The sequence below is a fragment of the Dromaius novaehollandiae genome, chromosome W, assembly GCF_036370855.1.
Source record: "Dromaius novaehollandiae isolate bDroNov1 chromosome W, bDroNov1.hap1, whole genome shotgun sequence".
Lineage (NCBI taxonomy): Eukaryota > Metazoa > Chordata > Aves > Casuariiformes > Dromaiidae > Dromaius > Dromaius novaehollandiae.
The window spans coordinates 9,706,698-9,850,876 of record NC_088130.1 but is presented as its reverse complement, the minus strand read 5'-3'; the positions used below and the strand labels follow the sequence as shown (position 1 = coordinate 9,850,876).

Genomic DNA, 144,179 nt, shown 5'->3' with positions numbered 1-144,179 from the left:
AGCCACCTTTCCACCAACCTTGCTTTCCACCACAACTTTCAGTGGCTTCCTGGATTGCATTCAATTCCACGCAATTCCTTCTTGCTTCTAGGAAAACTGGCCTCTTTCTGTCATCTCTGAAGCTCGGTTACAAGTGTAGTTTCCTCTGCTGCCAGGGAAAACGTTTCCTCTGCGCCATCCAGCTAGCTCCTGTGCTGCCCTGTCTCTCCTGCTCCATCTCCGCTGCCCTCCATCCTATGCACCAGAAGATTCACCAAGTTTAGTATGCTCTCAGGAGAAAACACTCCCCCTCATCCCCCACTCAAACTCCTTTCTGCTGTCTATCCACAACCTTTCCAAAAGCCTAGGTGTTTTGCTCTGGTGGTTTGGGGTTTTGTTTTGTTTTTTCTTTGGAGAACAAACAAATCAGTTATACCATGTATCATATATATGAAGATGAGAGCTGGAATTGTCTGGAACTGGACTTTTTGACTGATGAGGCTATTTCTAATTTTAATGATTTCGGAATGTGATTGAAGTTACAGTGATATATAAGAGGAAATCAGAATCAGGCCTTGTTCTGCAGACAGGCATCGCAAAATCTCTAGTAGGTAGATTTTGTCAATACAGGCAGTTACCTCTGAGCAGTTATTTTCTGCTAGCGCATGCCCCTGGCTCCTAGCCACCAATGCTCTAGAGTGCACATATGTTCCCTGAAGAGCAGCATTATTTCACAGCTCATCTCTCCTTGGGACTCAATTCAGATTAAACTCCACAGACCTGGATGTCAATCTTTTAAGATTAAACATCATATGACACTCGATAAAAAAAAATATTACAAGTGGTTGATATATATCAAGAAGTCTTCCTCTCCTTCAAAATCTTCCTCCCTCCGCTGTTTATCCCTCTATTCTGCATCAAAAAGCTAAGAAACCCAGACAACTTAAGAATACACCTTACAAGAAACCACTGCTTTTCCTCTCTGTTTTTTTTTTTTTTTAAATCTTCTTTCTCTGCCTTGTAGAAAATCACTTACAGCCCAAATGTATACTCCAGGAGACTAAGACCCCTCCTCCTGTTTTCCCTTTTCCCATAAGCATACAGTAACAACAGCATTCAGACTATGCATACTAACATACTTCAAAAACAAGGGAAGAGGAGGGAAATATCTGGTGGTTTTAAACTTCACTGTCTAAAAAAAAGCACCTCCATCTTTGTCAGGCCCTTCAGTAGACCAGCCACCACAACGGTTACATTTTCCTCCCTTGCCATATGACCCCAGCATTATTAAATGCTTGCAAGATCACACACTGCAGGCGACCAAGGCACAGCGGACACAGCCAATTTAGACCGAAGCCTGGAACCGGGAAAAACTCTGAAAATCTGGAACACCCCTCATGGCCGAGGTCTGGAGGCAGAGCCAGGATGCAAGCTGAGACTGAAGCCAAAGATGGGAACGGAGCAAGCTGCCAGGGGGTGGGAACCAGCGCCAGGATACGATCCGAGGGTCAGGAGCCAAGCCAGGATGCAAGCCAGAGGTCAGCAACGGCTGCCAGGGGCTTGGAGCCACGGCAGGCTTCAACCATTGAGCAGCTGAGGAGCAAATGCAGACACTGCCTCGACGCCCAGCAACTGATTACACCTGACAGCCGCACGCACGATCCATCACGCTGCTGAAGAAGAACAGGGCTCCCTCACCCTGCAATTTCTAACAGGCCCCAGCTAGTGCAGGATTCGGGTCCTAACCCAGCAGCCCCGACCCAATGAAGCTGCAGACTGGTGTGTCACAGCTAAGTATTCATGGGGTGACGCAAGGTAAGGGCTACAAGTAGCATCATGTTTCTTTTTGCTCACATAGGTCTGAATCGGTCTGCTAACATGGTTCGTTACACTTAACACACGCCTGCCGTGCTGCTTCCTCCTGCCTTTGGCAAGGAGAGCCGTAGCATATGTTACTGCAGCTATATATCAGGAAACAGGATGGCTAGGTGACCAAAACAGAAATCAAAAAAGAAAAAAAAGCTACAGGCACAAAACTACTTTTGAAGTTCGTTTCATCAACAAACTTGTGGCTATGAAAGCAGATATTCCAGTACAGCTAGTTGGAAAGCTGGGCCCTTTATCAATAATCTGTCATACTTGCTAAAACAAAATTTAGGAGAAAAGCCAACGTGTAAATACATCTTTGTGCACAGCGACAGCCAAACAGCCGTAACAGCATAATTAACTCGCTCTCTCTTAGAAAGTCTATGAACTACAAATTAGAAACGTCAGAAACCGGGGCAGAAGAACAGCACAAAATATCTTATCGCAATCTTTGGCTAGCCAACAGAAAGGAAAACTATTAATTGCGTCCAAGCTGTAGATGTAACAAGAGTGCTTATCTAACAAGTAGGCTAATAAACCCAAGCAGTGGAGGAATGAACCAAGGCAGATAATCAGAGTGCACTGTACTAACGCATCCAAAGCTCATTCAATTAGAATTAAAAGCGCTGATAAAATAGAGTTGTCTAATTTGTTCTGGTTAAATACCTGGCATTTCCCAAAACTTCATCCTCTCTGTATCAGGTCGGAAATAAATTTTAATAAGATGCACATATTTTCCTTTAATAATAGTCTTGAACTTATTTTCTGGAGTTGCCAAATTACAGGCTGCTTAGTAAGAAACAAGTTTTACACTATCAGTCTCCACAGTCATTGAGAGCCAGGGTCTACCTTCACTTCCACATTTGCTGTTTGCAGCCACTGACCCAGGTCAGGTGCGTTTGCATATGAAAAGAAAGGTGATCTTTCCACTCCCTTGTCTTTGGAAAGGGCTTGCAAGTGTGCAAAAGGCTGAATTAATTCTGGGTTAGAATTTATAGTAGCTTCTAATCTGTAAACATACATGCATACAGGTGTGAAAAAGGTAGAGGAGATGGAGGAGAGGAAAGGACTCCCTGGGTAGAAAGGGGGTGAGTTGGCACAGCTGTGTACTAGGATTCATAATCAAGGCAAGTCTAACGAACCTATACTAGCTTTGGTTATTTTATGTGGCCCTTCTTTGTCCTAGACAATAGATGTGATATCTCTATGATGATATTTGATTTCATCAAAATGATGCAGAAACTCATCTATAGATTTCCTTTTAGAGTGTGTATGGGGGGGGGTTGTGCATACGTGCACATATACATGCGTGTGTGTTTGGTATTTGGGAGAGAAAAGAGAAAAGGGAGAAGAGGGGTCAAAAATGAAAAGGAAAGATATTTTATTTAGCTTTGCTTGTAAAGAACCACACTGTCAAAACATAAATGAACTTCCTTTACAGATTAAATAAATTTGTGGCATTAATCTCTCTCCTTGCCAGCATCTCTAGAGGTGCATTTACTTCCAGCTAAATTCTAAAAATTGAATATTATTTTTTAAATAAAAAGCATTTTGAGAAAGCATCAGCAATCCTGGAGGATTACAAAAGGATTTTGAGCCCAAATCTTTTCCCCTTGCACAGGAAGATTGGAACATGAGTCAGTGATGCCAACAAACTGCATTTTATTTACAGCCTGAGAGAAAGGGGAACCGAAGCACAGACCCACAGAACCATAACACACATCTCTAGATTGGTCCAGGGATGTTCCATCACCAACGCAGTGAGATCAAGAAATAGCAAACTTAAATGAGCCTAGCCATTGCCCAACTTCTTTTTGATTTTTTTAAGTTTACCACAATGTTAAAGAGGTAGGATAAGAAAAAAAAAAAAGCATAATACATGGTTTCCAAATGTTTTAAAATACATTAATAGTTGCAAGTGATAGCAGCATATTAATCCAAACCTCTCAAATAATAGCTGTTTCTGTAGTCTGTAAAAGAAACCAATAGTCAGGCTTTAGGAAGTCAAAGGCTTTAGGCTTTTACGTAACAATCCTTGCTAAGAAAGCAGCACAGGCTGTAAGCCAAGCTTTCCTCTGTGAAAGAGGCTGTGAAATGACAGCAGAGAGGTTTCCAGACAAGAGCCTGAAAGAGAAGAGAGCAACCCCTCCTCTGATTTCTGTGGGAGCTGTACTGAGGAAATGGATGCAGTATTTCCTAAAACTGCTCAGAGACCAGAGAACTAAAGTGCCTACTTTTTCTCTTCTTGGAGGCCTAAATGAGTCTAGTCCAGTACTAAAAAATATGTAATATCAATAGTAGTAGTAAAATAATCTGTCCTGGGTTTGTTACATAGGGGTCAAGTATCTCTCACACAAAAATGATAGTTTTTTTTTTTCCTGTGGACTAAAGAAATAGCTAGGATTCGATAGGGGCAGGTCATCTAGAGTTGTTAATATACTTTAAAACATCTAGAAACTGTTTACTTAGACCACCTCTAAAGCCTAGAAAAGTAAAAATAGCTTTCAATCTATTATTTAGCTTGAGGTCTAAAAATACATTGTGACAAGTTTTTGACATATGTCCTACAAGCAGAAGCTAACTTCTCTACAGGGGAAGCATCCTGACTGCTATTAAAGCTGGATTGGTTGTGAACAACACAGGTGTCCCTGTAATTTCACAGCTGCCTGGAGGGTTCATCAGGTAACTCCTCACTTACACATCAGCAAGTGCTTGGAGGCAAAACCATATGGGATGAAAAGGACTCTCCCAGTAAAGTAATTCCTTACTTGTAAATCCTACTAATTTATGACCCTGTGTTAATGCCTCAAGCTCTTTGAAGAACTATTACATAAATCTTTTTTAACTGTATTATCATCTCTTGCACACAAACCATAATTTATTCTAAGGACTTCAAAGGTCATCAGTTATCCTGGCTGCAGCTCCAGCCTGACATGGCAATCTATTAGAAAAAAAGACACTTTTCCCAACAAAGTTTTTCACTTAACAGTTTCAGTCATCTGGTAATTTAAAGTGCTCACTCTCAGACAAATAGTCATGTTTTCAGCATCTTTAAAAGCTTCTGTTCAACTTCTGCAGTCTATTAAGACATCAGCAGTCTTCCTCGTGGCCTGTATTTTTCAAGTATTAAACAATAACCGCGTTATGATATGTTAATGCGTATTCTGACCTTGCAGAGTTCCCTCCCCAGTGTCATTCCAAACAAACACAGAGAACAGAGCACACACCAGGGCTGAGCCGCTTCTGCTTTGTAAATATATTTAGAAGAAAGGCAGACTTCTCCAAGTATTTCGGGCAAGTTTTCTTTGGTGTTCAATGAAGACCTGCTAGCTTCACATCTGTTTATACTCACAGTTTGAATATCCTCTCTGTATCAAAAGGATAAAACTTCTGCAAAAATAATTTTGAATGTTTCTCATGGAAAGTCCAAAAAAAAAAATCTCCAGAGGAACTACAAAAGTATACAACTAAAAGAGAAAACAAATAAAAAAGGCTTGAAAGCAACTCAAAGAGGGATTTACCAAATGAAAAAGGCGGCTGTAATGGCTGAACTCTCTTTATCAGTATTCTTACAAATAACACCTCCTGCGCTTTAAATATTTAATGTGAAATCCATGGATTTATATAGCTTACAAAATGCCAGAGGCTTATTATCTTTACAGATTGCATGACAGGAATATTCATATCATTTGATTCCAGTGTTTAAGACAACAGGAATTCCTCCAGGTGCTAATGGTAGATAACTTGTGTGCTGCTTCAATAACCTACTAATTATAGAATCCCTCAGGTAGAACAATGTCATTAATCTGATTAAATTATTTATATTTCTGGAAAGCAAAATCTTATTAGGTCCTTAGCATTTGACTTTGTATATTATGCGGCCGTGCCTGTGGTTTCTGGTGTGGAGGAAAAGGTCTCCATCACAGAAGCTAGAAAAGGATAAGTGTCTCATCTCCTAACTTGTAGTGCCATTTATATATCTGAGGTCATTCCTTTGCGTGCATAGGATGCCCATTCAGAATGCTATAACACTCCTCATAGCGAAGGTTAGTTGTGAGGCATTTATCAGGTATCTCATCTCCACAGAGGCAATTTATCAGCAGACTTGTGGATGGATCCAGTCGCACCCATGGTGGTCTAACCATGCTAACACCCGCGAAATTATCAGACACATGCCCTAGCGTAAGATCAGAATCAAACTGCCTAAATTAAATTGAGGGTTGTTTTCTATTAAGTACAGCAGGAAAAACACAAATGCAGTGCATGTTTGCATAAAGCACAGTCAGATCCCATTTCAGCACCTATGATTTCAAAACAGGAGTGAGCACATGAGAATGAGAACTTGTGTCCGCTGTAACTTAGTCGTGGTACTAAAACCATGCGCAACTTCAGACAGCGAAATTAGAAATTTTGCTAAATACTTGTATCCCAGAAGATATTTTCTGAGACAAGCACCTTCTTTTTACCATAGATAATGATATTATATGTTTATTGATTTTAGCTAAAGATTCCACTGTCATCTCTGTACACTGTTGCAGGGAGTACCTAACTCCTGTGCTGCCATACAGCTCCATTTGTACCTTATCTTCCTGCATTTGCACAACAACTAGCACAATTATAATCAACAAAGATGTTCCCATAGTAAAAAAACAGAGCCAACAGCACATTTCTAGTTATTTTTCCCCATCTAAAACACTAAAACATTCAAGTAGAAAATGAACAGAACAGAAAGAGTTGAGGTTGCCAGTGTCCCATTACATACGAATACAAATAGATGATCTAACAGTCCCTTCTTTCAAACCAAAAAAACAGAAAAACAAAAAAAACAAAAAAACCCATGAACTATGAGTTTTACATCATAGATTTTGCAAGGAAATTCAGTTTTGATGGCAGAAGTAACTCATATAGTACATATCATATCCAATCAGCCAGTCCAAATATTGCAAAAACATGTCTTTCACCTGAATTATCAAAGCCTTTTCCCAGTGCATTACTGGGTATCTATTGAATGCAAAGGATAGCTGGAAAAAAGTTAGAAGCAGCAGTCTCAAATACTCAGCTGATTCTTATAACAAACAATAATTTGGTTTTGTGAGTCATCCTACTTTCTGGCAACAACAAAAAAGAAAGCGATAACACATTTCACCTCTGTCCTACGCAAATCTGGTCATATAAAATGTAGGATGTTCATTATAGTGAAAGTGAGAAAGAATCCTCTTCATACTCCAGTAATAGCTCTTCTAGTGAGTCACAGCAAAAAGTAGCCTTGCACAAAACACAGCATCTCTCTCTCAGGCCAAACTCCCTGCTTGCTGATCTGGCACAGTATCACTGAAATTAATTAACCAGCAATCATTTGCACCATAAAAAAGTTTGGCACTCTTTTTAATCAACAGGCTTCTGATGTGGTTCTTGGGAACAGATTTTCCCAAGGAAGCTCAGTGTGCATGGCACAGATATGAACTACAGCACATACCTGCTAATATTGCGATTTCAGTAGACTTCCACAAAGCTTCTTAAGTGAGAAAAATCTCCATTCTCTCAGAGACATTGACTTGAATCATTGCCAGAGGAAATTTATAGGCCATCTTGGAGTTGTGAAAGCAATGATGCTTCTATCTGCCTTAAATCAGAGGGGTACCAAGCAAGCTCCTGCAATCAAAATTCACTGCTCAGTTGGACAATATGCTCTAGGTTGGACACTTGAGCCCAGAGTTGTCAAATTCAGGTAGCCGGTCTCCTAAATTGGGCTAGAGAAACTAAGAACCAAGCACTTTTTCCTCTTAAAGTGGTTTTCTTTGTTTTTAAGGGCATAGGTTTACTGTACTTATAAAAATTGGCCTTGTGTTGGCCTTGTGAGCCGTGACCACAGCAAGCAAGACAATGTGACATTCACCTGCAGAGTGTAGAAACAGGAAGGTCAGAGGGAAGAATGATGATAGAGGACCAGACCCCCAAACTGAATAATTCAGTGAAATGCATAATGAGTCATACCAGCTGAAGACCTAGTTGAAAAATGCCTGGTGTAAGGGTGAGGCGGGGGCACTGCCTGGACTCCCAGCAGGGACGAATACACAAATACGAGGCACACGATGGTCGATATGGAGCATTTATTACCTCTGCGTCTGGGTGGGGGTTCCCCGGCGTTTTCCCGATCGAGGCAATAATGGAGCGGGGGATCCCTGGCACCGCTGAGCGTCGGTCCAGGGTGAGGAACACTATGGGGGGGGGGGCACTAGATGAAGTTTTTATGTACCATACACATGCGCAGGAAGCATGTTGAGCTCATTGTTATTCCCGATTCAAAGCCCAGGTGCAGCGCCACCCTGGCACAGGCTGAACCACGTGACTATGGGTCAACATGCCCTGCTGATGCTCCTTTTCCCACGGAAGGGTCTGGCTAGCTTCCATCGCCTATCTCCTCGACATTCTTCCGCACTTTCCCATACACCTGGCAATCCTAGCCAAAAAAATAATTCAGAAGTTTTGACATCTTACACTTAAGAAAATCCTCTGTGCAGAACAGATGTGCAGAAGTCAGTACACATTTCCTATGATCACCCTCACTGTTGCTCAGGTCAGGGAGGCCTGATGCACATTTGCCACATGCAGTAAGCATCTGCTAACTACCCATGTTTATAGAGAAGAGGAAAAAAAAACATGCAATGTCTTACCTCAAGGTTTAAAGAACTCTTATCTTCTGCCAACTCTATAGCCATGGACACATCACAAGGCATTAGCCAGCACAGACAATCTCTTAGCAAAGTCAATGAAGTAGATTTTGTCTACTTAGCATAAGTAGATGAAAGAAATCTAAACACTGTAAGTAGGTAGAGAAAGAACATTTTAGATGCTAAATGAGCAGTAATGAGCTGTTACAAGCACTATACTGAAGGATTTTGGTGTTTCTTCTAGAGGATGCTCTGATTTGTTTTTTCTGTGTCCACTAACTGTCAGATCCCAGAACAATGACTTTTATTCACCTGTAAAATGCTGTATTACACATCAAAAGAAAAAACTAAACTTAGAAGGCAGAAAATGCAGTACTGGTTCTTATATTCATTAGGCGCAATGAGAAATTGAACAGAAAGGAAAATGAGAGAATCAGTTTTTCATGCTGCCACCTTATTAATAGTCCTCAGTGCCCAAAGACTTTGTGCCCACATATACTCAGGGTACGTTATGCTCTGCACAAGGATACAAGGGATAAAAAGTGGCTTAAACTATCATGCCTTCACATCTAATGTGCTACAGCTCTCTTCCAGTCTTTTGCAGGAGAGATAATGAACTTTACTAGTTGCATAAGTATGGGAACATGGGAATGCCATTGCTCACAAAACACTTCTACAGCTCCAACTTCAAAATTATATTTGCCTTACGCAAAGAAGGGTTCCTACCTATATCCAAAAAAACCCAGAAACCTAGTCATAAAAATCGTTAAAGATTTAATTCCCATTTTTTTTTCTTTGCTGCAATTTAAGTGGGGCCCAAGTTCATATATCTATGCATGCACGCTCATTTGATTCCTCAAGTCAATCTGCACAGGCAGACAAAAAATTTCTTGAACTGGATGCAAGTAGAAATGTTGTCCGAAAAGCGGATTCGTTGCCCGGTGTGCAATGAGCCAATAATTACACACTCAGGAGAGACATTTATTTATTTATTTCAGAGTTGCGCAAGCCTGGGTGCTCGGTGGTCTCCCACAAATCAAGCACACCCCCCCAACTTTTCAGGTAGCATTTATACAATCAAATTTGCCATATTTGTGACTTCCTTCCTCTTATTGCCATATTTGTGACTTCCTTCCTCTTTCACACTGATTGGTTAATGATTTCTTCACATTTCCCTGGGTCCCACCCCTGCTTCTCAAGGTCCTGATCAATTAATTAACACTGCCCCAGCTGGGTCAGTAGGTGTTATCTTCCAAGGCCCTGAGGAAGAAGACATAATCCAGACCCCTTAATCAGCACTGTTTTAACAGTGAGAGGAAGCTTTTTACTTCCCAAGGTCCTGGCGCCCAAACAGGCCTTATTTCTCAGCCTTGGCATCCTCCCTTTCGGAGAGTGGGGCACAGGAATGCAGACTGCTTGTAACTCCCTTATCTTTCCAGCCTGCACCAGCTCTGAGGCCTTTTCTTAACGAACTAGGAGCGCGGCCTAAGGCTTCAGCAAATTTAGCTACTTATGCTAAGCAAGTGTGCGGCTACTCATGCTAAGCAAATTCTATCTAAGATAGAAATTATCCAAATTTACCTACTTCAAACATTCTTTCTGAGCTTCTCCAGGGTTGTCTTGTAACAATTCCCCCCTTTGAGACTTATATGGTCATTTTCATATTAGTCTCACTCTTTTAAAATCTTTCCCATATTAGTTTCATATAACACTTAGAAATGCATTGAATCACTACATAAACGCATACAAAAATTACTAGCACCAATCCTAGAATTGTTAAACATTTTTTAACCCATGAGCTCACATCAGGGAACCAGGAAGTCAACCATTTCCATATTTCTTCAAATCCAAAAGAAGTATCATCTTTCTGAACCCCATGTAAGATTTCAGTCTGCTTCCAGATTTCATTTAGATCGGTAGAAATTCTCCCGCTTTGATCCACATATACACAGCAACTAGTGTTTATTACTGTACATACTCCTCCCTGAGATGCCAATAACATATCTAGAGCCATTCGGTTTTGGGTACTTATTTTAGCAATTTCTGAAACCTCCTCTTGTAAAGCTGCAATGGCATCAGAGGTTTTATTCCCTATTTTTTTCAATAACTGCTGAAATATTTACTATTGCTTTTTCAAGTTCACTCACTCCCAGTTGTGGAAACAGCCACCTTACGAATGACTGAAACCTAGTAGGTCGATCTATTAAAGGATTATTGACCCTCTTTTGTCTCCTCATGAATGTTCTTAGCCAGGATTTTTGATATTTATTACTCAGTTCTTTTCTTATAGTAACATTAGGGATTATTGCCCCTAAAGTACATGTCCCTGACCAATTAGGAGGTAGCACTTTTCGTGCCTTGTTCCCACACAACCAATACCATCCACTACCTTTCGGAACATGCCACCCATTTAGTTCCTTACTTGGCCATTTATAACCTATTTCAGGTATATGAGAGCAATTTTTATAACCTCCCACCTTAATGGCTCCAGTACAGTTGATCGGTTGCTTTCCATAGGGTACAGTTTTTTTCCCACCATCTATTACTATTATTACATCTTTGGACACATTGATAATAATCTCCTGTCACACTCTGGACTTCCCATTCCTGCTCGGTTGTTTCATTATATTTCGTTTGATCACTATCATTTCTTATCTGTTTCATAAACTCCATAAAGGAAAAATTAAGAGGCACTCCAATTAGGGGGAAGCCCTTGTTGGAATGTTCAGGGAAGTGGGTACACACCCAGCAATCCCTCTGGTTAACTATCTTCATAGATTTCGTAATTACTTCCAAATGGAGATTGTGACCCCAAAATCCTTCCTGATTCCCTTTAATTGTTTGGCTCAGGCAACCTAGAAAAGCTAACCACCACATTTCTCCCCTGGTTATTTGGGAGAACATCATTTTTACACAGATACCGTAACAACAATATTAACCCTATTCCTAACAAACAGATTAAAGCAATTCTTCCCTGAATACAATCTAAATTTAAAACCGATTCGCTTCCAATACAACTCATATATCTTTATATATTTTCAACTTTAAAGGTTGAACTTGTTCAGCTTTCCACGTCTCTCGAGGTACTGCTTTCACTCGGGTGTAGTGGATCCAGGAATCAATTCCCTGCAGTTTCACAGCAGTATTTGTTGTTAGCAGTACAAGATACGGTCCCCTCCACTTTTCTACCAATGGCTCATCCTTCCAGGTCCGAAGATACACTTGATCTCCCGGCTGGAATGAATGTACAGGTGAATCTAAAAGTACAGGAGATCTTAACTGGATGTACCTACGGAGAGAAGTAAGAACCTTTGCCATAGACAAGAGATAATCACTTAAAATTTGATCGCCCTTAACGTGCATTTGAATTTCATTTCCAGTTAGATTTACAGTGTAAGGTTTACCATACAGAATCTCAAATGGACTAACTTTCTCCCTAACCCTTGGGGTTATTCTGATTCTTAATAATGCCAGAGGTAAAACATCAGTCCATTTCATCTGAGTCTCCTGACACAATTTTCCTACCTGTCTCTTAATTGTTTGATTCATTCTTTCCACTTTTCCACTGGATTGTGGCCTCCAGGGGGTATGTAAGTCCCATTTAATTTGTAGTATTTTTGAGATTTGCTGTACTATTTCTGCTATAAAATGAGGTCCTCTATCTGAAGAAAACCCTTCTGGTACCCCAAATCTTGGTATAATTTCTTTTAATAACATTTTACTACCTCCCTGGCTTTATTGGTACGACACGGGAAAGCTTCAGGCCATCCTGAAAAGGTGTCAACAATTACCAACAAATATTTATATCCATTACATTTTGGTAATTCAGAAAAATCAATTTGCCAGTAATCCCCGGGCATGAAGCCCCTTTTTACTTCCCCTGGGGGGGGGCTTCTTCTGAAACACATTAGTCCATTTTCCCTCTGATAATTCCAGAGCCCAGGCTAAAGCAATCAGTTCTGCTTTCTGGGCTGATGTATTTGCTGGTAGTGATCTTGCTTCGATTTCTCCTTCCAAAGTGACAACAGCGTATCCAGCCCTTCTTTCTCCCTTTACTATAAAACTGCTCCCATTGGTAAATAATTCGCAGTCTGGATTCTGCAATGGAACATCTCTCAAATCTGGACGGCTGGAATATACTCGCTCAATAGTTTGCAGACAGTCATGAGCCAACCTCCCCCTTCATGAAATGGTAATAAAGATGCCAGATTAAGGGTATTAGACACCTTCATGGTTACATCTTCTTGCTCAAGTATCACTGCCTGGTACTGCACCATCCTACTCGGGGATAACCAGTGATGCCCTTTTTGTTCTAAAACTGCTGCAACAGCATGTGGCACATAAACAGTCACTTTTTGTCCCAACGTCAATTTTCGTGCCTCTTGTATTAACAGCACAGCAGCTGCAACTGCTCTGAGGCATCCTGGCCACCCTGCACTCACTTTATCCAGCTGTCTTGAAAAGTAAGCCACAGGTATTTTCCAATTTCCTAAAGTCTGTACAAGCACTCCCAAAGCCTGGTGCCCTCTCTCATGTACATAAAGTTTTTTTTTTACAGGCAGGATTGGAGTATTGTACTCGGATTGACATTCTCGCAGCAGTCCATACTTTAAGAAATTATTAATCATAGGCTCCAGTCCAACACGGGCCTCTAACTTCATGGGATACTGTTTTCGCCTTACCGGTTTAGCTCCTTGTTTTAATTCCACCTTTACCGGTTCTGCACATCTGGCTCTTCCAGGTTTCTCCGTTGCCCACACAAAAGGGATTACTGCGTCCATTACTTCAGAGGGAATTTCGCTTGGTCCATCCTCCACCTGTTCGGAATCCAGTGCTTTCTGCAACATATATGCTTGTGCCTTCCAGGCGTTACTTTGTGGAATGTGCACCTTAACTTTGTTTTGATCAAAGGTTATCTGTGCCCCCAGTTTATTCAGTAAATCCCTCCCCATTAGGGGTAACGGGCATTCTGGCATGTATAAGAATTCATGTGTTAACACCTTATTTCCTATTTCACATTTAATTGGTTGACAGAAAGGTTTGACCTCTCGCTTTCCCGTGGCCCCAATTACTGGCATAGAGAATTTACTCATTGGTCCCTTACAGCTATTTAGTACTGAATATGCTGCTCCAGTGTCTACTAAAAATTTAACTGTTTCGTTCCCCAGCTTTACTGAAACCAGGGGTTCGGCTGGGGAATCCAATTCCTCAACCCCCGGTCCCCGTCAGTCTGAATCCTCTGTACCAATCATGAGCAAATCTGCCTCTGGAACAGATGCAGACTGAGGTTTCCAATGATCTGTTTGTCTCTTCGGGCACTCATTTTTCCAGTGCCCCTTCCCCCTGCAAATTGCACACTGATCTCTCCTTAGCGGAATTCCATCTCCCAAATTCCCTCTTACTCTATACCCTCTTCTACGTCCTTGTCCTTTCGGAAAACTCCCTCCCTGAGAGGGAGTTTGTGCTTGGGCAAATGCAGCTGCCAAGATTGCAGCATTTTGCCTCTTATCTTTCAGTTTCTCCTTTTTGTTTTTCCTTTCTCTCCACTTCTTCCCTATTATTGTACACCTTATCTGCAATTTCTATTAATTGCAATATCGACATCCCCGACATACCATCTACTTTCTGAAGCTTTCTCCTTATATCTGGTGCTGACTGTCCTACAAATAATGTAGTAAAAGTCATTTTATTTGCTTCGTCCTCGGGATCCAAGTCTGTCCATTTTCGGGCAGTTTCACATAACCGCTCGTAAAATGCCGAGGGATCCTCAGTCTTACCCTGTGCGACTTGATATAGTTTTGCAATATTTTTGGGCCTAGGTACTCCATGCTTTACCCCATATAATATTAACTGTTGGTACTGTTTAGTCATTAACCTGCCTGCCCCTGTGTTTTGATCCCAACCCGGTTCCCGGGCCGGCATAAAACGGTCTGGTCCGTCTCTGGCATTTTGTCTTTCATTCTCCTCTTGAGCTTTGTCTAATACCATTCTTTTCTCCTCAGGTGCAAGCAAAGTATTTAAAAGCACCTGTAAATCCTGCCAATCTGGATTGTGATTCTCAATTATCATTTTAAAGGATTGATACATCTTCTCTGGATTTTCTCGGTACGACCCGGCAGACTCCTTCCAATTCATTAAATCTGTAGTTGAAAAAGGGACCTTCACATACACAGGCATCCCGTCTGGTCCGACTGCTTGACGCAGCGGGGCCTGAATCGCGGGATTTTGTTGAGCCCGAGTGGCCCGAGTTCTGCCTGCAATCGGGCTACATGCCTCACTTCCCTTCTTTCTGCTATCGACACTATCTTGATCTCTTTCCGGAGAGACCAATAATTGTACATCCTCTTCCTCATCACCCACTTTTAAACATCTTTTCCCAATGCTACAAGCAGAGCAACACCGAGACATTTTCTCTTTGTTTCCCATCATCATTAACACATTTGAATCAGAAATCAACAGCTTACATTTTTTTCTAGTTTCATGATCATTTCTCAGAGAGAAGAACAAATCTACATATGGGACCTCATCCCATTTGTTCTGTCTTCTGCAAAACAACATAAGTTGCAAGATTGTATTATAGTTTAGCATTCCCATTTCTGGCCATTTTTCCTCATCCTCCAGTTTATACATTGGCCACCACTGAGTACAGTATTCCTTTAATTTTCTCCTTGTTAAAGGATTCCCACCAAACTTACTCCAATGTTTCAGGATGCATCCTAAAGGAGAACAGGAGGATACCCCCACAGATTGTCCTGTTCCCATATTACCACCCTTAAAAGAACGTTCTTACCAATTACGCTTTCGTACACTCCAGTCGTCACTGTCCAAACGTGTACAAAGCTTACCTTTGGTTACCACAACCAATTACCCTTGTATCATACCCTCTATGCAATGTCTCTTAATAATTACTGCGTTGCACCTTTGAGTCGCTTACCTGTTCCGACCAGGGAGGGTGCTCACGGAGTCCCCGAACAAAACGGTCGGTGCGCGCTGGAGTCCGATGAGCAGTGTCTCCCCGCCGGAACTGGCAAGACGATCCGGGCAAGGCTTTACAGCGAGGGTCCCACCTGGGTCGCCAGAAAACTGTTGTCCGAAAAGCGGATTCGTTGCCCGGTGTGCAATGAGCCAATAATTACACACTCAGGAGAGACATTTGCTTATTTATTTCAGAGTTGCGCAAGCCTGGGTGCTCGGTGGTTTCCCACAAATCAAGCACACCCCCCCCAACTTTTCAGGTAGCATTTATACAATCAAATTTGCCATATTTGTGACTTCCTTCCTCTTATTGCCATATTTGTGACTTCCTTCCTCTTTCACACTGATTGGTTAATGATTTCTTCACATTTCCCTGGGTCCCACCCCTGCTTCTCAAGGTCCTGATCAATTAATTAACACTGCCCCAGCTGGGTCAGTAGGTGTTATCTTCCAAGGCCCTGAGGAAGAAGACATAATCCAGACCCCTTAATCAGCACTGTTTTAACAGTGAGAGGAAGCTTTTTACTTCCCAAGGTCCTGGCGCCCAAACAGGCCTTATTTCTCAGCCTTGGCATCCTCCCTTTCGGAGAGTGGGGCACAGGAATGCAGACTGCTTGTAACTCCCTTATCTTTCCAGCCTGCACCAGCTCTGAGGCCTTTTCTTAACGAACTAGGAGCGCGGCCTAAGGCTTCAGCAAATTTAGCTACTTATGCTAAGCAAGTGTGCGGCTACTCATGCTAAGCAAATTCTGCCTAAGATAGAAGTTATCCAAATCTACCTACTTCAAACATTCTTTCTGAGCTTCTCAGGGTTGTCTTGTAACAGAAAGACCTGGAGAGCAGAGAGAGAGCACACAGGGCAAGAACAAACTAAGGGGATGCCAGGCAGAACAGTAAAGGGCAGGACAAGCAGATTAGCAGTTGTAAATTGCCAGAATTTCTTTGGCTCCAACAGGACTAAGACAGTTTACACAGCTGAGAGCTGCCCTAAAATAAGAGAGGGAGAGAGAGACTGAACAAAACAGTATATCATAAAGCCTGGTCAAAACTGAATTTTAAGTGTTAACTGAAATTTAGGCGTTCAAGTGTATTAAGAGATCTTACCTCTCCAAGCTCTCCGAGATGGGAGTGCAATAGCAGCGACCAGGGATGGAACTTCTGTTCTTAAGCTGGTAAAGAGATCTGCCAAGCCAGAAACATCTCTCTGCAACATTAACTACCTTTACTTGTAACAGGCATTATAGATGCACAGTTTGTCAAGGGGGATGGTTTGAGGTTTTTTGTTTTTTCTGCATGACTGCTTACTCAAGTCTTGTTTTGCATTTACTATTATTTTTGGCATATTAAATAATTTTGTGTGTGTAAACAGAGAATATATAGAACTGTACATTTAAGAAAATAACTATATTCTTACAGCATCAGCAACAGGCATGTAATACTTGTATCTTGCTCTTTCAAAATGATAACCTCAGGTACAAAATGATTCACATTTCAGTCACTGAAAGAAAAAAAAAATTAAAAATCCAATTCTTGAAATTGGAATATGCTCAGGCAGCTCTGCTGCCTTGAGCAAGACGACACCTGATGTCCTTTATAGGATTTAACAACAAATATCTGCAAGCATGAACGAACTCATTAGATGTCTGACTGTGTTCTTTTCTCCTATATCATTCTTCAGCCTGCTTTTCCACCCAGAAAAACATTGCTATCAGTATCACTCATACTCACTCTTGTTTTTTTAATCCGCAAGGTATATTGTGTCTCAGTCTACTTGATTGTTTCTTCAGATTAAACTGGTATGAGATGTAGTAAAACAAACGCTGGTAAGCCTTACTGAAGAAAGTCATCATCTCAGATAGCCATAGGCCATTTCCTAAAAGTCTACCAGATTATAAATTCAAAGACCATATATCTCACAATTATAGAAACATAGAATAATATAGTTTGGAAAAGATGACAACACATCCAAGTATAAATTGCTATTATGTGCACTTGCATATGGTAAGCAAGCTAAGGGCACTTACCTCAGTTCAAACATCCATATGTGCAACCTCACCTCAAAAGCAGTTTCCTTAGGGTAGCTTATAAGTTGTGACAGCATTGCTGGCAATTGAGCTTGTACAGAAAATTTTGAAATCTAAATAACTACTATATTAACAAAGATCTCATTGCAATTACACTTCCCTCCAATTTACATACTTATCTAATTCACCTTCAGACTCAAAGTACATCATTTAACTGAGAGTAAAAGAGCAGACTTTATTTCACGGTTCTCGCTGAGCACAGACACAATAACCTGCACATCAACAACTAAACATACCATTCCGGAAACATACAGCACTATAACAAAGGTGTGTGGGCGAATACAGCCCTTATCTTTTTATTGCTTGGTTTAGTTCCTGCATGCTGGCTGAACACAGCCCTTCAGGGGGTTTTGGGAAAAGGGAGAGACGAGTCTGCCCCATCTCCCAAAGGAGGAAATCAGCTCTGAAGCAACAGGAATGTGATTGTGTATTCTTATTATCTTTTTTATCTCTAATTTTTGTGGTGGGATGACCAACTATTTACAAATACCTTTTTTTTTTTCCTCCCTCAAAATGCCCTTAGCAGTCTGTAAACATCATTTCAGTTGTATTATCTCTTCTTGATACTTCAGATGATTAAGCAATACTCCTTTCCCCTTTAAGTCCCTTGTATCCCTCAGAAACCACCAGGGGATTGCAGTACATATGTAGCACACTGTAGAAATGCTGAACTCCCTGCACCGCTTCCAAACCCAAACACCCCAGCCCACTGAATTATTTTCTAGTGTTCCAGCTGAGGCAAAGTACATAAATAAGGATGGTAAGTAAAGCAGAGACAACCAATGAGGTCTAATTCTCTAACATTAAGGCTCCCCGAGGGTGCATTATCAGCATTTAAAATATGCGTAATTAATTCTAATTCTACTCCTGTTCAGAATTTGCATATCAGGAACAGGCCTAATTTACTCTGGAAAAATATAACTTGCCAAATGCCTGTTGGTCACTATACGTCTAACACTCCTCACGTTCACATGGAGGATTTTTCTTCATGAGTAGATAGGTTCTCACACTGTTGGGAATCATTTCTGAACAAGCAAAACTCCACACAGGAGAGAGCGTTGAAGAATTTTCTGAAGAATTTTCTAAAGAATTTAATCATTAACTAGAAAATTCCATAAACAAAATAATATCTAAAAGTTTGTTAAAACTGATGTTCATCTCATAATCCTTCTCAATAACCACCCAGAGCCTGCTAGTGAGCCCAAGCCTGAAGAACTCACTTCTCTAACACAGTCCCACCGTGAAGGGGATCTTGGGCTTGGGGGTCTAGGTCTTCAAGCCCCTCTGCCTTCTCACAACTATTGACCAAGAAAGCAAACCACCTATTAAGCAGATCGCACAGTTGGTCTGCACAGCCTGCAGTGGTTGAGGGCACCCTCACGGCTCAGCACAGGACAAAAGCACTGTACAAACCATTCAGAGAGGATCCCCAAAACTCAAAGAACTCTAGAGGAACTGAAGGCTTGCAAGAACCGTGGCCAAGAGGATAACTTAGAGCTTGGGTTCTCCCACTCCATTTCATTCTGAAATTTTCCAAACAAAGCCTTTACTTATTTTCTAAGATCTTTATTTTTCTCTTCTGTGGGAAGTTCTGACATTTATACTTTAGTTTTGGAAAGTCAGAATTTCTGATCAGCTGTCATCTTGTCCTCCATTAAAGGAGTCAAATCATCATCATGTGAAAAGGAGCACCATGAAAAAAATACCTTCTGTGCAAACTGCTCTTTCCTCATATTTTCTCATGAGTCCAGTCAATGTACTTAAAATAAGAGTTCTAATGTAGGGGGACAGATCTTATCTTGGAGATCTTTTCTTCCTTCTAAAGGCTACAGGACTGGTAAAGCAGCTCAAGACCTGAGCAGGCTTCCGATATGCAGGTGATTTGGGACCTGGTCACCTCCCACCCTGTCTGAGCGCGAGGGAACAAGCAGATTTTCATCCAGCTGAGCTGGGCATGCCACTTGCACCATCAGAGCGAGGGGGGCCAGAAGGGCCCTTCAAGCAGCTCAGCTCTAAGCAAGAGGCAACATTTAGCTAGTGATGCTGCATACCCAAATCCCTGCAACTCCTCTGAGGAAAAGTTGGCAACCCTCCTCAATGCCTTCCTCAACATCAGAGGGGGCATTTTAGGTAGCAGTCACCTCATTGAACGTGTAGTGGCACAGGCTCAGAGACACTCAGTCACATGCTCTTCTCACAGTTTATTTTCCACAAAAGTTCTTCACTCCGCTCTGCTGCTGCCATCCATCACACATCTCAAAGGAGATAAGAGAGAGCTGCCAGCTGGCACTAAGCTGACTTACAGCCAGCAGTGGCCATGTGGGGAGATGAGGAGATCCAGGGCTAGCTAGATTTAGTCATCGGATAATTTTGGTGTTTATGACCACGTCTGTGACGGGCATTACTCAGAGATACAAGCAGTGCCAGAAGGAGAGAGATCAAGTTTATAACAAAGCCCAAAACAATAAAAATAAATCCAAGTTTGGGGAGGGAGATGTACACATTTCATCCTTGCCTAGACATGACTCATCAGGACTCTCCTTTCTGTGCAGCCCAAGAAGTCGCTCTGGCACTTCCCTCCCTCGTCCCCTCCAGCCTTTTCCCGCTGGCTTACGAAACCGTGGCAAGCTACAGCTTCACAGCTACGTTACTTCCAGTGCATCCAGCTGGATATATCATGCATAACAGGGCATTTTTCAAGGACTGCCATTGTGCTGCTGCTAAATAACTTTTTGTCTGCTAATCAGGATGTAATCGGATCAGTTTTCACTCCACACCACACTACCTGACCACTTAGAAATGCTACTTCATTTTTGTCGCGACCCTGATGCAACGAGGAAGTATTACTACCGTTTTACAGAGGCACAGAGAGATTAAGCCATTTGCTCAAGGTCAGAGTCAGCAGCAGAGTCCACAGCTGAAGTCATAAAACCTGAAATCCCACAACTTGAAAAAAACACAGAGTCATCCGTTGCCTGTCTCCTCGATAACTCTGATGTTACATGGGAGAGTTTCCAGGATGGTCATGTTACACCGCTTCCATCTGACCTTAATGACTGTTTCCCAGATTTGTAAATAGCAGAACAAGAGGAGGGAAATATTATAAAACAAGTTTATCCTTAAGCCTAAGAAAAATCTTCAGACTAATTACACACTAAGACCTCAGGGGATTATACAAACAAGTACTGCATTGTATACATTGAAGCTGAAAGGAAAATGGTTTGTCTACAAAGGAAGAATACTTCAAAAGTACAGCAACAACCAAAGAACTACAGATGAATTTATTTAAAGGTTTTTATCGGAAGTCTTACTTGGAGATTTTGATCACCCTGGTGACATCCCCTCCGGGGAATTTCCATACTCCTCCAGCATTTAAAAGTATTTCTAAGCAGGAATTTAAGAAGAGACTGAGGCCTTTTTTGACATCTGTTCCTATCACCTCAACTTCCCCCACCTCTTACTCCTTCCCTTGACAGTACACATCAAGGTAAACAAATATCTTCCTGTAGGACATCTCCACATTCAGAAGAACCAGAGGACAACACATACTTTCATCTCAAAACAGCAAGTTTAAGCATCCAAGCAGCACTGAGTTACCAAACAGAATCTGAATCCTGGAGAGGCTAGTTTCTACTGAGAAATATGGCAGAAGATGTCAGAATGTAATTTTGTAATGTAATTTTCCAGATATACAGGATCTAACTTGAAGACTCCTGCTGTTGTACCATGTTCAAACACCCACCAAAAAAACAAAAAACCAAAAAACCCAACCCAACACACACCAACCCAACACACACCAACCCCAAAAAAACCCCCAAAAAAACCAACTTCCTTTTCATCCTTACAGTTAGAAAACATGTGACATGAAAAAGAATTCCACATGACTTTAGTAACAGACAATTTTGAAATAACTATAATGCAAGTGGAAGAGTTTCAATCCTCCTTCCCCTCCTTATCCTGTATCCAGATAAACTTTGCACAAGTTATTTTGATAGATCTGTCCTTTTAAGGCAACAATTAACTATTATTATACTTGGGTTGTATAAAGCAGCATGTTTGGTTAAACAGTGTTGCAGTGAATAGTGTCACCATTGGATAGACTTTTATGCAGACAGTTTAACCTGGCTGATCTCTGGTGATTCATAGAGATAAGCTCATTACAATATCAATAAGGAAACCATATATCACAGGAATAACAAAAACCAAAGAAAAATTTAGCTGAAGCGTTAGGAAAAAATTGCTCTAAGTGTACAGAACATGCTGCAGGATGACTGCATTTTATTCTTCTGAAGAATAATGAAATAATGAAGGGAGAATACTGTTCTCTCCCAAGAGAAACACTCTTGTTAGGGTATTTTAATGGGTTAAGAGCAAGAGGAAAAAAGGAAAAGGATTAGATAGATAAATATTGCATAAACTATATTTCAAGGGTAACTGAAAATTTTGGTAAATAAGATAAAGTTTCATTATTCCTCTCCCTGCTTCTTTGTCATTTTTCTCTAGATAGAAAACTCTGAACTGTTTATGAACTGTGAGACAGAAACTTTTACGCATGTCTAAGTATCCACAGAGAGCAACAATTACTGGAAAACAACCTCCCTGTAAGAATAGTCCAGAAAGAGCAATTGAAAAGACCCCATAATCACTATTCTTTCAGTGGTATTTATTATTCTTGTTTCAGAAGGAAAAATGCCAAGGTAGCGGATTTGTCATGGGAAAGCAATTTCACCTTCTGCACAGTCCCGCTGCTGGGCAGAGGTTCTCCAGAGTCCTCATGAGTACATGCCCCAGGTGGTCCTTGTTTCCTTGATCAGGATTTACAAATCCCAAACATCACAGCAGACACCAACACAGCCACCTTTCAGCACTGTGCCATGTCCAGCTCTCCCCAGTCAAGCCAGAAAAGGGCATCACTTATTTCGTGGATGAAAGGCCCCTCTGTGAGGAAGCATCAGCTGAAGAGCAGTTTTCTGCGTCATCATCCTTATCACACCAGCGTTTCTCTTGTCCGTGATGCAGAACTCATCGGGACAGACCAAGCAGTGACTTACAAATGAAGTCACACAAAAGTTCAGTTTTTGGTACTCTGGCATTAGTTTTGTTTCCCTTGGGGAGAATAGGATATTCTTACCCTACTGTTTTCTTTATTTCCTTCAAAGGCTGAGGACTATCTGCAGTTCTGCCAAACACACGTGCACACATTCCCCACTCCTTTTAAAAACAACCGTTTGTCTTTTAGTCTTGGATCTTTAATGTAACGTTTTCATTTTTCAGGTAAAAGCAGCCTGAGATGCTGCAAGTGTAGACCTCAGTTGTCCTCAGGAAATTCAAAGTGCTTTAGCTAAGCTGTTCTCAGTTTCAATAACGTGGGTGTTTGGAATTAGTACTTGTCACATTTATCTTATGTTAGAGTGGTTACAAACGTATCACTGAAACCATGACAATTTAACAAGCTGCCAACATAGATTAGTACTACCTAGCTTTCACATCGCATTTTAGCTACATATCTCAAAGCATGTTACAGAGGACGGTAAGCAACCTCCCATTTAGCAGGCAGAGATGACAGCCACCAGCGACACGGCCGGCAATGTGGCCGGCCAGAGCCTGCTCGGGAGGGCAGTTCCCGGCCACCAAAATGCAGCCACTCACATCCTCAACAAGGTGCTCGCTGCCCCTCGGCAAACCTTACCCAACATCTCGCAGCCAAAGAATGGGGTTGCCGTGCCACGTTGTGGCTGTCGAGCTCTCTTTGCTACAAGACGCCTGGAAAAAGGAAACTCAGCAAGATTCCCTGCAGGAACCCATTTCCACAGATGGGCTTTCTCCTTTTAAAACGTTTCAGTGGATTTTTCTCCAGGTCTGCTTTTCAGCTCTAGCACACTACTGCCACATTTTGAGTCCCCATTCAAGCCCAACCCTATTGCTGAAACTGGTGGAAATCTTCCCAGTTTACACCTAAAAAAGCAAGGTATGACTCCAACCCATGATGTGCTCCATATGAAAATGCCAGTAACCATTTTAGACTGCAACATATATCCTTAGCAGTCAATTGCCACCAAACTGGCTTTTAGCCAGTCACTCTAGTCTGATGTTCTGTACCATATCTTCCTTCACCAGAGCATATCAAAGCTTTCTTTAGCAATCATACAGTCTCTAGCACTGATGAGAGAGAGGTTAAGTAGACAAAAAAAAAAAAAAAAAAAAAAACACACCTACTGTTTTAAGTGTTTATTTCAGAACATCCTGGTCAGAAAGCTAGTGGCTTGAACAAACAAAATTCCACATCAAGCTTTTCTTGAAAGAGTGTTTGCATAACAGACCTGAAAATCCAGAGCTGAAATTGTTTGCTACATATAGTAGGAAGCATATGTATAACATATATAGGATTTCAAAGCTGCTTAATGATAGTTCTCTATACATCTGGCATGCTTGAAGAATAGCCTAAAAGCAATCCAGAAAGGATCACAGCGCTATCTGACATCTTCACACTGGTGTGTGCCTCAGTACTGCCTCTTTGGTCTCAGCGACACCTAAATATTTACTAAGGCTGGAGAAGGGATCCATGCAACAGTTTGTGTTGCCTGTTCCTCTTAAGTCTCATTGCACAGTCATGAGAGTTGGTTGATGCTGCTTCAGCCATTTAACTTGGTTTAAAAGTAGCTGGAGTGGGAACAAAAAATCTTAACCTAGGTGCCTAGGGCAGAACACTCAAAAAATAATGTAAAAAACATTACAATCTGCTTTCGAATGGACTTTCATAACTTCATGTCAATGGCAGGGTTCAAGACAGAACTCGCGTTTCCCTCTCAAAACTACTCAGTATCTTGGGGAAAAAGGAGAAGGGAGGAGAGAAACTTTTAAGGGAAAAAATGAAAGTTTAAATATTTCCCCAAGACATTACATGGGCTTGTAGTTTGAAGATCCCACACTCGCGTTCTCCTTCGTAGATCAGACATCCTAGTCTGACCACATTCTCTTGTGATGCATCACTCGCCACTCACAGCAGTTGTGTGACTCCCCCCTCCCAGAAAATAAAGCCCAGTCCAGACTTGTGAGCTGTAAAAGAGGAGCTGCCTGAGGACCTTATTCTCAAGTGCTGCAGTCTTTTGGAAGAATTGCATTTTCAATTACAAAAATAAATTTGATAAGGAGAAAAAAGAACACACCATTTGCCAAAGATTCAAGTTTTTAGCTAGCCCTAGTTACAGCCAGATCCCTTTCCATTGGTAGAGAGCTAGCAGCTATTCAAACCAAATTTCTGCAATTAATCATTACGACAACAATTAACGAATTACTTAGCTTGATATTGGTGTGGAGGTGATATACACTTCTAAAGGAATTACTTTTCAAATGAGCAGGTTACTAACTGTCTCGCACTACAATTTTCAGTTTGCCAGCCTGACATATAATGCACATTGAGAGAAAGAATTATGAATTTTGGCTTCCAGCTCATAATTTTTTCCCCTTGAGATTTACTGTATATAACACAACAAGTGCATGGAAGAAGTGGGAGCATTCAGTAAATCACACTAACTTCACAGCCAGGGTACCCAGAATTTCATGTTAAACACTAGCTGTCAAAGAAGTGAAGATGACTATCCATATTTGTATAAATATTTGCCACTGGGTGGAGGGTGTTTTGATTTACAACATGCAATTCATATTTTTCAAACCTTTGGGAAACTGGCAGTGATGCTACAGTTTTTTGCTAAGAAAGGAATTCACTATTGTCCACAGGAAAAGAAAAAAGGAAGAATGTGATATTCAAAGGATTTAAAGGCATATGAGATAGTACCTTCAAACCATGCCAGCCTAAAAACTTTGTCAAAAGAAAAGAAAATGGGAAAAACACAACAAAAATAACGCCAAAGACTGTGTGTGGGCATTTATTCCAGCAAACAGAAGCACATGGCTGTTCACAGTCCTCTTATTCCCTGAGCTCCTATTTGGAAAACACTGTATTCTAGAAGCAGTTTCTGAAGTCCTCTACATCTTCTTCAGACAGAGGAGGAGGGAAGGTAAAATCCAGTCAGCAACACAAACTATATAAAAGAAATATAGTAACTAAAATTACAGAAAAGATACTCAAGTAATCACTATACTGAGTAGATGCTTACATAGGCATTTTTTTTAAACTTAGAGATTTAAAATAATAATAATAATAATAAAAAGGCTCCAAATTCACAGGGTCAAACTACTCTCCAAGTTACAAGCTTCATTCTCCTTCCATGCACCAAACCCTGATCTGTGGAAATCAGGCTGCTCAACCTTTTGTCCCTAGTGTTTCTTCTTCCCGTTCTCAAGACAGCTTTCCTTCTTCTCACACATCTTTTTTCCTTACCAGCTTCTCCAAATCCTATTAGAGATGGTTAGGAAGCAGTTGTTTTTCCTCAGCTGAATTAACTTACACAAACAGAAGCATTTTTTCATAGAGAAATCACAAACTTGCTCTCCAGAAGAAAACAAACAAAAACAAATTTCAAATGTAATTATATGCTCTTTGGTTACCAAAAAATAGCTTTTTTCTTTGCTTTCTTTAATAAAATAAAACTTCTGTGAAAAGTATGTGCTTAAGCTTTCAGATAAAAAGTTTCATCCTACCAATCTCAAAAACTCTCAGCGAATAAGAGACAGTCCACACTTCAGCCCTGCAAGATCTCCAAAGGTCTCCCAGATGTTGGGAATGCCATGTTCCAGGCTTGCGTTCAGATTTCAAGACATATAACCCTTCAGACCTTATTTGCAGTAGACTGTATTGCTCATCCACTCCAGGGAGTGCTTGAAGGTGTTTTATCTCAAGAAAGAAGTCTCCCTTCAGGTTTAAAAAAAAAAAAAAAAAAAAAAAAAAAAAAAAAAAGTCCTGGGTGCATAGTTTAAATGTTCCAACCAGAACTGGGAAATGCAAGAAGCAGATGACCAAAACAGAAAGATGGAGATCTCTTCTATTTAATGAACAGGTATGCAAGATAAAGATAAGTTCTTCAAGCTGCCTCCAATTCTGGATATACAGGTCCTCTTCTCAAAAAACACTTCAGAGTTTAGTTATTTGGTGCTTTTAACTACTGCAGCTGGCAATCTTTTCCAGGTAGTAACAACCAAATTTTAATGTTCTAGTTCTAGGTTCTAGCAAATCTTTTCCATTATTAAAAAGGTTACATATATTCCTGGTGCTACTTGCCCTCATTTTTTTCAAAAACAGCTAAAATAACATGCACAATCACTATCAATATCCATGTTCCCAAATTATTACATATTTATTTAACAATAACTGTTGGGGACCGAAACAGGATGGCACTGTGTAAGACAGCAGAGAATCTCTAAGGCAGAAAGTGATGATGTGGTAACTATGATCTGTGGCCAGAACGTGTGCACGTGAGTTGCCAGTGATCACGGTGGGCCTTCCTGCCTACGTACCAGCAGTCATGGTGGGCCTTCCTGCCTACGTGCCAGCAGCTACGGTGGGCCTGTCCTGCTGGCCGGCCTGCCTGCCTGCCAGGGATCAGGAGATGTCTTCCTACCTATCACAAGATGCCACAATGCTCAGGAGATACTCGGAAGGAGGAGTGGCTGGGCTTGGTTGCTATATAACCGGCCATTGTGTTTTTCAATAAAGGATCTTTGCGCTACCCTACCGCAGGTCTGTGTCGTCATATGCCGCAAATAACAATCCTTGCCTTTTGTTATCTTGAGCGAGAAGCACAATTGCAATTAGCAACAGGCTTGTGAAAGCACAGTCATACCCATCCACACTTTGAAAAACAAAACTAAAACTAGTACTGATGAGATTCAGCTTCCCTTCCAGAGGCTGAAAGCTGTGTAAGATGCCTTTCACTGCAGCAATAAAAAGTATTTCCCTTCCTCACTTGCATTGAGTAACCTGGAGATATAATTTATGATGGATTCACAAACAAAATGGTCAATGGTTCAGTACAAACCAAACATAAGCAGACACATTTCTAAATCCATCCCGTCATGCTGCTTACACAACCTGTTGATCCATTGAACAAATATATGTTGGAAGATTAGGCGGGAGTTGACTGCCATTCAGTAAGATAAATGTAGACTAGACTCATTTTCTGCCTGACTTAACACTTAAGGATTTGCATCAGAGGGGAGGGGGAGGGAATTCCAGCCACCTAGATCTTTGGAATGAGATTACCCTGCCAAGGACCGCACACAAAGGTTCCTACCAGCCCTCTTTCACATATTGAACCATCTGTTTTCTGAATAAAATTGCAAGCCAAGTGAACTGGTACTCAAGGAGCACTAATTCTGGCTATTCAGATTTTTTGTCTTGGCAGAAGAAGAAAAAGGCAGCAGGATGAAGTCCTATGTGGTCCAGTTCTAAGTGAAAAGTGCTAGCTGTGCCATCATAGTCTTTGTTATACTGTTGTTTCACAAAAGAGTTGCAAGCTATCAAGCCAGAGTGAGAACTGAATACCATTAAGTGGAGAAAAAGCATTTACACTGCCCCAGGCCATCTCCTGGCATATAATAAGCCCAGCCTTAACCTGGTTGCTCTCTGCCCACACTCCCTCCAGTTAGAAGAAGTGACAGGTTTTCTGGTAAAATCAAGACAGTCTTATTCTAGGAAACATCTTTCACCAAAAGAGATACTGCCTTTCAGAACTTGTGTCCAACAAAACTTTGATTAAAGTGTGATTTGCTGGGATTAGAAGTAGCATCCAGTGGGAAAAGTTTGTTTTGAGACTCTGTCACGAGACCTGGCAAGCCCTGGCATCCCCAGCAAGGAGGGCTACTGAAAATTTAGGTGGTGAGCTGACAAGAGATCAGACAGATTTAAACCATCTCAGGTCTTCATCATCAGGGAGAGTTTGTTTCTGACAAACAAAAGATTTCCAATAAAATTAGAACGTTTCTCATCAGGTCTATTTACAGACTTCTGAGGTGCAATCCTGAATATCTGAGGCATGCCTGAAATACAGTCCCGGGGGGGGCTTTGAATAGACACTAGGCACAGCCATATTGTCAGACAGACACGACTTCTAGAAACATGGCACTCAAAATGTGGGTAAAATCTGAGGCTCACTGAAGTCAGTGGCAACATTTCCATAAGTTTTGAGGAGGATGTTTATTCACAAGTTTACAGGAGAACATACCTCCTTCAAGTGTCCAGTATTTGAATCCCACAGGCTTCTGGGAGCACATTTTATTATAATGACCCCAGCAATCTAAGCTAGGCATCTATCTCATGCTCCTAGGAGCCACCGGATGTAACACAACAAATTAAAAACACTGTTTGCTGGCAGAGAGAACTTAGCATCTCAGACCCTTCCACTCCTTGGGCATATGAAACACACTTGAAAAGATATTGGGACAAATGACAATTTTGTAAACATCTTGATTCTAGTCTCTAACTCTCATTGCATTTCTCACACAAGAAAGGCTTTTTCAGAAGCAGGCTAGACAGGGATATCATTACCTGACTACTTGTGCCGCCTCTCACTCTCTTGCCTGCTACGTACCAACAACGCTCTCTTGCGCCAGCTCTTGCACGCATGTCCCTAGCTGGGCATTTTGATACATCACAGACATGCATGCATCACTTGCGTGCACCAGTGTCCGATTCCCGTGTGTTACAGAGGAGCTACTCCTGTAGATTTTGATTTCTTATAAATGAGTTCTCAAAGCACTAAAATATGCTTAACCTGTCCCACTTCTCCCCACCTTGTTTAGTTTACACCTACTTCTCCCCACCTTGTTTAGTTTTTGCCTTTCTAAAGCAGGCCAGTTGATCTCTGGAGTAGGATGTCTTTTTGTTTGCTTGTTTCCACAGGTGGAGGCTAATGGAGTGCTGATCTCCCTTCCAGTACTGCCCTAATACTGATGGTAACACCTTAGAAAAATAAACACACACCATTGTACCAGTTACAGCAAACACCCGTTAACGCTACTATGGCTAATTGCGCTACTATGGCTAATTGCATCTCACTGTCCAATATGCAAACACTAGCCTCTGCATATTTAAGCCTAAATTCACTGTAGAATGCAAGTGTTTCATGAAACAGATGTTTTGGCTTAAAATCACCTAATACATATGGTAACAAATACAACTGTACTCGCTCTTCTAATATGTTTGATATTACTGCAGTTCTGCTATCCCACTCATAATCTGTTCCTCCTTTGATCTTTGGCTCTCTATTGTGGTCCCATGTACATGACAGATGGTTTATGTGGTCCTGGGCACTAACGTGCTTTATTTTCCAGCTGTATTCCAACCACCACACAATGCGGCTCCACAACAGAAATACACCCAGCTTTGGCCTGTTACTGGGCTGTGAACAATCTTGAGATGATGCTCTGCTGCATGACTATTATGATGCATATGGGGCACCGCAACTTTGCGCCTAGTATATTCAAGGGCATTCAGTGTGAAAAAATAGCAGGCAGCTGCCAACAACTAAAGAGCCTGAACTAGATTGACAGACACCTTCAAAGAGGACATGGCATACAGCTGCTGCACTTGCCGTGTTTCAAGGGGGGGGGGGGGGGGAAGCAATTTGGCCCCCAAGCAGCTTTTGTCAGAATCCGATCTACGCAAAACGAGCAAATAGCAACTTTATCCTAGGATTTCTACTTTATATATATTTATTCAGTGTTTTGTCAATGAACTAGGATTCCAGTCAGGCAGTTTAGAGGACATAGCCAAGTCAAATGCCATGCCCCTCTCCAGAATTACTTGCTCATAACTAAACAAAGATCAAGATAAACAATTAAACAATCTATTTCTTTCAGTTCCTTGTCACGCTGCATTTGACAACATCAGTTGGCTTATTCATTTCACTACCTCCCCTGTACATCCACAAAAGAGTCACGCTATTTACTGTAAGCAACCATCTCAGATACTAAGCTCCTAAAAGAAATGCAGGAAAGGGGTAGGTGCCTCCTAGATGCCAAGAAATGCCCACTGGAGGAGCTCTTCTCATTGCAGATGGAGGGAGCTCAGCTCCATCTTTCACACAACAGAGGGATGAAAACTAGTTTTATTTAAAAGCTGGCAAAGGATGATACCACCACTATATTTTCTACCCTGTTCTTTCCCCAGGCTTAAAAATCAACACTGTCGCTTTACAGATGAGTCAGTGGGCATCCAATTATTGTCTCAGCATATGCTTGTTCTGTTTTGTCAGAAATTTGATTTCCTGGTTTCTCAGTAAATTCACTATCAGAAAGGATCAGTAAATTACATTTAGTACTCTTGCATGAAGTATCCGTGTGTAAAGCACTGATGGTTTTGTGTTTGGTGGGTTTTTACTTAGAGGGAATTTTCAACATTGCTAGTGGTTGGTATTAGAGTTTAAGGGTCTAATTTTATTAAAATTAATTTCTACAGAAGCATATTATTAGGATTCCCAAAATTGATTCAGCTTTAGCCTATTTTAGTTAAATAACTACATAAGACCACATATCCCAAGTTTTAGGTACTCTTAGCAAATCCTTAAAACAAATAATGAAAAAACCCCACAAAATTCACAACAACAGAAGGGATACAGGGCAAAGCAGTTTGGAAACACAGGTAGACAGACTTCTAGCACATCCTCAGACCAGTGTTTCTCATTCAGTACGTGAACCATCCATGATATGGAAGAGGCAGGTGCCCCAGCTGAACACATTACAACCGCAATTTCATGTTATTCAAACATCTAGATCGCGCCCAGACAAAAGCAGCACATATACCGTCTAGAGATGGCTAAAGCCAAAATTTCACAGGGCTGTACACTGGTTTAATAAAAATAATAATAATAAAAAAACCCTGTTGAACAGTTTAAACCTCTCAGAGAAAACGATCAGGCACTCAAGATTAGTTTGGCAGTCCCAGGCTTTTTAACCTAGCCGCTAAAATTATGCTAGAAAAGAAAGCTACAATATGTTTCTAATGAATTCACTGAAGACAGTTTGCATTTTAAAGAAAACAAACTTGACCATCTGGATTAAGTTACAGCAGATTGCTGGGTATTTTTCTTCCTTCAGTCCCACGTATATGTCTAGCAACATCATATTTGGCACAGCAGTAACCTGTGATAGGCTCCATGGCTCTTTTGAAAGCCTGTGGGTACCTGCTCCAGACCTGGGAAGTCAAATGGTAATCGTAATGATAAATGACATACAAAATGAGGCTTTCTTTGACTTTTCTTCTGCTTAAGATAGCCACTGCTATTCATCCTTCTTTTCGGGATGCCACAACATATGTTCAGAAAGTAGCCTCTACAGACAGCCAGATCAATATATCAGACCGGTTAGTGTCTAAAAATGAGTGCTTTACACCAAGAAGGGAAAGAAAAAAAAACAAGACTCAAGTACTGGCCTATCTGAGCAGCATTATTCATGAGCTCCTAGGAGAGCAGAATAAGCATAGCACCTGAAGTGAAGTCCACAGCACTGAATTCCTCACATCTTCTCCCCTTTCCTCAAGACAAACACGTTCTTTCTTTCAGCCCTACTCAGCTGAAAGGAGGAACAGAAAAGCTACTCCTCCTCCCCCCCCCCCCCCCCCAAAGTTAGAACTAAAAGCAAAAACACAGAAACCAACAAATAAAAACACACAGAAAAAGCATCAGAAGTGCTAAGGGGTAAAAACAAGGTTCCACAGCTACAGAAGTAACTCAGGTCTTCCTTCAGCATAAGGTACCCGCTCTTCACTAAACTCAACAGAATTACGTATGACTTACAGCCATTCCAGATCAGGCCCAGCTGCCTAAAAATCATTTAATTTTTCTTCCTGGAACTAGCAGCTGGATTTGCCAGCTGCCAAAAGCAGGAATTTTGCAGACACTTACACTGTACTACATAAAGACTTTGAAGCTCAAAACACACTTAAATGCAACTTTTCAAGGGTAACAAAAAGAAATCCTGTTTTAAATATAGGAAGTTCAGGCTCAAATTTTTGCCCAGGAAAGGAATCCCAGTGTTTTAAAATACCTGACTCAGCAGAGGGTAAGCAGCAGGATGAAGAATGTATTTATTATGTCTTGAGAATACAGCACAGGTCACTCCTGTTTTGTGTGTACACTGCAGTAACCCTTGAAGCTTCTGAAGCAATTTGTTCAGCTGTGTCTACAAGCCACATTATGTGCTGCATTTCATCTGGTGGGCCATGTTTTATCTTACTGTCAATATACACACACGGTTTTCCATACATGGCCATTACACTGGAAAAACAGGGTTTCTGCCTCACAGGAACTTTGCCTCACAATTGATAACTAATAAATATAATTTGTGCAACTCAATACCATGGTAGAATACACAGCATCTACTTGGATGGTAACACAGCAAGGCTTTTAAAATAACTAGAGCTGCAAGTGGCTGAATCTGCCATGGGAGGAGAGAAAGGTTTCTTTGGATCTCCTTGGCCCATTGCGCCATATCAGGACACACACATGCATCAGATGACGCCAATGGAAGAGCTAGAGCCCTCCCAGTTCTTCCCCACTAAGTCTGCCCAGTAGAAGATGGTCACTCAAGGACAGATCTCCTTTTAGATCCATGTTTTGCATCGCTGTCATTAGCCAGGCTCATCCCAGCATATATCACATTCGTTTAATGGTCAGGTTAGCCAAAGAGCAGTTAGGACACCTCAGACACGGTAAGAGCATGTAACGTCTCTCTAGTGCTTCTGCAGCTCACCTAAGAATAGGTCCTTCTCCACATAGTCAGTGCTGCGTGCATGTGCTGTGCTTGCAGATAGTGAGAAGCCATCACAGCTACTGCATGGGAGGGAGTGATTCATACAGCAGAGCTTTAACAGTTCTCAAAGATGGAAACCACAGTGGTACTTTTAAGGTATAAATTCCTTCTTCATATAATGTATGGGGAAAAACACGACAGGATTTTACAGCCCACTCAAGACTGAGTCATACCCATGGATGAGTTAAAATTACCATTTACTTTCTCCCTGCGTAAGGTTGTCTTTTCCAGCTCCTCTCACCCCAGCTGGTTATTACCTCCATTGATGTTTTTCTTTTCTCATCTAGTTTCCTCCCTTCCTCCTCATCCCATTTTTCTCCTACCACTCATGATGGCAGGTGACATACCTTGCCATCATTATCAAACACAAATTACCACTTGCCCCACCCCACTAGATAAGAAACACATAGTAAAAACTGAACAAGAATTATGAGTGGAAGAATAAAGAGGAGGAAGAGGACAGTTTCTCTCCTCAAAGAGAAGAGAGCCCTCAGGAGGAAGGTCACCCTGCAAACCGTTGCCTCCTCTCAGACCATTACTATCCATCAGGACTGTGCACAGTTATCAGGACTGCACAGCCAAAGGACAAGGGGCAACAATCCTTATCCTGACTGGATATAATAAATAAATAAATCATAATGAGAATGGCTAGGCACTGAAACTGGTTGTCCAGAAAAAGCTATGGAATTGCCATTCTTAGAGCTATTCAAAACTCAGCTGGACAGTCTCTAAGCAACTCAGCTTAACTTTAAACTTGGCCCTGTTTGAGCATAGATGCACCAGATGACATCCAGAGGTCCCTTCCAATCTAAATTTTATTCTATGACAGACAGGTCACTGAAGTCTGAGACTGTCCAAGCTAAATCAGTAATTTTGTTATGAACCAGCTTTGTGGAAAAAGGAGAAAACAGGATGCCAGTAGCTTTCATGATAAAGTTCAACATAATCCTTATGCTTTCTCCTCGGCTTTACTGAAGTGGTCATGAATAGAGGCTAGGAAGTGAGAACAAGAGGATATGAAGTTAAAGGCCCATACTGAAGGGATGGGGCAGTGTTATGAGGCAAATGCAAGAGAAGCGGCCAAAGACTAAGCAGGTATGAGCAAAGGCTGACATACACGTAAAACCAAGGAGAACTATGGTGGATGTGCTTGCGTGCCTTTGCTAGAGTAGCTAGATCTGGTACCCTAAAAGAAAGGCTTTCTTACAGTTCATTATTTTTTCCAATAGCTTTCCCCATGGATGCCTGAATTGGTAGTTATAAGATGACTTCCCTCCACCCCCGGCAGGAAATCAAGCACATACTGATTGCACAATGTGATATTGATCGCACAGCTATCAAAAACAACAGAACTGCTCCTTCTTCCAGTACAAGAAGATGCCAACCACTGCAGCTTCCCGAGCTCCCAAAGCCCAGCAGGTTGGGATTCAATACCATCTCTAACTGGTTTAATTTAAAGAGGTCAATGCCAACTTATTTATTCATACTGAATAGCCTAGCAGCCCAACCCACTCATCACACTGTGTGTGGCTTCTTAGGACCGGATAAGAGAGGGACGGGTATTGTGCTTGTGTGCTATCCCAAAACAAACAAAAATCAAGGAAAAAAAAAAAACAGTAGAAGAGTTACAGATGTTAAGCAGGCCTTTCAAATCCTTCCCCCATCTGACTAGAGACAGAGCATTTAAAAAGAAAACTCTTCCTTTAAAAAGCTGAAAACTGCAATGGCGAATAAATCAGCGAAAGTAAGATCAAATTAAAACTCCTTTTCTAGGAGGAGAAACTTGATTGCTATGGGATACTCAGACAATTGCTCAGAGCTGAAGCTGTTCTTATTGTTTAATTTCTGTTTTCTTTCATTTTACTTTTGTAACATGAGTTTCTTCACACTGGCATAGCAGCAAGCTACCTCCCAAGGAGCTGGAGAGACAGTCAAATAACTGGCAATGTTTTACTTTTGATTGAATGTCTTGCTTGAGGCATATTTTCAGGCTTTGGATGAAAGCATGGGAAATTGCTATGATAAGCCTCAGACTTTAAAGTAGTGCTGTAGTGGGGAAGACACTTGCTACGGCACATATTGTGGAACATTTCAAAGCAACACAGCAGAGCGCTGCTCTGCTCCTGACATAGGATGATTCTCTCACTATATAGGAGATTAATAGAACCTACGCAAATATAACACCCACTTTTAAGAATTTCTATAGCGCCAGCCCTAGAAAAGCAACCTTCTTCCTTTCCAAAGAGCAATACCTCCAATTTTCTGTATTATTTGCAAGTCTGCAGCATACAGAGAGCAAGGAATTTGCAGTAGGACTACCGCTGTTTTTTTTTTTTTTTTTTGAACAAAAATGCCATAAAACATTCAGCAGTCTGTGACACTGGCCTATATTAGTTCCAAAACATAAGCTATGAATGCCAGGAACTAACATCCTTATTCAACTCTGATCAGATCCAAAACTCTGAAGAGATCCAGAAGCTTGCAGTTTTCCCCCACCAAACAAAGCAGGAAGGTTTAAGACCTTCCAGTTTCTGACGTTATAGCTCCACGTGCTGTAAAAGACAGAGGCTTCCTCCAGGCAAACTCCTCACGCGTTCCCTGCCCTATAACTCCATCCAGGTTCCAAAGTCTCCAGCATGACTGATCAATAGTTAATCATCAACGTATCTGAACTGGGAATTTTCAACTTTTTCTAGATTTCCCCCCCCCCCCCCCCCCAGAATTGCCAACTTTTTCTTTCCTAGACCTGATGGCAGGACTCCCTCTAAGCCACCTTTCTGAGAGCAGGGAGGAGGATCTCCAACCATGCAGCCCACATAACCGTATAGCCTTCCTATAAGCTCTTTTCAGTAGAGCAAACTGGCTCACATCTTGATTTTATAGGTCTCTGCCAAAAGCACATTGCACTTTAACCATCACTGGTCGGATAAGACAATTTCTCAGGAACTTAGCAAACAGTCAGATAAACATTTGCTTGGACATTTGCTCTTCCATTGCCTTTTTTCCCCTGAGGGTACAGAGAACAGCCAACAGCGTCGCCTCCTGGCTTCGCTGGTTTTGGTTAGATAACACAAGTGTAATAGCCTACCCGGTCCTCTCCAACCAAGGAGAAAGGCCAGGCTTACCTTTCTGCCGTCACATCCTCACCGCGGCCCATACATGCCGTCTGTCCACCCCGCCGTGTCCTCCATGAATGTCATCCCTGCCGGCTGCGAAACAAGGCTCCTTCCCAGGCCAGCCGCCCCAGCAAGCAGCCCCCGGCACAGCAGACCTTCACCCTGCCGGAGAGGGGGGGCTCAGAGGGGGCACCAGGCAGGGCCTCCCTGATTTCGGGGACCCGGCGAGCACCCTGCTGCTGCCAGCAGCCCCCTCCTCACCAAGGGCCCTGCTTACAACCCCTTTATAAACAAAAAGGCATTTCTTTATGAGTGTTGGAAGAACAGCTTTGGGATGTTTCGTGGAAAAATAAGCCTTTGTTCTCTATCAAACCCTACTGGGTTTTGGTCCCGTAATGGAGGGTTTTGAAGAGCAAAGAGCAGGGACTAGGCTGGCGTGTTCCTGACTGGAATATCCGAAATGGACAGTGCCCAAGAAAGGGCGCTTTGGCAGGCCGAGAAACACTCACACTAACCACGTCATAAAATTGAAGACTCAGCGGACCCCGTTAACGGGGAGCGTGGAAAAAATCCTGGATTGTTTCAATGAACGACAGCAAACGTGATCCTGGGTACAACGAGCTACTCACAGTTAAAAAAAATATTTGCTGGGCTAGGAAAAAATGACACCAGCAAAATGTTGATATTCGACAGGATGCTGCAAGGAAATTAGAACCACTTTCGGACACTTGGAATATTGAAGACTTGAATAAGGTTTGGCAAAAAAAAAAAAAAAAAGCTGCATTTTCCCATGATGGTAAGTGAGAAGTGTTACAGAGGATGGCACCATTTACAAAAATTGAATCAGGCTGATTAAAGACGTTAGCTTTTATTTCTCCAATTTCCTCATTGCCTGTATTTAAGCAATATGAAAAAAAATTGCCCTGAGCAAACACAGACTGACCAGAGCTTAGACTTACAATGAACTCTCAATTACAGAAAAACAAAGTAAGCCCAGCCAAGTTTCAGGGTTTTCTCTAGAGCTGCATAAGCTCTTACAGGATAAAAGATACCACTTCAGGCCTGCACACCTTTTCCAGTCATTAAGTGCTGGCCAAGGACTGGTTTGTCTGAGCTGTTTTTCCCCACCAACCCTCTCTTAAACCATGCAGCTACCCAGAGCAGCGTTCAGCATGCTCCAAATCCCTCACAGCCTGGCCTGAGTTTTTGCTCTTTCCATAACAGAGCAAAAGCTTGCAACGCTGAATTTGTGACAAGAAGCTGCTGCTTTTCACACAAGAATGATTTCTTACCTTCTCATCCTGCGTAGAAAAATGGGCTCAGCCTCGTTAAAGCCAGGGTAAGCAGGTAGGTAACAGCATTCATAAACCCAGCAGGCAGGAGAAATGGATTTCTTTCTGGACACTATATCACACAATTTTGTTTGTTACAAGCAAAAGCAACTTCAGCAGTTAGCCAGGACAGATCTGCAGAGCCTCATCTGAATCTTCTTTGCTCTTTCCAATATAGGTACTGCACTATATTAAAAAAAACTCCTCACAAATTGCAAGGTATATTTTGGGAATACAACCAGTATGTAATACCTTGGAAGATGAACAACTGTTGTAAGCTTAGGATAAAGGCTCAAACAACATAGCTCTTTTGTTCCTGTATTTTTGCATTAAAAAAAAGACATAACACCAAACACCATCTGCATAACTTCTATAAAAGGTGCTCAAATCAATTCAGAGAGGTAACACTTTAGCAGACTAACAGCTCCAGTCAACATGCATGCACAATGATAAGAATGGAAAGTAAGAGCTGAGTGAGCCCTATAACCTGCCATTCCCCCCATTGCTCTCAGCTGTGCTTTGCACCACAAGCTGCACCTGGGCTGCCCTAGCCTCAGCTCCTCTGCCCCAACTCCATTGCTGCCTTTCCCAAATCAGTTGTGTGGCTGTTTGCAACCCGTTTCAGCCCATTTACCTCAGCAGACACTAATGCAATAGGAAACGAGCATATTGATTTCACTCCATCCCTGGGCAGCCACCAGCTACCAACCCACTGCAGTTGAGTTTGGAAACAGCAACGCTCTTGATTGCGAAACAGCTTGGTCCGGCTGCTGCCCTCTGGCCCGTTCCCTGCTCCTGATCAATACGTCTGGTTCACGCACACAGCTCCCTCAGCAGGCTCTGGACCACCTAAGCGCAACAGCCGGCTCAAAGAAAAAGTTGGCGTTTATTCTTTGTGTTGCAAAGGGATTCTGCATGCTGCCTTCCCCGGGGTCACAGGGAAGTCACCTCCTTCACTGAAAGGCCCTATAAAACAGAGCTAAAGTGTAACATTAAAAAGCTAGCAGAAATGATAGAGAATGGAGGCTCATTACATGTCATGCTATGAGGAACACATTGGGAATTTGTTTAAAGCAGAGAGGGGCAAGTTTCTTAGCCAAACAGCATTTCACACTAAAAGCAATCAGAACCAGCACTTGTCCTATGACTTCCACGCTCAGCGGTTACAGTATAAATCAGCTCCATCTCATTATCCTGCCCCAGAAGTCAAATGGCTATTAGAGATCTAAACCAATGGCATAAAACAAACTAGCCACAAAGTCGCTCCTACTCTAAGGCGAGGCCAAGCAGAGGGCACTGCAAGTCCCTCTGAGATTAGCCCCATAAATTCGCCTTCGGTTTTGTCATTCAACTTTTGAGTTGCATAGGTACCAACATCGTTTAAACGCATGGTGGGTTTTGCCTGTCTTTACAATGAAATTTCTTAACAAACCTGTAACGTCTCTTCTCCCATCTTCCGAGAGGAAGGGTGGGGGGCAGCAAAACCTATCACTAATATTTAAGCTTCCTGGAGCAGGCTGACTACAAGCATAGCCAGGATAATAATTTGTACCCTCCTTCTACCACACATAATACACTCTTTATTCAGCAAATAGCAAAGTTGTTTCACTCCAAGCCAAAGGTCAGCTTTTGCTGTATTAATAGCTGCTCTGGGAGGGTCAGTGTTGTGCTATCCTACATTTTTTCCAGGGCCTGGAGATGCAATTTCCTACAATCTGCAGGCAATTTCCCACCAATTTTCTTGGGGAGCTAATAGGCTGTGACAGGAGATGGAGCTAGCAAGCAGCAGGCGGCTTCAGAAAAGACAAATTGCATCTCTGCCACCTAACTGGGCAATCTAGAAAGACAGAGTTTATAGCTTTGTAGTGTTATTGGGCCCCATGCTAACAGCAAATCATTCAAGCTGCTATCTGAATTTCATGTTCTTTTCCTTCTGAATTTGTTATCACCACATATCACTTTGTAGCACTTTTTCTAGAAACCACTGTTAAAAATGGATCGTGTATAATAAATAAATACTGGTTTAACTGTCTATTAAATAGACAAGTCTTGCTAAATGCTATTTGCACTCAGAGAAATAAACAAACAATCTCATTTTTAAACACAGTAATTTTTTTGATTATTTTCATACCTGTCAAGGTACAAAGCAGATACCTTCAGAAAGGCATTGACTGTTAGCTAAATTCAAATGCATCACACAGGGCAAACAATAGAAACATTTAAAAAAAATCCCTCTAAAGTGCGCGCACCTACAGTGGTAAAAAATGCCATTGAACATACACAGCACAAAATTAGAGCATGAAAAAGCCAAATATCGCTGACAAGGTCTCTCTACCCTAGCACTGCTTGAAACCCAAAAAGCGAAACTGAGCAGTCTACAATCGGTCCAAAACCATCCGTACAACCAAACCATCTAACTTGCAGATTTAAAATGATTTAGGGAGTTAGTAAAACTAGCAAAGATCTAAGAACGTATCACCATATCCACTTTAATAGAAATGAAACTGTTTTAAAGCTGCTAGCCCTCAACTAAGATAAAAAAAAGAATGATTTTAAGAAACTGATTCAAAGGCACACACCACTGGCAACTATTGCAATAGTTAAACCGAGCACTGTATTTCCCCTTTCTATTACAGCAAACCCAGGGGATAAATACTGTAAACACATTTTATTACACTGCCCTCTATATCTGGATTTTTTCCTCCAAAATATAAAAGAATGAGTTTCCGAAGGCAGGGAGATTATTAAAACAACCAACAATATTCATGAAATTATGGTAATTAGCAGAATTTGCAAGGTTAATATTTCTCCCCCCCCCTCCCCCAATAAGAATAAATTAGGTAGAGTAAAAAAAATCCATCTAAATTAATGCTGTCCACTGGGAAAGAAAATTAGTTTGTGCGGAGTACTGAGATGTATAAAATTTTACTGTAATTCAACCCTAAGGATTTTTTTTAATTACTTAAGTAATGAAAAAATGTAAAATTACAGTGAACAAAGTGTTGAAATATTCTAACATGCATTTTGAAACCCTCAAATTTAAGCCACTTGCCATTAATATCCCCACTACATATTTGTATTTTTTAATAAGTTGCAGCTCCATAAAACTACTGCAGAAGTAGGGAAAATTTTAAGTAGAGTACCAGGTCAATGACTTGCACTCAGTGAAGAAGAGTGTCTAGATAAACAAATCAAAAAAGTTAATCGGAGCTGTGCAAACCCCAGAAAAAGTCTTTCCTTAAACAGATTGATGAAATGCAAAAGACTACCAGGATGTGAGAATCTCAAATTTAACAAATAAAAATTAATGATTTCTTGATACAAGTCTATAAGCTTCTCAAAGTACCCATCCAAAAAACTCGATTATATCCTAGAGCAACAAATATTCCCTCAACTGCTGTCAGAAATACACATCTCACATGATTAACAATCAGAAAGACAGGGAAAGGCAGAAACAATGCGTATGTACAATGCATTAAAACATCCTAGAGGACCAATACCTATCCAGGGAGACACATAGGGGAGCACAGTAGTGAACTAGTCGCTGTATGAATAGCAAACCTGTTGCCGAAAGGAAATTTAATGTGGCCGTGAAAGTTGGATTATTGAGCTCAAAGCTCTGTAGCACACACAGCTTGCTAGGCAAATACCAAACTCACATTCTGGTCATTAACATATTTAGCAGCAGTGTTTGGCTGATTCATCAGCCCTCAAAAATATTTTGAATTTGTAAAGCAATCAGATGATATGTTTACATGAAACCTAATTAAGAAAATACTCAGGTCCAACTGCAAAAAAAAATAACAATAGCTGGATTATTCTTAAGAATAAAGGGAAGCTTGGTTGTTCTCCAAAATATCCTGCTACAGCAAACCACAAAATAAGAGTTATTAGCTTATCATAATTGCAGCCAATTTTTAAAGTAATGGAGTAATCCACTGTGGATTGCTGCAAGGAAGTGGAACAAAGAGTGTGAAATGAACAGATGGATTTTATTTTAAACAAATTAGGCTCACTACCAGGGAAGTAACAAGTGATTTCTTAGTTTTCCAATGCTACGGGTTAACTTCAATTTATGACCTTTTCAGTCTGCCTGTTAACTTTTCTAAACTGCCATTAAAATCAGTCCTTGAAGGAACACCAGTGTTTATCGTTCTCAGTTACAAGCTATCATCTCCACTCTCTTTACTAATGACAGAGTATGTGAAAGGAATAAGGATAACAGTACGTTTGATTACTTAATCTCCAGACTATGAGTTATCTTTGTTTCTTACTCATAGTTGGCAGAAACCAGAGATAAAAGAGGTTCAAGAGATATCATACGTTTGTACTGCGAGCATAACAAAGGCAATACTCGCCAAGCTCTGTGCAATAGCAACTGTCTGGTGCGCCTTGCAACTGTCTCTTTTATGAGTCAACATAACCTTACTGTGGGCAAAACTGCATGTGAAATGTTGAGAGAGGAACGATCTCAAATTGACATTTTACCTCAGGAGACACCACAGAGTTTTTCTAGGGCGAGTCAGCTACGCTGACCAGCCATTCTGCAAATAATAAAAGTATGAGTATGGAACAACGATGCTATCTTATCCTTGGGTGCTTGCTTCAGTAAGGAAAATTATTACAACATAGACTGGTCGATACGATCTATGCAGCTATCCACTAAAAGACACAAGCAGATTTTCCTGTAACCCACACACCACCAACAGACTCGTTAGCAACAAAATCTTCACTGATGCATGAGCCAGAAAGGGCACAGCCTGATTTTCAGCTTCTGGGGGGGGACTGGAGGTACCGGCAATAGAGAATATGGGGGGAGGGGGGGGAAAGCGCTCAGATTTGAAAAGGAAGTCCCAAGAATAGCAAACATGGGTCCCCACAATATCGATTTTTGCTATTCACTTTCCTGAGAATAGCACTTTAGCTCCAAGGAAACACAAATCCAGCTCGCTCAAGAATTAATATATCGCAGAAGCAATAGATTCTTTTGTTTCAAGATATAGCATCTTTAAGAACATCCTGCCCTCTGAAAACAAAGTACTCCTTGCTCATTGTTCTTATTTCCTTTTGTGTTTTACTGTTGTACTCAATTTATAGCTTTAAGTTACATATGAAGAAACTCAATCAACAAAGAAGTAACCCCCCCATCTCATTAAGGTGTGTTCACAGCAGTGATTCCGCTATGTTTTAGAGAACATATGTATTTTTTAAATGAGCGTTTGAGTTCTCCCACATAGTTCAACAGAAATTCTGAGTAAACTTCTCAGAAAGGTCAGTAAACTAGATCCACAAGGCAGAGTTTAAAGTACCCTACATGTGTGGTTTCCTTAGCAAAATCTACCTCGCAGCACTAAGCACTTAAGCTTCATTGGGACATCCGGGAGCATGTTGCTCAAAATGGGATTATCAATTGCTGGAAAGCTGAGCTCAAACTACAAAAAAAATAGGTAATGGGAAATATTGAGAACTGGCTGTAATTGATCACTTTCCTCTTGGGATTACAGATTACTACTTATGAACACTAAGGAGATCCCCACTTCCAATTCTAATTCACAGCTCAGGTGTCCTTGGTTACCGTACAGAAACATCTAGACAACCTTATGGGATCAAATAGTAGAAATGGGTGAAATTGCATGCTGGAACCTCATTCCAAGTGCGTTTTCTAGATTACAGGTTACACTAACACTAAAAAGGGATGTCACCACTATCCCTCCTCCCCCAGCTCGGTATCCTCTGCTATCCACTCTTCCTTTCATTCTGGTGTTCACCAGCTGCTCCACAGAGCTGCTTCAGCTCTCTGATTCTGTAAAAAAGGACCTGTCTCTAGTAGGGCACCATGACTCAAGAAAAGAAGTCTCATATATAGACCTGCATTTTCACATTTCACTCAAAAAAAAAAAAAAAAAAAAAAAAAAAAAAAACTCCATTTCCTTCAAAGGGACAGCATGGTTCAAGGCATTCCTCTCTGGTAAAATGGCATAATAGGTCAGTCACCTCTATCAGCAGTATGAGTGCTGAATTCAGTGCTCTTCTTATCCTGCATTCAAACCTGCCTTTCCTAATCACTAGAAGGGCTGTATTTCCCCTTCAACTCAAAATTGCATCAATATACAGAAAATAAGAAAGATTCCTTCGACTAGATGTCACAATCAGGGCAGTCTTTCTAGGAAAGACTCCCCATCCTACCCCCTCCCCCCCCCCCAAAAAAAAAAAAAAAAAAAAAAAAAATCAGTCTGGGTTTAAGTTACCTAAATAACTTAAATGCTTTTGAAAACTCTACCTGCATCACTAATGCAAACATGTGACAGAAAAATTAGGGTCAATATTTTATACATGAAAGTATGCATGTGACTAACTGGTAGGTTCCACTCTGATGTTTATACTATGAAAAACAATTATTGTAACAGCCCATGAACTCCACATCCTTTTAGTACTCCTCCTTCCCTTTAAAAAAGAAAGCTTTTGAGATGTGAAAAGGGTTTAAAAGAATTAGTGCAGACGAAAATGTTTTTCTGTTAAGGACTAGAGGCTTGTGGGTTGATGTGGGGAAGTATCTTTGCTTTGAATTATAATCAAAAAGATGCACTGTGACATTCCAACAAATGCATTGCGGGGAATAATATGATTTTATGCACAATTGACTTATAAAAGGTTATGCCTAGTTTCACATAAACAAAATATATATATATATATATATATATATATATTTTAGAACTGGCAAAGGATTTCGTTCAGTTGACTTGATACTACCACAAATCTCCTCTTCATCAGTTATTGTTTGCACTGACATCCAATGTGTCATTTGTAAGGACTCCCTGCTTGTCTGGCATTAGAGTTTGGCAGAGTGACATTCAAATGATTCTGAATACGGAAGGCCACCCAGCAAACAAAGCCGGACTGCCCCAGAAATGGGCTAACCAAAGGAATCTTTTAGGATTACAATTCACTTGTCAGAAAATAATTAGCTACCCTGTAGTTTACTGCTTCACCCTTTTTTACCATGTACTTTTTCCAGTGCCTTTTCTGCTATTGCCAGTCTGGTTTGGGCTGTTTTTTCATTCAATATGCAATTACTTCCTCCCACTACTTTACAGAGGACTAGTAAGAACTTACAAAAAGTTCAAGGCCTCCAAGTTTTAAATCTTGTAGAAAAGATGTATAGTCATGCCATGATTTCACCAAAGGAAGCACATCATCTCTTCATTAAAAAAAAAAAAAAAAATGCAACTGCTGGTGGAGTAAGTTATAGTTTGACAAATAAAAATTCACAAACCATGAAAAGCAGAACATGTGAAACCAGAAATGGAGAGGACTGTTACATGGTGAGTTCCTAAGTTTTCAGAACCAAGGCTTAAAGTAGATCCCTGGGTGTGGGGGGAGGTCAGGAGAGTAATTTCTTGATTACAACTAAGAAATAGATATTGTACAAGTCTGATTAAATTTATTCACAGGCATAAAGAATGTCCAGTTCCATAGCTGCTCGGACTCACTGCACAATCTAAAAACTAATGAGTTTTCCATCCTATACAATAGGATGGATACAAGAGGGAAAGACAGACAAAAATATTTCATGATTTTTGACATGATCATATTGAACCCCCTTGATTACTAAGAATTTGATCTTAGTTACTAACAACCACTATGGTGCAGTTTACTGTGGAACTATTATATACACACATGTACTTTTTCAAAAGTTATATAAGCATGTGAAAATATTTGGTTTTTGATTCCTTCAACATCAGATTTTTAAGAAAGGCAAAAGAACACCTATAAAATAAAAGCTAAGGTGGGTGCAGTTTGGAAGAAAACCAGGTGCTTCTCTTGGGCTTTGCCAATGCTGCTAAGCAAAGTCAGTGATCATTGGCAGTATGGTCAGATGTTTGGAAAACCCTTCAATATGAAAACAGGGACAGCCTAAAAATTTAGTAATCTAGTGTATACATTTTTAAAATTTTCCTTTCCAAATGGCATAACACTTTACAGTATTTCAGGGTAGCAAATATGATTATTTCTTCTGAAAAGCCAGATGCTTCTGCTTTTTGCCTCACTATTTGAGGAAGAAACATGCCCACCACCCATGCTGGTATGTCATTTTCATACAGATGCACATTCAGGATGCAGCAACAAAAGGTATAGATACATATGAATAGACACTAATTGTAGAAGTCTATGAAACTAGATCATCCAGAATGGTTAACATTCTACATTCCAAATGCAAAGGTGTTTTTATATATTTATATATATTTATTTATATATATATATATATATATATATATATATATATGCGCTATTACAATTCTAGAGTGCTATAAAATGGTTTCAATAGAATAGTCATGTAAATTGGGGGGAAAAAGTCTCTTCAGACTGAAAAACAGAGAGAAAATTTGCCCCCAACTGGGAAATTCTGTAGCCAGTCAGTGAATCTGTTGGTCACATTGGCTTCTTCCTGGTTATGTGTCTTTGAAAGATCAAGGATGTGGCTCACTGTCAAACACTAAAGGAAATGAGAAAGCAGCTCTTCACAGATAAGTCTTAACCTGTCTGTCAGTTTGTGTAATCTGAACTGTTTGTTCAAAGATTTCCTTTTGTGCAGCTGTACTCTCCATTAGCAACAAAAGTGCTAGTTCAGTTACAGAATCTAGGAAATGTATGGCCCCCACTAGCACAATAGCTAGGTTTGTCTAGCACACTGTGGTAGAACCCATTAATTTGAAAAATCACAGCTAGAGTAAATATTCTCTCCCCATCCACTTCTCTTGAATACATCAAGAAAACTTGATTTGCAGGCTTCTAGCTTTGCTAACTGGCTGCTCAGTTTAGCTCTTCAGAGATGTCCCACACTTATGCCATAGAGAAAGGGACTCAACACTGTTCAATATGAATTCACAGAGCCTATAGGTCTGTCTACATGGAGACACTCAGTAAAATTAAACTAACTAATTTGTACAGTGGATCGGTTAGAAAGCAAAAACTCCTTTGTCAATATTCTCACAAGAAATTAAGAAGCAAGTTTAACATAGTTTAGGTTAATTCACTTCTGAATGAATTCTGAATGGGAGCAGTCACACAAGTACTTAACATTATTTAAATGATCCTCTGTAAAACTCACACTGCTAGTGATTCAGTTAAATTTACTTGAGTAACTATGTGTAGACAAGGCATTAGAAAAGAAATGGTCTTTAACTACTGTTTAGCCTCTCTAAAACACGAAGAACACAACTTATCTAGCTTTGTTTAATCATAGGAATCTTCTGTTAAAGAATACAGCCTCTGATGTATTTAGTTGAAATGTAGTCCTGCATGAATTCTGTTCAATGGGAGGGGGGGGTGTGCGCAATCACTTCTTGAGAGATGAGCAAATGAATTATGATTAGGCACATATATTACTGTATCTACCAATGAAAATACATACTGGACAGAGTAAACTTATAAACTGCACAACTTTATGAAATGTTCAATTTTTATATTTACACTAAAATTGGTACAAAATTGCCTTTTAAGTTTTCTGTAGCACAAGACAGTATCTACTGGATTTGATACCCTAATATATCAATTGACTACTTTGAAGTACAATAAGGGAACGTAGGAAGAGCTATAAAGAATAAGACACCATTTTCAAACTATACATAGTGTTTGCTTTTGCTTATAAAAAGGTACTTACATCCCCAAAAGGTTTTTAAATAGATCACTTAATAAGCAGGGGGGAAAAAGACTGGTGGTTGGTACTAAAGCCTTTACTGTAATAAACTAAATATATTTACAATTTATACAAATGTTTGACCTTCAACAAAAATACAAAAACATATCACAAGATGCAAAACCAGGAAACAAGTTCATCTGAGACACCACTGCTCTACATAGGACAGAATGCAAGTTGAACAGAAAGGTAATCCCACATATTCAGGCAATGAGAATGATTTGCATGAGGTCATAAAGAAAAATAAAAGGCTCCAACATTCTTCAGCAGACTCAGTTTTTAAAAACTATGTCAAAAAGCTAGGCTACATCTGTCCATCTCGCCTCTGTGTTCTGTTTGGTCCACATAGCCAAGATTTAGTTGCTGGATGTTGCCTTCTATTTTGAATAATCGGAGTAGTTTCATGGCAAAGTCTGGAACCCCAATACTTTCATTCCTTTTTAAAAGGCAAAACCTTTCTACTTCTACAATTAAGAACAATTTTGGCCCAGTTCAACTTTTAAAAGTTACATCCCCATCAAATTTTTCAGTAGATAACTTCATAGACTGTAGCCTTTTTGTCTCCAGAGCCAGTGACTATGTATTTATCATCCACAGAGATGTCACAGCTAAGCACTGATGAAGATTCTTTGGACTAGAAGAAAAATAGAAATATATTACATCATTAAAAAAAAAAAGTTTGTTAACCTCATCTCAGCATCCCATTTTAGGTAACCACATAGGTGAAGGGATGAGGCCACTTTTTGGACTCTCGATCTAGATTTTTCTTAAAAAGCATCATCATCCTTACCTGGAAGATACTGGCTCCATAAGGAGTTCTCCACGCATTAAGGAGGTTATCTTTCCCAGTACTCACAAACCATTTACCTAGAATATAAAACAGAGGAACTATGAAAACCTATGAAACAGATATCTGACAGATTTTGGGTTTTCAACTCTCATCTGAGATCTGTTAGCTAGCTAATTAGTGGCAAGTGCTTTGTATAGTGGTAATCAACACAGTATTCTTGCTTACAGTCAATGTGGATACCTGATGCTGCTGCAGTCTGTTACATACTAAAAAATCCCCATACTCTCTAAGTGGAAATAGCTTTCTGCATATAACTCAACCCTCACAGCAGCTGCCTTAAAATAAACAGATGGTTGTTTGTAGTAAGTGTTTGTATTTATAAAGCAGACATTTGTTTGTAAATTAAGAAGCAGTTATTTAATGAGTTTTGACTATCAAATGAGTTATGACTATGTAATAACTAACTAGCAAAGCAGGAATTAGAGCACTGACTTCCAGGCTTACCTTTGGGGCAACTTACCACAGTAAGCAAACTTGAGTGACAATACACAGCTCTCATGAAGGTGCAGTTGATATTTGTCTGGTTTATTTACATGTAGCACTTCTACATTGCTGCTCTCCATTCCCACAGCCAGCCATTCACCAGTAGGACAATAGCCAAGGGAAAATATCTGTGAAAATTAAATAATGTTTACACTTTTTTCCTTACAATAGTTAAATGAATTGGGAGGGGAGGGGGGGGGGGGAGAGAGAGAGAGAGAGAGAGAGAGAGAGAGAGAGAGAGAGAGAGAGAGAGAGAGAGAGAGAGAGAGAGAGGCCAAATAAAATTCACACAGTTCAATAACAAGACCGCTGTTCAGAATTCAAGTGATTAAATAACCTCTGTTCTTACCTATTAACCTAGGAAAAGCTAGTGAAAGAGAGCAGTATCACTCAGGCTATCATATTGTTCCAGAAGCTAAATATATGAAAGCTCCAAAATATTGTGTTGTGCACAGCCAAAGCAAACAGAAGGAACAATTTCCCAGTTGTACTGTGCTCAGTTCTCAGTTATCATCTTAAACAAACATTTTTGCTTTTCTCCTCAAGTTGTAGGAAAATCCAGTTACCTGTGATGTGAAGTCATGCTGTTGTAGCTGTCTCCCCTCTCTCAAGTCCCAGGATCTGACAGTGTTGTCCAAACCTCCTGTCCAGAGCTTGGTACCATCATTAGAAATGTCAATACAGCTGGCTCCATCTGTGTGGCCCTGGAATTGCCTGATAAAACAAACCAGATTGAATAATGATTTCCTGCCAGAGCTCAAGGTAAACACTGTTGTGGTGTTAGTTTTGGACTCTCTCTCTCTCTGTGTCATCTCTTCTGTGACTGCTGATGGGCAAAAATCAGCCCCTCCCTCTGACTGGGCATGAAATACAATGATATTACAAAAACATGTTCCAGGTGCTAGAAGTTAATTGCATCACAGCTAGCCAGACAAACTCAAACATTTCCAACAGGTCTGAAAAGTAAGAGAGCTTGTAAGAACCCTGAAGTACACTAACTATACTTGAAAGCACTAGTGAACAACTCAGATGAAAATAAAACAAGTGCTCTGGGAAAAAAATTCCTCATATTTCAGAAAACAGCTTCTGGATTTTTCTTTAGCTGTAAGTCAGGATGATAAATAGTTGGCAGGGGAAGGGATCCAGATAGTTAAGAGCAAGCACTACTGGGTCAGCGAAGTTACATTCTCTATGGCAAGAGATCATCAAATAACTAAACAGTGCATTTTGTTTTAAAAATCTCATTAGGAATTCCCTGCTTTCAGAAACAAAAAGGTCAACTCAAGTTTTCCTTAATCCTTTGGCAGAAGACTTCTGAGGCTCCTGCATTCTTCATCGGCAATTAGCTTTAGGAAAGTCCTGTGCCTCAATGTCAAAGGGGGGGGGGGGGGGGGGAGTAACTAGCTTGGGAATGAAGGGTATGAATCACCAAGAGCTGCCACAGAAAGGTCATGCAGCACATCTTGTTTTGTAGCACTGGTCTGAAAATTCCACATGTTATCAATTAGCAAAATCAGCAACCAAGTGGTGGGAACGCTTACAGCAAACACTTGAAAGAGTAAAAAGTAACTTGTACCATTCATTGAAGACCATCACAGATGTAGAAAGAATTTGCCTTTACCAAGACTAAGCACAAATATGGCAAATTGAAGATGTTATATGCCAAAAATCTTACTCATGAACCTAAAAGTTTAACAGAAAGTCAAATTTGCATGCACATGATGAATATGAATCTCACTGCATAAATTTAGGCCAATTATTGATATACAGGAAATCCAGCTGAAACACAGCAGACAAAGCAACTTCGCCAGTCTATACATGCAAAGCTTCCTAAAAAAAAAATCACAGCCTTTCCCAATTTAGGCTTTCCTTTCTCAGGCTATTCTAAACCACCACGACTTTGGTAAGCATAAACCAAAATTTACCTTTTAGGTATCTTCCATCTTTTAGAACTAGTTGCTACAAGGCACTTCACACATAGCCCTATCTTTCTTTCTCATAGTACTAATGCTGAATATTGCCCTGCCAGACATTTTAATCTTCTACTAAGATATTCGTTAATCAAAGGTTTAACCAAAGAGATTTCAAAAGTAACCTTAACTCTAGACATTGATCACACTCACTGCAACCCATTCTGAAAGTTTTAGAGATCGAATTCCCAAAAAAACCCTCAAATACCTTTCCCCTGAATAACAAAACATCAGTCCTTTATGCTTTCCTAAAGAACTGGAGGAATCTACACTTTCAATCACTTTTGTGCAGCTTATTATTTATCCTCACTAAATAAGTATTGAAAACTTTCTTACTGAATAAGGCTTAAGACAAGGCAAAAGAACAAATCTCAGTTTCCTGCCATTCCTACACTGGTTTCGACAGATTACAGAACAGCCCTCTATGTCCTGGAAGATGGACTAGGCTGAAGCTACTAAAGTTAGTTGCTACCCAACTTGGGTTCAAACTGCATTCTTTGGATAAAAAATACTATTTACTTTGCTGTCATGAACCATTATACAGGGAGATAAATATTTATCTAGTTGTCCAAAGAGTAACTTTAATAAAAGTATTCTGTAAACAAGTAATGACTCACCTGACCAACGTCTGATTGTGCAGATCCCACACTGCTATGTTCCCATCACTACAGCAGGAAAAGCACACCTTGGAGTCAGGGCTGATAGCCAGAGCATAGCAGGCAGGGGCTGAAGATGTCAGCTCTGCTTTTATACGAGGAGTTGGAGCTGCCAGGTCCCATATGGATAATGTGCTGGCTTCCCCACCAACTATGAGGGTGCATCCATCAGGCAGCAATTTACAAGAGCGGATGTAGTTATCTCTGTTCTGTACAACACAAATCACATCTGTTATGTTAATACATGCTTGCCAATAACAACCACTGATATGATTCTGACAGCATCCACATTTTAAATAGGGGACTATTTTTCCAGTACCAAAGTACAGAAAAGAAACTAGCAGACGGTTTTAAACGCCTACATCTCATCACTAACCAGAGATTGCAGCTGCAGAAATTAAACTACAGATTTATATTGCCACGGTCTACTCTGTTTTGAACCTGATGAATGACAATGCTTCCATCTCATTACATAAGACAGAGCCAAAGTAAGCTTCCATTTGTGCAAGTGCACTCCTTCAGCTAATATCACCTACACCATAGGAATATTCCTGAAAAAGCAAACGAACTCTCATTTTGGCATTTAAGAAACCATTTATGAAAAAGTAGTTCAAGTCTCATGCTTTTGAGGTTTTGGCACTTTCCTTTAAACACTATTTTGCATTCACAACTTTTAAGTAAAAATATTGAAAATTTTATAACCTTACTCATCTTAACTTGGATTTAAACTGGATTTATACTTTTTTGTTCAGCATAATTCTTATTGTATTGATATTAATGGTTTCACATTTGTGATGCAATTGCTGACTGAGAAGTACTATAGGGATTTAAAGGTGGAAAAAATTTCAGCCTTCACTCATGACAAGCTTGACTCCGTAAGCGTATTGGATGTCAATTACTCTATACGAGCTGCCCAATTAATACGGAAGAGTTCTTTAGAAGACAGAAGAATAAGATCTGTAACTCAAAACAAAAATACACTATAGGAAGTCAACACTATGTTTTACTTTTTCTTATTACACTGAAGGAACAGTAAGCTGTGTGGTAGAAATGCTGGCTGAGTTACTGGCAGCCACACAGCTTCATAACTTAAATGAAGGCAGTTAAGACTAGTGCATCCAGAGAAATACCTGTCACAAAACAGAATACATATTCAGCCATACTTTTACTACTAGACAGCTACCATGGGGACAGCAGTAAAGGAAGGGCAAAGACTTAGAAAAACACATTTATTTTGATCAATACTTAAACCAATATTATTTCATTCAGAATAGATATTGCTGAACTTTACGACATTAAGTCTTCTCAGTTAACATTTCACTTATTGGCCTCTTTCCAAATGCCTACAGTGGTTCTACTGCCAGAAGAACCTTTTGTTGAGGATCAGTGCATAAAAATTCTCAGCTAACTAGACTACTGAACTCCATTCTGTCTGGAAACCAGTAGAGGTGAAAACAACCAAAATGCATAATATTCAGAACAGCAACAAAAGTGTAGCAAAACTTAAAGTGACCTTGATACCTTGTCATATTATTTCATTATACAATTGCTATCTCCTTAAAAAAAGTCACTTCTGGCATGAGTTAAACACCTTGGAAGGTTCTGTGTAGTTCTGTATAAGCCTGGCTATATTCCTTTTAAACTCATGCAGCAGGAAAACCATGAACATGACTGGAGGGGTGGGGGAGAGAGGGGAGGACAAACACACACAGGTACATTGTTTGCTCAGAAGTCCTATCTAATACATTATTTGACCCTTAATGATAATAGTTATCCCTAAACAAACCAGGATTCTTCCATTGTAACACCACCTGTTTAGTAAAAAAAATGGACAGCTAAAGCAGGAAACAGAACTGCCTGCTATTTCCTTGTAATATGAATAAAATCCAGACAAGGACAGCTATTTCCTTATTGAGTCTCCAAGGAGAAGTTACCCTTGTGCATAAGTTCCTGTTCACTTACCAGGCAGTCCAGCTGAGAGACAGGGCTCTTGTTGCCAGGCTGGCTGATATCCCACACTTTGACACAGCCCTTCCCACCCGTGTACACGTGTCTCGTGGGGTTGCTGATAGTAACTGCACACACGACTTCCCCATGGTTCAGAGTGTTGATCTGACGGGCATGGCGAGGGATTCCTGGACCGATGAGAGCATCGGGAGGGAAAGGTACAGGCTGCATCTGACCATCTGCAGTAACGTGAAAGGAGTATGCTCTTTTGGGGGGAAAGAAAGAAGGGAGAGGAAAAGAAAAGAAACATTAACCAGTTACACTGCTAAAGATGCATAAAAAAACATAGTATTCTGCAATTGCTTTCTTTATCAATCTTTTTTCACATAAAAATCAAAGCTACAGTGCCAAGTAGTACAGGCCCAACCCCTGACCAGCCACTACATTTGCAGACTTCTTCCATTGGACTTGCACCCATTGCCCTGCAGTAGAACTAGCCCTGGTGCACAGCCAATATTAAACTTGTGCTTTATCTATTTCTACACCTCATCTTTAACATCAGCATTAGCAATGCTCACATGCATCTCTTTCGAGTTGGGAACTAGCACTTTAAACTGAAAACAAACATGTAGAGTGCACACACACCTTTCATCAGAAGACTGATACCATCGTCTCTTAATTATGTTTTCCTGAGTAAGTATTTTGGAAAAGCTGAAAGGCTCAGTTTCCCAGGTACTTTTTGGCACTTGTGTAACATCTCTTATTTGTATTCACTGTGTGATTTTAAGTATATGAAAACTGAGGGTTAAGGAAGTGACTATCAGCACTGAATAAAATAACAATAATAAATGAATAAATTAATAAAGCACACCTCCCTGCGGACAGGAGTTACACAAGATATTTCTTTGCGTTCACTGTGATGCCTGAAGTCAGCTCTACTCAAGGACTAGGGCCCAAAGAGCAGTAATGAAGCTTTCGGGTTTAGGGTTTTCAAATAATGAACATACTACTGCAAAAAGGCTGCTGTTTGTTACAATGGTGAGATCTTTTTTGCCTTTTAAAGTGCGTACATAGTTCACATTTTTAGACATTCCTGTCACTTTTACAGCATTCTCCAAGAGCCCAAAGTGAATAAAAATGGCAAGATATGAGTTCTTTTACCACTGAACTACCCTTTCCCTAGTGATACTTTATTTTTCTAATATATTCTTGTGTTCTGAACTGTTTTTTTTTCCCCAAGTGCACCTTCCCCAGAAATCTTAAGTCCTTGTTACTCAAGTTAAAATCTAGCATTGCTTCAGTCTCCCCCAGACACAATATTAGATGGTTCAACTTCACTCTGTTCTGAACAAGTATTTTCAAAGTATTTTATTGCACGTTCCCAAATATTGCACATTTTGGAAGAACAGAATGAGCAAGAGGCCACGATCTGTAATAGACAACATAATGTACACCTGGGGTCCTTTCCAACTGAATACGCCCAGGAGCAGAGCCAAACAGGAGATGTTCCTTTAAAAAGTACTTAGAAGAAAGCAGAGAAGGCTTACTCTACTGTTCTTTCATACAGAAAAAAAGAGTAGAGAAACTGCCCCACACGATATCACTGCTCTCTCAGTAGAGAAGGAGAAAAAAGGCTGAGGACCAAAAGTCACTACTATTAACCAAGGAGAAGAAAGGAAGAGTGCCTGCACATGCAATTCCTGCACATCATTCCTGTTTCATGGTCAGACATGTGAATTGAAAACATGCTCAGAGAGTATACAGAAATGGAGGATGAGCAAGCATGAAAGATGACAAATAAAAGGAATAGGAAATGCAAGATAAGGAATAGGAAATGCAAGATAAGAACGGAAGCACAAAGTTGACTCCCTCATGACCATACAATCTGCACAGCATATCAGATGTAGTTCTTCTCATGAGACCCTTTCCTTTTTTAGGATACAGAATTACAGCAATGATAAAGGCTACACTAGAAAATCTGTACCATTTTTGCAAAGAAGAGTAGAGATAAAACTGTCTCAAAGCAGTTATTCATTAAATAGATGAGACAAAGGATGGGAGAGGAAACAGAAGAGGAGCAGCAACGAGACTGCTCAAGGCTGAACAACTGCTCAGGTCCAGGTACAGAATCCAGCTACAAAGTCATTGCACTTAAGAGGCTGGAAAGCACCACCCCATCCTAGACTACAGATCAAAGCCAGCTGCAGAATATTTGTTAGCAATAACAGTATACAGAACCACACAACTTTGAAGTTCGCCCATGTTTTTAATTACTGACAGATGAAAAACAATTAAGCAAGGATTAAGCAATTTTTCCCATCATGATGAGTAACACACCTGCACTTCCCCCCCCCTTTTTATTAAAAAAAACACATGTTACAGAAGGTTATACCTTAAAGGTACTTTTCAATTCACAATATTTTAAGAAATCTGGTGCTTTGAAATGCTTCTGTGCATATACACGTGTAGCTTCTCCATTCTTGGCTGGAATGGGAGGAAGACAATAAAATATTTTTCAAGTGCTTCACGTATACTGTACCATTATGGGGACTTTTATGCTCTGGAATGCCAATGATTCAACCCAATGTATTTTAAGCACGTATAAGTTTGCCACGTTAGGTATGCCATATTCAAAGTGTGGTTATATACACCATATTACTACTTTCAGTTTTACCATCACCATCAGGCATTTGCTTCCAAGATTAGTCAGCACTCGGGATGACTGAATCTGAGGGCCTAACAGATCAGCCACAGTTTCACACAAGTCAAGACAGCTTTTGCTACAGTGCAGATTATCAGCAATTCACTATGCAAAGAAATAGCTACTCATTGCAAAGTCCCCTACCAACATAAGCACACAAAAAACAAAATGCTCCTGTTTGCTTGACGGTAAGTGGCATGTCAGGCTAACACAACCACTGTTAACATATGTAACTTTTCTTTACTGGCACCTTTTTCTTTGAAAAACCTTGCATCATTTGCCACACTGACACTCCCTAGATAACGACAGCTTCCATCTTCAGAAGAACGCAGTACTAGCGGCAGCAGTTCAAATGACTATTTGCAGCTCCATCACTCTCTGTTACTCTAGGCTACCTCTCCATCAGGTCACCACATCAGACTGCCTACTCCTCAGCTTCTGAGGAGAGCTATATTGCCAGGACCATACCTAAGTATATCGAGGTGTGCATACATATAATTGGGAAATGACTCAATTTTTAATGCACTAAAGATATTCACAGGCCTGAATCCTTCAAATTGTTGTGTATTTTTGGTCGCCCAACCCTAAAGGGGTCAATATTTAGTTAATTTTAGTAAGTTCTTGAGTTCTCTAGAGCCTAACTTGAAGACTTCCCATCAGGCACCCCTTGATCTCCCAGCCTCCCTCCTCCTCAAACAGCTATGCACATTTGAATTCCATGACACCACAAAACTATCATGTGCATTTTTGTCCTTTTAAGAGGATCTTGCAGAACTCACAGCTTACACCAAAAACTATGTTTTTGTCCACAGTACTCTGTCACTAAGAGATGACTGGGTTCCATAATTTTCCACCTCTGCTGAAATGGTTTCTAATATATTAAGATAGCCCCTCCTCATGTTGGGTTAATACACACAGCAAAGGAAAAGAGTTCTTATGCAATGTCATTATAAGCCAACATGAAAAACATGAAAAACACTAAGTAGATATTAGCCAATGACTATATTTACACTTATAACTAATTGTATACTATGAGAATATTTAAATAACGCCTAAGAACTGTACTTTCATTAAGAACAAAGGATAACCAAGTTTAGACCAGTACAGAATAGTTACAGGACAAATTTACATGTCTCTTATTTAGGGGGGATTCTGAGAAATATATACTCTGTATACTGTCACCTATGATTACATCCCCTCTGAATAAGAGACAGGCTTTACGATCCATTCTCCTTTTGATCTATTGCATCCAAAGATTTTCTTCTTCTTCTATGCCACAGAAGCACTGAGAACCTGCAGAGTTCCTATTACAACCTAGCAGGTTGTAAGACTAAAAAGCTTTTTGTAAGACTAAGAGGCAACACTGTTTACCAGCTTAAATCTGGTAATTTTGACCCTCCAATTCCCAAGTTCAAAAGTATGCATCCTCTGACATCTGAGGAAAGTCCAGAATAGCTTTCTCTTCTTCAAGGAGATTTTTAATAGAGGAGTCTTCCACGTGAATTTATTCCTCAAGAATATGGCAAATTGACTAAACTACCTACCTCTTAGCTCCTCTGAGTATTCAGATTAATATAATACATGCAGTTCTTAAAGTACCATGCCATCAAAACAAACAAAAACCCCCAGCTGCCACTTCATCCCTCTGATTCAAACAAAAATAGCACAGAAATACCCAAACTGCAAAACACAAAAGCAGGCAGTTCCTTCTGTTGATGATTGCATTTTATTTTCAGATCTTCTTTGTACACCAGTTTATTTTTAGTTACAGTTATCGCAACAAACATTGAATATCTTTGAATATCTGAATATGGTATTTTACTATATAGAGCAAAATGTCAACAGTTAGTGATCAAGGTATTCATATAGGACTAACAAATCCTTTTAACTTCATAAATGGCATCAAATCATTCTATCCAGAAGTGGGGGGTTTGGGGGGGGGGGGGGGGAACCTGTTATTCTAAAATATAGCAAAATTAGTCTTCCTTTAAAATACTCCTCACTATACATTCACTAAAAAAACAAAGATCAGGAGAATTGAAATCTTTTAATTTTTTGTTTTAAGCAATCTATTTTACGATTCCAAAACTGTATACTATTCCTTTCTGAAAAACAATGCTATTTGAACACAGTGAAAAGTCAGCTTATAACTAGAATCTGCAGAGTTTACATTTACCAAATGAAGTCTTCCTTTTCTACGAAAATGAAAACTTTTATTTCAACTCTATCTGATGTCTGTCTGTAACAACACTTCATACTCCAAATAAAAGCAGATTTGGAAAAACAGAAAAATACATTTGTGCTCATTACTACCATTACTTCATAATTTAAGACACCAGAGAGACACGACTGTAGGCACAAGTCTCACCACTAAACTGAGATATCCAGGCTCAGTGCACCATCCAACTATTAGAGGTTGTGGTTCACATCATGGAGAAATCCACAAGAACATTACTTTAGCATCTGTAGAGGAGTAGAAGCTAAATAATTACTTCACTAGAAAGGCTATACAGAGCAAAACACATGAATACAGCACCACACCAAGAAGTTATAGTTCAGTGCATAGTTAAACGTACTGAAGTGAAAAAAGGACAGAGTGCAAAACTCAGACACCACATGGTCATGTCCAAAAATAGCACTGATTTCAAAGACAAAAGAATTACTGATTAGGTGATGACTCAAGACAACTTGGGAAAAAAACACAGAAGAGCTGCTAAGAAACAAGTAATGCACTGGCAGCAAGCAATTGTGAAACAAAATATTAAAACATACTTTATGCACATTCATACAGCCATATATCGAGTCCCTGTTCAAAGTAATTACTGAACAATAGCTGAGAGAAAACAAGTGTAAGATCACATAGCTTCTTCAAAACAGTGCTGTCCATGACCTGAAATATGAAGCCAAACATACCATTAGAAGGATGAAAAAAGTTAGTGATAGCCAAGAAGTGATTAGTCAAATGGCAAAAGGCATTAACAGCAACTGAAGACAGAAAATTAGGTTATGGGTACACAAAGGTATCAAAGTAATATCAAAATCCTGAACAGCCTCAGAAAAGGCTTAAAAATATATATATCACCTGCAATCAAATGCCAAGGCTAGCTCATTTGTATAAACAAGAAACTGGTTAAGACCCTTCAGCTTTCTAGATTGCTGCATGATTGCCCAATTCCCTCTGTACCACTGCTAACAAGGTTAGACTCCGAAGAGAGCAAAGTTGTCACTCACATTCAGAAACATAAAAGGATGGTGATAAAGACCTACATTTAGTCAAGTTACGAAACAAAGCAAGTGACAGACAAGCTTTTCAGACAAAATTCCCTTGATAACAGGGAATAAACAAGCAAAAGCAGGCCCAAGAGGCTAGTAATTTTTCTAACAATCTAGTCATTTATAGAGATCTTGGAGTAAACAGGGGTTAAAGAAAATTGTGTGCTATCAGACATGCCATTCCTTTGGAAACAGGGGAACTTAAGGTTCTCCTGGAAGCAAGGCTGAGTGAAAGAAAACAGCCCCAACATAATAACCTGCAGCAATCAGCAGACACATACAGCTGGGGATTCAACAGTTTAATCTGAAAACTTCTCTCTGTACCACCTGTAACAAGGCTCAAACTACAACTCCACAGCTCCTTTATAACAAATTCAATGCAGCACACTAACTGGTCTCTAGGATAATGCAAATTTTGAAATAAACCAATAATTCCCCTTTAGTCTGCCTGACTTTAATAAATGTAAATTGTATGGCTAATACAGGAGACTTTCCTAATGTGAGTAAGAGATACTTTCAAAGATGCTGCAGGTAGTAGAGAGCATCCAGGCAATTGTAGTCAAAGAGAACTAGAACAAAGGCGATTCCAAAGCCATCAACAGAAAGTAACAGTTCAGCTTCTGGCTTTTTAGGTTTATCTCACAGCTAAGGCAAGCAAAGAAGTTGCTTCAGAGGAAAAAGACTGAGCCAGTCCAAGTAATGCAACTATAAAACGTATTACTGAACATATCAAATCAAGTGGAGAGTAGGGAAGTATCAAAGTAAGTGATCTAAGAAGCAGTATGAATAAAATGCTGAAGAGACTACATAAAACAAACAGACCAAATTAGATATAAAATATCAGAATACAAAATATAAATGTAAACATGCACTGGTTTTATGCCTTGAATAGTGCAGCAGCTAGAACCTAGCCTCCTTCAGAGCAGTTCTGACTGAACAAGAATAGGTTTTCATAGCTTTTAAAATATAATATTTCTGGGGTTACTAATGAAATAAAAATTATTGAATGTTGGTGAATACGCTGGTTTAAAAGTAAAAAATTACAGCCAAGGGATTTTTTGATTTCCAAAAATATTTTATATAAGGATGCCAAATTCTAGTTAAGTCAGCAAGAAGGCGTTTGGCCCTTAATAAAGAGAACCTTTTTTCAGGACAAAGCATGTTCCTTACTGTACTAAATTTAAACATACCACCATCTGATACATAACACCAACTCACAGACCCTTCACTTCAGTAATCCCATCAACATACCACCAGCTTTTCTTTAAGTAAATTCAGATTTAACAGGTTTCTCACACTGCCAACAGATAGCTAAGTCTGTTCTCAGAAGCATGGTGGATAATGACGAAAACACATTTAGGATGGCTTTTCCAATGTAAGAAGCCTGCTGTTTTCTTAGTGCTATGCAAAAAAAGAGTAGGAGAAAACACATGCTTTACTGCCTGTAATCTGGTGTACACTTTTCAGGATGCTGGAATGATTGACGTTACAACTTATCACTAGGTATCAATGGGAGGTCAAAAAACAGATACACAGAAATCTGTGCATGTGTGTAACTTTCACCACAGTAAGTGTTTCTTATAAAGTTAGAGTATCCTAAAAGTAAGTTTCTGAATTTTTCTGAAGCTGCAAAAGGAAAAGTGCAATCATACAGGCAGGCTTCACAGAAGCCTCACAATGGTTTGGCACGGAAGACAGTATGTACCAGGAAAACCCAACATAGGAAGCACAAAATGTTAAGTGGTTTTCAAAATTATCTTTGCACCTAGTTAAAGAGAAACCTATATTCCTGCTACTTCCTGTTGAAAGAGAAGAAAAGACCGGATGTCAAGCACAAGGGACAAAGAACAGGTTCTAAAGGAGTGTCCAAAGCTGCTATAATCCTCTCTGCTCTTCCCTCCCTAAGGAAACAGATTAGTTGAATTTACAAAGTACGTTCTGTTTATACTTGTATAGACTAGTTGTCCAGAAATATATATAAAAAACCCCCACACCCTCAGATGTAAGAGTTCATGTACCTCCATGACTCTACTATATATGGGTATACTTAGTCTCAGTCTACCATAGCCAAATTACGGAAGACCTCAACATACGCTGTTTCGGTGCCAGTATTTTAACATCAGTAAGCCTTAGCATCACAGAAGTAATTTATTCAAGCACCCTTTCACCAGTAGTTAAAGCACTTAAATAAAAAGAAACTGCTGTGAAAGTCATCTTACATCTACGCACCACCCACTGCACAACTGTTTCCTTATCCTTTTCCTTTCCAGCTGCATACTTTCACAATGTTTTTAAGTGCTTGCTCCGTTATGCAAGGTGTGCATCAGCTGCCAAAGTAACTGCTTCAGATACCCACTGTGATCAACAGTTTCAGGCTCTCACGCCTGTTAAAACAGCTGCCAGACAAGGAGTCTGTGAATTTGCATTATACATTTATATTCACTATAGTATGAATTTTAGTTTCAATCTGTTCTATCTTACCCATTTTACCACTGTCTATTACTTTACAATTCCCTTAGCTTCTTCTAGAAAGGAAGAAGTTTAAAAAAAACCACCCACCCTCAAAGGTATATCTACCTTCAACAGCTTTTCTCTAGAAATAAGTAAATGCACACCTGTTTCTGGAGATGACAGCTACCAGTTGAGAATTTACATGCTACATTCCTTATCAGAAGTCTAAAGCAATCTCTTGGGAACAACCGAGACACTACTCCCTTTGGAATTCTTGTTCACTGACACAAGATAACTTTATGCTCTCTAAATGTTGCAGACATTACCAAAGTGTTACTTACGGTTTTCCCCCAGGAATCCCTGCTAGATTTGGAGGAATTCCAGGTACTCTCATGTGAGGAGGAGGATCAAACCCAACCTGACAATGAAAAAAATCAATTAATCTCACATTTGCAATTTCTCATTTAACAAGTCCTTTTTCTTCACCCCCAAAATGCTATGCATTTAAACAAAAAGAAAAATTTAATTACAGGATTAGACTAGTAGATGTAATTTTGGGGGCAGGGGGGAGTATTAAAAACAAGAGATTTTCCCCACGCTTACTTCTGATAAAAGTATTCATATTCAAATAGAAAACCAGTAACATATATCAAGTATCCACACCACATAATAAAGCATAATACAAAGATCCTTGAGCTAACACTAAGCTAGCTCCTCCGTTGGAGGCCATGTTGTGTTGGCACGTGGCCAAATCAGTGCTCTTTAGCTCATGACAACTAGCACTTACACATGCAGACACAGCGCAGTGCTCAAAAGCAGCTCCAGGCCCCAGCTAGAATCTCCATATCATACTGCACCGCACTGTGTGGGCACATCAGCTAACAGATCTCTCACTGAGCTACGCTGCAGGGTACACACAAATCCATCTACAGCTTAAACATATTACATAGGCTCTCTTCACATGCTACAGTTCCATTAAACTTGTATCCTGAATAAATATGTACATCAAATAATCCAAACAGGGATTCTGGACTAAATGCACTTTTTTTTTTTTCTTCTGATACAGTTTACATGAGTTACATTTCTTATTGCTTTAAGGAGAGCATATGCTATCTAGAATTTCCACTTTTTCAAATAAAAGCCCTGTTTTTCAGTTTGAAAAAGCAGCCTTATCCTACGATAATGAGGAAGATGACACAATCTTGCAAATTTACAAGTAGGTAAATCTGTGCATACATAAAGCTGCCATCAAGCTCATATGTTTGCAGCATCAGGCCTTTACGTTATTCTGCTCAATAGCAGCAATGACTACCATGTTCCATTTACTTATTACACCCACAATAGCAACAAGGACTATTCTTAACACACCTTATCACAGAGCTTCAAGACATGTACCAACCAACTTCTCATATTGATTTCAATAAAAAATGAAAAGTCAGAAGTAGATAAAAAGACTTCTATGTGCTTCAAGATTAATTTGGGGCATCTGTACAGCGCACAAATCTGATTCAGTAAGAGGAAAACAGATGTCCAGAGCACCAATGAAGTGCTTTGTAGCTACCAACACTACCTTTTCATTTAAAGCATAAATAAATAGTTTGGCATTTACTAATGATCCAAGGCACTGATGAAGGTTAACGAAAAAGGAGACATACATAAATACACTGAGATTCTCTGTTTTCAAGGTACAAATTTGTTTCTCCAGGCATGCAGCAAAGTGAAAGACAGTGAAGCAGTCAAGCCTCTGGTGTTGTTATAACTTGGGAATCTGACAATGTTAAATGAAGCATGTAGCTCTTCTCAGTGAACCACAACCCACAAGACTGAGATTGCAAGCAACGTATGGCCTACCATAGGAGATCTTCCATAAGCAACCACAGCAGCTGCAGCAGCACTCATCTGGGGCGACATATTGTGCAGACTGGCATAGGCTGCCCCTGGACTGGTTAGCTCTCCATTCATGCCAGCATGAGGTACCATTCCAAATGGAGCAGGGTACGGTCCAGGTACTGCCAAAGGTGTCCGCAGACCTGCAGCTGCAGAAGAATGAAATCAAACAACTTTATTTTTATTTCCCTGCACACAGAGGAAAACAGTCCTTTTTTCTATAGTACCTAACCTTCCCCCCTCTACACACACTGCCAAGAAACATTGCCATATTTCATCACTACCACCTCCTTTTACTCAGTGTAAATAAGGCCCACTGAAGTCTGAACTTGCTGATTACTTCTAACAATCTCTACTAGCATTGCCTATTTCCATCTTTGTAATATTTCCCTGTTTACATTAATCGCTCCTTTGCCAAATTAAGCAGTAAAGCTGACAGACACGGTTTACACAGCTTGTGTCTGAAGCAACTGCGCTGTACCAGCCTGAACAGCAAAAGTAAACTTCACCCTGCATTTGTCAAGATTTACACTGCAGCAAATATTAGTAGTCCCAGACAAAGACTGGAAAAGAGATTGCATTCAGAATAAGCACTAGAAACTTCTGAGAAGTCCTTCTATATTGCATACGCTCTCTGGATTATTTGTAAAAAAGACAAAGTAAACAAAAGAAGAACATAAGACAGAAAGGTATTTGAACTCTTGATAATCCAAACATCTGCTTTTCATCAAGCTTTCTCTTATTATCAGGAATAAAGCAATACACTTACTTAACATTCACATAGAACTACATATGTAAAAAAGATTAATGCTGGAACCACAAAAACACAAGAGGTAATGCATTACCAGCTTGGTTAACCAGAGGGTCCATTGTTGGAGGCTTGCCAAGGCCTGGACGAAGTCCTGGAGTTGCACTAGTGCCTGGGGTTGGCACATCACTTCGAGGAGTTGGTGTGCTGGATTTCAGAACAGGCGTGCTGGCTTTTTCATGCTGGTATCATTAAACAAATAAGTATTATTTTTAATCCAGGCCATATTACACAATTTATCACAACAGAAGCTGGGATGCTGGGCACCTACTACCTACTCCCTCAGCCAATTTTCATAAATCCACGCAATGTTGACAGCATTAACTTGCGAGAGAGAAACGCTGACCTTTTCTATTATTGCCAGAATTAAAATAAGCACAGAGATGTAGAAAGTTATTTCTCCTTCCTCCATTGACATGAAAAAAACACATGAGCTAACTTTTCTTCAGGACAGTAGTGTATGCAACATCAATTTATTTCAGTTTGCAATCATTATCGTCTCAAATGTTACTGGACACAACAGATTTAACTACAAAAGCAAAGTACCACCATAGTTGATGATATCAAAAAAAAGTGATACTCTAAGGGTTACAGAGAATCTGACCAAATTATTAATGATTCTGCGGAAAGAAAATTTTCAGAGAATAACAGTTTATTTAGAAGAATGTAAGAGTAGCCTGGAGAACTTCTTAGTGGCTATGTGCAGATCTACAGAGGAATTAAAGCATAAGTTATTGCTCAAAAAGAAAGCAATGCTTAAGCAAATCTTGTGTGTTATGTAATAAATTTGAAACTTGTTTGATATAAATGCAAGAAACATAAGAAATTAGCATGAAGCTGAAGTTATTGCTGAGGAGGAAGGCTGAACAGTACTGTAAAGATCGGGGAGAACAGTAATCAATTCCAGCTTCAAATGTTTAAAATATGCTTTCTGCCAAAAATTGTTGCAGGGCAAGGAAGAAGTAGACCTTACACGCAAAAAGGAAATTTCTCTGGACTACAGACTGCTTATAATATTCACCAAACTCATTTCTTTGGATTTCAGGGAAGTGGAACTTCCTGAAGAGGCTGTAGATGCTGGACTGCTAGAGGCATCCTTCTTCAGCAGGCGATTTTTATCTATACCATTTTCGCGTGGTGAATGAGCAGGACTTGCCCGTGGGGAGGATGGATCCTAAACAACAGGAAAGAAACAACGGCACAGAAGCATGTTATGGGTTGATACACGAAGAGCACTAAGGAGTTGGGGGAAGGAGGGAGGGGAACCTAGAAGAATTCAAACAGTAAGTTCAAATGAAGAGACATTTTGTTGTCTTTACGCAAAAAGGTTAAAACCCTTTTTTGGTTTAGTGTAGACATAAATAAGTGCATATAGTAAGCAAACTGGATTTATTTTAGATTACATGTAACTGTAAACTGTTTCCAAGCATAGAGATTGCTATCTAAATAAACATAAGTACAATCTAAAAAAAGTGTGCACGACAAGCAATAAGAGCAAGATAGACCAGGAGTAATAGTAATAAGTTTACACAGTTTCCATAGGTCCTCCACGTACTGCTAGTGAACACCAAAAATTTCAGTAATAATCTTGCTTAGGCAATATACGCTTTCATCGTCTCTACCTTCAGAGGAAGTGATAGAGACACATGCTTTATATGCCATAATACCTATCTGCTACTTCTTTCTAGATACCAACTGTAATTGCATCACTACTTGCATCTTCAGAAAAAACTAAAATCATCTCAGGTAATTATCTTTTTCTCTTTCAGAGGCACTCTCTGCTTTTACTTTATCCTGAAATAGCCTACCCAGCAAGCTACAAAGCCATCAAAGCGCTGCAGGTTCTCTATGCTCTTTCTGCTCACAAGAATAGCAGCAGGGAGGGAGGGAGGGAAGGAAGTCCTCACAAGAGGGCAGTAAGTCTGTTGATTGATTATGGAGCAGTATCATAATAACCAGGGCTTCTGAGATCATTCCCAAATCTCTAGTTGGATACCCATTTTTCTACTTGGCTGACATCATTTGGGCACTTGGAGCTGCTAGATACACTTCCTCTCTGTCAGCCTCTGTACCTGTGCTTTTTAAAGAGCATCAGAACCTGTTCTGGCATACTCAGGCTTCCTAAATTTTTCTTCAGCTGTATGAGATAAAAGACAAAGGGGAAGGCCAGTCCCTCCACCTTGATGCCGCTGCCAAACTTCTATTCTGAAAGGGGGGGGGGGGGGGGGGAAGGCTGTTATAAGTGGCTATGGTTTAGGAAAATTTTGCAAACAGAATTTGGGACAGTTTAGCTGGCTTCATTCTAAAATAGATAAGCATTTGTGGCAAAAGTTGTCTTTAAAGTAGGAATTTAAAATATTTGTAATTTTAAAGCCACCAAAAGTGTTATTAATACTACTGCGAATAACTACAAGGTCAAATATTGTCTTTCCTTTTCATTTAAGGACAGTAGTTTAAAAACCTCAGCCCTCCACCTGCATCTCACCACAACTCTCCCCACCATAGAACAGCTGTGAAATGTTAGAACACAACTGCTGAGAGAACAGATATGGATAAAGCAGCAGCAGAAAAAGCAGAGAGGGCAACCAGATAAAACAAGGAGAAAGATACAGTAACTGTGGTATTAACAAGAAAGGAGAAGTTGTGAATATTTTAATATATCCACAGAGTGTTTCTTTCATCTAACTAAATGCACTTTTCCTTTAATGTTTGGGCAAACGTTAAGACTACAAAAATGAAAAAAAGTTACCTCATTGGATACATCTACAACCAAGTTATCGTCACTCTTGTCCCCATCACTGTCCTATTAAAAATAAATAAATAAAATTGTTCATTTCAATTCATACATTAAGAGCCTAGAGAGAAAGACTAGGCATCTACTCAGACATTTTATTGTTTTTCTTAAACAAAAAGCAAAGAGCCTTTCTTTACTTACTATTGATAGGGCAAACAAGATGAAAACAGGAACACAACAGCTTTCTAGTGCTTTAACAATAAAACCTAAATGAGGTAGGACTAGTTTAGTGCCAATCTTGCCATCGGTCAGAGATGGTCCAAAACCCCCTCTTGATTACAGTCAAACAGTGTTATCACTACTATTAAAAAAGAAACTAACTCTATTCATCTGCTATTTAATCTTATGAAAATTATTGCTTAATGTGTGTACCAAAAAAACCACCAAACATGTCTCAGAAAATTCCATTAACTTGACATTTGGTTTATGAATCAATTCCTCCAAAGTGATAGGACAATTTTTTTCCTTCTCCAGAAAGGAAAGCTTTGAAAATAGAAAGTTCTGGGGAAGAGAAAAGTCCAGAAATGCCAAGAGACTTCAACATTTCTGCCTAGCAAAACCAAAACACTCCAACATTCTCAAACTGAAATGTTTTATTGTGGCTTGTCATGGTGAATTTTGACTCAGTTTCACTTTAACCACTGTTCATCTGGGCTGTCCTAGTGCCTCAAGGAAGCTGTTACTTAAGTGCCTTATGCTCCTTGTCTCCAAAATGGGCTGGGATCCCCATTGGACATATCCACATGATAAATTGTGGTCCAGTGATTTCCACCACCATGGTGGCTCAACCAGAGGGGAGACTTAACAGAAAAATTAAGGGAATGACAAAATTTAAGCTTTGCCAGGGGAAAGTTAGACATTTCCAAGAAATGTATTTTTAGTTAAAAAGTTTCTAGGAAAACAAGTCAGACATGCAAGAGACTGCTCAAATTGTCCATGTCTTGAATTAAATCAGCAATGCTTTCAAAGTATCTGGGCTATCACACTTAACTCTGGCAGCCAGAAAAAAAAACATCAGTTCCTTCCTTTAACTCCAGGATGTAAGTGTTAAAAGAGCAGGGGGTTTCACCCCTTCCCTTTTGCTTTAGCAGCTAAATAGTGCTTTTAAGAAACACTGCAAGCACAGGAGGCCCAAAGAGTGCCACTGGAGACAGAATGGTGGCTCTATTTGTCACTCAGGAAGTTGTCCAAAGGGTGCAACAGGAGGAGAAACAGGGAAGCTCCAGACCCAGGTATTTGCCACCACTTGAAGAGCACGAAGCAAACAGAAGGCGAGAATAGGTTAGAACATACCTGAGCATGTCAGAGACCTGCCTTAGCCCACTGTGGGGGGACATTTGTTCACCAGAAATGCTGCCCTTGATGAGGGCATAGTTACCAAGCAATGATTAAATGCACTCAGCTGATTTTCTCATGTGAAATAGAAGTTACTGGGATTGTTAAAGGTACCTCCTATAGTTATTTATATCAGAAGATTCTCCTCTAGCTAAATAAACTTACAGATTGAAACTATCCAAGTCACATCAAAATTTGAGTCAGAACTCAGAAAGGAAAATTGTGAATTTACTGCCTTATTTCCAAAGCAACAATTCCTACCACTCATTTATCCCCCTTTTAACAAAAGTTGTTCCTCCTTGGCCCTCCAAGGGACACTTCTAAAAAAGCTGGTAATCAGCAACTCCATGTTTGCAGTTTGAAGTCAAGGAACCTTTCAAAAGAGAAACCTGTTCCAGATCAGAATAAATCTGAAACTTTCATATAGCTTTGTTTTGCTCAATTCTTTATTTTGTTGGTGACTTTACCTGTAAAATCCATCTCAAGAAAACAACACGCAAGACTACACATGTAAAACGTGGGTTAAAAAATAACAAAAACCCTATTTCTGCAATGCGATATCCTTTCCATTCTTTTCCAGCAGAAATGAAAAAAGCAGCAAGATTTAAGTTTTTATGCAGCTTGAGCATGCTTAAACTTTAACTATTTAAGATGAAAAATAACCTCAGAATTTCAAGGCCTCAAAGCTGAGGGAGTAGCATAGGGAAGTTTGTCAGATACTTCCGTAATCAAAACTAGTTTTTTAGAAAGTGGTGGAAATAAGACTCACAAAGCTGCAACAGTAATACAGCACCACAACATGCAGAAAGGGGAAAGTAACCCAATCTGCTGTCAATGGCTCCACTGCTCAAGTGTTATTGACAGCAGGCCTTCCTGCCCACAGATATCCTGGGTCCAAGTGGAAGAGAAATTCCACTTCCAGATATTGATGAAATATAGCAGCACCTCATTTTCTCTTGGGTTTCAGTAACCAGCAAGTAATTAGCGATTAAAGTTATTTAAAGCAGACACTTCAAACCACACTAATACTATGTCAAAGAATAACTTCATTTGTTAGATTTAAATTCTACTTTTCAGTACTCTTTCAGTTCAGATCAGCCCTATTCTAAGGCCTGTTCAAGTATCATCCTGTTACTTGGCTGAGCATTTAGACTTGAACTTGAAGCCTGCCTGTGAGGTCCACGTGGGCCACTGCTCTACTGAAGTGCCCCTTTGAAATGGAGAGATAAGCAACATTTGTCAAAATGCAGAAAACAAACTGCACTTTTTGCTTTAGTTTGCTTTCTACTGAAACTGCCATATCAACAAAAAAACTTCAGGAAGATGGTACAGCCCTCAAAATGCATGCAATTTGCTCTAGTAATTACTACTCAACATGGTAATAGTTAATATCAGAAATCTACTAGCTTCCCCTCTCCCCCCCACCCCCAAAAAAGTCAACGAAAAACTCCTATCTCCAACAAACCAGCAGCACAGTAGCAGGTTTACAGCAACCCAGAAAGGATCTTTTGCTGAAACTTAGAAATGGATCCTTCGAACACTTGTGAATCAAAAACAGGTACTCCTGGCTTCTTCTTGCCTGTTGAGGAGTATAACTTGGCAAGAGCCAGAACTACTGAGTCGCTGCTCTTTCCACAGCATGAATAACGGTCTCTCTGGCACATATATTCATGTACTACATCAGCCATATGAAACCTATTGCCTTGTTCTTCACAGCTCTTTCACTCTTCATACACACACTGTATCCGCAAACAAATTAATCAGTTCTTTGACATGGATTTGCTTACATAGTGGCTGGAATCCTTATCATCCACCTTTCTCTTTTTGATGTCATTGGTATATTCAGGCCCATTCCTGCGTTTATCTGTGCTTCGTAGGCTGTCCGGGACCAACAGAGAATTACTCTGTAAAGACAAAAAACAAGGTCAATCAAAAAAATTCCTTTCAAGATTCCTTTGTATATGCCTAAAAACGCAAATTGGCTGTGATAGATGCTTTAGAAATGTGATACCTACATAGTCTTTCATTCCATTCCATTTAATTCAACTCAAAGTCCTCCAGGCAAACATGTATAGCTTCATGCATTCTAAAGAGCAAGCTTGGCTTTTCATTACTCAACTTACCAAAAGTTTATTTCACTTGTCAGTCACCAGCTATTTAACTACTTAATTCAACTGAATTTATTGTTTAGGAGAAGTAGACTTGCTGTTTATTCACAAGCAGGCAAGAATGATTTTTTTTTTTTTTTGTATTTACAGACACTTAATAAATACAATCTGATTGCTTGCTTGTAGATCATCATAAATAAACACGGCTTTAGTATGTCTACACCTGCAGGAATGGAGATATATATGGCAACATGCCCTTTAACTCTTAAATAACAGGTAACTACTAAATAAGGTTATCCAGGACTCATTTGTTAGCTGTGGTAAACTCAATGGGATGCTTTCAACAAATTTACTGCAAACAAAGATCAAGTATCTTTACTGCCAACATAACATTCACTAGTGTGAAACTAAGGCTAAAATGTTGTTTAATCAGATTTGGTCTGAAAAACTGAGGCCAGACACACAAAAGACAAGAGCAAAGACTAATCTTTTCCTCAAACTACATGGGCTACCTTCATTCAGATATGCTAAATACAAACTGTTGACCCAAAAAGAAAGGCATTTTAGACATTTTTCAGTCACATGACAATTTGACATGCCTGCATTCCCATCTCCGTTCCAGCTAAAGCATTAAAACATGTTACAAAGAGTTCTTTTAAGTGCAGGATTAGCATATGCAAGAGGGCAATTTGTTCAGTGATGTGTTAATGCTGTGAACAATGCTGAATGAGTTGAGGAGAAAAAAGTCCTTTCACAAAGACCTGGTAAGCCTAGTTTCTAAAAGCCGAGTACATGCTTACATAAATAAGTATATGCTCATATAAATACCAAGTAAATACATATTTACATGTATGCATGTATATCCCGCAAGAGGAAAGCCTAATACCAACATATATGCTATGGTATACATGTAAGCCACAAAGGAAATATTTGTGTCTACCTAGGAGCCAGAGAGGTATTTACTCTTAATATATGATGAACGTACACTAATAGGCAGCGAACTATGCACTGAATGGCTCCCCCTTTAAAACCTGAGGACACCACCATGGCAGTTTTAAAGCACTCTAACATTAGTGTTCAGTCCCAAGGAGAAGAAAAACAAAAATGGGGTACATAAAGCAATCTGAATCCTCTTTTTCCTACTTCAGAAGCTGCACTTTAAAGCCAACTCTAAATTCTTTTATTCATGACTATTCAAGCTACACAAATGCCAAGGGGCTTACATAAAGCATATAGGAGGATCTAATGAAATTCAGTATAAAGAAGCTCAAAATAATGTCTTTACCATGATGTTTTGTAGCTAAAAGGTGGGCTTGTTGGATCACTGAGCTAATTACCTCAATAAATACAGTCTGAATTTAACCCCTCATCTCCTCCCAAATGCACAAACTCAGGGATTCACTGTTTTGGATACTTAAACCTATCTCTAAGGAGAAACTCAATACTTATTTTAATATTGAATCCATAACATCTATAGCAGGAGAACATGTTAAAAAAGCATGCTGTCAATTCCAACTTGACCATAGATGTGAATACCGCAAATGCCTTTTATAAAAAGAAAGTCTTTAAGAAAAACTTCCCTTTACAAAAATCATACAAAGACTGTTCCACTGCTGAAATGATTATAATAGAATAGTCAAATGTAGTAAAGTGAATAAGTGAGTGTCTCTTTGAATTGCTGAAATTAAGTGACAATAATGGAATGGTGGCAAGGGGGCAGCAGCTGTGAAGAATTTAGCGACCCTATTTGAAGTTACTACATAAAAGGTGCAGGTAGCAGCTTGCAAACTTTGGCATAAAGTACATGTAGTTAACAAGAATTTTTTTTTTTAAAGTTATGTTCCTTTCATGCAAATACTTGGATAAGAGTAAACATGTGTCTACCTAGATAATGCCGACAGCATTCTGTACAATTTGTCTGCTAGAATTGCAACATATCTAAGCACTCAGAACTCAGACCTGATTTATATAAAACACAACAAGCAGGTAAACACTCACACACTGTCAGTTCCTGTAATACTCATTTATTACATCTAAAATCATCAGCTACAGTTAAAAAGCAAGAATATGAAACAGCCTTTGGGATGAACGCCTCTCTTCTGAGGACCGACTGATCAGGAACACCCAAGACTTACAGTATCTGGAACACGTTGGATAATTTCTGTATATCCTATGATCTTCCAAAGGCCAAATAAAGATTCTTTGGTCTGATTTTTCCTCAAAAGCTTGAGGGCTAACCTATCATATAAATATTATAACAACAACTCCTGACAAGCCTATCCTGCAACATCTCCCCCTATAGACATTTATACTGGAATAACATTGCTTTTCTCTAACTTATCAAATCTGTATAAGGCACTCTTCTTTGGAATCACAGTATCCATGCTAAAAGCTATTATAGAACAACTTACTTCACAACAGCTGTATTGACAATTGCAAATAAGCATTCTGTTACTTGGGCAAAATGGATCATTAAACACAATAATTAAATAGATACTGGTTTTGTTTAAAATTTCCTTTTAGTCCTTAAAAACTGTGACCAAAATCAGATAAAGTACAGTTTTTGATTAAAAATAACTTGCTCCTGTAAACTACTATTGTAATTGAAATCATCAATTGTATAAGATTTCAGTCAACAATATGAAGCTATGCGTCCTTATGAGTACTGCTTTTAGTACATCCAGTACTTTCAGTTGGGATTGACATCTCCAATATCAATCACTTTGTCTGAAAGATGCAAAAAATTGTACATATATACATATAGTTCATTTCCTCAAGAGAAACTGCACACCAGTTTTTGTTTTGTCTTGCTTTCCACAGACTAGACTCATAATTGAGGATAATCCTTGCTTTTATACTAAGAACCTAATTTATTAGGGATTACCAATATGTCTGCAGACCATGCATCTCAGATCAGAACAAACGATTAAAATCCATTTTAAGTAAATATTTTTCCTCCAGTGATTCAAAACTTATTTATTCACCTGAATCCCCATCTTCAAATAAGCCTTGAAAGAAGAAAAAAGCTTAATGTAGCATTACTTCCTGTCAGTGTTACCTGACTGCATAAAGGCTATATAACAGGCAATTCAGGGTCTCAAAGCGACTTTGCTGACAATAGAATTCAAACACTGAAACCACCAGCAGCAAACATGAAAGGAAAACTTAGTCATGGATGCACAGAGAGGAGGCAGGTTCCCTAACAGGAATATAGCGCACATTATTCAAATGCACTTCCTTGGCTGCCATGCCCATGCCCCTGAAGAACTACTTCCAAACCACAAATATGCGTGTCAGAAGTAGAGGCTGGGAGTCCACAATACCTCAGTTAGCCCCAGTTACAATACAGCACAGATAACTCACTAGTACATACAGCACTAACAGTTAGCTGTATGCTGATCACTACAGCAATTAAATAACAGAATTTACATCACATCTGTGTGCGTGGTTCAATTACACCTGGTCCCAATTAAGACTTCTCCGGTGCTGGGTTCCCCCTTATCCCTCCCTCTCCCAAACACGCACACTTACACATGCTCTGTGCTTGGCCATTCACTGACTCACAGTACATCTAAACCAACTGCAACCACCAGCCATTACAGCCCGGTATGACAGCTGACTCAACTTGCACTTGTCTGTATTGCCAAGAAGGGCTGTTACGGTCATTTAATCACCACATTGGAGCTGAGCTACTATACCATGCACTAGTACTATCTACAGATATCCATACATACCCAGGAACATATATAATCCTCTGTTGAGTAGGCAAAACAGGGTCAGGTCTACCATGTACAACCAAAATAGCAGATACCTGCAGTCCCGCTGCTCGCTCTCAAGACTCAAGGCAAGAGTGTCCAAGCTGGAGGAGGGACTAGACACCCCCCAGCAAAGCATAAAAAGATTGTACTCAATGAAAGTTATTCGACTCCAAAATCAATAACCCTCCTCTGCTGAATATGCTTCTTGAAAAGCAAACCCCACACAAGACAGCAAACCAAGAGTTCACCCATACGGTGAATTGTTTTTGTTTTAAATGACTGGTGATGGAAAATTACCAACTGCTCCCCCTTTTTATCCCTCTACCGTAAGTTATTTTTAGACTAGTATCTTTATACTATGAACATGAAAAATCTAGAAGCTTAAATGGATTTGAATTAGCTTCCTTCTCGAGTCAATATTCCAAAGATGTTAATAGAGAATAAATAAGACTTCTTTTGAATTCAGTATTTTCAGCTAATGTTTGTCAGAATGGAGGTCAGAAATTATCCACAAATACTTAAGCTGGACCACTCCAATCATCTCACCCTTTGGTAACTTTTGTCACCAGCCCTCAACTCATGCTGCTTTGTATCAGTTATAAGCTAAACTGCAACACAGCATCCCACAGCTCTCCTGCATGCTTAATTCCTGCTGAAGCCAATTCATTGCTTGCATCCAAGGACTATAAAAATCTGACTTATTTTCAAGTTGTAAAAAATGAAAATAAGCAAAAATCCATCCAATAAAAAAAAAAAAAAAAAAAAAAAAAAAAAAAAAGGGGCATGAGTGATTTAAGAAATTCAAGTTCCTCAGTTAAAAGCTGTACCATGGAAAAAAACATACTTTCTTGACAAAGACCAAGAACCATACACGTGTTACATTTGAAAAGTACTCTGAGCTTTCATGTAACTTGTTTTGCAGCTTCCCCCCCCCACCCATTTAAAGGAGTTGAAACATAAAACTCACAAAAACAGCTTGCATGCAATATCAACAAAAAATTGGATTCAGTTGTGCATGCCCCCTGCCCCCAGGATTGGAAGGGAAGAATGGGATGGAGACCTAAAGAAACGGAATAGTTTTCTGCTGTAAAGAAGAGAGCATCTGCTTTACAAAACAATAGCAGCATTTACACAAAACAACCCAGGCAGAAACAAACTTCTTTCAAATTTTATGAGCACTTCCTAAGTCTTTAAAAACACAAGCTCAATGTTTTTCACGAGGACAAAGACAAACAGCAACCTTAATGTGAATCCCAAGCACACAAAAAGGTTACAATTCACTGTCTACAAATTATTACTGATACAATAGAGCACTTAACATTTGCATTTCTATGCTGTCCAGGCAGGATACTAGAACGGTGGGAGGACAAGTGATAAGTGAATACCTGAGATGAGTCTGATAGATGTTGCCATTGTGCTCTCCAGAGAAAAATCTGCACAAAGATGACTTGCACTGATGTCTCCTAAAACCTTATCGAAATTCACTTGCAAAACTTGCTTGCTTTGCTGGACTTTATTACCTGTAGCCAAATTGTGTCACAATAGTAGGAATGGCTGCATTCCCACAATAGCATGGCTCAATTTTGGATGGTTAGAATTACACCAGCCAAAAAACACCTGCCATTATCCACACAGCCCTATACTTCCATTTTGACCACACAATTTTATCATTTCATGTGTGAAACATGCTAACCGAAATACCATATGAGTATTTCATAAACAGGCATTTAAGAAGAACTTCAGGTTTCAGAAAGTAAAATGAACAGTAAAAATGAAAGAAAGTAGCATAAAAAAATCTAGCCTTTGCCATTTAAAATGCAGCAAAAGTATGCAAAATGGACACTGATCACACAATCCACAACAATAATGAAATCCCTTATATATCTTTATATTCCACTTTATATTCAGTTATGAATACATGAGTTTCACTGCAGTCTGGAAGTATTTCAAAACACATGATAAAGACTCTTGACTGCATATTTACCTAAAGAGACTTTAAAAAGACCAAAACCAGATCTCATTTTAAAAGAAGCCAAAACACACTTTAACTCAAAGTTACATTAAAAACAGTTTAAAGTCAAACATCTAAGTATCAAATAGCAATCTTTCAAGCTTGCAGATTTAAAGCTATCACCTCCTATTGATGACACTGGAAGGTCATGCCAAACATCTTTGCTGGAAATCTGCACAGTAATATCTGACACCACAGTTACTTTAAATAACTAACAGCATGGGTTTTGGTGTCTTCAATGATCAAAGCACACATCTCCGTCAGGATTTTTGGCAGCACCATTACACTTAACATGAAACTCCCCAAACCAAATTCATCTTATCTCGATGACCCAGGTATTATACAGTAATTTGCAAAATAAGAACCTACTGCTCAGAACAATACATAATTAAACAGTCCTGCCGGTACACTTTGTGTACTTGTGATTTATTTGGTATTATCCGTAAGATATATTTTAAATTAAAAATAAAGCTATTAAAAAGATGAGAGAATTAGAAAAGTACAAAGACTGAATCATTTCCAACTGACCTTCTTGGCCACTAATTTGAATTTTACTTCATTGCTCGAATTATATGCATGCTTTTTTCACTAAAGATAACATTATTGTTAAAAATCAAGATTCTAAGCCATCAATGTATTTAAACAAGTGGGTAGCCTCCTGTTTAAATTCACCTGTATTCAGCAATTACAGTTCAATTTAACTATAAAATATTATAACTCCTTTCTGGTCCCAATGCAGAATAACCACAGTAGTGTAGTAACCTGAACTCAATTCTAGGTCATACATTCCTACGGCAAAGTTCTTCTACGAATTAGAGTTCCAGATTGTTTAAAAGATTCTTTGTGGCAATCCAGCATAAAAAGCTGGTTATATCACACCTACTACAGATAATACCCAAGCAAGCATGAGTAACACACGTAGGGACAAAAGTAACTGCAGTGACAATCTGATGTACTTTTAATTAAATACAATCAAATGTATACACTAAGCGAAGCAAGTGATACTGCAAATGCCCACAAAAGGTGGGTTTAATTTTGGACAGCCCTCGCTTCATAGGCAAGATCTATACTCAGCTATTTTCTTTAACGGACATCTGAAATTCAGAGTCTGAATTTCATAACATTGCCAATCTGAGCACGTGAATTTTGAACTCAAAACACCCTTCATGCATTTGCTATTCAAGACAAACTGGGAGGGGAGTAGGGTGAATGCAGTGTGCCTAATTCTCTTCAAAAAAGTTATTTGATTAAATTTTGTAGTAAAGCATAGACAGTCCGAGTGGGGGACGAAGGACAGGAAACAATAAACCAATCAACTCAGAAACGAAAGCCATCACACACATACAATGCAAACCTTCCTCAGCTCCTGAGAAAGTTGCTGAGAATCCTGCTCTTGGCCAACACCACTCAAGGACAAACGTGCTTATAACTCTGAGGCTTCAGAGAAACACAGCTTTAAATTACTTCCACAGTTACACTGACATTAATAATAATGCCACATTAAGCAAGCTGAAACAAATGCTTCTTGCTTTGTAATTTGGAAACAAAGATTGCCTCAAAAGATATGCAAAAAGTTTCCAATGAAGTAATTCTCAAGCCTAGTACCGAAACAACCAAAATTTACAAGCAATAAAAACAGAAGTTTAGTACCATAAAGTTATCAATAACAGTTCCTATTTCCTCTCTTTTCTAATCAAGAATAAGAAACAAATGAGAGCTCAAATTCACCTATCACATCAACAAGCAGAATTAATTTTGTTATTTGAAATAAAGTGAAAGTTGCACATGGCTATCTCCAGCAGGTTAACATGGTAATAGCACTCAAAACACAACAGTATATACAAAAAACTGTAACAAAGTAGTTATTTGGCTGATTTCTGGATAAGATTGTTCTCAGACCAGTTCTATTACAGTTTCTATCTAGAGAAAAAGTATTTCTAGGATAGTTACAATTAAAACACAAATTAAGCACCAAAGATATTTGTATGACTTGAGCAGATTCTGTTAGAGAAACTGCTGGGGCCAAAAATCTGTTCACCGCCATAACACATAAATTTAAAATTTCTCACCTGTTCTGCAACTTCAACTTCTGAAAATCCTAAAGGAAACATCTTAACTCCAACCATGAATGATACAAACTTTGCATTGGGATCACAAAGTACTGTTCGACTTGCAGTATTTTTTTTAAAAAGCAACAAAGTCTAATTAAAATTCAAGCGTCCCCAAAACCACTCTGCTCAAACAAATCTATCAGATTCATACAAGCCCTCCACCCAGAAAATTTGTTAGTGTTCTGCATCAATCACGAGATATCTTAATAGAAAACAGATACGCTTACTATCACGAAAATATGACTAAAAGGAAAACAAAACAGAAGGACAAACAGAGCAAGTTCTGCTTATTACATAACGTAGAAGTGGAAACATTAGCAGGAGTATTGGTACTTACTGTGCCTGGCTCTCTGTCTGCTCCCGTAGTAACCAAGAAATGCACAGACATGCCCGTTCAGACACAGAGGCAAGAACAGAAATAAAAAAGGGGGGAAAAAAAATTAGAACACAAGCCGCGAACAGTTTTAAAATGGCTTTTATTTATATAAGTCATTGCACATTCCTAATACAGTGATTTCCTGAAAATTACAGTATTTTGTAAACAAGATTTACAGTTTAACCATACACAAAGCCTAGTTTTATTTCATGACAGAATAAATTATTCTTTTCAAAAATTAGTCAAGTGCAATTTTGCCCAATATTTAATTGCGTACTAGAATTTAAGCATATGAAACTAAAGTAACAGATGCAATTATCTAAACTTTGTTTGAACACATTCACTTCAAAAATTTAACTTTTCAGTCCCCCTACCTTCTCACCCACCCATTTAACAACATTACTTTCTCTGAAAAAGTTAGCCAGTTATGCAGTTTAACAGTTTTCCACAATATGGTGCAGGCCACTGGTGTTACACTAAACATTTACCAGGATGTCAAAATGCCCTGCAAACTACAGAGCAGGAGACACTTAGCAATCCCCCATTTCAAATACTGAAAACTTCCAAGCTGAATTTTGCTTCAGTGGTATAAATGCAGACATTTTTAAGTTTGCCAACAGTTTGTTCTCATTCTACATAACTCAATTTCTTTATAGATGCACACAATTTGCAGCAATGCGCAAATTTGACAATGTCCTAATCAGGCCTGCCATGCCTCTCACCTCTGTGGTGGTCTGCATCGTGATGCTTCTTGTCATCTTTTATTGCCAAGTGAGACTGCCCACCCAAAGCACTAGAAAGGGCAAGAAGGCCAGCACTGCTTCCGAGCGGAGGGATTCCAGGAGGCTGAAGTCCTGATGGATGTGGTGTTAGAGGCACTGGAGGTCCATGGCCATGGGAGAGATGTTGAGCCTGCAACTGCTGCTGCTGTTCCCAGTGGCATCATCATCCCCAGAAGAACAACGTGTAGCACATAGTTTGGAAAGGAAAAGGGAGACAAATTTTGGTTAGTTATTGAGAACCAACACTTTTTCTTTTTAAACACTACTTTTTTTGTTTGTAAATCTAGCTCCTTCCCTCTTTGTCCCACCACATCATATATCCTGCACTATACCATGCACTATACTATGCTGTAGAAATGCTGCTTGTGGAAGACTGTGCTCATGTCCCACAAACCATAAAAAAAATAGTTTGATACTCATTCTGCAGCCTGGAAAAAGGTTTTACTACAGTAAATTGTTTGATTTTTGGGCAGCCACATCCTGTCACAACTTTACTAGTGACAAACAGCAGGAGAGAATTCCTAAGAGGGGAAAAAACATGTTTGATAAGACTGAATTATTAGCAAGACTCATATCTTTGCTCCATACCCCACCATTTTAAAACGCAGGTTTGCTTCTATTTTAAATAATAAAGAACATCTAAAAGACAGTGCTCCATTTCATATTTAATTGGTGTAGTTAAATGCAGATTTTATTCTAGCTAAGCTTTTGGAAAAAAAACTGTTCACGAGTTGGGTTTAGGAGCCAACTTCGGGCTTACAATACAGATATTCCAGATAGTGTCAATGAGCTCATGGAACTCCCCACAAGAAATATGGCATTAATGAAGTAAAACATCTCCTGTTTCAAAGGCAGCTTGCAAGATCAATTCTATCATGAGTGGACATAAAACACAGTAACCAAACTAACAAAATAACTTTCAAGCAATTTTGGAAATAGGCTCCTTATAATGGAATGACTTTTCCAAAGTATAAATATTAGGTATTTTCTAATTAAAGCTGTTATGGTTTTATTAACATTTTCCTTTTATTAACATTTTCCAAGTTCAACCTAATTTGTCCAATATGCTCAGCACAGATGTCTTAGACTCCTTAGAAGATTATGCTCCAAAACAATCTTTAGCTTGGACATAGACCTACTTTAAGTTGCTACAGGAAAAGAGATTCGCCTCTCGCCACTGTCTTGTGCTTGTGCCGCTGGGTATGTAAACACAAGACAGAGCACACCTCTTTCCCTTGGCCATGCTCTACCATCCATCTGCTGAAGGCAGGCACCATGAGAAAAGATCAAAGCAAAGACTAAGACAAGCAAACGGCTGAACAGGATGATCTCAGGTAGACACCAGAGGAAGAGGAAGGAAGCTAAGACTCTGAGCAAAGCCCAGTAAGGAAGTGTCCAAGGCAGAGATCAACTTTAAAAAGCTTCCCTTCAACAGTTAAAACAAAACTGTATCAGATCTTAAGCTGACATACCTAGAGTGACTGTACATGAAAGGATTAACTATAGCAGCCATGTCCACGTGGATACAAGTATCTACTTCACAAACAGCTATTTTCAAAGGTACCCTCTAATGTAACCTTCCACATTTCCTCCATTAAGTGGTAATGTGGTACTAGACTTCTGTTCTGAAAATTGCCAGGCAAGAGAAACTTGGAAGGAATACAGCAAAACAAGCCAATGGTCTGACCTACTGAAGGCCAGCGCACTGTAAGAGCAGGCAAAGTTAATCCTAGACTACTGAGAGTTGCTGAAATCATACCAATACCTAGACAAAAGCTCAGAATATTTCACAAATTATTCCAAAATACTCAAAATAATCCAAAATATTTTATCATCTTCTATAGATCCAAAAAGTCTTTAAAACAATACCAGCATAATACCTACCAGCATATTAATGACATTTTATTACTTAGATAACTATGGTACCCCTTCACTTTCATTTCTTATACCCCCCAACCCAAAATATGCTTTGAACTGCTTATGAATTCCTCTAGGTACAAGTGACTGACACTGAAGAATTCTGGACTGCATCTCCTAAGCTTTCACTTCTCCACTGCCCCCAACTGTAAAGCAGCCATCTTTTATTTATTTATTCATATAAGAGAGCAAATCTTAATTTGCCATAGACCCTCCAGGTAATTTTACAGAGTGATGAGTTTACCGAAGCTTTGGCTTCTCAAACCAAGTTTTAGCAATTCCTTTTCACGTGCAGCATAAAAAGCATCGCGAGTCTTCAATGCAAGACATAACACATTCTCATCACTACTCTTGCCAACTCTTAATAGAAGCTTAAATATCTTTTAAAAGCAATGTAAGAAAGGAGTATTTTTTTAATTTTTTTAAATATCTGTTTTTACACAAACACAAAGGCTAACATTTTGAATAAAGTATTAAGATTTTTTTTTTTTTTGAAATAGTTAAAGCAGTAGGCCAGCTTCTACAAAATCAGGACTAGATCAAGCAGCTATTGTCAGTGAAACTTCATTTTAAATACCTTGCTGCACCTTTAGAAAGATCAGTAAGAGCACTGAGAAGTCTGACAGGACTGGTGTTTATTTTGGTCCAGTCGCTAAGGAACAAAGAGGAGGTCTCTCCTCCTCACAGACTTGATCAAGACTTCAGTAGTTTCCAGCGTGTTTTCTCAAATCAAGTGACAACGTGATTTCTTGGCCAGTTCTTCCAGAAAGTGGCATCTTAGTCATTCCTCTCCTCTTTGACTACTTGGTCAAAGTCACTGAGGTCTGTCATCTGCACTGTAGCCATCAGACAACATGCATCAGCAGTACTGCACTGTGATCATAGCCTCAGTCTTACTGTCCCCATTTGCACTATCACATTGGATTACCTAGCTGTGGTGTGCAACCGGCTTAAGAACAAAAAGTGATTTTTCACCTCCAAATTGCTATCTTGGAAGGAAACCTGCTCTTTCCTCCACAAGGTGGTCGGGTTAGCTTGTTTGCATGGCAGGCATTGGAAGGCTAAAACAGGGAAACAAAAATAAAACAGTTTCATTCTTGCCCCATCACTCCATGAAGCCTGTGAAGATTACTTTTTCATGCCCCTCTTGCCTGGTTTAACTAGCAAACACGTTAGCCAACATGATTTCAAGAAGCATAGTTTTTACAAATCAAACTGTTATAGACATGTTACCTATGGTTACCTTGGCTCTGCTTTGTAGCCTATACACAGTTAATATATTTCAAAGGTCTCAGAAAAGAGGAACATCAATTGAACTCTTAACAGGTTCTGAAGCTGAAAGTACAAGACAAAAAGGACCATATCCTGTTTCTTTGATAGAACTGAATATGAATACTGCTCTACATAATAAGAAACACCTTGAAGTCTTAGCAAAATGGTTACTGAAAATAACAGAAAAATGATCCTCAAAGATGCTTATATATATAACTATGTTAAACTGACTTAAGACTGAAAACCCAATCACGGTCTTTTATGCCAGTAAAAGTATGCTGTGGTTTACCATTTATTATCTGAGGCTTGCTGCTCTTTAAGACTTATGCATATTGATTTGTTGTTTATATGCTACCTATTCATAATAGGCTGCAAGTTCTCCTAACATAAAGGCAACCCTTCCCAGGAGTTCACCGTCTCTTTTTATTTATACAATTAGAATTGTTGCAAGTATATTTCATTCTCTTTCTAGAATGGGAAAGAGTAGTATGTGCTGCACACAAAGGGAGAAGTAAAGACCGAGGAGATGGATAACAGCAGTGCTCACCAGATGTATTTAGTAACTATACATTTGCCATATCAGATCCTAAAAACAATTATGTTATGCATATAATCACTTTCCTGTCACTTCAAAGACACCAATGCCTGCTCTGTCACCTTTTAAGAGCTCAGCAGCAGTGAGATATAAAACTGAAGAAGTTGGCAGCAGTATCATGGTCCACTAAGCATGTTCATTAGCACTTAATTAAAAACTAGACACCTGCCATAAGAAATGTGCTCAGAAAAGGATGAGTAACAGGTCTGTCTTACTACCAATTATTATCATTACTTGCAGAGCAAGGGCTGTGTCCAGTTTTGGAGGGAAGTGGGAAGGTGGAGAAGAGTGCAATGATGCATACATAAGCAACTGCACTGAGATAACGAACCACAGAATTGATTTTAAAAGCATCTCTAGTTCATCCACCATTTTGTTACAAAAATGCAAGTTCTTCATATTTGCAAAGGAAGAAAGGGAGGGGCAAATTCAGTTAACTGTCTATGAGCAGTTTTTATTGCCTCAAATTTCTCCTCCAATATCCCCATAACCAGGCTGCAAAGACAGCATGTGAAAAGCATACAACTCTTAGCAATTTTAGGGGTAGTACAGTTCTTCGTTTCAAACATCCTAGGCAAGTTCCAGCTATAGATATAAAGAACTTTAACTAGGACTCAAAATTTGGAATTCATTTTTAATCTCTGGCACAAACTTCCTAAAGCAGAGTGAGTCTTTGACATAGGTTTCCTATATATAAGCAGTGACATTTGTCATCTTTTTTGTTCCTTCCCTATCCAGTGCAGAGAATGAGCTCTTACAATTCTCCTTCCTACCACCTTTAAGCAGCTCTGGTGAGGTCACCAATACTTATGGCCTAGTTAAATTCTAGTTTTGAATTCTTAGTTTTAAACAGAGCATGCTTCTGCTCTTAAACAGGCTGTGATGTACTATTCAGTATCTGTTCAGTAGCACTGAATTCAAATTCAGATACAGTTGCACACCAACAGTAGAAAATGTTACACCTGGTCCTAAACTACAACAGCTGTCTTCTCTGGTGCTGAAATGCTAACCAAACAACCAAAGGGAGGAAGAGTTTTAAAAATCCTTAACAGCACTATCTCCAGCGCTATTACGAACAGATTGTCCCACCTCAATAGAGGTTTGAAAAATATTTGGCAAGAACAGTCATTTAGAGACTTTAAAAAAGGAAAGGACGATAATTCATGCCAACTTCTGTATAACTGAAGAAACATGACTGTGACAAGCAAGCAACCACAAAGACCAAAAAAACCCCACACAGTTATTACTGTGCTCAAATTCATCGCCCTTCCCAAGGGGACATCTTCAGGTTTTTCATTCGCTTGCTTAAGTAGCAGAAGGAAGGGAGAATTAGAGTCAAACATTTATAGCTAATGAATTCTTTACAACTCTTGAACAACCTTGATACTTCCAAAGACCAAAACAGTAGTGACCAGCATCACCTCTTCAGCTCCAGCTTCAAGATGGGGGCAACCACTTGAGTATGCGCAGCTAGTTGACTAAACAGTAGCCTCTACCCTCAACATTTAGAGATTCTTAAAACTACTATTGCAGTTTTAACCTTCCCCAAAAGGGAACAACCCAAGATCATGCTTCTTCCAGATCCAGTCTCCTCCCCCCACTTTGGAAAAAACAAACAAAAACCTGCACACACCATACACATTAGCAACAATCAAATCTAGCAGGAATAAACTCAGTAGACTCTAAGCTATTAGCTAATATTCCTATTTAAGTTTTCAGCAGCTACTTTTGAAAAGAGTGTTTTGGCCATAGATAACACTTCAGAGGATGAGAGGCAACCTCCCTTAAGAAAGTACTTATTTCTCCTTACATACGTGAAGACAGACTTGTATCCTCACATATGCAGGCAACACTATCCACTTTTCTGATGATCACTACCCATTTTCTGATTTTGCTTCAGCAGTGGAAGCTGTTTCCTCTTCATTTCTGCTGGACATGTTTTTTTCCCCCTTTTCCTTAATACTATTCACTATCAGACTCACTAACTGCAAAGCGTGTTAGTAGTCCCTGCAAGACATTTCCTTCTGACCTATTTGAACCAGCATTCTTCAGTACCATAGCAGCTATCTGCAAAACTAAGCTCTGAGATTGTCTTTGTATTGCCTACCCATTTCTCCTTGTTTAAATTCATTTTAGAAAAATGAAAGTCAGCTACTACTTTCATTGCTTAATTTTCTACCTAATTCCTTTGAAATATCTGTGTTTATTTTGGTTCACTGGGTTTCCTTACTTCCTCTTCCTTTAAAGGCTCTGATTTTGTTCTGACAGATAGGAAGCTATACTGTACCACAGTAAACAAACTTGAAAGTGCCCACTACTGCATCTCTCACTAGTGAGCTGAGAATGGAGTCTTTGTAGCTTTGTACAAGTTATTTGAAAACTATCTATTATGTGAACAAGCCACAGTGCCTTGGGCGCAGGATGAGAATGTCTCTTCAGAACAAAGAAACAGTGTCTTCAGCAAGCCTCTTCCATTTATAAATTACAAAAAGTGTCATCTACTAAGGAGATTTAACTACATAGAAGGACAGTATTGGCAAAAGCTATCCAAAGCCTACAAGTTTCATACATATACAATTTATGTGCAATAATTAAAGGCCTATCTCATGGGAAAAATCCTGTTCCTTTTTCATGCTTCAGACAGATGCATAGAGATAGTGTCTTTGGATGCTGCCATTTATTTCACACTCCCATGGGAATCAAGCTTCTTACTGTGGAGATGAGTGATGTCAGAAAACAGATACCAAAGTCGGAAGGAAGATGAAAAAGTTACCTTAAGTTTGTTTTTTTGTTATTATTTTCTACTAAGGGAATTTGCTTTAATCTGATATTAACAGAACAATTTCTGAACAGAACAGAAGGCTCTTCAAAATTTTTCACAGTTCCTGCCTCCACTTGTTCAAACAACTCTAACTACACTAATAATCTCAACTGTGCATCTTTTTTTTTTTTTGTTAAAGGGGGAGGGAGTTGTTTAAACTGCCCCAAATTTTAATTGAAAAACTGATGATATACTAGGATAAAAGGCAGCTTACTACACACCAAAGAGCTCTGTTCTCACAAATTAGCTTCATTTCCAGGATAAGTGAAATAAGGCTGAGGCTTTATTTCACAGCTCTGCCAATACAGAGCAGCAAAATAGACACATTAGCAAACTAAGCCCCCTTCTATCACTTTTATCTATAAAAATTAGGATAAAAGACCCTCAGCATGTCCCAGCTACTCCAAAAGGTTATGAAGCACATGGCTCTGGATTACAGTCATTTCTATTTTCCTCTCTTCAACTCCTTTTCCATTTCTTCATGCGATTCCTTCCTCACTGACTTTTTTCCTCTCCTTTTTAGACTTCATTCTCAGCTCTCCTGACTCCTGGAGCAGAGTGCCACAGAGATCCTGTCTCCTCTTTGTTCTTCATAAAGCTCAGAATAAGAAAAGCAATGTTGATTTCAATTGGCTCATGCAGATTAAAAAGAGCACCTCATGCACTGGTGCCCTAACTACACTTTTACACTGATGTATACCTGTTTCACTAAGTCTGGCCAGCTCTGGAGTTCCCCCCCTTACACCAGAGACAGATCCACTAAATCATGGCTAGCGCTTATATCTGCAACTGAGCTGGCAGCATAACTCAGTCACACAATTTAAGCCAGCTCCATAAACAGAAAAAAACCTTTTGCTAGCATAACTATATATTTATTTTATACAAATATACATACATGCGCGTGTATATGTATGTGTGTGTGTATATAAAAAAGTGTTTTCACTAACAGCTATTCTAGAAGTGTGCAGCATAGGCCTGACTTACAACAGTTCCTGCCTCAAACAGTATACAGCAAAAAAGGAAATGGAAACAAGTCACAAAACAGCAAGATCTAGGTGTGTGATGCTTCTTGTACTAATAATGGTACTTTTTCCCTTAAGTGAAATTTTGAAGAATTACAGGATAAACAGACTAAGAGCGAAGCCAGCACTGGAGGAAAGAGACACTGGGACAATGGAGTAACCAGAAAAGCCTTCACAAAGGACAGATGCCACAGGGCTGGAGGGGGTGGAGGGATAGAAGCAGAGTAAAAATGGAAAGAATGATCCTTGTGCAGGAAAGCATGTCTTCACCAAAGGACTCCCAGACTAAAGGGGTAATGAATTCAAAACCACAATCTAAAAACCACACAAGAAGATCTTAAATTCTCTATCTCTTGGTCCAGACTAAACAAAGGCTGGTTTTCTGAAACTAGTTATACTCTTCTGACCACTATCAGTGCAAGTCACTTGGAAAACAAAGCTCTTTCATTTTAGACAAGTACATATTGCTTGTTCTGAAGATTCAGATGCAAGCCTTAAGTCTCTAGAATGAAGCTGTCAGTACGCATTGCTTCTGGTTTGCAGAATTTGCCAGCACATATTAAGCTTTTCTGGGGCAACCATAAGTTCCTGCTATTACTCACCTTCTAACCCAAAAATCTACATATTTGCCTTTTTTTTTTTTCTTTTTTTTTTTCCTACCATTAGCATGCTACCATCCAAACACACTTCAAAAGCATGTTCCCGCTGCCACGGCAGCCAAAAACAACCAGTTCAAGCATGCACCAATCTGAAAATGACTTAGAGGCATTACTCCTGTGTGGGGTTTTTTTTGTTTGGGTTTGGTTTATTTTTAATCACTGATTTATGATTACCTTAAAAAGTATTTCTTTCCCTCCCAGATTCCTTTATACTCCAGAAATTCAAACCTTGTTGAAGATAAAGACAGCAGTGATAGAGTAGAAAGGCTTTTTGGTAAATTAAACCCCCAAAGTTAATTCAAATACAGTAGCTTAAATGATGCCCATCACCATTTATATTAAGCCCTTTTGTCCCAGTTGCTACTACAAATACATTTCAGGGCTTCCAAAAGAATAAAAACATGATAGTCATGAGAAAAGTATTACCTTCATTTTTTATTGTTTCAAGCCACACACTAGGTTTTTGGAAATTCCCTGTAAATTCTGCGGGGACTTCCTCCTCCCAAATATCTATCACCTTTGAACATGCATTAAAGCAATCCATTTTTGCTAATCATTGCTTTTGTTATCTCAGTGCTACTGCATATGACCATGCTTGATTTTAAGAGCTACAGTCAGCCAGCACCTTTAAAAATAGTACTGTTCATTTTCAGGAATTTAAGTGCCACCCAGGACAGTGACCTTAATAATTCAGCATGCATCCTGGGGGGAAGAAGGAAGAGGGAAGGAGGGGGGAGAAAGACAGTTACTAGAGTAGTAGGTGCAAATTCTTTCTCAGTCTAATGAGGTACAGCAAACTGCTGTACAAACTGGCTCTTTGCCTTGCCTTTAGGATTTCTTAAAGTTACCCTGCATGCCCCATGCTATTCTCTCTCCCTTTTCTCCCAGTCCTCCTACGCAGGCCCCTAGCTCTACTGTCCACCTTGCTCTTACTCCGAGTAGACTGTAGTTTGTTGGTATTTTTATGCACCTTTCCGATCTTCAACACTTCCAGTATTTCTGTCTACCTGTATCTTCCCCCAGCTCTTCTGCAGCACAGTACTCCCAGTGACTCCACCTCCATCAGACATCCAGTTACAATCATGCTTTGTATATGCTAAACCAAGAATTCACCCTGACATTTTTATCACCTCAGTATGCCACAGTGTTTGCTTTGAAGCTATTTCCTAGTTCTCTTCTGATCTGTATGCTTCATTTATTCTTTGCACCTCTCTCCTACTGTAAAGGAGGCCAACCTACAGGTCTACACCATTCAACATGTACATCCCCAACATTTGCTTTCTCTGTTCCTGCTCATGTTTCAGGATAATTTCATGACCATGCTTTGCATCTTCCTTGCTCAATTAACTCCTCTGCATTTGATTTCATCTCATGTGCAGTCCCAGCTGAGCTTCTCTTATGTCTTGGCCAGCTGATTCACTCCTCCCATTCAACTGCTTGCTCCTCCCATTCCACCACATCTCAGACTTCTTTTAAGAGAAGCACTGAAGTTCACATCACTTATTAGTCTCAGTCTATTGACTGTTCACCTACTCTAATTCTCCCACTTACCTCACTTTGAATGTAAACGCAAAGCAGATATTAGTAAGACAGTAGAAGGTACACTCATCTCTTCAGTCTGTCTCCCTTTACTTTCTTGCTAACTTGGGGGGAATGTGGGGAACAGTCACAAAAACCACCCTCGGACGTGGAAAGCTATTCTGCCTACACATCTTAATCAAGAGAGGTGCTTTAAATCAACTCTCTAGAGGAAGCAATTCTCTTTTCTGGGACTAGACAACCTACCCTCTGTGCCTACAATTTTTACTTATGTCAACCCTCCTCAGTCTCAACCATCTTCAGAAGTAAAACCCATCCTTAACCCCCATTTTGCCTTTTCAGTAGCCATTCCATGTTCTCTTAATTAAGGCTCACTAAACATTTTCTGTAACCCTACCTGAAACCCTACTCTTCCAGCATTTTGATCTGACTTTGGCCCTTTCCGCTCCACTGAAATTATTCCTTCCAAAGCAATCTGTTGGATGCAAACTCATTTGGATGCAAGTTCAAAGAGAAGGAATAATCTCTAGTATATCAGTCTCCTTTGCTTTTATCTGCCTAACTCTTACTGAAACCTCATCCTCCATTGACTTTTCTGATCTCATCTGCTGCTCCACCTAAACAAGATACAAGTCCATCTTACAAGTTCCTCTGCACCTCTCTCCTACAGTAGACCAGCTTACAGCTCTATGCCTATCAGCACATCCCAATGTCTGCTCAGTATACAGTAATCTAGTAAGTGGTAAGAATTCAATACTGGTAACTCACATGCTTGTCTAGTTGGACTCTACCTTCTTCTCTCTGTATTAGTAGTTGCAGCTGCACATCTCCAGTTTTGAGCTCTAGTTAACCACATTTTTTTTTCCAACTATCTCCCTTTCTTGAAAGCTGTTCAGCTTCATAAGTTTGTCACCATATACATGGTCTCACTTTTGATTTGTAGCCTAAACATTAGCTCTAAAAGAGAAATCCACCTAAAAATCCTGCAGATTTTTTTGGATAAGATCTGAGATACAGCTTTTTCTATCCAACCACTGTAGAGAACCAGTACTAAATGCGGTTTTGTCTCGACACTGCCGCCGCTGAGCCGCACTGGGCAATGCCGCGCCAGCGCCCCCAGGAGCCATCCGCAAGGTAAACAACCTCATGCGCCTGCGCAGGGAAAAAAGGCACGAAAAGGGCAGAAGGCAGCTTCTAGGGGAACAGCACGTCTGGCACGAACCGCACGTACTCATTTGCCATCTGCGCATGAGCGGGAGACCCCCAGATGCCCCCAGCCCGTTTCTGGAAGGTTCCGAGAGGGCGGACTGCGCATGACAGCTAATCTGCAGGGGAAGCGAGGCAGCACCGCCCAGAGGCGGGGCAAGAACCTATGAAAACTGCAGACTGGGTGACTGGGGGGGCTTGTTTGCGATGATTGGAGGTCTCGAATGGAGTCGGGGGGCTTGCGACGACTGAAGATCTCAAAACGGAGTCAGCGGAACATCACCGGACTCAGAGTGGCGGTAGCTAGTTTCTTTTCTCCTTTTCCAACTTTCTCTATCTTTTCCTCTTACCCTTCTTCCCCTCTCTCCTTCGCCTCCCCTTCGCCTTTTCCCCACCTTTTCTCCCCACTCCGTGGAAAATAAAGGTAAAAGGTTGTACGATATTTGACCGGTTTTAGCATCTTAATCTTGTCCTTGGGATCGTAACAAAACCCTCCCAATATTGGATCGGGACAACCACATAGCAAAATTTGCTAGTTCAGGGGAGTCTGACCTGCAACTCCAGGTCAGACATCTAGACACCACCACCCTCTCTACTGCTGCTTTAAGGTCCTCCATTTCCCCCTATCATTACAGGAAGAAGAGGAGGAAAATTTATATAAATAGTGAGTGAATCTAGCTAGGTTTTCATTGCCTATTCATTCCTATTTTGCACACCTCCTCCTGGGCATTCTGTTTTGAGTAGGACAAATTACTAATAAGCATGAATTAGGCTGTTTCCTCAAAACTCAGCGGTGCTGAGGGAAAAAATTGACCATAGTTTGGGGACTAGCACTTTGGGAATACCAATTGTCATCCTGACAAATACCATCTCCATTCACCACCTGTATTAAAAATAGCTTACAAGTGTTCTAACAGCACCTAACATGACAATCCTTGCTTGCAATTAAGGTTTGTATGTATTAAAGGAGGGGGGAAAAAGCAGCCAGGAAATTTCCTCACATGACATAGTTCCTCCTGTAAGAACTTAATAAACTCATACTTGGGCTTACCAAGTTTATATGTTACAAGTGAGGACAGCATCTTGTGCTCATTCAATTTATTTAGAACAACTAAGCCATTTCTCCTCCCTCCCCCCCCCCATTTACTTTGCTTAGCACATAATGCAGATCACAGCTGAGGAGGATCTGAAGTAATGCTACAGCTGCTTAGCACTTCCCCTGCACTAAGTTCTACATTTCTGTTCTAGTCTGTATTTATTTTATAATGAAACATACAGCCTAGTTATTTATAGGCTTTCAAGGATTAACTACACACTCATAAGAATAAACCCTCAAGAGGTTAACCTCATCCTCTTAAGCTTCACACACTACAATCCCAAAGATAGCTGGCAGCCACAGTCAAGGAGAGGAAAAAAAAATAGTAATCCCACATTTTGCTAATCCTTTAGCCAATCACCACATGCAACAGTGGAGAGCCCTCTCAGAGGCCTACAGCTCAATCTGTCTCAGGAGTACCGTCAATCCAAAAAGACGTATTTCACAGAACCATTAACAACTCACCTCAAAAGGCAAAATAAGACATACCTCAGTACTCAGCAATGCATGACCTAAAACGCAGTACTAAAAGATTTCAGCTTGCTGCTCATATTTTTGTTTCAGAGACTTGTATGTTCTACATACAAGACTACCTAGTTTATTAATTTGAAAGTAAAGCTTTATAAAATTGCATAGCTGACATCTAAATAGACTGATAACCATCCCTTACCTTTGCTAGCATAAACTTTGAGTACCTTTGATTTTTCAGCCTGCTGTTTAATTGCACCTGAAACAAAAGCAAAAACAAACAAACCACACCCACCCACATTTCCCCCCAAACCACTCCTTCAAGTTAGACCATAATCTACTTAATCCTCTCATATCATGATCTGTATTCTCCCTTAACCCCAAATGTGGGCACTGCCTGCAGCTGCAACACTGAGCAGTGCCAAGGAGTTAACAGACACACATATCTTTTACAGTCAAAGGTTTTTGCTTTATTATTTAAGTATCTAGTACTTCACTCAAATTTGATACACATATGAATAGTGCCATTAAGAAAAAAGTGTCATGCACATTGTTTAGCCGCACTGCTACCCAATGGCTGAAAGGTAAAAGCCCTCAGAAACATGTAGAAATAATGTAAGGCCAGAGATACAACTGTCAATAGCTAATCATCACCCACAGTTCTTTCCTGCAGTATGAGAAGTTCCAACCAACACAAAGGATTAACACTGCTTACAAGCTCGGAGTCCAACCATATTACTTCCTTTTTTTTTTTTTTTTTTTTTTTTTTTTTTTTTTTTTTTGAAAGCACTGTTGAACTTGTCAATTCACTCATTCTTTCTCTTCTTTACATGCATAGTATACAGTGACTTCAAAAGTCAGCTTTTGAGATGGCAGGTAAAACCTCCAAATACCTCACAGTCCCATGAGACCCATATCCTGCAAGTCCCTATCCTCAGTCTTAAGTTTAAGGCTTTCACTTTTTCAACTAGAAATAACAAGTATAAAATAAAGATAATTCAAAAATATTTTCTATTTGAAAAAAATGTTCCCACTAATTAAAGGCTTTGTTTCCTTCCAGAATTCACACATGGCCCAGTAGCAACAAGAATTGCCGTTTTGCTTTAATTTAGTCAAGCCAACTGGGAAACTTTTGACTCATGAAGAGTTAGGGAACAACAGCCCTTAAAGATAAAGGAAGGAGGAAAAGAGTCAGCTCTCAAACCAGAAACACCAAAAAAGCAGATTTCATCTAGTCAGGAGAAAGTATCTGAATGAATACCAGCTAGAAAAAAATTATTCAAGTTTCTTATCCTCAAATTTATTGTACATGAATTATCTTTAGTAGTGTGGTGCCAGGGACTATTTGATTGCACCTTCTACTATTACAGACTGCTCCAACCTATTTGCATTCTGCAAAGAAGTTTTATGATCTTTCATGCTCATAATAGATGTCTAACCCTTTAAATTACTATTTCTTTTCTTATCTTGAAAGACACTGGACTTTAAGAGCACAGCCCTTCCATTGTTCTTTACACTAAGTCGGGTCCCTGAACAATACTGACAGCTGCTATCAAACTGGGCTGTGCTTACTTTCAGTGCAGCTGCTGCTTGTAGGAACAGACAGGCTTCTGATGTCTCCTCCCCTCTGGGGAGAGGGCTCAACACACTGCATGCTCAGTGAAGGGGAGCAAAGGTCCACTGAACTGTCAACCCAATTTTATGTTATTCAGATTTTCCAGGATGCACACAATCCCTTTCAAACAAAAATCAAGGCTATGTCAGAGCATGAAACTTATTGTTCGGCACAAGATAATTATTAATCATGTAAGACTGCAAAAGATCACTGTGACATACATCCAATTTTAGTATTATGCACATGCATGCATCTACATGGCCAAAGAACATTCAGGCCCACTGTGTTCACTTCCTCATTCAGTTTTGAATTTGTACTGCATTGTTCAGAAGTCTTTCAGAAGACACATGGAAGTATTTCTTCTGGAGCACCTTAGGTAATTTGAAAATGAAAGAAAAAAGTTTCTATTCTTGCTTCCAAAGAGCTTTCCCACAAAAAAGTCGTAGTTGCATGTGGCACTTGTAGATCTTACTGCTTTTAAGAGACTATGTTGTACAGACTTGAGAGCTGAATGATTTACACTCAGGACAATGCATAACAACTTTGGCAAATCAAATTTTGCTATCCTAAGAAGAATGTTTTTAAATATAATTTAATACATATTTCTTTTTACTGCATAGAATATTCTTTAAGACTTGTCCATTAAAAAGGGGTTTTCCATTTCAGATTAGCCCGAAGGAAATCTATTAAAAAAAAAAAAACACAAGAAAGTACAGTTCTCTAATCTTTGCTAATCAAATATCAAATGTACATGTGCTATATAAATATCTGATTTGATCTCTGAAATAAAGTAATTCATTACACAAGCAAAGCATAGAGGAGATTGTGACAGATACAGATGTAATTGTGTGGGTTTTTAAAGTGTGATTAGCAAATCAACTAAGTAACAGTCAGAATTTGATATGAAGGGAAAAGACAGCCCAGATTTGAAGGGGGGGGGTATGTTTATGCAAAGCTAATCTGTCAAGTGTAATAAAGCAGCTTGAATAAGATTTAAGCTGAAAATCCACTGAAGCTCCCCATTTTAGGGAGGAAAAAAGCTATTAAAAGGAAATGAAGGTCACCCTCCCAGTTTATTTCACCTAATTGACTGCCAATAGCTTACCACAGGCAAACCGACTGCAGATCTGCAATTGAGAAACTGATGAAAGGAGAGTTTTCAAGCTGAGGCTCATTCTTTTAATCCTCCCTTGCTCTTATTCCCCCCCCCCCCCCATCTCCAGTTGGGATGTAATTTTAAGCACAGATGGATTAACTGGTTCCATTGTCTGTAGATGTCACTGGACTATGGCACTATTAATCCGTATAGCAGCATGTCTAATTATCATTACAAAGTGTCTGAGGGAACTATAAAGACCAGCAGGGCATCTTATCACAAGCAATTAACATAAATTGATAAATGAGTAATTTGAATCCGCTCAAGGCGCTCACATATGAATAAAATCAGAAAGGACGGCTTCTTGTTTCGGCTACTTCTTTCACTTAGTCTGGAAGGGCAGAAAACATGAGAAATATTCTAGACTTAGTGGCGGGGGGAAGTGAACTCATGCAGTGGAAGGAATGTATGGTTCACAAAGTTCATTAATACAAAACAAATGACTTGGGATTGACAACCAGTCACAAGCAAGTAGTATTAACTTATTTCAGCATATTTAGAAGCACAAACTTGGTGAAAGGCTATTAGAACATTGTGTCAGACAATTAATACTACTTCAAAAGCAAGTGAAGTTTCTTTTCATTAGCTTGCTATTTTAAAATTCCCTTTCTTGTGAATCTTTCATGAAAGAAAGAAGAATGAATAGTTGTACAGGCTCCAAGAACTCAAGTGTCACAAATAGCATGAGGCAAAAGTAACTAGATCAACTGACATACAATACCTACAAATAAACAAGCAACTGTCCTAACCATTATCTTTCTTGCAGGGAAAGTTTTGCTATGCACTGCGTTGTTTAATAAAGTGATGTTCTCACACAGGAAACTGCTGTTAACTTAATCCCTGCTAAAGATCTGTGCAAACCAAGTCAAACACATTTGAGCAGTATTAGGCATCAAAACAGTGTCAGATATCAAAACATTAAGCTTATTTTAAAAACGACAAAGCAGTAAGGTATGAAAGCAGGTTATACACACTGTAGGAGGTAGACCTGGAAGGCCACGTACCCCGATGATGGCATTCAGTTCAGCCATGGTCACTTGTTTGGCACGTTCTACAGCTTGGGCCACTTGCTGCTGATGCTATTAAAATAAGAAGGGATGCGAGGGAGAAATTTATGTTCAAGTATTTACTGCACCAAATCATACTAGAGTAAAAACAGGACCACAAACATCAGGACAATCAATTTCTCTGTAGAAATCCAGGCTATTACAAGACACATCCCAGGCGGATAAGAAGCAACAGTGCCCTATTTCTCACCTGCTCATCAAAAGCAAGCAAGAGCCCTGAAGGCAGTCAGTCAGCTCACCTCTCTCATGCCACTTCAGTATTAGTTTTCTGACAAATGAATCATCACTCTCTAATTGACTTGACAGGACAATAATGTCAACTTCAAACTAGTGTCAATTTTAATATTTATATATTCTGTGCCCACACAGCAAAACCTACTGAAATTTCAAACAAGAGGACTAAGTGTTTCACCAATCTCAAGAAGAATTAGAAATGCTCTTTGCAAACTGCAGAGTTTGAAAAGGCATATCCAAAATAACAGGCTTCAAAATGTAACAGCAGCTGCCTACAATATGCTACAATCACAGTCATTCAGACCAGATCTATTATGCAGGTTTGTAACCTTAAACAACGGTTTTGCATCTGAGCTCACCTTTTACACCAGAATCTGATATGAATTTTGTAGACAAGACCAGCATTCTTATTTCACTGGACTTACATTTGACAGCTGAATACCAGGTAAGCAGTGAACACAATTAGAAGTGAAAGCATTTTGTTACATTGATAATATTTTACAGACTCCCACTCTCCTCAGAGGATGAATGAGGCTGAGCTATTGTCACTAGTTTGAACTCAGATTTGTTAGACCAAATTAGCAGGGGGGTTGCACACTTCAGCTATAACAGATGTTCCTTACACTTGTGCATTGTGATAAAATCAACATCTTAAAACTAGCTAATTTGCAAACAGAAAAGCAACATAATTGCACTTTAACAGCTGAACAGTTTTACTTACTTCCTGAGACAAAAATGGGATGACTTGTGCACAAATTGTATTCAATCTCTTGGCGATTTCTGTCTATAGAAAAAAGTAAATATTTTGATTAAAACTGTGTTTTAGGCTTGTTCCCATATATCAACTTGTCCACAGGATCATATTAAGTTCACACACTGGAGACAACAAGAAAAATCTATGTCTTCATACTACTGCAAATATAAATAGTTGGTATACAGGACCAGATCAGGACACAGATTTAGTTAGCTACTTTAGGACATCTGCCATGTCTCAAGCACCTAATCTGTATACACATTTAAGCACAAATCTGGTCCTTATACATAGCTCGTTAACAAGTAAAGCATTTTTTGAAATACATTAAATCCGAGATAAAGCCTTTTAAAAGGTAGATTTATTATTACTCAAATTATCAACCAGCATCATGTGAAGGCAATGGGCACGGAAGTCTTTCACACTCAGTTTTACAACTATAAACTTCTATCTAGCTTTAAAGTCTAGAAAACAAATTAGCTGCCCTACAAAAATTAAAACAAATATATCAACAAAAAGAGACGAACAGCACACGTAATAGAGGGCTGAAAACAAGATGCAGTATGAAGGATTCTTGGAAGAGGCATTTAAAAGGCAAGAGAAAGGGTTTGCCAGGTAAGTACTACAAACACATAGAACAAATCAAACAGGATGGAAAGAAAAAAAAACAGGGAGAGGGTGGTGTGAGAGGAAAAGGAACATAAGTATATTCATGAAGGTGGAGAAGAAACTGCCAGTACCCTGAACATAGAGACTAAAGAGACAGTAAGAGAGATGAATTAGAAGGCAAAATTAGTTTTGCTGACAGAAAGAAAGAAAAAAAAAAAAAAAAAAAAAAACCACCACACACACAATCAGGAATACAAAAGAAATACCAAAACAGAATTGAGGCAGAATGGAGGCACAATAAACACAGACTTCTAAGGCATCCATATTGAGAGAATTAAAATAATGCAGATAGGAAAAGAAAAGAATCAGATCAGAAAATATGATAGTCAATACTAACAAATTAGTGAAACCATGAGTAACAAAAGAACAATAAACTTAAGAGCCAGTAGAGGAGCAATCCTTCACTGAAAGTGACAGAGAGCACAGCAGGATGAAATGTCTGAGGCCTACTTTTCAGTCAGCTTTATACATCTCCCACTCTTTGCTCTCCATCCTCAACACAGACCTGAGAATAGGGTTTCTGGTGGGGCACAGCATTCTTTGTCATTAGCTGGCCTTATTTTTACATTTACAGCTTTTCATACCTATGTGTCTGCCAGTTATTCAGAATTGGTATCATAATTAACCCTCAAGTCTTAAAGAGGACTTCAAAAGCACATCAAAGTTCATCTCCCACAGAAAGGTATTTGCACAACTCCTACAGTTTTTTTTCCTTAAAAAGATCTCCTGCATTCATTATAACACAGTCTCACAAAACTAAAATTAGTATCTAGATTGAACCCAGCCTGTATCCATGGTACTCTGGATAGTTCTTGCCAGCCTCTATCATATCATTAAGTCAGATGGATTTTTTTTTTTCTTTTCTTTTTTTTATAAAGATACAGGAAATAAGCGATCACTGTTGGGAATTGCTAGGCTTCCCCTGAAACAATATTCCAACACAAACAAAGATAAACTTTCATAAAGAAGTCAGATGAAAACATTGCTAATTCACCTGCTAAGCCTTTCTCCAAACCTTCCCCTCATCCCGCATTTCTTACAAAAAAAAAAAAAAATCTGTTTGTATCTGCTGAGCTTTGTGTGTCAGTCAAGCAGTAATTACAAAGCAAAAGCCACATTCAGCTTTTCTGTCTCAGCAGACAAGTGATCTGGGGTCCAAATACAGCAGATTAGCTTTAACACCTCCCTCCCCTCCTCATAAATAATAGAAGTAGTATTTGATGGCATTGAGACTTGCAACACACCATCTCTTTGGTGCAGGCTGACACACTTCACATGACCAAAACCAGTTATTTGACAGATACCCACACTGAAGTCTTGCAGAGATAAGAATCTCCCCCTCAGGTCTGGGATGGATTCTTCCTAGGATGAAAAGGCCCCTTCTCTAAGGGCAAGGAAGAAAGGCGGTTGCTTTCCAGCAACCTTTCTTCCCAGCACAAGGGAGATGGGGCTACAGATATCTACTCTCTTGATGTAAGCATCTGCCATCTCACGCAATACTCCACACCAATCAGGTTTGGTTTGTTTCCATTTTGTTTGGGCCGTGACCATAAAATTTCCATCATTTTGAGCACAGCGGTCAGTACTAGTGCTACATAACTTCCCTGTGCTGTCTTTGCTAGTAGCTTATCTGCCACACTTAACTGTTGCCAAAACTACTGGTACTTTCAGTGTATGTTAACTTAAGGACACTTAGCCAATTGTAAGAACCTACTCAAAGGGCTTTTTTCCCCACATACATTGCTTTTTGGAAACAGATACCAGGTATATCTGTAACAGAAAGACAGTATTATTGGAGAGAAGATACTTGGCTTCCAACAAATTCACTGCCCCAGATGGATGAGATTGCCTTTGTTTTCAGGATAGAAGCCAGGAAGAATGATAGCTGATGATAAAAGGGGGGGAGAGGAAAAAAAAAAAGCACACCTCAACTCTGTTTCCACTGAAAAGTTGTTTCAGTCTCTATAGCCTAAACAGAAGTGTCCCTATTCAGTAATCCTGACAGAATCTGTTCTGAACTGTCTAAAACATGCAACTTGTCTACATGACTTTTTCCAAACAGGTCCCAAATATCTGAACTTCACTGCAATAACATAGCATACAAAATGGCTTGCAGTAAGACAAGAGAATGTAACATTACTTACTAATGATCATCCCCACTGGAGGGCCGATAGATTTTTAATTATTTCTTTTCTATAAAACCCTATTAAAAAGGACAAGAAACTAGGAGGAAGGAAAAAATGAAATTATGACAACTCACTCTTCCCTTATTTCTGAAATACGTAGGACAGGTAGTGTTAGCCTATTCGTAGTTCTTTATTTCTAGTGCTAACAGAAAACTGATTTATACAAAAAGCGTATATGAGGTGCTTGTAAAACAGGTGCAAGACATAATACCCATCTAAAGAGTTGCACTTACCATTGCCATCCATTCCAGTATTCAGCAGAGATCCCCTCTGCATGTTGAAAAGCTGAATGTTGAACTGGACACCAGGGGGGCACGATCAACTTTCCCCCTTTCCCCTGTCAATCTACTTTTACAGCCATTGTCTCAGCAGCAGAATACCTGAACTCGGATCAGAACTGGAAAGAAGTACCCCTCTGAATCTGGCTTTACTGAAGCAGCGCATCACTGCTCATCACATGAGCAGCACCCCCACTATTCATCCGTGGTTCCAAACAAACTTACATGTACATATCATCAGTGAAAATGTTTATTTTCAGATTCGCTGCTGCTGTTACAAGTGCCTATTAATAGGCATTCACACTGAAAGGAAGAAAGCTGAAAAAACTGCTTATATTTAAAAGGCAGTTTGTCTACTAACACCCCTCCCAACCCACAATTAACTATATTATTTAAAATTATTTATCTGCTATGAGATCTCATACATCTCCCATCTGCTGTCTCCAAATATTTAGCAAGTATTCTCATTCACAAACACGTTTGGAAATTATTTTTGTTCTCTAATGAGTTTCTATGCTTAGGTACTGATACACATTTCACCTAATCTTTTCCATCAGAAGTTGCAAGAGGTTGTTTTCAGTATTAAGAAAAAGCAAATTTCATCATGACTTTAAATATAAATCCAGCTGCTCAAAAGACAATGAACTTTCACCTTGCAAGGTGAAATCTCTTTGGAACAAAGATCAACCCTCAAAAGTTACAGCTAAAGGCAATCCTCCACATAAGTCATCCTATAAATGTACTATTTCCCATCCATAAACACTGCTACCAACACTCAAATCTCATGTTTTGCATGCATATTCCAAGGAATAACACCGTATTTAATAGACTCCCTAATGTGCATTTCACTGAAATATCCTAGCACACAGTTACAACTGATAAGAGTTGCACCTATCTTTTACAACATGAAAAATAAGAGATCTGAAGACAGACTCAGTCTGCGACAATATTCTTCCATACTCAAACACTGTCAGAGTCCTCAAATAATGTGACAAAGCTTGGATTTTGAAGACCAGAGGCTTAGTGGGAATTACATAGGGTGCTTTACTTCTCAACCCTCCTGCACTTCTTACCCTTTCGGGAAAGGTTTCAGTTCACATATACACTGCCATATAAAAATTGAAAAGAATGCTGTTAGTGGGTCTAGATTTCAGGAATAATGATAGTCTCCCTCTGCCATGCAAATGTTAATTTTTCATTTAAGAGTTTGGGAAGGAACTGAGGCAGGGATGTTCTTCAACCATATACAAATGGTGAACATGTTAAATTTAGACAGAGACAGGATTAGTGTTACTAAAACACTATTCCATCAAGAAAAACTGCCACTACAATTCCTCTAAAAGTGAGTGAGTTTCATTCTTGAAAGCAAAAAATTTTTTTAAAAGGAGTCAGAGAGATTGGTTAGTTAGGACTTATGCCACCAATTACTGAGAATAAGCTACATTTTTCAGATTTGGGTCTTAAGTGTTTGGTAGCCAAAAAAATAAAAAATAAAAGTTATCAGTTACTTCCAGACATCCTCCAATTTAACATAGCTATTATCTGACTGCTGATCTTAAGACATGTAGGGCAGTCAGAAGAATGAGTAAACAAAGAATTCTGCAGAAAGCTGCTTGAGCAGAGACAAACATGACTAATTGCCCATGCTCTCCAGCTCCCTGGTAAAGCAGACTGCAGAAGCCTGCATCTTTCATGAAAGCCCTTGTAGCTCTATGGCAGCTCTTAGCAGAGCATCTCAAGTGCCCTTAATTGTTTGTGTTCTTAAAAATGAATATATTCAAGAGGCTCCGCATTAATAGAGGACTTGAGCATGGGGCCCATCAAAGAATGACAAAACTACTTCATTCACTAGTTCTTGATGTTGCAGTGATTGTCTTTTGATTTATTTGCAAATCACAAGCTTGTCAGACCCCTGACTGAAGTGCTACCCTCCTTTCTGAAGCATCATTAAAAATTAACATGAAGGAATTCAGCTGCATTTTATAAGATGAAGTTGAGCCGACAGTTTGTCTTCACTTGTGTAATTTTTGCCTTCGTTCCTTCTAATTAAGGACTTAAATGTTTTGACCTAACCATTGCCAAACTCAAGTATTGGTACTTAAATTTGTCTTTTGCTAAAGTGAATTCTTAACATAATGACAAAAACAAAGCAGCCAGACCCGTTACTAAATATAAGATTCACTTACACAAGTCACTTTATTGAGCAGTTAAGAAAGAGCTTGTATATAACACTTGTAACTTTTTTCTGTGCCTCGTTAAAAAAAGTATTACAGCATTTTCCTTCACAGTAGTCTATTCTAGATCATTTTGCATTATGACAGCCTGTACTTTCCAAAGCACCATATAAGAACTTGTACTTAAATCAGCACAATTTCATAGGTAACTACTGATTTTTGTACTGGAATGAAGAACATGAAGTATAATGCAAGTACCCAAACTTTAACTATATTTCTCACCGCACCTATCACTCGTATATTTTACCATTAATGCTGGAAATCAAAGCGTAAGGGAGCCACTCTTCTCGTGGAAGAATGCAACCCTCCTCCAAGAACCAGTCCATCACCCTTCAGCTTCAAGGGTTTTAACATTTCCCCTCTCCCCCTCCACCCTTCAATCACTGTCTACAATTCTTGTCACAGCAGCAACTTCAGTTATGGCATAAGCAACCCTGACAGCAAGGAATCAAGGACTACCTGGATTAATCTAAAGCAAAAATTAAATCATACAACACATGGTATTGCGACAATTAGTTGTATTATGACAACTGCTGTATTATCAGTGTTGAGACTCCTCAAAACAGTCTAGGTCTACCTTTATAAAACAATGCTCAGCAAAAAGCGCTGTGGTGCACTAGGGAAAGCCCTAGTTAGAATAACTAGGTACATGCTCTAACTGACTTGCAAATGGCACTTCCTAGGTCACAAAATTGGATCAATATTTGAAAGCATTCTGTGGTCATTTCTTCACAACAGACATGTCTTATTTATTACATTTTTATTTACCTTGATTATTTCAAGACAGTTTTGAGAATCACATTCATCATTAGATTTGGAAGAATATAGCCTAGGAGTAACATGACTAAAAGAACAAAAACAAGAAAACCCAAAGCTTCAGTTAAAAATTTCAACTCCAGCTGGAATTGTTGAAGCAATAGTTACTTAAAAGTACAGAATCCTAGATGTTTATAGAAATTACAGCTTTGTTTCTACACTACCCCTGAAGATTCCTCAAACGTTAAGTTGTGCAATTGATAAGTATATATAAAAAGATGAGGGAAAAGTATTCTGTCTGGTTGAAAGCTGGTAAGACATAAACCTTTGCATGCAAAGTTTCACACTGTTTCAGTGAAATCAGCATTTTGCCTACAAAATAATCCAGCAACGTCAGCCGGTGTACTCATCCAGAATCTCACTATTTTGTTATTCCTTAGACCTCTCCCTCTAAAAATCCTTTCTATAACCACTAGTTCTATAAGCCATTTTTATATGCAGGATCATGCTGTTTTAGGGGTTATTTGGGCAGGGTTTTTCTGATTACTTATATAAAGGTTTTTTTTTTTCTTTTTAAATAGCAAACTTATTACAAAAGGGGAAAACACAAGTATTGTTGTAGAAGGAACAAATGTAACTACGCAGAATTTATGCAACACAGAAACACACTTAAGCTACTGAAAAAGCGTATCTTAATTCATCCCTTTAAGGAGAAAAATCAGAGAATCAGCCCTTAATGCACAAAAAAAGAATACCAAGACCATCAAGTCACATTCACAAAAGCTTTAAAAGCTAATTCTAAAATACTCTGCCTCCACTTACACTTTCAACACATAGAAAGCCAAGTACAACACTGAACTCCTGGATGAACAAAATGGACTTTCTGCCATTTATACCATGTAACATAGTAATCCACTAGGGAGTAAAGGTCAGTGTTGCACTTTTGGTCATTACTGAATCATTTGAGATGATCTGTGGCAAGGATGAGAGGAAAATCGAAGGCTGTGAGAATGCTGCAAATGGCTTAACCTCAGACTAATTTTCATCTCCATCTGTCTAACAGACATGTGGATAAAAGCCTTATTTATGGGACATGCTTGACCATTTTTAAATCCCTGTTGCAAACCAGAAATCAGTTAATTATTACATTAAAAAAAATCCCTGGATAAGAAACTATGTGTGCATGTTTTAGTCTTCATCAGTTAATGTTTAGAACCTACACTATTTTCATTTTCCAGCAGAACCGCTGAAATAAGTGGTACAGTTAAACAGTGAAGCCTTTATTCTTTCTCAGACTGAGATCTTCAAAAGCATATATATTTGTAGAGCACACAGAAAATAAAGAGGCATTCCACAGCACTTAGCTCTCTGCGTGCTTTCTAGATCTTTGCTACAGAAAGACTCAAGCACTTCTAAAAAGTTTTGCTCCTAAGAATTCGGGGAGTGGAGGGGAAGTGGAGGTTTTAATTAAATCTCAAAACTTAAATATTCAAAAGCCTCAAATGATTAAGGCTAGCATTCTATGAACTTTGCTGTTCATGAGTTATTGAATCCACATTGAGCACTGAGATAAGCATGTATTATTAATGCCCTTTTATTTAAAACTAATACACTACAATGTTTTGGCAATGGCTGCAAGAGGAAAAAAATAAAGGCAACATGCCATTTAAAAGTTTAAGCCCCTATAGTATATCAATGTCAAACAACAGTGTGTCAAGCTAAGATTCAATTCAGGTAAGTGCCACTGCCAAATTTTCTTGTTCCTAGACATGCTTTAAGATTACTTTATTGCTTAAAATTTAATTTGTTCCAACTCACATCTCCATGACAACATTGGCTAACCCTGCAAATCATTTGGGTAATTGGATATCTTATCTTTCTATTGCTCTCAAATCAAATGATTCTGCTAGAATTGTAACAGCCAATCAAATCAAATTTACAGGCCTCCTGAGTAATAGACTCTGAGAAGTAGCCACATTCATCTCCTCTTTACAGCCAGATTAACCAGTATGCAACAAACTCTGGAAGCTGGCCTTCAAATTGTATTTTACAATATAAACACTGTCACTACTAACATTCTCACCAATAGGAGGGGGTGGGAAGGCTTTTTCCCAACAGATAGTTGGAATTCAATCTGACAGGCAGCAATGGGTAGCACTCATTTCAGCAACAGGAACAATCCCTGTATTTTGGGTATGAGCTGTCAGTTTAACATGACACATCATTAACAAATACAGCTTTCCCTCTGCCCCCCATTTGTACTACTCATTTTAATCACAGGGTCAGCCACCCACAAAACAATGATATTAAAACCCCAGAAGACTGACGTGAAAAATCTTTAGCTACAAAAAACCCAAAACACCACCATATTGCGGGTGGGGAGAGGAAGGAGCAACAGAAATGTTAACAGAATAAAAACTCCAAGCGATAAAGCCACAGAACACTAGATAATTTCTGAGGTGAAATTAATATTTTTACTTCACTACCCAAACTATAATTCTCTGTAGTGTCTTATATCCAAGTTTAAATTACAGTAAGGCCATGTTACTTAAACATAAGCTACATATGATGCACAAATCTGCAGCTACACTTATCAAATGTCTACTACGGGTTTGGACGTTGTTCAACTATGAAGTACAGTGACGGGATACATTTCAGATGCCTAATTTCAATTCTCTCTATAATAACACAGAAAGCTGCTACGTAGGTCTCAACTAACCACTGTAAACAACTGCCCATCCCATTTGCAGCTGTAAATGCTGCTGAACCCAAGCTAACTGGCAAGAATGAAGCTGTTGTCAGGATGTTAAAGTGCTCCTTTCACACATCTTCAGTGTGTCAAGACTCTTCTTAAACTAGGCTAAACAGGACAGTTATCACATCCCTCCTATCTTGCTTAAGCACTCAGACAGCTACAAAAGCTCTATTAATCACTATTTTAGTTCCAGAGTTTTATTTCCATGGCTAACCTTCAATACACACAGAAATGTTTAAACCTCTGAACTGGGCACAGAGCTGTATTTTACTTCCAAGTTATTTTCCCACATACTTCCCCCACACACTCCCAACACAGATCCCACTTCTATTTAGACTCCATGAGATACTGAGCAAATCAAAGGCTCATTTCATTCAAAGTGGGAAGGCCTCTCTACCATTATTTCCAGAGGCACATGTCTATCACTTCACACCACTGCTGGAAACTTTTGGACTAGCCCAACATCTCCACTCACCAGTCAAGCAGAAAACATTACAGGAGGAGGTACAGAAGGGCCACATTAGGGAACTACCAGATCAGTGAGTTAAATTAGGCTCAAAGGAGGCATCTATCAGATAGCAGAGCAGCTAAAAGGAAGCACCAGGAGCACTCAGCTAGGAGCAGAGATTTTTTGGCAGCAGTGAGCTATCAGATGAGCTGTCCTCTTTCCATGGAACTGCACCCTCGCTTAAGGTATGTGGTACTCTAGAAGAAACAATATCTCTAAAGCTATCCAACATGCTTTGCATCATTACCCTTGAGGGTATGAAGGGCTCAATCTACTGGAGAACAATTGAGTAGCACTTTATTGTGAGAAAAAGGAGGAAACAGGAGAAACAGAGAAGAGAAAAAGGAAGGAGTCATAAAAAGCAATACTTCTGTACCTGCTATGCCCCTATCAGAAAGGGGTTCTATTGGCTTTGTTTGGTCTAGGACATATTTCAAAACCACTTCCTATTTATTCTTACTCCCAAAAGCCACATCCAGATTTCTGCATATGTCCTTGCAGCACTTGCCACACTTCTCCACTTCATTGGGAAGGCATTAGAAAGCCAGAGCTGTTGCATAGCTAGAGAAATGCCTAGAGTTACTCAGCTTCCAAAAATCAGAGCATAAAAGCTCCTCAAAACAAGCACATACTCTTAGAGTACTCAAGACAATAACAGAACCCCCAGTCAGGATTCAGTCCACATTAACATTCAAATGATGCTGTAATAGCAGTAGAGTTTGTATCTGGATAGAACTGTAAACATGCAATGTGACAAAAAACAAGACAACAGACTGAAATACTGGGGGGGAGAGCAGGGAGATTTCGAAATCCACATGCTATGCTCACTAGCACTTACAAAAAGCTACCGAGTTGAACTGAATTTGCCAGGTATGTCACATGCATTTGTGCATTTTAAAGCCAACTTCACTGTTCTACAGCACTTGCACATTCATAGCTCAGTTTCAAAAATTTGCCACATCAGAGAAACAAATGAAGGCCTTAAAAGGTGTTCGTAACAACGCCTAAATTGACAACGTTCCTTTAACAAGAGTCGCTCTGGAAGATGTTAGCTCTGACCCTTAAAAGCAGCAGTCCTCTAGACCTATTGCTACATCAATAATTGTAGGCCGCACAAAGTGTCTTCTTACACTACTGCAACATTACATGACCCAAACCTGCAGCATTCAAAAAATACTTAATTACACATTAAAAAGCTGCAGTATATAGCCTCAAACAGGTATTGCTCACATCAAGATCCAGAATACAGGGATAATTAGACTTCTATTAGACCAAGAGTAATTAAGGGGGAGGGGAAGAAGCTGTGGGTGCTATCAGGTGACCTGCTAATGAATAACAACTTAGGAAGACTTGTCAAAGTCTTTTGTTACCAGCCAGCAGGATTATCGAGCACACAGAACTTGTAAGGGAGGTAAAAATAATAGGGATTTTCACAACACAGGCAAAGGTTTGGAAACCCATTCATCAAAAGCTTGGGAACATGTCAATAAATTTTATTATGTATCTTTACACACACCCCTATAATAGAGATACCCTCTAGATTAGGTTCTAATAGAGAAGAACTGGCTGAAACTGTCCAAGTAGAAAGTAGTTTGAGCAAGACTGACAATCACTGTATGGTTTACAAGCATTGGGACAGAAAGGAATAACAGTAAAGCCAGACTTCAGGAAAACAAGTGCCTGTAAACTAAGTACCACAAAGTTCAGCTTTACAGGACTTGTTACTGAGAAGTAAGATAGAGGCATTATGGAGAGTCAAGAGTTTAAGAAACAACATTAAGGGTACAGATGAGAGCTCACCCACCCGAGAACGGAAGAGGAAGGAACAGAGGAAAGGGGAGGGATGAAATTGCACCAAGACTTAACCTCAGGCTTTGAATTGGCCTCATACAAAGGAGAGAGCATACAGGAAGTAAAAAGTAGGTCAGGTGAGGAAGTAAATACATACAGCACAAGCACATAGTTACAAAGTTATGTACCACTAGTAAGTGACAGCAAAGCTTCACTTTAAGTAAGTGCCCTATAGGGTGGAATAGTAGGAAGAAAACCAGAAAAGGGCTTGATCCCTTTACTTGCAGAAGAGGTATGCTCTTAACTACACAAGAATCATTAGCAACCAAGTAATTAATATAAATTACTAGTTACATAAGGTCAACATAGCAGCTGAGACAGGAAAGGAACAGATTAGAGAACGCTGAAGTTAAATGTTTTCAAATTGACTAGGCCCAATGAACTTCAGTAAGGGTAATAAAAAAAAGCACACTAGTGAAGTCTAAGCAGTTAGTGGACACACACCTTGCAGAACCTAAAACTGACAGGTGGATAGGAAACCATGAAAGGATAGCGTGTAACAGACACACACACGCAAAAAGGAAAGAGTGTGGACATTCCAGTTTAATTACCATTCCTGAAGTTTGGCAAATGAAAAAGTCTCTTATCTGTAAACTTCTAGGCGAAACGGGGGTATAAATTGCAGCTCACAAGGGTTTTTCAAGAATGAAAAACATCAGACTAACACAAATTCCAACAAGGTAAAGCCTTTATAGTAAGAGAAGCAAATGATATTAACATCTTTAAAGATTTGACACTTGTGACATTTGTAGGAACAGCCAAAACAACGTAGCCTAGCTAAAACTTCATGAGAACAAGCACGAAACTGGTTGATGTTTAAACCTAGCACGGATACATTCTTCTCTTTTGAAGAATTAGGAAGTTCTGCATGGATGACAGATCCAATATTTTTTCAATATTTTCATTAAGAATCAGGATAAGTGAAGATATTTTATGCTTACTAATTTGCTAAATCGCTAAATTACTAAAATATGCTGGAAGATAGTTTCACAACTAATTCTTGATAGAATGGGAAGATGGACAAAAAAATTGAGGGTAAATAGGGATAAAGTATCATAGCACACCTAGACAGGAACATAGACAATGGATGAGGAAACAACAGACCAGCAGGGAAAACCTCAGCCACAGTGGATCGGAAATTAAACACAAGTTAATGGCATTCTGTTGCAAAAAAGGCTACCTCTGCGCTAAGCCATACAGTAAGTAAATTTTCTGTGCTACTCAGCAGGGGGGTGCCTCCACCACCAGAGTACTGCATTCATTTTGGGCACTGTACCTCACCTGGGCAACATTCAGAGAATGATCATTAGACTGCAGAGGTAACATAAAAGGCTTCTGGAAAGAAGGATTGATCTGGTCTCCCTATGCACAGTAAGCAAAATAAGTAGGAAGGAGCTGAAGTTTTAGCAGAATAGATTCAGGCTATAATTAAGGCAACATTTCAATAACAAAGATAGAAAAAGCACTTGAACACATCAAGAAAGTCTGCGAGTCACCACTATCGTTAAATCTTTTTTCAAGAGACTGGACAAGCACTCTGTCAGGAATGATACTGGCATAGCCAATCATGCTAGGACAGAGGGAGGGACAAGGTCCTCTTTATCCCTGCAATTCATATTTCAGTTTAGAACTACAAGCCAAGACTTTTTTTTTTAATTTAAGAATTTGTGTTTGCTCAACTAGCAATCTGTGTCCATCATTTGGAGGCCACAGACAGCTAGCTGTCTGCAGCGTAATGCCTGGCAACCCAAAAAAGAGTTACAAAAATAAAAATTCAGAATCACCTTACACCTAAACCCACACACGCCAAAGGACAGCAATAAATTTCTTAAGTAAATACTGTTCAATTTATCATTAGCCACAGAATATTATTATCCATTACAAAAAGCTCAGTGACACCTACCCAATATTGTTTCCTAAATTATTCTTGTACTATATAGGGTTTTTTCTTAAGAACAAGGCTTGTTAACTAACATAATCCCCAATAGTTAACTTCAAAAATACTAGTCTATAAATTAATGCTATAAAACTTTTTTTTATTCCATTTGCACATCAGATTATTATTATTAGTGCCAAACAAGAAAATTCAATACTGTTTTCCCTTGTTTATATAAATCTTAACAGAGCAACAGGGAGAGTTGCTTTTTAGGTAAGAATACAGAACCAAACAAAAACTTCACTTTTTTTTCCCCCCCTAAAAAACCCGCCTCAAGAAATTATTATTAAAAAAAAAAAAAAAAAAAACTAGCCTGATTTAAACTAGAATTCAATAAAGAATAAACTCAATTTTACCAGGCAAGTCTGCTCTTCAATCACTACCAGCACTATGCCATATATGGATAAACAATGGCCAAAAATTAGGAAACAGGACAGAGGTAAACTCTGAGGGAGGTCACCAGCGGAGTTGCAGAGATACCTGTATTGCAACCTGTTTTACAAATATGTTCAGCAGTGCATCCAGCAAAAGAGTAAACAGTGAATAAAAAAAAATTTGTTCTACAGAAGAATTCAAAGTAACAACCACCACCAACTGAAAAATTGCGGAAAGACTTTGTGGGCAGTGAAAACAATTCTATATAGACAGATGTAAAGTTACATACATGGGGAATATCCACCACTAGCCTCAGTGTAAAATGATGGCTTCTGAGCTCACTAGTGTCATTCAAGAGCAAGATCTCAAACATGAAAGATGACTCCAGCAGTTCAGCATTTGTGGGAACAGAGGAAAAGAGGGGAACAGAGGAAATAAAATAAAGGAAATAACCTGCAATGTAATGCCTGGCAGCCCAAAACACAGTTACAAAAACAAAAAGTTCAGAACCACCTTACACCCAAACCCACATATGCCAAAGAAGGACAGCAATAAATGAATGTTTCAGTCTTCCCCCCCCCCCCCATTTACAACAAAGTTTATAAAAAACCATTGTGGCAGCACCGCAAAAAGAATGATCTTTGGATTAGTTATTTTTCCCAAGGAATTCTGGCATTTAATTCAAACCTTCACATTTAAAAAGGTTGAGATCATCATACAACAAAGCAAAGACCACAGCAATTTGGGTTTTTTAGAATACTTGAAAAGAATCCCACAAGTAGGCAGACATCCACAGATTGTCAAGACTATACTGCTCTGGATGTCCTTTATCTTGACCTAACAAAAAGGGAGTGCCTTATAGACTTAATACCCCATCAAGATGCAGCTAAACAAGTATATTCATTCTGCTCCCCTTCTCCAGAAGGGAAAGCTACCTTTTTGTTTCCACCTGCTAATCCATAAAGCCTTTAAAATGGCACAAATAGAGGCAACAGCATTTTGTTCTCTAAATCTATTTTCTCATCAACTAGATGTTCCAGCACAGAGAAAGAACAGTCCTTCCCTTCTAATTCAAAAATCCATACTGCCATTGCCCTTGCAAACTGCTAAACAAGCAGTATCGGCAATTCACTTGTGTTCTGTAATATATTTACTGCAAATCCCAACAGCTTGCCTCCTAATGCAGTTTTCTATTGTGTCTGTTCTTGTCAGTACACTGACTGGTCACCTTAGAAGTAAGTCGCTTTGACCGACCGTTTACCCGGACATCAAAAAGCTTCAGGAAGAATGAAGAAAAAGACTAAAACAAATCCCCACAAATCTATGCTGATGGGGGTTAAAAACACCAACAAAAACGACCAACACCAACAAAAACATCATCTCAATTTTTTATTTTGCTATTACATAATAATATAGCAGCTCCTACATGTAACCCACCCAACATTCCTCTAAGAACTTTCATTTGCGCTAACTGTTCACATTTCTGAAGAACGTAAAGGAAAGCAGAGTAACTCAGCTGATCCCTAACTAGAGATCAGAGATTTCTTAAGAAAAAAGACAAAAACAGAAAAGAGAAAAAAGAAAAAGAAAAAACCTAGATAGAAGACCAGAACGAAAGAACAGAACAGACCAGAACACAAAGAACAGAAGGAATAAACAGAAGAATAGGTGGGACAGCAAGGTCAAAAGGAATAGACAGGCAGGCTAGAGAGATGAAACAAAAGGAACAGAACAGCTAGGAGGGCTAGAAGAAACAGAACGTCTGGAAAGAAGGAACAGATGGCTAGGAGGGCGGAACGGAAGGAATGGAAAGGCATGGAAGGCACAGAGGGCACGAACGGGAAGGCCAGGTAGAAGGCACAGAAAGAAGGAGGGAACGGACAGACTAGAAGGCAGGCACGGAAAGAAGGAGGGAACGGAAGGCATGGAAGGCACAGAAAGGCTAGAAAGAAAGAAGGCACTGACAGCAGGCACAGACTAGAAAGGCCAGAAAAAAGGAATGGATGGACAGGCTAGAAAGAAGGAACAGACAGAACAGAAAGGCCGGAAGGAACAGAAGGAAGGGATGGGCTAGAATGAAGGCGGGCACAGAAGAGAATAGAAGGCCAGAAAAAAGGCACAGACAGAATGGACGGGCTAGAAAGAAGAAAGGTCAGACGAAATGGAAAGGCTGAATGGAAGGAATGGATGGGCTAGAAAGAAGGAATGGACAGAAGGAAGGAACAGAAAGACCAGAAAGAAGAGAATAGAAAGGCCGGAAGGAATGGAGGGGCTAGAAAGAAGGAACGGCTGGATGGAATGGACAGGCCAAGAGGAACAGACAGGAGGAAAGGCCGGACGGCACAGAACCAAGAGGCCGGAAAAAAGGCACAGACGGCATGGAACCGAAAGAAAGAATGGAACAGAGGGAACTGAAAGGCCAGAAGGAATGGACGGGCTAGAAAGAAGGCACAGACGACACAGCACCGAAAGGCCAGAAAAAAGGCACGGAACCGACAGAAGGAATGGACAGATGGAACCAACAGAAGGAATGGACAGATGGAACCAAAAGGCACAGTGGGCATGGCACCAAAAGGCCAGAAGGAACAGAGGGGCTAGAAAGAAGGAACGGACAGGTGGAACAGAAAGGCTGGAAAAAAGGCACAGATGGAACAGAACCAAAAGAAGGAATGGAACAGAGGGAACTGAAAGGCCAGACGGGCCAGACGGAAGGGACAGAAGGGCCAGACGGAAGGAAAGGACGGAAGGGACAGAAGGGCCAGACGGAAGGAAAGGACGGAAGGGAAGGGTCAGAAGGAACAGAAGGAATAGAAAGGCTAGATGGAAGGAAGGAATGGCCAGGCTAGAAAGAAGGAATGGAAGGAACAGAAAGGCCAGACAGAACAGCCAGCCAGAACGGGCCAGAACAGTTAGACTAGAAAGAAGGAACAGAGGAAACGGACTAGCTGGAACAGACTGGCCAGGCTAGAAAGAGGGAACAGAGGGAATGGTGGGACCGGTGGGGCTAAAAAGAGGGAACAGACAGAACAGACTGGCCGGTCCGGAACAGAAGGAATGGCCGGAGCAGACTGGCTGGGCAGGCTAAAAAGAGGGAACGGCCGGAATGGAAAGGCCAGCCAGAACGGACAGCACAGCCAGGCTAAGAAGAAGGAATGGACAGTACAGAAGGAATAGAAAGGCTAGAAAGAAGGAACGAATGGCCAGGCCAGAACAGAAGGAATGGACGGGCCAGAACAAAGAAAGGAAGAGAACGAAGAACAGAACAGCCAGAAGAGAACGGCTGGAACAAAGAAAGCAGCGTCCGGAAGGGAACAGCCGTAACAGAAAGGCCGGAACAAAGAACGGAACAGCTGGGCTAGAATGATGGAAGGGACCAGACGGAATAGAAAGGCCAGAAAGAAAGGAACAGCCAGAAGGAAGAAAGGACCGGATGGAACAGAACGACAGAACGGACCGGATGGAATGGAAAGGCCAGAAAGAAGAAAGGAACGGCCAGACCAGATGGGCTAGAAAGGCCAGAAGGAACAGACAGGCCAGAACGGCCAGAAAGAAGAAAGGAACAAAGGGACCAGACGGGCCAGAACAACAGAACAGAATGGATGGGACAGAAAGGCTAGAAAGGAGGAAGGAACAGCCAGAACAGAACGGCTGGACAGAACAGACCAGTCAAAAAGAAGAAAGGAATGGACGGAACAGACAGAATAGAAAGTCCAGAAGGAAGAAAGGAACAGGTGGACAGACAGGACAGACTAGGTGGACGGACTAGAGGGACGGACAGAAGGAAAAAAAACAGAACAGAAAGAAAAAAAGAGAACAGATATTGCTTACTAACAGAGTAAAGAAGAAAAAAATCCAGAAAACAGTATTATGCCATTATATAAACATCTGGTTCACCCAATCCCTGGGAACTGCATGTAGTTCTAGGTCCCTTGTTTCGAAAAGGGCATGTTACAAGTGAAAGAGGTTTAGGGAGATGTACAGACAGAGTAAAGCTATGGAACAACTTGTACTTTAGGAGCAGTATAGGCTGGGACTGCCCAACCTGAAAAACAGTCAACATAGATGGGATATGACAGAGGTCTAGAAAACTTTGCATGGAGAAAGCAGCTAATGTCAGGTGTTTAGTTTTCTCCTCTGAGGACTAGGGACAAAAGATAATGAAAACCAAGTTCAAAGGAAACAAAACCAGGCTCTTAAACAAGAACACACACACACACACACACACACACACACACACAGCATATTTGATCTGTGAAACTCTTTGCCAATGGAGTCCTTGACAGAGACAACGCAATGGCTTGCTGGTTCTGCCCCGGGAGACCCACTCCTTGCAACAGCACAGCCAGAGGGGCCAGCAGAATAACATGCTAAAAAGCAGTTTTGCAGAAGAGGGTGCAGGGGATCCTGGAGGACAAGTGGAACATGCAGCAGCATCACAACATTGTGATGATGCTAACTTCACCCTAGGATGTAACAGTAAGAGTGTAGCCAGCTTGTTCAGAGCAGCAGTTTTTCTCCCCTTTAACATTTATGATCCCCTGCTTTAACACTCATGATCCCACAGGTTCTGCACCCAATTTTGGGCTTCCCAGTAAAAGGAAGGTGTTGACAAACCGGAGTGAGTGACTAAGTAGTGCCACTAAGATGAACAGGGAGCTAGAGTACATGACGCACCAGGAAAAAAGTTAGATTTGTTCAGTCTCAAGAAGAGAAAGACAAGAGGGAAGAAGGTGGCGGAAGAGGATCTAATTGTTGTCTGTAATCAACTGTTTGGCTGTTGAAGACAAGACTGAGCAACATTCCTCTTCGAGGTGCACAACAGAAAGAGGAAAGGCAACAGTCATCAGTGCAGCAACAGAAATCCTAATTAGTTAAGGAAAAAGTTCTTTACAATGAGGGCAGGTCAAACACTGTATCACATCTGTGGGCAACATGTTCCAGACAGACCTCCACAAAATATTAAAGATGGAAAATTGATACTAAACTACCATTTTCCAGTTCAGACCAAACATGGGAGCACTTGCGTTTAGGTACTTTAGAAGTCACAGCCAAGGAATATTCTTAAGGACATATTTGTTAAACTAGCTGTTTCAACACGCACATCCTGAAAGATAAGAAATTCTCCCTATTAGCTGTTTTTTCCTTTCTGAAAGGAAGTATGTGAGCAACTACTATGGTTCAAACAGCTACATCCAAAGACTAAGTAGTATGACACAAAAGATACAAACAGTAGCATTTATTGACATAATTGTCATTAGATATTCCCAAATCTTATATTCAGTAGAAAGATGACATCATTAGCTCTACTCAAAGCTGTTACTACTTTTAAAATAACAGTTACATACCGTATAGTCTTTCAGTGAGCACCAGTTAACCCCAAATTTTTTCAAAGGCTTTCACTGCACGTCAATGGCAACCTACCAACAATCCTACAAGATCCTATCTTCTGTTTTCCACAGGAGGTATAATGCAATTTTATCCCTTTACTACACCTACTTAAGGGCTGGAGCAGGGCAGGGGAAAGGTGATTCAGATGCTCAGCCTGTCAGCTTTGATTTGATGTTACAACTAGCAAAAAGAGGAACAGCGAGTTTTTCCCGAGATGTTGCCAGAGAAGTACTCCACGTTCATAAAGTGTCCTCCTTCTCACGTATGTCTCTCCCAACCCCAAAAGATATCAGCAAACCTTCCTGCCTGCTCAAGCTAGACCATAAATGAAGTACACCCATACAGACTTTTGCCAACATTAAGTTCCATCTACACAAGTGAAGTTTGACAGCATAGCTAGTAGGAATGCACCACCACCATCCCCATGGTTCTATGATAAACCTGAAATCTGGCAAACCACATCTACAATGCAAGATGATCAGGCAGTATTTAACATACATACAATATACTGTGATGTACTTTTTGACTAAGTTGTATACAAAGCAAATCCAAAACCTGATATAATAGATACTATCTAAAAGTTGCATGGAGACATGCAGCGCCCTGGATCTGTCAGGTAGCTCTCTAATGATGTCAGTCTCAGATTTAAACATTGTCCAAAAATTGAGAAAGTTGAACTCATTACTCTGGTCTTTCCTCCTTGCTCAAACTGGCAACCGTATTTGTGGCTGTAACAGCAGTATTGGCGATCCAACTGTACTCATTTAGAAATCCAATATTTGTACAGTAAATACAACTTGAGGGAAAACATTACATCCCAATCAATCTTGGCATTTGCCCTTTTTAAAAAAAAGGCAGGTTCTGTATGTCTTACAGGCAACAGCCAACTCTAAAAGCCTCCTGAAACACTCATTACACAGCATCAAAATCTTTAGAATTCATGAAGTTTTTCATTCCAATAATTAAAATGCAAGCAGAAAAAAAGGCAAAAAAATTAATTTATCTTTAAATCCCTTTCAACAATACTACCATTTTATTAAGGTGCTGTAGAGAGCTAACTAAGCTTCTTAATTCCTTTCTATTTAACCCACTCTCCTGGAGAGCAATGTTCTAATGAGATACCAGTAGAAGATTTGGGCCTTGCCTGTGGAGCATTAGAAATGATTCTACAAAATGGTCCAAACTAAACAGATATTTAACTCCTGGACAATTGGTTATCACAATACTGTTTAGGAGTTTGTATTATTAGTACTTTCTACAACAGGCAAGGTACTCAGGTTTGCCTCAAGGCAGGTCACAAAGATCACAATCCACCCAAAGAGAAGGCGACCCACCTGTCACTTTTAGGATAGTAGAAACAAGTATTGTAGTAGTTTATATAGTCTGTCAGTTGGTTCAGCAACGATGATTTTTTTTTTTTCTTTCCTTGGCTGCCTGCCACAGAACAAAAGCTAATCTTGCACCTAAACAATCTGGGCATTAAACACACAGGAAGTCTTATCTTTTGACTTATGACAGAAGATGACAGACATTGTTGGTGAAAATAAAGAGGCACTGCCCTAACAGCCAAGGGCAGCAACCCTTAAGTACAGAAGGATTTTTAACACCCAACAGACTCGACATCTTGGCACTAGCAGTTAGTTGCTGCAACTGCTTTGCTAGCCACAGCTGTCACAATGGGAAAAATCTGACTGGGACAGAACAATGCAGAAGGAGAAGTTGAAACCACACAAGATGTCCCTATTCTTTACGATTTCTTGATGCATATGGAAATGGTATCTGAATCACATGCACCTATCCTAAACATCCTCAGGTGCTCATTTCCATTTCAGATGGGCAAACTTACTAATTATTCAGCTTTTTAAAAGTAAACACCTGGAAACAATAAAACAACGCACACACAATATCCTCTTTAGAACTAACCTTTGAAATTCCTAAAAAAACAAGACAGACATGCAAACAAGCCATAAATAGGCTAAAAAGCTTATTTATTCCCTGACCACTGTTCAGCCAGCAGGGTGAAATGCAGCAAGAGTATCTGGATTTATGCAATTAAACACAGCAAAGTGGTAAATTTAAGTTGTGAAGGAAGCCCCTAACACAGCCATTTCTTGACTCAAATGCAACATATTCAAGTGGAAAGCTTTGTAATGCAGCTGTTTATGTATGGAAAGTTCACCTCAATTAAGTCTGTTTATAGCAACATTCAAGCCCTAACTAACTTTATTTCAGCCAAACTATAATAGATTGCCAAATTAAATGCAAAGGGAAGTGCATCAGTACAAGAAATCAGCCTTTCATGAGCAGGCAAACGATTACATCATTTTATCCAAGTGAATCTACTTTAACAATGATCCACACAGCACACTGCATGAAGTAACACAGCTGCAGTATAATTTTTTGTTTTTAAAAACAGCAGCTCAGCCACTCGAAGGGCTTCACACAGAGCAAGTGTCACATCCACACAGGAGGCAGGCCTTAAAAACGTTAAAGCTCGTTCAGTGGAAAGTTTCCCCATCACTGCATTTTTCAGTAACAAAGATGTTGTCAGAAATGACAATTTTTGTGTCCCCTGATGATGCCTTGCTAGCATTTGGTTATAAGCCATAAAGCAGGAATAATTTCAGCCTGTCAGGAGTCTAGCTAATGCCCAGTTTCCCCCTAGAGAGAATTCCTGTCAAACGTAATGAGAGCTCCAAAGGCCCTCTCTACAACATAATGAGCACTTAGGCCATGCTGGTGATCAGCCAGCAAAAAGCATCAATTTGAGCCTGGCTAAACCCTCGGGGCTAGACGTCACCAGTTTTAATAAGAATTATGATTACTATCTGCCAAATGCCTCCCCAGAACTTATCATTTTCACTGGAAATTCAGAACAATGTCATTGTGGTTTTTCATTCGTTTCTTTTAATCTAAGACCACCTATATACTGAATTGTAACGCAACCATTTGGCATCCTCATAGCAGGCATCTAAATCAAGATTCTTTCATATGAAGGTGGTATTTTATCAGAAACTAGGGTAACTTAACATGTAAAAGCATAGCACCCAAGACTCACATCCAGGGAAGTTTATCTATCCCTTTAAATTTCTTAAGTACTTCATAACAGCATACACTGAGTTAACACTCTCTGTTCTCCCCAGCTAGAATTAAGGCAGGTATAATGCTCTAGCATGCATCTTAAAAGCCTCTACAGTATCACTGCATACTGGGTATATAATTATAGTTGCCATACATACAGAACATTAAACCCTTGCAATACAGAGATGTTAAGGTCAAAGTGGAAACCTCAGTTCTGACACTCCTTAATCTCATGGGCTTAATTGATTTTACCCTAAAGTTAATGTGACCTCCATAAATGTACCAAGAATTATCTTCAAAGAGCTTATGAAAATAATAAAACATCCACTTTGCACCAAAAAAGGCTCCCATATAGATGTTGGCTTCCTCACAAGCTGCTGTCTGCTTTAAAGGTGTTTAGGAGGAGGCAAGGAAAAAAACAAAAACAAACCAAACACACACACTACTCAAAATCTCGAAGCCTGAAAAAGTTACCTCACAGAAAGTCTGCGTTCTTCTAAAACACAAGACAAAATAAACTACAGCAGCTACAGTACAGAACCGAGTCAAACACTACTCCGGTTATTCTGTCTACCTTTTCAGTGCAGTACTGCAAAACAATATAGTTGTCATAATATTTCTACTTTTTTCAATATTTTGCATTTAAACGAGTGCATCTCTAACAACACCACAAAATGCCAGAAATCTATCTAGCTTTCCAGACATAAAACTATCACGAAATTAAAACATCACTCTAGCAAATAGGGTATTTTTAGGGGAAGGGGAAAAAAATTAAAGAAAAAAAAAATCAAAGAGTTCAGAGTTACAAAAGCAAAATTCAACTCTGCAGTTCGTTTGCTTAATGAAAGTCTTTGAATATACTGAAGATCTGAAGCCTGAACTAATCAATTTCTTCGCTGCGCCCTAGCCGGTCAGCCATGCTCTTTAATTTAATGAAACAAGAGTTTTAGATGGAATAGCACATATACATCAAGAAAGAATTGTATTGTTGCACTTTGAAATGTGTCCAACTGTGCAACTTCATTTAATGATAATTTTTTTTTTTTTTTTTTTTTAAAGAGGCCATCGATTTCTGAAAGACTTATTGTACCAGCACCTTGATGAAAAAGTGAATGTCAGCATATCTACAGAATACTTACACCCTGCCATTAATGCTTTCTTTGGCAGACAATGACTACTCAATTGAGGGTCCTCTGGGCTGAGCAATCATTTAGCTTTTCTTCTCTTATGAGGTCCTTAGTGTCTTGTTCCAGTTCAATACTCTCTTTATTCACCATTATAGTGGCCATAAGTGTGAATTTTATGGGAACTTGCAAACTCATAGTCATAACTAGAGCTTTCCAAGTCACTAATCTTTTCATACCTTTAAATGACAAGGATTTGAGCAACTATCACAACATATGCTACACGCACATAAGACTGGTTCTACATATCAAAGACTATCAACGACAAAATAAAACCAGATAAAGTAGAACCAACATCAAGAAAGCACTGTTGCTCAATCTAAAGCACACCTCATTTGACAGTAGGCAAAGGTTTACAAATCACAGCTACAAATCAGTTCATTCTTTCAGACATACGATACTGTCATTCAAATATAAATAAAGCTAGATTTAAATACACTAGACTACAGATTTTGTCATTTAGAAAATGAAATGCCTTACCTGTTTGTGCATTTCAATGTTTAATCCATATGACATTTCATAATACTGCAAATCAAGAAACATACATTACTTTCTCATGCTGGCTAACAATTGTATTAGAAAATATTTACAGCAATAAAGAAAACAACATACTTACCATCACATAGTGCCTCTGCATTTCTGTCTTTTCGCTTGCCAGTTTCTCACATTCCAATTTAAGGCTACAAAATAGATCACACTTTCATGTAAGTGTTATGTCATTTGTTTTGACATCTACCGGCCTTATTTGTATTTTGACAGAAAAAGCTCATTAAAAAAAACCCCTCAAACTAACATGCAAACAGAGAGAAAGATTTAGTTCATCCTTTAAATACAAAGACTGAACAAGAAATTTAAAAGACATATCATAGTATTCATGAAACAAGACCAAACTTTCCTTAAAGCAACATAGGCAATTTTCGTGCTTTGACAAAAAGTTGCTACGAAGCACAGTGAACTCTCAAGCTATGGTATTATCTGAATTTTCCTAAAGTTCTTGTCAATAGTAAAATAAAGTATTTGACATTTAGTAAGTTATAGCCACTCACATTTAGAATTGCAACTTGGACACATCTATAATTTTCACTGTCAAGTAATCTCCAGCTTACGCTAGCTCGTCCACAACTTGAAAAATCAACAGCTTTGAGTATCATTTGCTAGGAACTTTTCTATTTTTGTTTTCTTGAATGAGAAGTTGTATTTGGAACTTGTATTTCTCACTCACAGCCTCATAGTTCTGACTGCTGTCATTGAGGGGAAAAAACTCAACGTTCCCTTTGTTCTTCAGACAAAGTGCTGATTTTTTTTTTAAATGACACTAGTAAGTATCCTATGGAGTAGTTAACATCTAAGCCAGCATTTTTCACTTACAGTTGCAGTATCAAGTGTTCATAGTTTACACTGCATTTTTAAGCTAATAAATGGCTTAGACAAGTCAACAGTTATAGATAAGACTCAGACTACAGCATCATAGGTGGAAACAAGGAATCTAATCAGAACCAAGGGAATTCCAACATGGAAACCTGCAGAGACTTCACTCCTATCCGAGTCTTGCAGAGTACATAAATACAAATTTTGTGAGAAGAGATTCCTTCCCCCCAGTAATGCCAAATGCCCTACATACGCACCAAGGAGAACCCATATCCTAAATATGCTGAGGTAGGGACCTCAGCAACAGGCACAAACACTTGCAACAGGAATGCTTGAGGGACAGCATGGCAAGCTAAAACAAACCTCAGGGCTTCAGTCGGCTCACGTTAACTTTGCAGTAGCACTCCAACACTTGCGTGCTTTTACAGTGCTTCTTGGTTAAGCACTGCATGCTGGCATTTCATTATTTTTTGCATTAACACCGCACACAAGAAAGAGCAAACGTGAGAATTAGTCCCCTGGACAGCCTGTGCCACAGAATTAGAGCAGGTCTTCTCCCAAAATACTCTGGGAAACCCTCAGCATAAGGAGTGTTACGGATTTTTTAGGGTTTTTTTTTTTTTTTTTTAAATACACACAAGTTGTGAATGACTTCAGCTCCGCTCGTTACCGCCATTTCACAGGTGCCCGGGCAGCGCGGTCGCCTCTGCTCTAACCACAAGATCGCACTGCCTCCTACCGAGCTCCCGGCCAGACCCCGCCGCGGCAGGGGCCGGGGCACCCGCCCGCCCGGCCACCCCGCGCGGCTCCGGCCGCCCAACGGCGACAGCGGCGGCGAGGCGCGGCCGCCCGCACCGGCCGGCCAACGGCCGCGCCGCCGCACGCCACCGCCTGGCCGCGGCGGCTCAGTACAGCCGCTCGGCACCGGCAGCGGGACCCCGCTCCCCCCGGCGGCGGCGCTCACCTGTGGTACTGCGCCTGGAGGAACTGGAACTCCTCCTTGATGCGGTCCAGCGACTCCGGGATGGTGAACTTGAAGGGCTGCCCCGCAGCCTGGTGCGGCGTCTGCGGCAGGCGCGGGGACACAGGGGCAGCGGTGAGACAACAGCCGGGCGGCCCGCCCCCGCGCCGCGCACCCGTCACCCACCTCCCCGTCCTCGTTCGCGGCGCGCAGGGGCCGGCAGCACCGCCCGGGCCCGGCCCGGCCCGGCCCCCCCGCGCTCGCCGCCGCCATCTCCCGACAGCGGGGCGTGCCGGCTCCTCCCCGCCGCGCCCCGCCGAGGGGGCCCGGCCGCGGCGGGGGGGAACACAAGCGGCCCGGCGGCGAGGCTGAGGGCGGCCCCGACCCGCCGCCGCTTCCCCGGCAAATAAGTTAGACGTGAAACAAAAAAAAGGGGGGGGGGGGGGGGGCGCGTCCCCCTGGCGGCCGCGCGGGCGGAGCCGCTCTCCCCGAGCGGCCCGGGCTGGGGAGGGCGCCCGCCGCCCCGGCACGGGGGGACCCCCCCCTCCCTCCCCCCGGGGGGGGGGGGGGGCGCATACTTACGGGATGCCGGCTCTGGGGGAACATGGCTCTGGCGGCCGCCGGGCTCCTCCGCAGCTCGATCCTGGCGGCGGGCCCCCCACCCTGCCCCGACTTCGGGTCCCGGGAAGCGGCGGGGGTGGGGGGGGGGGAAGGACCGGCCGCCGGCCCCCCCCGCGGAGGGCAGGAGGCGGGAGCGGCGCCGCTCAGAGCCCCCGCGGCGGGGACATCCTGCGGCCGCGGCTTCCTTTGTTGCTGGCGCCTCGGGGGGGGCCGGGCGCGGGCGGCCGGGCCCCGCTCGGGACGGTCACGGGCGGCTCCGCGCTGCCCGCGCGCCGCTCCAGCCCTGGGGCGGCGCCCGGCCGGGGTAGGGCGGGTGGGCGCCGCCGGCGCAGTCAGTAATCCCCTCGCAGGCTCGCAACTTGCCGACGCGACAGTAACGCCGGAAACCCCGGGCGGAGGCGACTCCTCTCCCCGCTTCTCCCTCGTGCCGGGGGGGGAAATCCAGGCGCAGGAAGCGGGACGTGGTGTCAGCGGCGGGAGCGCGGCGCGCCGGCGGGGCGGGGGGCGGTCTCCAGCGGGGGCCGCGCTGCTCCCGGGTGCCGGGTCATCGGCAAGACACCGAGCGGCGAACGAGGAAGGCAGGAGGGAGGCGGAGGGAGCGGGCGGGGGGGGGGCCTCTGCACAGCCAGCCCGGGTCGGAGCAGCTCCAGTAGCACATGCACGGAACGCAGGAACGCGGAGGAGGGCAGCCACACACGCAGCGCTCCGCTCCGCTCCGCCAGTTCCGACGAGATCCCTGGGACAAAAGGGAAACAAAACCCCCCCGAAACGCCCGCGGGCCCGATCGGCTGAGCCGCCCGCCCCGTCGGGAAAAAAAGAAGAAAGAAAAAATAAAAAGCAAAAACGTCCGTATCAGGGCTAGGTCAGTCGGGAAGCTCCTCCGTGCAACAGCGCTGCTGCAGCCTCCTCCGGCCGGGCGCACGTCGGGGAAGCGCGAGTCTCACCAGAGCCCCCCAAGCAAGACGCATCGCGGCGGCGGCATCCTCCTCCTCCGCGCTCCCTCGGCCGCCCCGGGATAAAGTTGTCCCCGGCCGAGCAATCCGGAGCAAAGCGGGCGGGAAGGCAGGCGTCGTCTAGGCGCCCTCCCCGCCAGGCCGAGGCGCGGCGCGGCGGGCTCCGCGGGACAGGCTGTGCTCGCCCGCGCCGCTTACATTAACACGCGGTTTCACACTCCTCGAGCTACCCAGCCGCCCGGCCCCGCCCGCGCCGCCGCGCGGGGAGGGGGGCCGTCGTCCGCCCAATCGCCTGCGCCGGCACCAACGTGGTGCCGTGATGCGCCCGGCCGCGCCAGCCAATGGCGGCAAACCCTCCGTCCCACCGCCTCCCCGCGTTTCGCTGGGAAGCGTTTCTGGCGGAGCGGCAGGACCCCTCCGAGCGGGCCAATGGGAGGGCGCGGAGCGGCGGGGAGGAGGGGAAGGTCGGTGGGAAGGAGAGTGGAGAGGCCGAGCTGTCAATCAAAGTAACGTGGGGCCCGCCGCCGGGCGGGTGGACGAGGGGCGGGGCGCGGGCCCGCCCGTCTGCGCGCGGTGGCATGGCTGCGCGCGGCTTGCGCGGGGCCTGCGCGGCCCCCGGGCGCCGAGCGGTGCGGAGCGGAGCCGCCGCGGCGGCCTCGTCGCTCTCCCGCTTTCCCACCCGGCTAGCGCGTCCCCGGCTAACGCCGCGGCTTATGCGCTGCGTGGTTTTCTTTAAGCTTCCCACAAACCGGGGCATAAGACCAGGGTCGGTGATGCTAAGCGGCCCGGCGCTGCGGCCTGAGGCCGGAAGGCCGCAGATGCGAGCAGGGCTGCGCGGTACCCCCGCTCCTGGGGCCGCCGCCTGCCGGGGCCATGCGCGGGCGCAGTGCTGCAGAGGGGGTGAAGGCCCCGCTCTGGCCTGCGGCACTCCGAAACCCCAGCTGAAGCGCCCGATGTCCTGACCCTGTGCTCAGCCCGAGGTTGTCCTCCGGGGAAAGCCGCCTTTTTTTCCTTTTTCTTTTTTCTTTTTTTTTTTTTTATAAGAGGGGTCCACTAGAGCAGAGCTGTCTGGAGCTTCACTGTTATAAATGGTTTATGGCCCCACTTGAAGCAGACGAGGGTCAAACAAATTCCACAGGCTCCGCGTGTGACTACTGAGATGACAAATGGTGACACAGCTTGCAACGGGAAATAAACTTCAAAACATATCTCCTATTAACAACCATCATATTCATACCAGAATTAAATGATAAACTATCAGATACTGGTACCTTCAGACTTAATGCCTTAAGACATATTTATGCCATTAATATAGCTGTATACTACCTAGATAGAGAGAGGTCTTACAATGTCGTATCAGCTCTTTTAAACATACAAAGGGTAATTTTATAATACGCATTTTCTTATCATTCCCTATTAATGTTTATTAGGTATACTTACTTAGAATTGCATTAAGCTTCATCTTGTGTTTTTAAAGAAAGAGCAGACTATGTTTGGAATTTGATAGGAAATTTGATATGTTGCAATAGCAAGATACAGCTTTACTCATTCAGATTGCTAATTTCCATACTACATTATTTCCAGTTTTACATTAAAATGACCAAAGGAAAAAAAAAAAAAAAAGAAACTTCCTCATTCTGCTGCGATGAAGTTTGGACTTCATTCCTGGACTACAGAGTTTTGAAACCAAATACAGATAAATGCATGTCTGTATATGTGCGTGTGTGTGTGCATGCATGTTATACATATATGTATGTGTGTGTTTCTGTATATACATATATGTGCATACATATTTGTGAATATGTAAATATAAATAAATGAAGACTTCTCTTTTTCACCAGTTTTTAAGATGGCAGTCAAAATACTTGTGTTATTAGCTTGTGATTCTGGGATGGGAATGTAAACTTGTCTGGTATTCCAGGTACATAATTAGAGCTAAAAATCTCGAATCCTGTTCCCAGCTCTTCCCCTGTTATCCTGGACAAGTCAACTCACTGCTCTGTGCATGGCATTAGAAAGCTTAATTAATTAATGCTTATAAAGCACTTAGATCCTCAGATGAAAGATGCCATAAAAATGCAAGCTATTATTATATACTCTCTGTGTGTACCTAGTAGCTATGGAGTCTGTAATAACGTAACACTTTTAACTTTGGCTGTACTGTGCATAACCTGCTGGCACGAGTTGTTAATGAGATATTAACAGATATGACATTAAAACAACACTATGTTTTGGAACATAAACAAAAGCTTTTTTTTTTTAATTGCTCACCTACATGAAAGTTGAAATGTCTTGTAATCTTTATTTGTCATCATTAAAATGTCCAAGGCATGTTTTAACAGAAACAGAAAAGCTCTGTTTTCCTGATTTCTTCTAACAAGTGCTTTTAACCTACTTAGATTCTGAAATCAGACACTTCAGGGCATTTTTAATCTTCTCCATCATAATCAAGACAGAAGAGCTGTAAAAGCAGTAATAGAATCAAGTGCGCTGATTTTTTTTCAAATGAGAGCAACTGACATACAACATTACATAATACCAATAATAACCAATATTTCCTGATATCTAGCTAATTTATAGTTCATCATCATTGGACAATTGGAGGACAAAACTTCCTCTTAGTTAGATGGGTGTATGCCTGGTTTAATGCCAGAAAACTTAACCTCCTCATTCCATGGCATTACTCAATATTTGTACCAGCGAAACACAGGCCAAAATTTGGCTAAGCATGTTGTAAAGAGCTGCGTTCAACTCAAGGTAATATTTTACACCAGATTGTTATGCCATAATACTGTAATTATACTACATAATTCTCAAACTGAATTACAAATAATTGTGTTTAAACCAGTCTTGTGTTTTAAAAATACAATAAAAACAGATTGCCTTCAGTATTAACCCCCCCCAAAACCATTCTGATTAATCATCAGTTCTACTCTGCTGTTTTAAATCTAGTTTTTTTCCACCTTAAGCATTTTAATATTATGTTCTTACCTTAGAAAGCAGAGGGCCTAATCCCGCATTGATTACATACTCAAAACTCACACTGTAAGCAGGTAGAGCTTTGAGGGGAAAAAAAAGCAGGATTGGGTCTAAAATCTAATCTGAGTATACTGAAAGGGTTTCAGATGTAGCATCTGTTCTTTAGGGAAACGAAGTATTGTACAGTGTTCAATTTACCATAATGTTTATATTTTTTCCTTTACTGTTAACATTACTACTTACTTCTGTTAGCATTACTACTTAACTTCCCACAAACTGGCACATACAATAAAAATGTTGATGATGTTAATCACTAAGACTTTGCCGATGCAGGGGGGAAAGAATTTAGGAAGTCTGTGGTTTAGCTCACTGTTCTACTACCTATGTAGTGAGAGAAAATTGGTGGAGGAAGCAATTACAGAATTCAATAGATTTTATGCTTTTAAAGGGATCGTTGGATTTTCAACTGAAAGAGAAAAACTGTGTTTAAAAATGATGTATATGTGCATGTGCGGGGCTGGGGAGTTGTTTCATTTTTGTTTTTTTAATGGTAGGATAGCACAGGTGGAATAGAGAAAAAAGTATCTGAGACATACAGTGCGTGGGATACAGCAGTGAACTACCTGTAAAGCTGTGAGAATGAAAATTATCGTGAGGGCATGCAAAACAATATCACTTTTAAAAATATTTCTCTATTTATGAAGTGCAAATGATCTGAGCAGGGTAAAGCAATTACTTTTCTAATTATTCACTATCTTTTGGCTAATAGCCATTGCATATCCTCTTTGTAATTTGATTTCTTTTTAATTAGTAGCTTTCCTTGTAGGCAAGAATGTTCAAAAAGTTGCAGTAGGTCATTTTACCATCATGTCTGTGTTCCCTCCCCCCATTCTTTCACCCTTAAAAATTCCCTGAATTGAACTCGAAAAAAAATCAGTAGCAGATCGTGCAGCAGTAAAACCTCAAATAAAATCAGATCCAAAGAATCTCTTGTGGTTTTGCACAATATGGTAAAATTAGAGATTGCAGGAAACCAACAAAATTAAACTGGGAACATTTGAAGAGAAATGACCAGGCTTTATGAAAATGACACATTGACTGGCCAGTATGTTTTTTTATCGACGATTTCTTTGTTGAGGCATAGATCAAAGAAACCTGCATATGTTTTCATTTTGTTCTAAGTCTAACTAGAAAATTACATCCAGATGTTTAATAAGCATTCTGTTGGTTTTTCTGCATTGATTAGATATGTTGGTACTGTTTGCTTACAAGTGTAGCCGGATCATTAGCTAATGCAAAGAAATGTTTGCAGCGAGTTGCTAATTAGGTCTTTTGGAAACTCTCCATACTCAGGAACAACTTGTACAGTGGCCAGAAAAACTTGCGGTACTTGAGAAGTTGCTTTCCCTTCTGTGTCTGGGAAAAAACAGTCAGTCCCCTAATCTTCCTTTGCCTACAGGGATTGCAGCTTGATCCCAATGGGTTGAAGTGCAAATAAATTAGGAAGAGACCACACGCGCGTGCGCACACACACACACACACCCCAAATCTGTTCTTTCAGTCAAAATGCAGTGGTACAATTTTACAAAAAGCTAACCAAAATGGAGCATTTGAAACTAAAATGTGGTAATTCTCAGCCTTAATGTTATCAAATACACAGCATTTTTGAGCATACTTTAGAGACAGATGGGGAAGCCCTTTATGATAAATGAGTGTACTTGAATTCATTACTCTAGTACTTATAATTAAAGTAGCTCTTTCATAACTTCGCTACTTCTGCAGCATACTTAGAGACAAAGCTTCGGGGAAGTGAATACATGGATGGTGGGGGACAGGGAAGAGGCGCAGGGGAACTTTAATCTCTTACGCTTTGTTAAGTCTAAAGAGGGGTCAGACAGATTACTTGTTTACAATATTGTCAGAGAAATTGTTTTAGACTTCATGGCTCCGGCTTGATAACCTTCTAGGTGCAATGTCACCTCTCAAAAGATGCTTGACAGTGTCAATGACCTTTTTAATAAAGACTACCTGTCAGTATATCGCACTTTAGTCTGCTGCAGAATGAGGGCCCTACTGAAGGAGACCGCAGCAAAAGGAGCAATGTGTGCCTATGTCGTACAGTAAGCAGGGACACATGCTCATACCAGCTCCCTGATCCTGTTGTCACACACATGACTAAGTCCACTTGTGGAAATAGTCCCTTTGAAGTCAACAAGAATACTTGCATGAGAAAGGGCATCTCTGTGTCTAAGCTTGCTTCACTGGATCAGGGCCATACTTTGCATACATAGGTTGTGTGTGACATACATATGTAAAACACGTGTTTTTACAAATGAAGCTATGCAAGTGTAGAGGACCAGGGTTTAGCCTCTGTTTCGGGAAGTATCTAAAAGGCGTGGGTATTACAGCAACACAGTTAACCACTCTAGTGGACTAATGGTGGTACATTACTTTTTTCTTTGACTTGCCAATTCCTAAAACTTTTCCAGCCCATTTTACTTCCATATATATTGACTTTGGATACTGATAGAAGGTTTCTTTCTTTTTTTCTCCTGTAATCTGTCATTGACATCTTAGAAATAGTCTACAGATCACCAGAGATCCACAGACTAAAATCCACTGGGGAAATATTGAGACACATGCTAGTCTTCTACCTTTTATCTTCACTTTGTAATAGAGATAAGAATATTTTGTGGTTATTATGGGACTTGGATATAATGGTAGCAAATCTATCATTAAAATTTTGTGTAGACTCTTATTTAAGTATTGGCAGGCATGAGTGAGTCTGACAGGACCTACTAGGTCGTGATCATACCCTAGCACCTGCCCAAATCCAACCAACCCCCCCCAAAGAAAAGGAAGCAGACAGGAACTTGTGCCCACCCTCACCTTCACTGCTAGCAAAAGTACCCGTATGTTAAGTAGTCAGACTTCACTGTGAAGGGGTCGAAGCGCAGGAATATGTCCATCCCCCACCTCCAAACTCCGGTGAGCAAGCTGTCTGTTCGTAGCAGAGCGCTGGACGGGTCAGCTGAGGGGAGAAGGGAGGAGAATGGGTGATCCCCCAAGTCACCCCAGCTACATTTGCCCAAGCTTATCTGTCAGCAGGGGAAAACAAAGTCTGCGGCTCAGGAAAATGAACAATCAATCACATTTATTACGCAGTTTGGCACAATGGTTCCTCATAGGACAGCTTTATTCTCCATGTAATACTTTATGTACAAAATTACATTTACATTCCTAATTTTTTTTCTGATATTTTGCTTTGTTTCATTCACTTTTCTGTGGCCTCCATTAGCTCCCCAGCCCTTAGAGTTGCAAACTTCCCAACTGCACACATTCTGGAGCAATGTCAGGTGCAGATTGTTTTTGAACCTGTTGAACACAAATGAAATTATTTGCTTATTTACTGTAACAGAATCAACTTTTACCAAGACTGACAGAACTATTCATAAATATCAGTGTATCAGTGACTTACTTCTGCTGTCACTAGTAGCCTTTTTTTCCTTTTCCTTTTTCTTTTCAAAAATAAAAAAAAAGGTATTTCAAAATTCAGAGCAACTGCCCTTAACATGCTCCTAGCAAACTGGGTGCACTGATGAGACAACAAAAGCTCATGGGAGACGTTGCAGGGAAGAGAGATGATGCACTGAGAGTTGTGGGAAAGGGTGAAGGAAATTTCATCTTAGAAAAAAAAGGATTATCAGAGAGAGAGAGAGAGAGAGAGAGAGAGATGGCTGCAGGTGTGCTGGCATCTCAGGGAGGAAAACACCAATGATTTACTGCTGCAGAGGTACATGGAGCCCTCTCCTTTACCCTAAAAATCTGTTCTCCCATGCACAAAAGCAACAGCCTTGAGGAATCATTTAAGTACAGATGTGATGCAGAAATATTGTGTGCGAAATCATGCCTCCCTGTCAGCCAATAGGAATTAGATTCAATTGGAATTTGGCTCGGGCTTGGCAGCTGTTTCTCTGAAACTTCTACTCTCATTCTTCAGAATCTGAGTTCTTGTCTACACTGAGGTTATAAAACCCATCTGAGCTGCTCTCATACCAACCTTCAACTCCAGACCTCAGCTTTCAGTCTGGTGGAGGCTAGATGAGAGCAGATTGTGCCGTCCCGCTGCCTCTTCATAATGCTGATGCTGTAACGCACTGGCATGCTACCGCTGCAACATCTGCTGAGATGCTCTTCCAGCGCTGGTGGCACAGAGGCACGAACTCTGTTTCCAGCTTTCCCCATGCCATAAAAGCTCTGTGCTCCCATATATTTCAGGAAATCAACTTACTAATATGTCTTTCAGGATCCAGTGTGAAGTGGAGAGATTATAAGAAAGAAGTCGCTGGATGGAGAGGGGCACTGGGGTGAGCAAAGGAACTATATGGGAAGGGAACATTTCAGTACCGGTCAACTTGATGCGTTTCTTAACAAATCTGGAAATTTCCTCAGAAAAACACTATTGAACTTGACACAAGATTGTTAACAGGAAGTTACTTTTTCTTACAGGATAAAAACAAAAGAAATAAATGACTCAGTCATCCAGCACCGTCCACTTCTCTGCTTCTCTCCTCACTCTGAAATTACTACTCTTCTGCTACTTCCAGTCCAGGTGTCTCCGCTTGTATCTTGAACAGCTAATATCTGACTACAACTCTGACCTTTCCCCAAAACATGAAATCATAAATTCCATAGCTTGGCATATACTTAGAGGTATCACTAATACGGATCCTCCACTCAGTGCTCAAATGGATGTTCAGATGAAGCAGTCTACAAAAATACACATCTTGCAACTACCCATCCCTGTTCTCCCTTCTGACACACTGCTGCTCTTGTGATCAGCGGCATTACCCAGTATAAAATTGGTATGAAGAAGTGGAAAAATAGGTCCACCCCTTGCAATTACACTTATATTTTACTGTCTCTCAGCCACCAATAAACTTCCTACCTCAGAAAACTGCATCTGATGTGATTACGCAGACACTAGAGTAACCATATATCACTAATCCAAATATCTGAATATTTATCAATCGCAGAACATGGTGAAGAGTTAAGATTAATACTGATGGTTGAGGAAAGAGTAGCCCAGGACATTGAAAGGGAGACATTTTGTATGAAAATACAGACCTAATGAGTACAGTATAGATGGGATGTTATATACTGAATTACTCTGGGAGGGTTTTGTGAGGGGTTTGTGTGTGTGTTTGTGTGTGGTTTGAAAACAAGATTTTATCATCTACCCACCAGAGCTGAAAATCAACAAATATGTGCACATATCCATAATTTCCATTACAAATTCAATAGATAGATAGGATCGAATTGTCCAGCTGGTAGTGAGATAATTTCTATGCAGACACTCACATTTTCTACTGTGGCTTTGCTGTCTTTTAACGTGCTTATGCGTGCCCAGGTACTTAATTGTCTGTGTCAAGTTGCATCCATGCAAGAGAAAAGCTTGGTGCTACACAGCACTGGAGCATAGCCCAGAAGAAAGTCTATGCCCTAAAACTGGCATTAGATGGTACTTTGGGGATAGACTGGCTCACATAAGTGAAATCTTTCTATACAACTATTCATTCATTTTGAGATAAAATCTCACTAGTGCAAACCATAAAAAGCAGGGAATAAGCAGTACAATGTAAACAGATGTGCATATACACCTTTTAGCATAATTATATATTGAATTAGGCATTGTCCATATGGCTAGATAACACTTAAGTGTCAGTATTTTGTCTTTAAACTAAGGTCTGTCACTCAAATGAAAGAGATACATGATTAGTCTTCTGAAGCTGGTGCAAACCAAATGTACTTTTACTGGTGCTCTTCACATCTACAAGTGAAATGTCCTTGAAAGACAAGAACAGTATTTGCGGATTTATAAAAGCCATCAGTTGCATAGACAATTATTAATGAGGTCCTGTGAAGTTGGGCACCTTTTTTAAAAACAGCCTCTTGCTTCATAATACTACAGACAGTACATCTTTTTTTCAAATTTTGCTTTTAGCTCAATAAAGCTAGGGAATATTTGTCTAACAAAAGGAGGAAGTAGTTAAGCATTTAGGGATATATTCTACATGCATTTTACATGGCAAATTTTGCAGTCTTGCAGAACGATTCAGATTACGCTATTTAATTTTCAAGTGAAATGTACTATCTGCACTGAAGGGCAGTTACTTTCATGCAACTTCTTTAAAAGTGCTAAGCTATTTCTTTCATTTAATTAATGTTTTAAAGCTTCAGCCATATTGTTTTTATTTGCATCCTTTTCTTACAAGCTTAATTTTTGCCTGTTTCTCATAAATCGGTCTGAACATCTGTCTCAGTTTACCATGCAAGTAAATAGATAGTTTTATTTTGAAATCATACACTTCAGTCTGAATTAGTGGGTTGGACACTTTCTTTTTTATACTATAGATCCCACTGAAAAAGCAAATAAACTTGGGGAGAAAAAACAAATCACAGGTCATTGTTCATCTTTAGGTCTGTCATAGGACAAGACAAAATCTATGGAAAGAGAAAAGGCCACGCTCTAAAACAGCTTTCTTAAAGTGGTTCACATAGGGCTCCCGCTGAACTGGCCAGATGGTGCAGACAAGGTCACACATGTTTTTAAATAATTTCTAAATCTTGGTCGGTCCTCTCCCTCCTAGCTGGCCAAACCACAAGACAAATTCTGAAGCCTCAATTGAGCAAAACTCCCACAAGCAAATTGCTCAGCAAAGCCTGGCACACTTTGATCCTGTGTTTGAAAACAAGAGCGAGTGGGAGCCATGTTTCTCAACTGACTTGTACCCCAAGCCATGAGACACCTTGCAGAAGGCCATCCGGTGGGAACGGGTCCTACGGGGAGCAGGGGGCGCAGCACTGAGGTGGCTCTCACCTCCTGGGCTCGCTCCCTGCTGCAGCACAGCCAGCAATCTTGTCTCCTTCCCTCTGCGCCGCACATCACACTACCTAGTCTAATATCCCATATCAGGCCCAAAGTCCCAAAAGCAAGGGAGAGTCCACCAATGCTTGGGATGCAGGGCTAAGCGCGGGAGCACCAGCCGTGTGGCTCTCTTGCTCTACATGCTACAGCTTATTCACTTCAGGTGGGGGAGGATTTCACCCCAGGTACCTGCCCAATCTAGCAAAATAAACCAAATGTCCCGAGTTTTACTGAGAATTTTCCTGCTTGGGATGTGTAAGGAGAGTTAAAGGCAACCCTCCAGAGCTGCTGATCTGAGCCGGACTGTGAAACAGAGCTTCCTTCTCAGAAAAACCTGAGCAACTGCGAAGCTGTTGCTGGGTGTAGTTCGCAGAATTTTACTGTGGGAAATATTTGGCCCTCGTTGTCCACTCTTTCTCATTTTAAGGTCTTTCATAATTTTGTTGCCCAGCATGAATGTTGCCTTCTTTAGCCTGCAAAGGACATCTGGGACTTGTTACTTACTTGCACAGAAAAGTCCTAGAATATAGTTTATCCGGCACACAGCACTAGAAAATATTTTACCATCAGTTGTTGAGTTCAAAAAATACATCTTCCTCTAGATAGCCTTCTATCATTTATTTTTTTGTGGCTTTTTATTTAATTCCACAGAAGTTTGAACTTCTAATGGGAATGTAGTAGAACTTTAAAAATAGAAATCTTCAAATCAATCAGCTTATTATGTTGGCAGTCCCCTGGTACATTGTTGTATGGTTGCAAGAAGCTGAACTCTGCAGTAAATCTCCAGTAAAAGCAAAGAACAAATTTATCTGGATAATAAGTATTTGAAAAGCATGAGACAGTGGAAAATAAAGTTTAATTTATTTTTAACTAACTGCTACATTAGATATTTGCTTTGCTGTATTATTATTTTTTGACTGAAAATATCTGCGAAACCATTACATGTTTAGGTACTTTCTTAATGACTGGAACAACATTCAAAAAATTAGACTAGTACCACCTGGCCCAAGCCAGAAGAATGAATCTTTTATAGAAGGTAGATTCTATTGCCTTGAGCCTCTGATTCAACTTCATTTCCTACCTAATATATAGCTATTAGTTGCACACTTATGAATAAACCTTTAATGTATCACTTTTAAAGTATTCCTTGAATGAAAGAATGAGAATGTTATATTCCCCCAAATTTTCTGTGAAAGTACAATTCTATAAGCAACCTATACACATAAACTAATGGTAAAAAAAAAAATGCTATTCTCATTTTTCTTCTACATCAGCTAAGGAGAAGGTGCGGATTCTAATTACATCATTTCGAGCACTACATGTGGTATATACTAAATGATGGATATGATATTGAGCAATACAGAAGATAATTTTGTGCTTCTTCACTATTTTCAAAAACAGAGAGATATATGCTTATAAGAAAATCAGGAAGTGCTTGTATATATTAAAATATGTATATATACAAATATGTATATGTATGCATTTGGGGAACAGCATGAGGTAGTAACTGATACGTTCGATTTACAGACAGGGCATTCAACGGGCCCAAAGGGTTGGGAAGAGAGAACGTGATACAGAGGTGCAAAACTTTCAGTTCATGCAGTGATTAATTGAAAGTCAAGCTAAAGTGACCTCACATTTTTTGCCGCCATTTCCAGTATTTCAAATGACTATTCAAAATGCATAAAGAATACTTTAAAATATTTCCATTAGAATGTCAGAAAGAGACTCCAGGGAATGCAGTTGTCTTCTGGTTTTACCATTTTATACCTTCTGTTCCTCAGTATAAATGGCAAACTGCAACTGGCACCTGAGAAAGTGTTAAAACACACTGGAAGTACTGGAGTAATGTTGATAAATGCAAACAGCCTGCCTGAAGGAATACCACCTTCATTTAGATCATCTGTTTTCAAATGTGTATATCTGTCTGAAAACAGACATGTTAAGGTAGCTTTTACCACTAAGTCAGTTCTTAGAAAATAAGTTCAAAGGAAATGATGGAAATGCCTATTGATAACCTTAGAAGAAAAAAGCCCCTTAAGATAATTCCATAATTAAAAGTCCAAAAGCTTTTAAAAAACAAAAATACGGTTTAACTTTAAACAGAAGTTTCAATATATAGAAATTTTAGGTAGCACATACAACCTTAACTTTTTCTCGTATGATACCAAATTATGAAAAATTATTCTTACAGTACGAGTGCTTGTTTCTTTTTTTCTAACACTTTCTATATACAAACACGACAAAGTATATTTCCCCTTCTTTCAGTAAAGCATCTAAGCTTACTAAATGCAAACCCATCTGTAAAAGTACTGCCACATTAACTGATCCAAAGTCAGCCTTTAGACTATTTTATTTTATTGTTGCACTATTCTTTCAGGTCAATCTGTCATTCGTGGAGGCAACATACTCCACATATTTATTGGGATTTAACATTCAAATTTTAAATATGAAAGTAAAATTTTTCACTCTCTCATGCACATACACATACTCACACAAGCAAATGCAACACTGATCAAAAAAATGTTTTGTGACTGTGGCGATGGAAAGCCTTTGGGATATGATCAATGTCTGCACGAACAGAAGAAATTATAAAACGTATTTGGTTGCACACTGGTGAAAGGGATATTCTAGCTGGTTTATAATGCTTGGACCTTTAGCATATGTTGTGAAGGTGGATGTGATGTTTGGCACTCATAGATAGAAAACAAACAAACCGTGAACTCATCTTCATTTCCTGAGTACAGGTAAAGGGGGACACGGGAAAGGGTGCACCTGTAGTCTGAATACGAAGGATAAAATGTGAAACCATGCAGCTTGCTTAGGCAGAGCTACCACTGGCTCTGCTAGGCAAGTGCATTAAAATGACCATACTCTGTACTGGACTGAGATTTTGGTATAGCAATGACACGTGACAGCTCACATGGGAACGGTGGCATGTCGAAACTTCCTCTGTTAATCTGAAGCTCTCAAAAATTGTCTTCGAAACACATGATGCTTTTTATAAGACAGCACTTACCCTGTTGCATGCACCGTTCCCTTATTTCCCGTGTGTGTTGCTTTTGCTGCCTGCTGAAGAGAGGAGAAAGGCGTCCTGCAAGGCGGCTGTGCGCCAGGGCTGGGCCCGCTCTGAGGTTTTGCCTCGCTCTCCGGCCGCGCGCAACAAAACGAACGGGCCTGTGGTGCGTTGGGGACCCCGCAACTTCCCCTGGGGCACAGTCATCTGCTTTCAGGAGCAAAGAACGCTAGTGCCAGTCAATACAGAGAGTCCCGTGGTATTTCATCTATACAGCTGTGCAGGTCTGGTCCCACAAAAGCACCACCAGGTGGCTTTTTTAAACACGCCAGGTAGCACCCCCAGGTTTCGGGGGAAAAACTGCCTCAGTTGTGAGACCCTGTTCCTACCCACTCTTTTAACTCTGGGTTGGAAAAAAATGTTTGGCTTGAAGTCTTAAACATTCACTTTAAAGGGAAATGAGAATGTTTCTGTGAAGCAAGAAAAATTAGTCAAATCATTTTTTCATTATATTAAAAATATTCTAATTCAAAATTTTGCTTCTGCTGCTCTAGATCAAAGAGTTTGTTGATGTGTTACCACTTAAAACTTATCTTTTGCTTAAATCTGCTGAATATTCATGCGCCAGAGGTATTTAGGAAAGATAGCTTAGTCAAGAAAAGTTATTAATCAAATTGCAAGTAGGTTGGGCCCAATCCTTTCCCTGCTTGCTGTAAGCCCAGCCTCTTATCCATGGGAGTCTGAAGGTCTGAGGGGTTTCTGTCACTGGGGATGGGGCTGGTTATGTGTCCAGGGATTTTTTTCAGTCAAAGAAGCACTGCAGGTCCAGCTACTGCTAACCGCTGAGAAAACTTTCCTTTTAGTTCAAAAAGACGCCTATAGTTTGGAAATGAAGTAGCAGGGTTCCAGTTGCAAGATCTGTAGGTGTTGAAGTTTATTAAAGGGAAGCGATCACATAACCAAGATGGGTTTTTGTCCCTTTTGATTTTCCTTTTTACAAAAAAGAAATCGCATATAATTTAGTTTTAGGGCTACATCTTTGGCAGGCAGAATACATTCAAAATGTTGGCTAAATGAACAAGTACTTCTTTTAAAGTTTTTTTTTTTAATAACTTCTTCAGAGCATTTTGCAAAGAACCTAGGTTTTAGCATCACCTATCTGATTATTGTTTCATCTTTGTAAGAACTGACGGCAGCGTTAAGAAACTAACACTAAAAATAAGTAATACATATTTAATCTGTTTTTCCATGAATGCAAAGGTGCACTTTTCAGGGGAAGAAACAAAGACTCATGTGACCAGCCTGCTCTCCACAAACCCTGTTGAAGACCCTGCTTTAAAAGACATGCATCTACGCTCACACCAGCTATGGAAAAGATTTAAATCAGAATGGCAGGCATGCTAAAATACAGTAAAAAGGTACAATTCGAAACCTCTCTTGCAATGAGTGGTCAGAGAGCTCCACGCAGCCGCAGCTAGATCACTTTGAGCATCCACACCACCTCATTTAGAGCCAGTTAGTTACACACTGGATAGTTCACTGCTGGTTCACTTATTCTTAGAGTTTATTTGCAAGAAAAAAAAGCTTTTACGATATCAGCTAAGATGAAGGTTTGCAATACACTGAGTCACCCTGTGGAGTCAGTGTGAGGTGCTTTACCCCATTCAAAGGTGGAACTAGCTGCAATAACCACGACCAGGCTGAAGAACTGAAAAAAATGTGACTGGATAGTAATGATACATAATAAGATCACTTCCAGTGAGCACCCTCAGGCCTCCACTGAAAATCCAGTGAAACTAGTGAAATTCTTGTTCGGCCTTTACAGTTGCTGGCATACAGCAAGAGCAACCCCACTTTACTAATCAATGCAAACTGCTGGAATGATACCAGCACACACCCGAATATGCCAACATGAGAGAGGAGCAACAGCAGTCATCATGGGCCCTGCATTATCTTCCCACAGAATATAAGGACAGCCAATAGATCCAATGGCAAGAGGAAAAGCTTGTCTACTCAAAACATAATAACATTTATGTTCCATTTCCAAGAACCCTGCCAGTGGTTCTCTTCGCTCTGTCACAGAGGGTGCTGTTATCAGGTATCTTGACTTGATAGCTTCACAACATTGTTTTTGGAGGTGGAAAGGTCCCAGGCAGGTCCTTCTGCACTACCACAATTTCCTTCTATGTCTTAAAAAAATTGCAGGTGCATAATCAGGTATGATCACAAAGATATCTCACTTCTTTTCCTCTCTTTTTTTTGGTTTGTGTTTCCTTCAAATATTTTGTTTTGAGGTTTTTAGACACAAATTCAAGACATTGGGAAAGATGAAACTGAAGAAAGAGTAAAAGACAGCTGATGTACCCAGAGGCACAGGGACAAAGCAAATGATGAGAAGAAAGAGTCCGAGGCATCGTGGCTTGCTATAGAGGAGTTATAAGAAATTAGGAACATGAGCAAAACAGAGGACCAACAGGATGTCACCCAAAAGAACGAAGACATCAGAGCTGTGGAAGACAGCTCCCATGAGATAGAATAAAAAGGGGAAGACAGGTTTGATGGTTAGACTTGGAAACCAGGCTGTAACATGAAGGGTTGTAAAATAAGAGTATTGTTAGCAACTTCTTGTCTCAGGAGATCAACACTGGGGCCCTAAAAGGCTGTAAAGTGGAGTCTGAGAAGGCTTAGATTTGGAGAGATGGGATAGGGGGAGGCTAATGGGCGATTGCTTTCCGATAGGAGGAGCACCTCATATTGCAGCCCAGGGAGGTACAGACATCTTTGTCACACAGTGCAGTTGTGGCTGCATTAAATTTTCAGGTCCTCTATTTGGATCAGATTTGTTGACCTTTGATGTTCCTTGAAAGCAAGTCCATGCCGTAAAGGTCACATTGCAAGGCTCCAATCCTACAAATCAAAGTTTCAGCCCCAATAATTGCCTGATGATTTCAGAAGGGCTCAGCACAGGTTGACAGGTTTGTGCTCTTATACCTCTAAATCCAACAGAGCTGCAATAAGCGTAAGGAGAAGGAACTACATCAGCAGACACACAGGTCTGTCGCACCGGCAGCCCCATACTACACTGACAATGTGTGGGCTTAAACCATGTTTTCTTTCTGGTGGAGCTTCTCCCAATCTCTTGCCAAAAGGAACTTGCAAAACAATCTTTTGTGGAAAGTCATAGCAACTTTCAGAATATAAGCAGACATTTCTATAGTGAGTGCATGATCTGGTTTATGCATACTTAGAAGTTCTCTTTAAATATGTTAATATGACAAAATCAATGGAAGTATGAAAAAATAACAGAACTAAGTTTTAAATCAAATATATTTTACAGTTTCTCATGAACTGTCTACATGTCTACAGACATTCCTATATATATATATATATATATTTAAAATAAAGCTCATTTAATGTGAATATGATTTTCTTTATGATGTTGTTCAGGCCCTCCATCATTTCACACTGTGAACTTCCAAAATACTTTTTTCACGTTATCTGTTTTACAAGCATGGGTTCAGATTTCTCAAATCTGTGAATGAAGCTTAGTGGGAATTGATGAGCCTTTCCTAAATAAGAATCCTAATGGCTGTGAGTTGCTGTTTATGTGGTGGAAGTCAAACTTGATTATGTTTAAATTCTACAATTCTGTACCTAGCAAGGCACTATATAGAACCTTGACTAGGTGTCCCTCTTCATTTTGGTTCTCACACTTGAAATCCAGCATAGCGAAGAAAAGCAAGCAGCTAGTCTGTCCCTAAAAAAAGTCTGACTCTTTCTGATAGTGAAAAATACCTCCCTGTCAATCATGGATCATATTTCCTCAGGACTGAGACCTAGATTTTTGTAGTACTCTCAGCCAGAATTAGTAGATTGATCAGCAGTCACTGCCTTCTGTATGCAATGGCCTTGACTGCACTTTCTGATATTTTATTGCTATTACCTTAAATTTACCTTCCTGTCCTTCAGAAAGGAAATATTTTGGTCCTTTTTATAAGCAACATAACAACTTGTTACAGAAATGCTGACACATCCAAATTGCTTTAAAGAAGAGACATTCTGTTTCTGTGTCTTGCAACGTAATATCGTTGCTTCTCAATAATATCTTCTCTCTGTACTTACCAGCAGGCTTGACAATGTTATGGGATTGAGAGCTCCTAAAATTTAAAATTCCAATTTAAAAATATCACTTTTCCTAAAGAAAAATAATATCTGATTAAAATAATCTGGTAAATTTTTCAGAAATGTTGATGTTGATGTTCCCTAGAATCATCTGCTGTTGGTTAAATGCAAGCATCATTGATACAGGACAACATCAACACCTGAAAACACCCACCAAGGACTTCTTAACATTGAAAAGTCACAACTTTCGGTGTGCAGTAGTCCAAGAAGTGGCATTGACCACTGAAAGACCTATTTCCTTTCAAAGGCTATGTCTCCTGGAAATAAATATTTTGTATGGTTTTTTGCCACTGTCCAAGGTTTCCATTTGCAAAGAAGAACCATGTGCTTTAAACTTGAAAACATTCTTTTTCTTATTAGGAGAGGAGGGGAGAGACTTAAACATAAAGAAGGGATAAAAGAGAGAAAAAAATAAAAGTATTTATGAGATAGACCCCATGTGCCTTTGTAGCATGCTGCATTCAGTCTGACCCAGAAAACGGCAGATGCCCTGAAGACTCTATGAGAGAATTTAAAGGTGAGTTTTATACTTTTGCAGGTGGAAAATACCAGTTTGTTCCAATATGCCACTAGATGTATCTTCTGCTGTACTAATAGGCTCTCGAGACTCTAGTCACCAGAGGAGGGACATTATCATTATGTTTTGCTCTTTCTTAAATAGTTGATTTTTCCTGTAAAGATATGTATAGGATCCTGGAAGACAATAGCAAATATAAACCTATTCACCAAAAAAAGAGCTCAGAACAAGTGGATGCCACTATGAAGAATCTTACTCCTGCAGCTCCAGAACTGCAGTCCTGAGTGTGCTCTATCGTCATAGCATGTCCCTGTCTCCTGCCTCCTATGAGATCCTCCTAAGATTTTCAAGATTTTCAAAGCAATGACTCTCAATAAGGGTAGCTATGCAAACGTGAACTGCACTCCTAAAATCAATGGCTATTTTGTTGCTGATCTGGCAAGGTGAAGCACAGGGCTTCCACTACTGTAGACCTTACCTGTTTAGATGGAAACACTCCCTTAAGAAGACTCAGAAAGGGTTTGCACAGAGAGGGCTGACAAATCCCAAAGACTGTTGGCAGGCCTCAAAAAGCACAAATGCAACATGAAAATTTTTGTTCCAACATCAAAATAAAAAGTAAAGGAGAAACTGCTCATACTTCTGAGGAATATTTAGGAGCGGTATAAAGCCACAGAGCCTGTGCTAAGGCATATGACCTCCAGAAAAATAGCCTCAGTTTCTTGTGGTAGATCTGCGAGATTAGAATTACTGCCCTTAGAGCTCACTGAGAAATTTCCAGTGGAGCAGTTTTTCATCTCAAAATGCTGATTCTACAAAATCAAAACATTCTGTGAGAGCATGTTGACTCTGTTGTAAGGCTGAAAGGATACCAGGCAGACAGGTAGTCCAGGATTACTGCTGGGTGGGGCAAAATGTTATGCAGCAGTTCAAGCTAAGCGAAAAACAGCATTTCCATTCTGTGGCTAAGATTCCTTGATCTATGGACTCAAGGCCCAAGCATCTTTCCCTTGAAAAAAAATCTGTTGCACACTGTGTGTCAATCTATTTGGCAAAATGTTTCCCAAAACATGCAGAAAAGGGGAGAACCAAAATTATGTTTTGTTCAATCTCAATTGCCCATGGTCAATGACATATAAAATCTCTGTAAACGGCTTCCAATGGAATTTCTCCTCTCAGAATTGTAGGTACCTCCATGCAAAGAAAATTCATTCATTTTCATTTATGGATTAATCCCATGCTTGTCGTAGTTAATGACAAAATATCATATTAACTCTAAGTGATGAGGAATCAGGCCTTAAATAGGTTAAAGTAGTCACAGTGCATGTAAGATAGTTTTCAAACATTGACAGATAAGTTATTTAGATAAAAAAGATTAAACTTTAATTGAACAAAGTATGGACAAATGTTAACATTCCATATAATATATCAGTGCTAGTTTGACTGATAAGAAAGCAAACAAAATTTTTCGATAGCCTAGTTCAGCTGATTTCAACAATTGATAGATCATATTGTAATGAATTTAAATTGCAAAAGAGCTTCTTTGGAGGTTTAGGGCCTGAAAATTCTGGGCCAAATTCTTGGTTAGTGCAGGGAAAGCAGTTCTTTCTCAGTTGGTAGAGAAATGCCCATCTACACCAGCAGACAACGAGGTATGTATACACCACTGCAAGAACAGGAACATTGACTTCATTCTTTTTTAATCAGTAACTCAGTTGTAAGAATCTGTTTTATTAGCTAGACTATCGTCTTTTATCCTTTGTTTGTGGAACATTTAACATGCTGTTTAAATAGAATATTTTCTTTCATACTTTCAGGTAGTGATAACTAGGGTGTAATTTATCTTATTAATCCTCTTAGTTTCCCTTTTTTACATGACTAATGTTACTGCCCTGTACATGGCTGATGCCAACATACGGCTCCATTGTCCCTTTGTCTTCTCCACTAAGCTTAAAATCAACAACTGACTTTTCTATCTTTCCAATCTTGGATTTCACCTTACATGCTGTTCAGCTTTTAGAGGGCGTGTGAAACTCACTTGGAAACAAAGTAGTAGTTCATGTTTACCCCTGAAAGAAGCAATTACCTGTCTCTCATTTCCAGTAATCCACTTCTGAGTAAACATTGTTTTTTAAAAAAAACCCACCCTTGTAGAAAGTGAATTTACTTCCTTACTGCTCAAAGTCTTTTATTAGTAATAACACCTCTTTGTTTATATTCTTGGTATCTATGTAACCTTTTACTTCTGCAAAAAACATTCTGCACCGTGTAAAAGCAGGTGGCTAATGGCATTTCCCCAAAGTGTGACTA

The 144,179-nt window shown here is 40.1% G+C and overlaps 1 protein-coding gene across 5 annotated transcripts; it reads right to left on the bottom strand.

Annotated features, from left to right (window-relative positions):
- Positions 1 to 47,445: 47,445 nt before the first annotated feature.
- Positions 47,446 to 124,480, bottom strand: LOC135324456 (transducin-like enhancer protein 1). Of its 5 annotated transcripts, none has more exons than XM_064500898.1 (20): positions 123,256 to 124,480; positions 122,677 to 122,777; positions 120,961 to 121,024; positions 120,825 to 120,869; positions 97,114 to 97,176; positions 96,066 to 96,170; positions 79,666 to 79,870; positions 78,905 to 78,921; positions 70,367 to 70,483; positions 67,200 to 67,253; positions 65,472 to 65,624; positions 64,488 to 64,632; positions 63,607 to 63,791; positions 62,097 to 62,173; positions 53,346 to 53,595; positions 51,345 to 51,592; positions 49,324 to 49,471; positions 48,735 to 48,885; positions 48,215 to 48,291; positions 47,446 to 48,058 (listed from the first exon to the last, which is right to left on the bottom strand). In XM_064500898.1, exons 1-20 carry the CDS (start codon positions 123,277 to 123,279, stop codon positions 47,951 to 47,953), a joined length of 2,337 nt encoding a protein of 778 aa, XP_064356968.1. In that variant the 5' UTR covers positions 123,280 to 124,480; the 3' UTR covers positions 47,446 to 47,950. The 5 variants fall into 5 exon arrangements, with proteins under 5 accessions (XP_064356968.1, XP_064356964.1, XP_064356965.1 ...); XM_064500894.1 differs by having other exon boundaries at positions 79,666 to 79,867; positions 123,256 to 124,143; XM_064500895.1 differs by having other exon boundaries at positions 96,096 to 96,170; positions 123,256 to 124,143.
- Between the last annotated feature and the right edge of the window lie 19,699 nt (positions 124,481 to 144,179).

Coding starts and splice junctions, on each gene's coding strand:
- LOC135324456 (XM_064500898.1), bottom strand. CDS start 123,279: ATGTTCCCCCAGAGCCGGCATCCC. Junction 121,025..122,676: donor CTCCAGGCGCAGTACCACAG/GTGAGCGCCGCC, acceptor TCTATTTTGTAG/CCTTAAATTGGAATGTGAGA. Junction 67,254..70,366: donor ATAAGGATTCCAGCCACTAT/GTAAGCAAATCC, acceptor TATTTTTAATAG/GACAGTGATGGGGACAAGAG.